This window comes from Centroberyx gerrardi, chromosome 19, assembly GCF_048128805.1.
Source record: "Centroberyx gerrardi isolate f3 chromosome 19, fCenGer3.hap1.cur.20231027, whole genome shotgun sequence".
Taxonomy (NCBI): domain Eukaryota; kingdom Metazoa; phylum Chordata; class Actinopteri; order Beryciformes; family Berycidae; genus Centroberyx; species Centroberyx gerrardi.
The window spans coordinates 20511402-20655580 of record NC_136015.1 but is presented as its reverse complement, the minus strand read 5'-3'; the positions used below and the strand labels follow the sequence as shown (position 1 = coordinate 20655580).

General features: G+C 42.0%; 7 protein-coding genes across 11 annotated transcripts; 6 read left to right on the top strand and 1 right to left on the bottom strand.

Moving 5' to 3' along the window:
• Positions 1-28114: 28114 nt before the first annotated feature.
• LOC139908391 (uncharacterized) lies at positions 28115-39648 on the top strand. Its single transcript, XM_071895070.2, has 2 exons — positions 28115-29756; positions 39137-39648. Exons 1-2 carry the CDS (start codon positions 28133-28135, stop codon positions 39139-39141), a joined length of 1629 nt encoding a protein of 542 aa, XP_071751171.2. The 5' UTR covers positions 28115-28132; the 3' UTR covers positions 39142-39648.
• On the top strand, positions 35967-88449 carry pleca (plectin a). Of its 5 annotated transcripts, XM_071894971.2 has the most exons (35): positions 35967-36114; positions 48570-48631; positions 50751-50765; positions 52145-52234; positions 54373-54450; positions 54865-54957; positions 57882-58048; positions 60815-60930; positions 61673-61779; positions 62063-62182; positions 62330-62425; positions 63150-63277; positions 64127-64220; positions 64811-64965; positions 65097-65433; positions 65633-65710; positions 66038-66199; positions 66318-66422; positions 66794-66889; positions 67080-67205; positions 67355-67507; positions 67836-67990; positions 68276-68402; positions 68824-69007; positions 69253-69273; positions 70011-70168; positions 71531-71709; positions 72411-72549; positions 72832-73188; positions 73527-73610; positions 73699-73803; positions 74198-74296; positions 76533-79883; positions 80214-87304; positions 87451-88449. In XM_071894971.2, the coding sequence occupies exons 1-34, from the start codon at positions 36012-36014 to the stop codon at positions 86418-86420; spliced, it is 13647 nt and encodes a 4548-aa protein (XP_071751072.2). In that variant the 5' UTR covers positions 35967-36011; the 3' UTR covers positions 86421-87304; positions 87451-88449. The 5 variants fall into 5 exon arrangements, with proteins under 5 accessions (XP_071751072.2, XP_071751073.2, XP_078146301.1 ...); XM_071894972.2 differs by lacking the exon at positions 50751-50765; XM_078290175.1 differs by lacking the exon at positions 69253-69273.
• An 8883-nt stretch (positions 88450-97332) lies between these two features.
• Positions 97333-116655, top strand: eppk1 (epiplakin 1). The gene is made up of 2 exons (XM_071894973.2): positions 97333-97437; positions 103000-116655. The coding sequence occupies exon 2, from the start codon at positions 103014-103016 to the stop codon at positions 115809-115811; it is 12798 nt and encodes a 4265-aa protein (XP_071751074.2). The 5' UTR covers positions 97333-97437; positions 103000-103013; the 3' UTR covers positions 115812-116655.
• Positions 116656-117028: 373 nt separating this feature from the next.
• On the bottom strand, positions 117029-123065 carry fbxl6 (F-box and leucine-rich repeat protein 6). Its single transcript, XM_071895019.2, has 10 exons — positions 122883-123065; positions 121757-122365; positions 121416-121574; positions 121189-121252; positions 120619-120750; positions 120296-120403; positions 120078-120191; positions 119007-119238; positions 118213-118456; positions 117029-118027 (listed from the first exon to the last, which is right to left on the bottom strand). Exons 2-10 carry the CDS (start codon positions 122284-122286, stop codon positions 117898-117900), a joined length of 1713 nt encoding a protein of 570 aa, XP_071751120.2. The 5' UTR covers positions 122287-122365; positions 122883-123065; the 3' UTR covers positions 117029-117897.
• A 141-nt stretch (positions 123066-123206) lies between these two features.
• LOC139908347 (uncharacterized) lies at positions 123207-128125 on the top strand. The gene is made up of 3 exons (XM_071895011.2): positions 123207-123239; positions 124774-124840; positions 125051-128125. The coding sequence occupies exons 2-3, from the start codon at positions 124780-124782 to the stop codon at positions 127648-127650; spliced, it is 2661 nt and encodes an 886-aa protein (XP_071751112.1). The 5' UTR covers positions 123207-123239; positions 124774-124779; the 3' UTR covers positions 127651-128125.
• Positions 128126-129689: 1564 nt separating this feature from the next.
• On the top strand, positions 129690-133723 carry LOC139908335 (solute carrier family 52, riboflavin transporter, member 2). Its single transcript, XM_071894991.2, has 4 exons — positions 129690-129826; positions 130379-131237; positions 131426-131549; positions 131989-133723. Exons 1-4 carry the CDS (start codon positions 129697-129699, stop codon positions 132196-132198), a joined length of 1323 nt encoding a protein of 440 aa, XP_071751092.2. The 5' UTR covers positions 129690-129696; the 3' UTR covers positions 132199-133723.
• A 2690-nt stretch (positions 133724-136413) lies between these two features.
• slc52a3-2a (solute carrier family 52 member 3-2a) lies at positions 136414-138542 on the top strand. The gene is made up of 3 exons (XM_071895020.2): positions 136414-137438; positions 137874-137997; positions 138333-138542. The coding sequence occupies exons 1-3, from the start codon at positions 136414-136416 to the stop codon at positions 138540-138542; spliced, it is 1359 nt and encodes a 452-aa protein (XP_071751121.1).
• Positions 138543-144179: the final 5637 nt, after the last annotated feature.

The following is a 144179-nucleotide window of genomic DNA, read 5'->3' as shown; positions in this document are numbered from 1 at the left end:
CTTTCTGCTAGTCTAAAACACTGGAGAAGAGAAAGATTATTGCAGTTTTCATCCACAGGGTGATACAGCGATGACCTTCACTGGCAGAAGACATATTCATATATAATCTCCACATTATGTTCACACCCAGACTGTATCCCACAGTCCTTGGCCTGTAGGTGTCCCGGGTCTGTCTCACTGTCCAGGGGCCGCTGAAGATTTACAGGCCCTTCTCACCATCCTGCTATTTCACATAGTTGTGTAAGGTGACCTGCTTTGTGTCTCTTGTTTGTTCACATGTGCAACTGAACGCAGCGTGTGCTTCATTACATGGTGCGTTTGGAATGATTTGACATGACATACCATAAGACCACAATATTGTTTTTTTTTCTGGAGAGTGTGGAAAAGTATGGGAATTGAATTTGATTATTTTTAGGGCTTTAAAAATTGGGGAATCGTGCAAAAAAATCCAGAAAAGAATGGAAAAATACTTGGTTGGTTACACATTTTATGTAGTTGTAGACTCCCTGTCATTTCACATGCGATTTGTTATTTGGTGTGAAGACTAATTTCACAACAATTTAGCAGTTGTAGACAGTCATATTCCCCAGACAGATCAGTAAGCATCATATTGAACACCCACCAAAATCTTAAAAGCCATCCAGGAGGTGAAAGACCAGAAAAGGTATGGGGTTTTGAAATGTAGTGAGCCTGTCTGTTGTAATCCTTCATGTAACTCCCACTATGGTTCCTCCAGTACACAGCTCCAACACAGCTCCGATTGGTCATGCCACTTTATCTGGCAATAATAAATGGATTCACATTCTTTCACTGAGTCACAAGCCTCTTTGATGATAAATGATATCAAGATGTAATTGGTTTCATTCCTTTTGTTTCTGCTTTCATAATTCCAAGGCTTGGTGGGTAAGCAGCAGGGGAACGGTCCCGAGTGAAGTCTGCTGGTGGGACAGGAGTGGAACTGCTGTAATTGAGATGGGATTTGTAAAAGACTAGAGGATTAGTGTCTTCCCAAACCCAGGGAGTCAATAACAGGTTGTTCCCTTTTTAGTTGACGTTACTCATGCAACTACACTGCAGAAATATTCATACTGCCAAGTGATTTAATCTCGTATGGAGTCTGAAAAGTTACTTTTTTTTCTTAAAGCACAAGTCTACCAATAGCGTGACATAATTTCACTTGTTTTCAATGCATTTCGAAAAATTTTCTTGGAACAATATCTTGAAACAAATGAAATGATCTTCCTTAAATTAAGATTTTGTCACTTGTTGTAAACAAAAAAATCATGAAACTTGCTTTTTTGCTACAAGTGGAATCATCTCAGAATTATTCCATTGGCAGTTTTTTCCCACTTGTTTTAACAAAAAATGTTACATTTTATGACTTAAAACTAGTTTAAATGAGGCGTTCAGATGGACACTGGTGCCGGTTAGGTTTGATGCACATCTGCTTTAGTTGTTACTCTACCTGTGTGAGAGATATTGCTTTTCTAAAGTGTAAACAGTCAAAGGAATCAATGGGTTTAATTAACAATTAACTTGTGGTAATTTCTGAGTGTTTACATTCCCACAGTGTTTGGAGATACCCATGGCATATAAAGTCCACAGTGCGTCCGGTAAGATATTGACTGACGACAGTGACATCATGAGGGATGTCTTTCTAATCTGCCTGCTAGGATGATGTCATCGACAGAGAAATCTGGCTGGCTGCTGGGAGATTTCAGTCTCCAGGATACAGTCAAATACAAACTGTCATTTTATCTCTCCTGAGCGCCCTGCGCAGTTGGGCAATAAAAGATTGTTAGTGGATACTATAATAGACTGAAATATCATTTCTAAGAACAGTTTGCATCCATAGCGGACTGTAGAATAAAGTAGAGTTCATTTCTAAAATGCTGTATCCATCCATGTATCCATTCTGGAAACTAAATCATTACCTGAAGTTAATCATTCAATAAGCATCATCAATTTGTCATCCAAGGACTTAAGTTACCTGCTATCTTTTAAAAAGTGCCATCATTGGTTTGAATTTTGTGCTACCAATCGTTTTGTAAGAGTGTCACTTTTCTGAACAAATCTCTTCGGTTGAACAGCTGTTGACCCTCGATAGAATCCACATCCCTGTTTTCGACTGTAGCTTTTCGCCTCTTTGTTCATCACCCAGCCTGACCTGCATGTCGGGGAGCGGAGACATCCTGGCCGAGCGCTCGTCGTGGGGCGTGGAACAATAGTGCTAACACCCTGTTTCTGGCATGCTAAGCCAGGCTAATGCCAGGAATGTCAGTAGTGAGCTGGCTGGCACATGCTGCATTTTGCTGCAGGGGTCCTGGGTTTGGGTGGTATGGCCCGATCCTCCTGTCCAAACCCAACTCTGCTGCTCTCGCTCGCTGATATAGCGCTCACTTAGCTACAAGCGGTGGATCCATGCCTCCGCTTTCTGCAGAGGTGATTCAAGAGTTTATTAACAACATTTGCACTGATTTTGTCTTGCCTTTTTTATCTAATTGTCGAACTGAAAGAGAATGAGCTCATGGGTGTTGAAATTGAGAACCGATGAAAAGGAAACAATTCTCAGTGACTTATGGACAGAATATCAAATCAAAATGCTTATTTTGCTCATGACTTCATGAATATTATTAACAGTTTACTTCAATTTTGATGATTTCAGTTGAAGGATTACATGGTATTCTATAGGTTGAGAAAATTCTACCATCTGAGCGTTTATAAAACCCTTTTAAAACCAGTTGGATAAACTCAAAAAGCTAACCTCAAGCTAAAAACTAGGCTGCATTTCGTAGCTCCTGAAAAGTTGACATTTTGAAGGAACAAGATTTTCACCCAGCAGCTACAAGAGCAGTGCCACCCAGTTGGGTAGCTCAAAATGATTTATTATCATTATTAGTTTAAATAGATCTAAAACAGTCTGCTCCATTCTTCTCCCTCGAAGGTCACAGTTATCAGTAGCACCACCCACACAGAATGGATTTGTTGTTCTTTTGGCAATAAAATTTCCTTCCTGGCGGCCCGAGAACAGCCTCTAGTGGAGCTTTGTTAGTGCTGCACAAAAGACAGAGTCAGCCTGAACCTCACTCTTTCAAAGCTGTACAGATAATGGATAGCCGGCCTCAGAAAACATTTTTCATCCTGACACATTCTGAGGATTCCTCCTGCTGATGGATGTGTGTTAAATCCTCTGTCTTCTGTCTCAAAGTGCCGCAGAAAGGGGGAACACACGTTAGTCTGTAATTGCACTCTTTTGCATGTACCTTCTGTGTGTTTTGGGTCATATAAGAGGCATTTCTGGTGATCATATATGTTCACTTAATGTAGGACTTGCCTCTTTTTTGCATGTCAGAAATAGAGGGAGAGGCAATAGCAAACAATTTATTTTAGTCACCGACTGAAGATTCCCTTTGTCGTTTGTCAGCTGTTTGTTTATGTGTGTGCAGACGGGATGCAACAACTGCACTCGGAGTTTGATATCACTTTAATAAGTTTAGAAGGCGAGGCACGGCACCCAAGACATTATCACCCCTCCCTCCCCCCAGCAGTCTGGCTCCGCTGTTGTAATGTCGTGTCTGGACTTGGCTGAACTCCATGATGGGAAGAGCCACATCTCAGGAGGGAGGAGGGGAGGAAGGGGGGGGGAGGGGGGGCAGGGGGATCAGATCTTCCACCCCCGATGGGCAGAGAGACACGAGAAACTGGCTGCGTTTCAGACTGAGTTTTGACACCGTACTACTGAGCAGCTGCACGGAAACGGCAACATCAACTCGTCATCAGGACTGGGAGTCAGGTGTTTTACTTTGCATGCGGTGACATTTTGTCCGGGAACTGAAACTTCTCCTTTACAAATACTTGACTTCCTCAAAAAATCTCATCATGAAGTGTGGTATTTATTGTGTGGTATTTTTGGAAGAATGGTATTTTGGTATTTTTTTCCACTGATAAGATTTAGGCACAAAAATGAAATTATGGTTAGTTTAGTGATTTTCATATTAACTGTACTCCAGACATTTGGGAACAAGAACAATTCCAACCAAAATCCCTGATTTAATATGCATTTTTATGCATTTTGTAATTCCGACTTTTGTGAGGAGTGTGTATATAATGATGCATTATGGTGAGGAACAGTGATACCAAAAACATTAGTGGTAGATATGTCAGGTATCATGTAATTTTCTTTCCAAATATTGGTATCAGTATGGAAATCCTGTTTTGACCAGGCATTAAGTTCTTAAAGGAAGGTGTCGTCCAAGTTTTGGTTTTGCAAGACCCATTTCCATACACTCTCAGAAAACAAGGTACAGGAATGAACCTCAGCCTCTGTTAAAGTACGAATATTGTACCTTTCTCACCTTTAAAGGAACAAGTACATACCCTAAGTGACTAAAATGTAAGACCATAACCTCTTGTCGAAAAAATGTATTGACTTTATATTTTGAGCACGAAGTTGGGTTGTGGTCTCATTGACTTGCATGGAGTTGGGCCGGGTTTGGAGTCTTTTTGGAGCCAGCCCCTAGTGGACGTTAGAGGAATTAACTAACCCGAACCTGAACCCTGCCACCACTTCTGTATTGGCTTCAAAATTCACCCGTAGTTTTGCCCGCTTGGCTACGACCCCAGCAACAAGCCATTTTGTACCTTAAAGTGGCAAAAGTGTACCTTTAAAGGTTCCATATTGTGTAAAACAGGATTCCCCTTGCCTCTTTGATTATAAAGGAGTTGGATGTGCTGTCTAAACATTGTGGAAGTATCAAAACGTATGGTAGCTAAATCCACACAATCCATATTAGAAAAGCGAGCCTCTAAACGAGCCATTTGGACTTCCGTAACTTTGTGGCGTCACAAAAGTTCGCTCGTTATCATTTTTGTAAGAAATAATAGTTTAACAAAATGTTTTTTTCAGAGCGGTTGTCATTGTTTATTACTGGAGAGTTTTCCCTACCTGTAGCTGCCTGTCGCTGCCTGTAGCTGCCGGGCCACGGTGTCTCACGTTTCACTCTTGAAACCGTTAGCCAATCAGAACAGAGGGGTTGTTAATATTAATGAGCCTTAAAGGCACAGCAACAGAAACAGCCTGTTCTTGGCGAGGCTCAGAGAGATGCTGGAAAATGAACGTGTAAAAATGGATTGAGAGTGTTTTTGGTCCATGACACCACACAAACACTGGAAAGTGTAGAATATGGGACCTTTAAACGCAAAGGCCATAAGGACCACTAGAGCAGAACTGTGCTGTACCCTCACTTCTGTCAGTGTGTGATATCCTGATTAAGATGATGTTTCAGGTGTGTCCTGCCAGTTGGTGTGTAATGTTGACCGCCTGTCATCACCAGCGGCTCAGTTTCCTCGGTGTTGAAGCCCTCTGCTCTACTACAGCTCTTCTTCTGCAGCGCTGATTCTGCAGCACGCCCAGACGTTTGTCCTCAGGCTTGGCTTCCCCCTCACAAAGCACTGGGCTGACAGGAATGGTCTGGTTTTGGGACTGGAGTCATGAGATCAAAACGCTTTCCTTGTTACACAGTCATATGGTATGCATCAGTTGTCTTATTTGATAATTGTATTAGTCCCAAAGTGTCTTTTGGAGCGGTTGAATCGCATCATGACTTGTGATTTCCAGCATCCTGGTTGTGCACACAGTTAGCTCTTAGGCCTTTTCTTTTGATGGATATTTAGTTAAAGTCATTCATTAGAGTCATTCTCCTGTCTGTCTATGATGTTTTATAGTGAATAAAAGAATCTTGACGGCCTACAGTTTATGATTTGGATTTGGTGTATGATAATTTGGGTATTTTAGTGCCTCAATTGGCATGTTGGATTGGAGATCTACAGCCCACTGTAAACTTCAGCTATAGTTTTAGGTTGCTGTCGCCCCTGATGAAAATGGAGCGGGGGTGGGCGGTGGCGGTGGTGGGGGGCTATGGATTGGTCTTTTGTCTATTTATTTTTTTGTTCGATCAATCGTTTGTTCATTTGCTTGTTTGTTCATTTGTCCGTCACGTGATATTTCAGACATTGGATTTTGATGAAACATGGGGGAAAGATTTGTCTCACTACTGCGTTTCCAGCTTTTTCAAAACTATACTCATTGGATGAAAGGGGGCGCTACATTGTTTCTTAGTTTGTGTCATGCAAAATATTTCAGACACCACCGATTGTTTGTTTGTTTATTCATTTGTTTGTTCCTTCGTTGATTCATCTGTCCGTCATGCGATATCTCAGCCTGATTCGATTTTGATGAAACTTGGAGGAAATGATGCATCTCACCGCTGCATCCTGGCATTTTTAACATTACACTGACTGGCCCACGAGGGGCGCTAAAATCACAAGTGATAAGATGACATATTAGTTACTGATTAGGACAGAGGGGACTGGATGATTCGGGGGAGACGACATGGTTACTGTTGCCTTGTTGTTGTATGATAGAGCCTCTGGTCCTCCGCTCTAGAGGCAGTGATACACAGGGCAACGTTTTGGGCAGTGAGTATTACAGCTTTCATCACATAGGAACATTATGTTGCCAGGAAATACTTGAATAGATTTTTGACCCTGTGTCTCATTTTGTTGTCTGTTGCCCCAAAAGTGCCCCACTGTTATATTTATATCTGATGGCCTACTGTCACCATTTGTAGGGTTAATCTCCCATTCTCCTCCAACAGTCAGTTCCTCACTTTTCTCCTCTCAGCATCCCATTAAAGGCTCATCTCCCTCCCCCACTTACCCTTTTATATCTCTTGCTGCTGCTGTAGCTGGCTGGAACAGGATCTGTGCAATCCCTCAGCTTGACAAGCATCCATTGATTGTGTATTGATCGGAAAAAGGAGTCATCAGGGTCTTTCTGAATAATTTCCTCACTGTTTATCTTGTAGGATGTAGCACACCTGTGTCTAAAAATGAGTATTATGATGTGTGATTTGTTACACAAATATTCTACATTGGTCGAATACCCTTGCTTCCCTTTTCTCACACTTGACCCGCTCATTGGCCGGCTCATTCGGACAGGAATACAGGATGAAGGATCAGTGTGTGAAAGAGTGTAAGGTCAGAGACACGCTGTTGAATTCAGCAAGGCTCTGTGAGAGGAGAAAATACGATTCCTGGCCAGGTGCGCCTTGTAAAGTGCTAAAAAAAAAAAAAAAAAAGGTCACCGCTCAGAGGATTTTAGGATTACATTTAGGCTGTGTTTGTTTTTTGTAAAATCCACACCAGCTCTTCAATTTGCATATAGTGCAGCCATAGCCATTCATTTTATTCCTTTGAATTTCCCTTTAAGGGCTCATTGTCACTGTCTTCCTTGTTTGTAGTTGAAGGGATTTTGAGACAAATGTCCTCAACTGTCCCGAGTCACTTGTCCTCAGTCGATGGTCAGACCCAGAAGTATGACGTGTGTTTCATGTGTTTATTTGACTCAAACAATGGAGCCTTGGTTTGCTCTTTTTTTTTTCAGGACACAGTGACTTTCTAAATTTTATTATCATAATTTGGAGTATTTAGTTGGTTTGCAGGCAATGTGAAATATTTCAGTTATTCAGCTATTATAATAGAAAGCAGCTGTCAAAGATATGCACTTTGGAGCAACCGAACATTTCAGACCTCCAATACAGTGAGAACTGTTAAAACCTATTCATTGAATCATTGCAGATGCTTTTTAAAAGCTTTGCTTTTAAGTAGTCTGGCCAGGAACACTTAATTAGGATGATGCGTCCTGAACACAAAGTGGCTTTGGCCATCCATCCCATTTACTCTGGAACTGGAACCTGTGAGAACTTGAGGCCGTAGTGCATGTATCCACATGACCAGCTGTCCCTATAGGGTGGTATAATTATTACATTTATTTTCATGTAGTAGTAGTAGTAGTAGTAGTTATAGTAGTACTTTATTAATCCTACTCTTTATCACAGAACATCAGAAGCAATGAAAAAAACAAACACAAACAGGGCAAACACAGACCAACCAGCACATACATCTGCACAGCCACCATGTCAATATTGAGCAGACAGGTCAGGCACAAATCCATCATGATCATTCCACAGTTTCATCGCCTGGGGTACAAATGATCTGAACCTCTCCATAGACATTTCAGGAAGAATAAACCTGTTACTGGAACAGCTTCTGTGTTGAGTCAGTACTTTGTGACGTGGCTGATCTGTGTTGTCCAGCATCCTCTGGACAGGTAGTGCTGTAGTTCAAGATATTCATATAAAACACAGTATTAGTATTTGCTAATGCTATTCCCCAGGCCTGATGAACACATATTTTAGCCCTCATTAAATGTAAGCATGCATTCATATATATTGTTGCCAAATAAATGTGAGTGATCTCACCTGATGTGTGTGTATGCCAACTGGTATTGTGCAGAGTATCTGGTGGTATAATCTGCTGATGAATAGGTGATTGTTTCAGATTTGAGTCATGCTGTTTAGTCACCTTTATTTCTGTCACCGCAACTTATTTTTTAAAAGAGCAGCTTAACTCTGGCCTTGTTCAGAATAGCATAGTATAATGAGTAATGAGTAGTTTTATAAAGCTGACACTCAAACATTCTTTGTTTAAAGCTGCACTATAGGCAGATTTTTATGTAAAAATACACCTGTCCTATCAGCCTAAATCTGATGCTGTAGATTTTTCCTATTTGCCCAAACTAAATTCTGGTGTCAGGTGGACTCACTGATCTTTTCCTCTCTCGTCTCTTTGGTTTCCTTTGGTATAAAGCATCACAGACCGGCAGCCTGGTAAACATAAGTGTCCTGTGTGCAGTTTACTAATGCCGTGTTACATTCAATCAGTTTTCAAACAACTTTTCAAACTCGCTGCCACTGGAAACCACCAACGTTAGAAGTTGCCCAGTGCAGCTTTGACGCTTCACATTCTGTCTGCACACAAGTCGTGTGTTGTGTCTGCTGGTAAAAGCCTGACTGTGGATGCACATGGCCTCTGCCAGCCTGTTCATACTTAGGCTTGACGGTACAGTGTTGTCTGTACTGCTGACACCAGGCACAACACACTGAAGAGAAGTGCCAGCCTGTCAGTGGAGCCTTGAGGAGACTGCTGAGTCAAAGACAACATAACCTTGACTGTCATCTTCCAAACTGGGTCTGATACTGGAAAGTCACTAACAACTAGTGACATGGGGTACTTAGTATTACTAGATACTACTGCTCTAGGCAACATTGCATGTTGGCGGTTCCAAATAGCAGCAAGAGGTAACTGTTCGAAAAATTTGAACTGCAATACCCAGAAATCATTTAGTGTGATGTCAGTAAACTGCACACAACACACTCTTGTTTACCAAACCGTCCAGTCTGATCACTTTATACCAAAGGGACAAGAAAGGAAAAACATCTAATATCTCTTAAGGTTTGATTTGATTCACTTACTGTGGACAGAGAAGTGTCTATACCCGACAACAGAAATTTTGTGAAATGAGTGAATCTACAGTGTCTTAATTAGTGAGGATGGGACGCTCTTCTGTACTGCGGCCCCCCTTTGTGATTTAGTCTGATAAGCCGGTGTATTTTTACAGAAAAATCTTGCCTAGTGCAGCTTTAATTATAATTGATGTTTTGATGTTAGGAAAAGGTGTCCTTGCTTGAGTTTAATTTGTTTTAGATTGAAAAGTTTAGTGTAAGGCCTCCTAAAAAGTGCTGTGTCATCCAATTCCCCTCCAAGGTCTCCGGCTCTCTGCAGCACTTCCATGAAAAATGGAGAGGCTCCTCTTCTCCACTGGTAGGGTATTAGAGGAGGAGATAGTGCTGAGTCACTGAGGGGGAAACGACACTGGCATCCAAGGTAGGGGGAGTGCAAACCACCATGAATGTTTGTTAGTTGTAGAGTAATTTAGTAAATTTACTGAGGAACTTGTACTTGTGTATTTTCATCCACTTTTACTTTCCATATTTCATAAGAAATGCCCTCCTTTATATGCATCTACATTTAACTGACAATTGGAATTACTTCTTACTTTGATTAAAACTGTTTTAAACTCAAAACATATAAGCAAAATGATAAAAGATTCATTTTCAGTGTTCAAGAGCTTTAAGAGGAAGCAATCGGAGCCAGTGTATGGCGACCAACTGTTAAAATACACTTGAGGTTATGCATCAAGATGAAATGGCTTCTGCTCGAGTAATATTCTATCAGGGTATTTCTACTTTGCATGTGTACTTCTTTTGCCAGTGATCTGTCATCCCTTCACACTATCTGCATTGGCTGGTTGAAGCCAACTCATGCACTGTTTGGATGTGGTGGCAGAGACTGACTGTTATTGGTTAAGGCGCCTCCCTTGTGAAACACCAAGAGGATGAGATGGGACAACATCAGGGAGGGGTGGAGGGTGGAGGGGCAGAGAGGAGGGAGGTGTGCTTCTTTCTTTCACAATTTTCTCTGCTGACAGGGATTGTGTGCGAGGGAAGAGAGAGAGGGAGAGAGAGAGAGAGAAAGAGAGAGAGAGTACAAAAACGCTAAGCTGCCAACTCCTGTAGCAGCAGCAGCAGCAGCAGCCGCAGCACAACAGAGAGAGAGAGAGAGAGAGAGAGAGAGGGAAGGGAAAAGAAGCAGCTTACCGTTAGCAGAGAGAAACTGTCATCCTGCAGCCCGCAGCCTCAGAGCTGAGCTGACCTTGCAGCGCTCAGACTCGTCAGTCGGAGCCTCAGGGAGCGGAGCGGAGCGAGAGAGAGAGCATGGACACCGCAAGGTCTATCCAGCATGAGATCACCTCTCTCAAAGGTACTGCTCTCCTCCTGCTTTGTCTTATCTCTCGCTTCCTATCACCGCAATGCTTTCAGGACCGCCTTGTTTTCCCACAATCCCTTGCCGGCGAGGTGCACCTCATCGTGTGGATGTGGGCTAAAAAAAAAAAAAAGTTTAGTTTCAAAGGCTTCAGAGCTGTTGGGTTAAACGGAGGAATTCTAATCCTCTTTCCTCCCTCGTTCTTTGCTTGTTTTGGTGGATAAAAGGAATGAAAAGCTTTTGTTCTCTTTTTGTGTCAGGCGTGACCACAGGGGCTTGCCCGGGGGTCAGAGGGGGGGGAGCGATTCTGCTGAGATGCTGTGTTTTATGAGCGTTTGTGTGCTTATGTGCACTTACCGCAAGCGAGATGCTGTGGGAGGCTGCTGCTGCATGCGGCACGCTGAATGCGTCTGCGCCGGGAGCTGCAGAGCGGCTGCTGCATCGCCGCGGTAACAGCAGAGATATGGCAGGGCAGTGTGTAGCCCTGCCCCTCAGTCAGGGATGGGACTGTCGGAGAGGATCACAGGACAGACAGCGAATCAGACAGCCTGGTGGTTAAAACTGTAGGAAACACGCCTTTGTATTGTTTTATCAGTTGTTCTTCTTCTTCTGCTGTTTGTCAGGTTGCAGCGTGGTTTTGTGTTTGCTTACATTTGGTGTTTACGTCACCAAAGTTTACTCCTCCCTCCTCCCACCTCCCTCGCTTACAGATGTCTCACTACTGAACTTCAATGTAACAAAATAAAAAATGCAAAAATATAAGGTGGAATCTTGAATACTCTCACTCTCAATTCTTGAATGCAGTTTTCCACTGACTTTGAGGCAAACCAGCCGCGGTGAAACTTTGTGTGACTTATCGTTGCTGTGACAACGCATATTGAACAGCCAGTACATATTGACCAGACAGTAGATTTGCTCAGTCGGACATCACAGATTAAAATTGCTCAACTTGCAAAGCAAAGCAAAGGCCTGAATGCCATTATGTATTTCATGTGGATTTTTTCAACTGAAATTTTGAGTGTAATACAATTTCTGAGCTGGCATCCATCCAGCCTTCTGGATGTTCTGGGCAACGTTGTGTCCCAGTCTGACTCAAAGCATCTTAATTTATTCAAACATTACTCCTCTCTTCCCATTTGTCTCCCATAGCCTGCAGGTATTCCAATTCGGCTGGTATTTCCAGACTTAGTTAATCAGTTATTCGTGCCACGGAGAGTGTGATACTTCTACACTGATCCTCTTATCAACGTTCTCCATCTACATCTTCGCTGAGAAAAAGGATTTATTCCAGCCTGACTGACATTTACATAGACAGAAGCCTCCATTTTGAGGAGAGGCGACCCAGCCAGACTGCCGAAACTGGCACAGCGCAGAAGAGAGCCCTTTTTAAAAGCTCTCCTGTGTTGGAGCTGAGGCTGTCTGAGGTATTTTGGCCTGGCGAAATGTGGTAACGCCTTGGAAGAGCTTTCCGGACGGCAGAGGCATTTAAATGATCCTGGAGAGGGATCTGAAGGAATCCTACGCACTTGGATAGGCTGAGAATGTTTTCCCCAGTGTTCGGGAGACAAAAGCTCCCTCGCTTCATTGAACGCTCCCAATAGAGTTACTTAATATGTTTGACACTGCTGCTTACTCAGTCAGGCCGAGTTCATTTGTAAGCATGTCCTCACCACAAGACCATCGGTCCCATTGTCCGTTATTGTCAGCTATTTTCAGGCGCTTGGTACAAAATCAGCTCTTTTACACCGGACCCTGTTGGTGATCTGCCGTATGTTTTGTAACAGCCAGTGCCATTGTTGATGCTTGGCCTCGGTGACGCGTCGCTGACGGGAAAACAGCATGGTGTTTCTGTCCTGACCCAGATATTATGAGCTCATTTGAAGCTTATGCAGAACGAGCGAAGAGGTGGTCTTCTGAATAATCCCCAGGAGTCACATTTTGGCCAATTTTGCTCACGCTCTCTCTCCTCTCCTTTGCTCTTTTTCCCATTTTCTCTCTCTCTGTCCGTTAACACTGATCTAATCTCCCAGCCCGCTCACACTCTTCACCTCTGTAACCTTCGTGGCCCTGCGCCATAAGCTGTTGTCTGCCTCCAGCTCTGCGTGTTTGAACAACCCAGCCGCTCCAGCGTTTCTGTCTAGCCCTTATCAGCATGTTTTCACAAACAGCACACTGTTGTGGGTGATGCTTTCTGAAGGTTATGTGCTGGTGAAAGGAACATGCCTGTGCTGTTAAGCAGCTCAAGTCCAAACCTCAGATATCGAGTTAAAGAGGGTTCAGGTCAGGGGTCGGTGCACTTGACCTGTGAGCGCTATAAGTGTTACAGGAGTACGTGGCAAACGAGGCGAGACCGCTCCCCAACACTTGGCAGGTTCACTGTGGAATTAGCAGAGACATTAGGCAGTGAAACACAACAATTTTAATATTGCCTACTGGGTTGGGTGGTAACGGAGTACTTGTACCGCTGTTATGTACTCTAAATTAAAAAAAGAATAACTGTATTCCATTACATTACCTAAAAAATAATGTATTATGATTACAGGTAATTAGAGGATTACTAACTAGGAAAACTTTTGAAGTGAAGGTGAAAAACTTCATATAAATAGTGGCAGCTGTTCTGTAGCTTTATAAAATGTGACACAGAACAACATTTGTGTTTGTATGCAAACCTGAAATCAATTTCAATCAATCAACTGTAATTTTTCACTTTTTCTTATCTGTATCAGTCCCTTCATACCTCAAATATGGCACAGTAATCTGAAAGTAATCAGAATACTTAGCGTATTAGATAAGTTACATACTTTCTTTATGTAACTTATCTATAACATTACTGATTACAAGTTTGACGAGGTAACTAGTAACTGTAATGGAATACATTTTAATGTAATCCTCCCATCAGTTTCCTCTTGTTGCTTTTATCACGCTCAGATATCATGACGCCAGAAAGTAGCAAAATATATTTTTAACCTTTTGCTCCCTTTGTTACCTGTTACTGGGACAGTTGCCCTTAAGAAATAATGGTATTGTCAGTCAAATGCAGGTGTGTGTGTGTGTTTGATAATGGTACTTGTCCTTCAATTTAGCTAACGCGTCCTCCTGAGTGATGCCTTTCATATTCCCTTTTCCACAATAACAGCAGCAGTAAGAGTAACAGGTGCTCAGGCTGGGTCAGCTGTTATTTTGCCTGTATAAACAGCAGGTATACAGACTGCTGAACAGGCAGCGGCTGAAAGCATAAAGCCAATAAGCCCTGCAGGTGATCTGGGGTCGTCAGCTGTCTCTTCCAACAATGTTGATGATACGCATGACATCATTGTTTTGAAGTTGTGAGTGATATCAGTATGTGACTGTAATGAGCTCTACATTGACTTATCTGCAAAGACATTGTCAAAGAACGTATCTGTTCTGAACTTTATATTGTTTAATTACTGCACTTGTGATATTATTTGCCCAAATACAGGCTATTATGTTACTGAGCAAATGTTTTCTCAGTGATAGGATACCTAGATGACAAAAAGTGAAACTGCCACTGCATATGATGCCTTGATTCATAGGCCTGTTTGCAATATCCACTTGAGCAGATACAATATGTTTGGGCCATCTAGGTACTTGGGGGTACAACTAACTTGCTACTAGTCTTGTTTACCGACAGTTGAGGCAACCAAATATGTAAAAGACAGCATGGTTAACATTATGACAGGATAAAGTGGTTCACCGATGAGCTAAAAATACAAGATTTGGAAGGGAATATGTGAACTGAGGACAAGTATGTATCCCATGTGTTTGTTTCCTTTCTTTCCCCCACTTTAGCCCCGCCTCTCCATGTGTATCTGCAGTCATGCTGTGCTTGAACCAGCAGATAAACAGTCCAGTCCAGTCCAGTCCAGTCCAGTCCAGTATCAGATCAGCGCTTTCTCTTTTCTCCACTGCTGCACTTTTTGCTTGCCAAGAATGTCCTTGCATAAAATGAGACGCGAGGACAATGCAAGGGATAAATAGATGGCTGCTGTCACAGGGACAGAGCAGAGGGAGAGGCCATCCAAAACAAAACAGAAGCTCTGAGCTCTGTGTGTGTGTGTGTGTGTGTGTGTGAGAGAGAGAGAGAGAGAGAGAGAGAGAGAGAGAGAGAGCATGCATGTTTCTGTGTGTGCAAGCAAGCTTGTTTGTATCTGTTTTGTGTGTATTTTAGACCAGAGAAAGAAATACATTTTAGATATTGTTTCAAATTGTTGAAATTCTTGAACTACAGTGCAAAGTAAGCTTAACCAAGAGCTTTTCATATTGAACTATTGACTGTGTGTGTGTGTGTGTGTGTGTGTGTGTGTGTGTGTGTGAGAGAGAGAGAGAGAGAGAGAGAGAGCATTCTATGTGTGCACTCTCTTACAAATGTGTGTGTAACATCTGATTAAAATGCAGTATAGACTTTTTACTGTCACGTTTCTGTATAGTTATGATTCTTGTATCATGCATCAAGTCAATTTACTCAATCAGCTTGATCAGCTGAATGTTGCTGGTGCGTTCCTCCTGCGTGTGTGTGTCATGTTTGGAGGTGAAGGAGTCACATGTCACTTCACTAACTTCAGTAGCGGCGGTCTTCAGCAGCTCACAGATGCTTCAGCGGCTATTTGAGCTGCAGGAATTGGCGGGTGACCGTGTTTCAGATTCCTCACCTGTTTCTGTCCAGAGGCCTGATCCTCCAGACACTGTAGAAAGTGTGTGGCTCTGCAAAACCTGGTTCACACTGGCTGTCGGGTCCAAATGATACAGGATTATTGGCGATATCCCTATAGAAAATTAACAATATCCAGTATAGATACTATATTTTCATAGTGTTGTTGTTACTCAATATAAATGGTCATTGGAACGCTTTCTTCCAAATTTTGACCAGATTTCTAAAAGACAAACATTTTCTTTGATTATGTGTTGGATTGTTTTTTCTTCTTGAAAGTGTAGTGTACGGTAAATCTTAAATCATTGTGCCAACATCTCACATTTTGTGTCTTATCAGTACTGATACAATAGCAAATGCTGATACAATATGTATTTGTAAAAGAATGATACTGAACGATACTGATACTGTATATTGGACCCTCACCAAGACACTCACCTACTCAGTGTGGATAACAATGGAGAACAGACCTTTTCACCAAAAACACTGATCGTCAAATCAGTACTGGGAGCGTGTTCACACTTTGAAGCAAAACAAAATGATGCAGTTTATCATTTCAGTGACTAAACTTCTGTCCCTTAAAATAACAAACACCGTAGTGAGGAATCCTTACTGCAGTTATCCCTCAACCTCCTCTGAGCCTTTGAACGGGAGTGATATCTAGTGAGACATGGCAGGAAATAGCAGAAGTGCATTATGGGTCATGGCAGGGTAGGGGTGTGGAGGACGTTTGTGTTCAAGTGATATGAGACCCACTTTAGTAATTGACATGGAGACTGGGGCAATCGCAGACGCATCTTTTGAAAACATGAGGAGATGTCTTATATCTTTAAAGGGAAACACCACCAGTCATCTTAACCATCTTTCTCAATGAATTATCTCTGGTAAAGACAGTTACTTAAGTATTGATTGAAAGAATAATAAATATGTATTCTTAGATTTGCAGGTGTGTTCCCCTTCAAAGTAACATCCACTTAACAACATGGATTCTAGCCAGACCAATCAAATCATTTTAACACAATCCAGCCTCCCTAACTGAATCCCCTCTATAATTAAGAGTTCATATTTTAGTCCATTAATATGTGTAGGTGGCTGTGGGTCTGTGTTCTTCAGTGATACTCAGTGTAATCGTATTAGAGCTGTCAGTGAGCCTGTCAGTCATGTTGGTTGACATGTCTGTGGCCACGATCCCAGCTGAGAGGCTTCCTAACTTAGCTGATGTGATTACATAATCTCATTAACCTCAGGTTTCCTGTAATTCAGAAGGGCAACTGCCTCCGTAATTCAACACATCCTCTGTAATCATCCACTCCTTCCTCTAATCCTCCTCTCGGTGGGACCTAATTACATTCTTTATGCTTTGTTTTGTCAGGGAAAGGGGAATCGGTGGGGGAACTGAAACCAGGTGACTCTCAAATCACTTGTAAGACTGTTTGAAGCCACTGGAGCTGCTGAGCCTCTTTTTGAGCTTTACCTGAAGCGGCCAGAAGGTGGCACTGTTACTGAAGCTACTGCAGGCTGAGCTCAACTGTTTGCCCAAATCACAAATTGCCAAAAATGGTTGAGGCCTTAATGAGACTCAAATGGTTCTATGGTTTGCACATTCATCTCATAAAAAACATTTTCTCTAATAAACCTGGAATGCATTAACGTGCATTAACACTTTCACAATAACACCGGTGTTTGGAGGAAATATTTGTTATTTCCAACTGGGAAAATTAAAGCCACAGCCGAAGTGTGTGTGTCAACAGCATGCCAGCTTTAAAAAAAAAAAAAGTTCCATTCCAAAATGCTGTATATCCATTTTTACTGTCAGTTTTTAAAAGAGTAGGGTTCATGTTTTTATATCTCATGTTGGAACAAAATTCATTCTAACTGTGTGTGCTCTCTTTCTTCTTCTGTTTCTCTTTTTTTAGGTAAGTGGCTGCTGCTGCCTTTTGTCTGTGTGGGTTTGACCTGTGGCTCCCAGGTGATAAAAAGAGCAGGTAGAGGATGACAGATTGCACAGAAAGGGTGAGAAACTGACATATGATATTCGAGTCTCTCTCCTATTCTTTTTTTTTTTTTTTTACGCTATTTTAGGAGTCGCTCTTTGTCCCTATGCCCTCATACCGGTTCAAAGTCATTTTCAAGTCAGTCACACGCTCTGTACATGATCTGGCTGTGAAATAACGTCCCCCGCCTTGTTTGAACTTCACCTCTAATAGCGATAATGACCGGTGAGCCGGTGCTGTTTGATGTCATGATAGATTGTAGGTTGTTGTCATTGTGTTTGACATACTGTAGTTATGACATGCCAAGCAGTAAATCAAATCCCATCTCCCCTGCAGCTCTCTCTCTCTCTTTCTGTCTGTATGTCTCTCTATCTTTCTCTCTCCTCTCTCCATCTTGTTTGAACTCTCTACTGAAGGTTTAACCCCTTGTTGAGAGGGCAGAATAACCTGTGTTGCACTCCAGTCATCACAGGCTGGTTAAAGGGTCAGAGGGTGCAGCTTATGATCAGAAATATCCATTGACTTGTAGTAGAAAGCAGTGACTAGCAGAAACTCTTGTCTCCTAGTTACAGTAAGTTCTTGTTGATGACACTCTAGATACATTTTGCGAGTCTCTAGGTTACAAAGCCTGCCCGAACCTCGAAACAAGCAAGTTTTCTACATATTCAAACTACATTTTCTTTATGTAATCATGTTTTTGCTCCGGCATCATGTCCAAGTCGTTCTCTCCCTCTCACATTTGTTTTCTATTCCTCCCACTGACATTTAACTTTTGCCAGTAATTGTAAGTTATAAAGCCCTCATCCCTGTGCCATTTCCAGCGCTCGCCTGGCATGAGATGATGTTATAAAAGCGGTGGGGCCTGTTTGTTCGCCAAGCCTCACCACAGGCACAACAGCCGACGACAGCCAGGGAGGCGCCCCGCCGTATGAAAAAAAAAAAAAAAACACGCTTCACTTTCCCCATGAGACCCCTTCCTTGCCGCTCTCCTCCACTGCGCTGAAAGACAGATCGTTGCGACTGTCCTGCATTTTTTCTCATAGCGGTGCGATAGTCTGGGAGCGGACCGAGGAGAGGGGAATGCGGACCGGGGTGCGAACGGGAGCGGGACAGAAAGGGGGGGGGGGGGGCGGAGCACTCAGTGAAAGGGTTCATTTTAAAGCGCCCCCTTTTCACACTGTCATGGCCGGGTTTATGAGGAGGGCAAGCGGTTATATACGACCCCACATATCACGCCAACAAAGTGGCCACTGAGCCTCTCCTGGAGCAAAGAGTGCCGTAACTCTGCGAGTGTCGTCCAGGGATTTGCCAAATTGTCTCTTAGTTCTGTTCTTGCTTATTCACCAGTCGAAAATGCCGACAGTGGATATATTACCCATTACCTTAAATTCCCTGCAGTAACATCCTCGCAGTGACAGCAAGTTGTTGACAAAACCCAAGTTTCCCCTTCTACTGTTATTCAGTTAGTGTTTATGAAGTGAGATGGTGTACAAAAGGCCGAGAATGTGTGTTTTTTTTAATGAGCCATGACTGGATTCCTAAGAAAGGGAGAAACTGGAGTTGCTCGCTTGAGGCCCCCGCAGCCTCCATGGAGAAAAGGTAGTCCAGGTTTAACTATGTGTGCTGCTGTCCAACATGGAGGCAACTGCTCTCCCTGGGGTTTATAAAATGGCTTCAGCTGCACTCTCTTCTCAACCTGTCATGCTTTTCTCCCTTGGGCTTTTGCTAGGTATTATCCCTATTCTGACAAATTTACTACCTAGATGTATTATAAAGAGGAGCTTCTTTGAGTGTGTTTTTGTCTGATTTCCCTGCCCTGTTGTCAGATTTACGTAATTAATAAGTCAGCATGGTTTTAGGTTCTGAAGTCCTCTCTTTCCAGAAGATAAGCGGCTACCTCAGATGTGTCAGCTGATGTTTCCCTGCTCAGGTTCATGTTTGGGTCTGGGTTTCACAGACAGGTGAGCAGTGGCTGTGTCCAGGAGGTGGAAGAGAAAGAGTGTGGATGGTGCAAATAGAAGAAAGTAAAAAAGCTTCCCTCTCCATAATCATGGCAAAGCCAGGCTGTACTGACCACATCCTATATCGGCACTGCAGTTTACCAATTATTCGGCGTTTTGTCATCTGAAACACGTAGTTACGGCTGTGTGATGATGAGCCGCTGAGCTGCACTCACTTCTAGGAAGAGCCTGTCTGTTTTCTATGTTGCCAGGAGCAATAACACTGAGTCTGACCACTGTTCTGGCCTTGCACTGTATTTGCTCATATTTCTGCGGTGTGTCATGTTTCCACGGATACAGAGCATTCCTGACCGACCACACCCTTCTATGGGGTTTTGATGAGTCATTGCAGTGGCCAGTCACACACACACACACACACACACACACACCCACACACACTCTCAGATTTCCTCTTCTTCTGTTGCTATGGCGTGTTTCCTCTTAATACCACGCGATGCTCTTATAATCAGATCTAAACTCAGTCATCCATTAGCTGCTTCCCCAGTCGGCCATTTTAGCTCAAGTATCTTTCAGATGAATTTTGGACCTCACCTCGCATCACCTTTGCACTGAGCAGCATTTCCAGGACAAATGCATTATGTCTTTCTGTCGACACTCTTGCTGTTGTGCCACTCTGCTCTGCCCCCTGAGGTATCCTCATAAAGATTCATTGGTTTTGCAGAACGTACAGTACTGTGAGCATCCATTAGCGGCTCACACAGGCAGACATTTTGGCTCAGTTGCTCTCTGGACAGCTCATATTCCATTGCCTTTGTATTGAACAACATTTATAAATGGCTTGTGTGTTGCCAACTGAAACTTATTTGTCCAGCTGCTCTGTGATGCTCTGTTTTGTCATGTGAAATTGTCATTGCTGTTGCAGAACAAGTGGCATGTTGTAAGCATTGTGCCGCTTGGCTAGTCAGCCATTTTGCTCCAAATGATGTTTCATAAGCAGGATTTGGAGGCAAATGTCATCACCTTTGGATTCAGGCAATGTGTCAATGATAAATGCTTTGTATAATCCGCCTTACTGTACACATGACTAATATTACATGGCATGTGACATGTAGAATAAAGGACTTTTTGGGTATATTCAGTTTTTTGTGACATTCTCTTCTGACAGAGCAGCACCTCTGCAGCTCATTCAGATTCTGTGTCTTGCTCAAGGACACTTCAGTAGGGCGGGTGCTTGCTGTCATGTGGGTGTGAACCCGCCCACACCTCCCAGCTGAAGCTCTCCCGACTCACTGCGTCGCCCTGCCGCCTAACGCTGATGTCGTTGAGTTGTTCAGCTTCAGAGAAGCCTCAGGGAAATTTTTGACAAGGAACATATCAATGAATCATCAGAATGTCAGCCCGGGGAAAAATATGTACCTTGAATCAGTAAAAAGATCCTTGCATTCAGTGAATATAAAGTAGGCAGATGCAAATACCTACACCAGAATAGAGAGAACTGATGGAACAGAGAAGAAGAAAGAGGAAGTTATAGCCTTTTGATGCGTACATATCCACATGAATCATCTCTTATTTCCATACAAACACTGTTTACAAAGCAGGTTGGCATAGGGAACAGAGAGTGCATGCATGTGTGCATGGTTGCATATACGTGTGTGTGTGTGTGTGTGTGCTTACAGGGGTGTGTATTGGGTGTGTGTTCATATGTGATTAAGTTGCAGGATTGTGAGTGAGTCTGTCAACTCATGTGTGCATATTGTGTATGTAACGACGTCCCTTCCAGCATTTTTCCCACTGCTCAGTTTCCAAATGTCGAAATGCAGAGCTGGGTTTAACGACTTGGAAGATAACCATGCAGCTTAAATTGCTCGCTGTTAAGTATGAATTGGATTGCTTGGAGCATTTCATCTGCCAGAAGAGTTGAACGGGTTCTTTTTAAAGGAGCCACTGTCACCTTTGAGTTGTGTATCTCCAGCCCTCTGCCTCTTCCACCATGACAATGAGCTTTAGTCTGAACTGTGTCCCATCAAGGCTTAAGAGGCCCACAAAAAAACATTTATAAATTGACTTTTTTTCATCCATGGAAGGGTTGAGGATGCATGCTCTCTTTCAGAAACCACTTTACTTTATAAGTGCCGTGCTCAAGGGCATCTCGATAGCATTCATCACTTTTCCCACCCAGATTTTCCCAACCAGTCTAGAGATGTTTTGAAGTCCACCTCTCTAACCTTTTGGCTATTGATGCCCCTTTTGTTGACAATAGATGTTTTATACTGGAATGAATAGCATGTATCTATATGTTTGTCATTGCGGTGTCTACAGTATATTGTGTCTACAGTGTGTTATATTCAAGGCTATAGCTGTGAGCTGAAGCTGGTGGATGTTTGACTGTGTCAGTATATCTCCATCTGGGATAGGTAGTTGTAACCAAACAAAGATGTGCTGTTGCTGCTGTTTTGTTTTGTTTGATTCGGAGCCACAGAACAGGTAATAGGAAGCACATGGAGATAAAGTCTCAACATCACAGACCTGAAGGTTTCTGATGAGTCAAAACACCCTTAAATTCTTGGACTGTAAAGTATTTGTTCTCTTCAACTTCATCAGGAATTTTAACTGCTGTGCCATATATCAAGCCTTTACCCATCTATTCTAGCTAGAGAAGGAGGTTTTCAGCGATTTCCCATGCTTCATTTTTCCAGATAACTTCACTCATCATTTGTTCTTTCATTTCCAATATTGAAGATCATGACAGGCTATCAAAATACCAAAGAACTGGCAGCACATCATTTGACTGGCATGATCTGCGCTGGAGTCTAGCCCAGGGGCAAAAACTATTTGCAGTGATTGTTTTAAACTTGTTCGTGCACCAGATGGGTGGGGTTTACTGCATCTGGACAGTACAGACAGTTTCAGGTAAGTTGGAAAATCACTGAAAATGATACTAAAATGATTTTCAAACACTTTTCTTTTGATTTTCTAAATTTTTTGCCACACATTGTATTGTCATGTGTGGAAGACCCCACCATGTGGTGCTCCAAGTCAATTAAACAAACGCTAAGATTTATTTGCTAATACCATTTGTCTGCATGCTGTTACTCCTAGTGATTCGTTATGAAATACGGATCCCAGTGGAGGAGGAATCTGTTTCACATTCACTTTTTAGAGATTCAGTGTTTGTGACGCACAAACAGGCCAAAATTATGGAGAGATTGTAAAAAGGTTGCAATGGATAAATCATTTAAATGATGATTGCTTGAGACAATACAGCGATGCCAGATGTTCTCCCTATGAAATATTATCTGTCACCACTTTTCTATGTGCTAGGTGCCGTGTTGTGCTCTGATTGTTTTTTTGCACTTTCCCATCAGTAATCTGCAGAGGGCACTGTAGGGTGGTGTGTGCTCTGCCCTATTCTAGATGCTCATATTGTTACAGGGCTAAAAAAAAAAAAAAAAAATGGGATGATAGTGAAACACTGCAACTGTCAGAGGAGGGCACAATTCTACCACCTTACTTAAAGGCACATGGAAAAAAAAATCCTCCATTCCCTGCAAACATTTTCCAAGCCCGCTGTTTGTATTTTTAGCCCCAGAGGTTGGCAGCCGCGGCGTTCCTGGGCTCCATGTTGCTTTCCAGCCTCCATCAGTCTCACAGGAGGTTGAGTAACAGAGAATTAAACACAGGCACAATTGTCCTCTTTCTGAGGGCAAAGAATGACTTTATGGCTTTTTCCATTTAGGTTTGCACAGTTGGCTAGGTGGGGAAGTGGGCTATGACTGTTGAGGGGGAACGGAGGGAGAGCAGGGATTATGGACTTTCTCTGACTTGTCAGTGCTCTCAGTGGTTAACCTTTAGCTTTTGTTTTTATAGTCATCCAAAAGTAATTCAAGAACTCTGTGACATGAGTCCCTAACCTTTCAAAAGAAGAGTGATTTTGACAACATATTGGGTCCTATACCTCAGCAGTTAAACACTGCTCTTCTGTTCATTTCTAGTCATATCCTTGCTTTTCATCAAAATGACATTTTGCATTGACGTTTTCCTCTCAGGCCTGTTGATAGTTGGTTGTGTGTCATCTCTGCCACCTATCAGTAGAGCTTCCTGTTTATCTGTCAGCTCCCATCATCCTCTGCTCTGGACACGCTCGACCCGGTTTTACTCGGTTGTATTCCAGCTCTCTCTGTCTGTTTTAAATCTAACATAGCCCAAATAAAGGATGTAATGTTGATGATGACTGGAGTAAACTTCGTCAGTTATGCTCTCCAAGATGACTAAATGAAGCAACAGCAGTCAAAAGACCAGCAATACCAACATTTTACACTTAACATCTAACATATGTTTTTAGTTCTGCATCATCTAATTTCATAGCCCATTGAGTAACAATGTGTTTATTTTTGCTTCTTTGTAGTGCCTTTTGCATCATATGAAGAGTTCATTTCCAAAACACTAAAAATGTATTTAGGAAAAAGAATATTGAAATTCATCATTCAATATCTCTATAATATAGGGGTCCAGTCTGTAAAGGTGTTATTATGTGTCAGACTTAAGCTAGCTACTATCATTTAATAAGTACCATAAATTGTTTTAATTTGAATGCTATCAGTTTTTATGAAAGCAGGTATCTCATTTGAACATATGCACATGAGAGATTCAGGAAGCTTTCAGGAAGCTGTTATGAAATCTCACTGTATGTCTTCCAGATGGCTGGCTCATTCCTTACAGGCACATTACTGTGCACCAGTGAAGGTCTGGCCTCAGGCCCACTGATACGGGTCACAGTGTGGGTCGGTACTGGACCGCTGGAAGCCAGACAGCTGGAACTGGGACACTGTCTGTTCTCCTTAGATTAGGTGCTACATTAAGCCAAACCTGTGTCCTGATTGTGCCTTTTTTGGTGAAGTTAGTGTCACTCAGGGTGTTTCACTAAAGGAATTTTCCATTTTGGGATCACTCAAGTACAACTACAACAAAGCATGTTGCTGTAGAGTTTGTAACCAGTGTGCTGGGTGCTGCTGGTGCAAGTATCATATTATGAGAAATCACTGACCAGCAAAATGGATAAGCATGTCATTATGTTATATTACTGTAGGTCTGTTGTAGTCTCCGGTAGTCAGCCTGCTCATACATAAATCCTAGCATCTCATCCCTATAGCAAAGTATTATGAGTCAGTAGGGAAGGAAGAAGTTGGAGGAATGAGTAGAGTATTGTGGCAGGTCATTAATCAGAGATGATATGATCTCTCTCTCTCTCTCTCTCTCTCTCTCTCTCTCTCTCTCTCTCTCTCTCTCTCTCCCTCTCCTGTCTCCCCAAAGATACAACTACTGACTTGTTACTACCTTGTCAGCATTTTTTATAGGTAGTGAGTACTATAGTATAATTTCTACTGAAAGTCTATGTAGAATATCAAGGGACATTTTTTAGCAGACTGCAGTCCCAAGGGGCTTTTTATGCAACATAAATTGTTAGAACTTGAAAAAACACATTATTTCAGGCACATTATTAACACATCTACACCTTATGCTGGCAACAGTTTTCATGTGATCGAATATGAGTTTCAGTGTGTTAGCCTCTACTGTATATTGGCCATACAGTGTACTGCACATTCTGCAAAGCCATCACCTTTCCCATCCATCACCAAACTAATTGCGTGACCAACCTTCTCAGTGCTGTGCAGAAGCAGTAATGTCTGGATTATTTCAGTCATTTTGTGATTATTTCTGTCAGGTATTATTAGACTGTGTTTGGACTACAGACCACTCAGCACCAGACATGCTTCCTCTGTCATGATGATCTTTTTCCTATGCAACTCTACAAGGAGTGAGTGCTGTAGATTTGAAGAGTTGATATCCAAAGAATGATATGCCCATTGCAAAAAAAGCAAACAAAAAGACCTTAAGTTCATCATTTAATATTGCTAAATAGAGTCTAGTCTACAATAGTGTTTGCCAACCCAGGAGTTAAGTTACCTGCAGTCCTCTTAGAAAGCACACTGTTAAGGTAGGTGTGACTCTTCAGATGGTGGATGTTTCATTTTGGAACAAAACTTTTAATTTGTCTTACCGAAGCAAAACTAGAGCTTCACATGAACTACCTCACTGGATTCCCAGTAAACACAGTTCATCATGAATGAACTGGGCCTATCCTATATAAATAGCCTAACTATCTGGCCTGTGTCCAATGCTAACGGTAACCAGTGACCTTTTCCTCAATAGCGACACGAAAGGTTTTCATACTTGGGTGTTCCATGTGACCTTTTACTGCCTCTATTCCTGGTGTGGGTCAGTATGTTTCGGTTACGCTGCATTTTGTTATCGCTGCTATGACATGGCAATAAATCATGTCATTGATGTGTTGACCGCTCAGTAATGGCGAGCTGATGAGTCTCAACATGCGTTGTATCAGTTTCCGGAACCAGTGCATGAATGGATGCCAGTTGACGTAACACGCTCTCTGGCGGCCATATTGGAGGTCCACAGCTCTTGGGCAACAGTGGCTGAGAACAGCCACTGTTCAGGTTATCTGAGCTGACTCTTCTCAAGCTACAACTCAGACTATTTTGGAGTAGAGACTAGGGCTAAAAACAAAACGTTCTGTGTCACAATATGCTAATCTGCAAAATTGCTTCTTCTATTATTATGGACTGCTCAAACTTAATCCGGATAGGTGTCATATCAACGTCCAGACATCATGAGGGGAACTCACAATTGGCCAAAACTTATCACCAGCCCTTGGTTAAATGAAGCACTAGGATCTTAGTAGAGATCCACAGTGACGGGTTGATAAAGTCTTTTTTTTTTTTTTACAATCAGCACATGCCATCCTCCATCTGGCCAGCCCCGCCCAGCTGTTGGCACGGCGGTGGATTGTTATCAGTTCCTAAAGGTCAAAGAGAGGCAGGTGGGAAGTTGTTTCATAACAAGTGCGGACAATGCAGTTTATATGAAAGGACTGTGGCTAATAAAATAATTCCTCCTATGAGGCATTTTCAATGTGGAATATCTGTACCCTATATATAGTGAGAGTGAATAAATAATCTTGGCACTTAAGTGCAATTTTATAAAAAAAAATAAAAACAAATTAGTTACATTAGAATACAGATTTTAAGGTGTATTTGCCTTTATGCAAATGTTTTTTTTTTATTTATTCAAATGTAATAGGGAGGGGACGTTTACGGTTTACATTCTATTATATTCTAGTGCCAAATTTTACTGCCACATTGCGATATAATGTGCGTGGGTTTCCTTCTAGTTCCTTCTAGTTGCCTTTCCAGTAATCATCTCTCTAGTTCTGCCCAGCATGTGTTAACTGTTGAGGCTCTTTTCAGACCTGTTTAACAGGCAACTTGAACCCTCTCCAGCAGTTACTTGTACATGTGCAGCATATTTGAAGTGCAACAGCCACATGCATATTGAAGTTGACAGGTGATCTTGGCACTGGAAAAGTTGCTGACTAAGCACTAATGAAAAGAAAGCCACAAGTACAGTGCCCTGATCTCACAAGATTGTTTTGTTGTTATGACCTAACAGCAAAGTTGTACTTTCTAGGTCTTGCATTAATTTGTCAAATAAGTTAGCAACTTGTGATTCATAACAGCTCCTAATAATAGTGGCAGAAAAAGATATTTAATAATTTCCATAAAATACCTCCAAAGCTAATATAAAGTGTGGGATTATGCAGAATGATGCAAGATCCAATAAGAGTTCAGCCTCCTTAGAGTTGTGAGAGGGACATACTGTTCCTCTGATTGACTGACATGTGTTCATACAGACATACATGTGAAAAGCATGTTCAAATGTGTGAATCAGTCATTGGAAGTTGCATGTTGCATTCTTTCTCTATATAGACAGTGATTTGCCCCATTCTAAGACAACTCAAGGTTCCTCAGAAACGATTGGGAACAGAATGTACATTTTGTTTAAGTGCCACCCACAATCCCTATCCTGTTTCTTACAGGAGATTGAGTATTGCAAAAGAGAAATCTAAATGTGTCAGCAAGTCTCAGATAATCTGATCTGAGGATGAATTAATGTATACTGCTTTTATTACCCAGCTCACTATATCTTATATATGATATGTGTGGTTTGTTCATGTGTTAGATTCCTTCACATTCTGCCTGAGGCTGCCTAAAGGAGGGGTGTGTCGTGCCAATAATGGGGGTGTCCCCCTCAGGCACACGGTGTACGAACTCATGCTCTGGTGCCGAGGAGGTGTGTCACTCCTACCTCTCCTGCTTGCCTCTCCTAGTTGGCTCCCTTCATTCCTTTTGCTTTCTTTGCATCCTGTGTGCACACACCCCCTCGGCTTCTCCCCCTCTCTTCCCTCTCGCCTCTCGTCCAGGCTGTTTCTCCTTCAACCAGAGACTGAGAAAGGTAGGGGGCGTTTTGGGCATTGCTCTTTCTCCATGCTGACTCAGACATTTTGGTAGATAAATACCTTCTTAGTTACAAATAAAATTGATTCAGAAGGCAAGGTTTCCTAATTTTTGACAGGTGCTGTTTGTGTGATGTTACTGCATGTGAATACATATTGATGTGGCAATGCAATAGTAGGTAGAAGTATTTCAAGAGGAAAAACTTTGTCACATTGAAGCTGGCCCCCTGTTGTATATCAGAGAGTGACAACTTTGCTTTTTTGTTTTCACAAGTTGATCAAGAGCTAAAGGAAAACTAAAGAAGTCAAAATGGTGGCTGGAATGGTAATGCCCCTAGCAGACCTGAGGACCATCTATGAGCTCCTCTTCCGGGACGGCGTCATGGTGGCCAAGAAGGACAAGCGTCCACAGTGCATGCACCCTGAACTCAAGGGGATTGCAAACCTGAAGGTGATCCGTGCCATGGGTTCTCTCTTATCCAAGGGCTTTGTCAGGGAGACATTTGCTTGGAAACATGCCTATTATTATCTTAACAACGACGGGATTGTGTACCTGCGCGATTACCTGCGCCTTCCCCCGGAGATCATGCCCGCCTCCCTGCAGCGTGTGCGTCGTCCCACATCCACGCTGGACATTATGCGCCGGGCTGCTCGAGTCCAGACTGTGGAAGGCCCCACATCCTACGTCCCGAAATCCAGGGGTAGAGGAGAGAGCCAGGCGGCCATGATGGACCGCCAGAGTTACCGTCACAGGAGACCCGGAGAAGAGGAGGACCAATCTGACAGGCGTCCGATGAATTTCAGAGGCTCCTACCAGCCTCAGGGCCCAGTTGGGCAGCCTGGGGTTCAGACCCAGACGTTCTTCAGGAGAGGCCAGGGTTTCCGCAGAGGAGAGGAACGTGGGGCAGAGGATGGCCAGAGGAGAGGTTTTCGAACCTCCTATCTCCCGCCTGAGGACAGAGCTGTCAGATGCCCTGTCCCAGTTAAGGAGGCCAAGCCACCAACTCCCTCAGTCCCTGTTGCTGCTCCAGTTGTTCCAGAGATCCCCAAACAGATGCCAATGGCTCAGCAGGTTATTGAACCAGCAGTGGAGCCAGTGACCCCAGCTCCCAGTGCCCCAGTAGAGGAAGTAGTGCAGGAAGCAGTTGAGGAGATTGCTGCTCCACCACCTGCAGAGCCTGAAGAGCCTGAGTCTATAGTGGAAACAGATGAAGAAGTGGAAGAGGCTATAATTGAGGAGCCTGCAGAAGAGTTGGTCCCAGATGTGACGGCAGGAGATGTGCTGAAGCCAGATTTGGAGGAGCCTGCTGAGGTAATTGAAGAGGTAGTCCCTGGAGAACATGTGGAGGAGGACCCCCAAACAGTCCCTTTAGTGGAGGAGCCTGAGGAAGAGGAAGAGGAAGTGGAAGAGGAAGTGGAAGAGGAAGAGGAAGTGGAAGTGGAAGAGGAAGAGGAAGAGAATGCTCCTGAGGAAGTGTTCATCACTGACATGGTGGTTGTCCAGGATACCCCTGAAGAAACTGTTGAGGAGGAGCCATATGATGTTGAGATCGAGATCCCGAAAGACCCCAAACAGCTTGAGGTTGAGGTCTCCATCCCTGTGACCGAAGCTGAGACTCCCGAGTCATATTCTGACTTTGACTCACCAACCCCTCCACCCCCAGTTACTGACGACTTCACAGACCTGACAGAGGAGACAGTGGTGGGCAATAATACTGCTGATGATGATTTTGCTAGCATGGCGATTACCCAGGAAGTGATTACGGTAATGGAAGAGGCCATTCCTACCCAAGTCATATCTCAGTCTCATGTTGTCATGGAGACCTCCGCCATTTTGGTGTCTGACATGGTTTCTGATCTTGGACTTGATCAGGAGGAGAGTGCAGCCTTTGAGGCAGACTGTCCCGCCCCTGTAGTCCCATCCGAGTGTCCAATTGCTGCCCTGAAGAGCTCTCTGCCTCAGGGAGACTGGGGCTTCCTCACTGAGGACCCTGAGGAGGAGCAGGAGGTGAAGAAGGTCTGGCCTGACTCCCTGGAAGGTTTGAGTTCATTCTAGTTCTCCCTCCTCCTCCTGATCCTCCTCCTTCCTCTTGTCTTTTCCTTCCTTAGTGACAGTGCGGGCGTTGCTATGGGCACTGTTTGTGTTTGTGAGCGTCTGGGAGGGTGAGAGCGGGATAATTTGATTTACTAATGATACAAGTGATGGTCTTGTCATTTTCCATACAGCTAAACAATAACCACACTGCCAATTATATGTCATTATTTAGGATGCATGAAGAATTCTGCCTTATAACTTGTGACTTGCTTGCAAGGCAAATTACTAAGTCTAAGTTTTATATCAAGTTTTAATTTCAGTTAACACTCGCTTATCTAATTTTATGTGCATTACATTTTGCATGCGTCTTGCATCTTGAATTGTCTTATTGTACTGTATGTTTTTTCAATATTGTTTAATATATTGTGTTAAAATGATGTGCCATGTGTGCAGAGGACTTGCTAACGGCTGGAGATTTTTTATAATGAAGCACATTCCCATTCAGATCATATATTCATCATTCACACTCACTCTCCTTACTGAATATCACAGAGCAACTAACTGAAACCACTGATGCAACTTAATTGGAATTACAGGTTAAAATACACAGACATATGAGAATTGCATTGCACAGTGCTTCTAGTCACTGAGCCGGTGCTTTTTTGTGCTGTTTTGTTGCCACTTTCTGGCTGTGCTCAAATAAGGAATGGAGCTTCAGTCTGAGATGAGCTGCACCATTCAGCCCCACTCTTTCCCCCTGCATCTGCTCTTTGGTGTGGCCCGTGAAGCTTTAAGTCTGTTCTGTTGTATCTATGCTGCAAATATTTACAAAGGCTTTCTTGGTCCCCCACGTCCTCTTCTGATGGAGAGGTGTTTAGGTGGGGATTCCAAACAGGAAGCTGTGAATCACCTCTTACGTAACTCGTCTTACTGTATGGGCATGAGGCCCTACTGTCTCTGACAGCTGCTATCAAGGTAGTAACAGCAAAAACTGATGATATATAGGCTGCTTGTTCCATATAGACAGTGGATAAGATATACACACAAAGGAAGCACATGCAGAGGGGCAGTAATGCTGATCAGTTATAGTCCATACTTGAACCCGCACATCCAGTGTTGTGATAATAGGGCGTCCTCGGGGTTGTGCTGTGTCTTAGAGAGACTTCATGCTCTGACAGATTTATTATATTTTACTGTAGAGCAAAAATTGACCTGTTCTGTACAAGTGGTTGTAGCATTATGGAAGATACAAACTTAAATGGAGTATGAAGTGACTTTCACACAGACATCCAGACAAACAAAGGGATTCAACAGAAAGCATGTAACTGAAAAGCCCACAACAAATCATTGCTCAACATCTCCTAAGGTTCAGTCCCAGGAAGATAGGGCCTTAAGATACTTAAAGTATATTAGTTATGTAATACAAAACTTTGTAGGTATTTTTCCTCTTTTTCCCCTATACATTTTAGCTTTTAGCTATTTTGCAAAATCAAATCCATGGACAAATTTGCATACAGCAATCCACAGAGATTTCACTCTGCATTCATTCTGTATACAGACTCTTAACACAGTGCCTATACCCCCTATGCCCATGCGCTTCTTGTTCTGCAGGCGTCTGCACATTGCTAAACGAGCAACTTATGTGCATCCATATATGATGGCGTTACTACTGCCATCTGCTGGGAAAGTAACTAATCTACTGCAAATACTATAGCTCTACTGTATATGCAACATGTATATGCAGAGTCTAAATGTTTGGATGAAGAACCTATAGCAAGATCATTTTATCTTCATCTTACACAACATGCGATATTTCCTTGAGTTCTTCTTTAATCTTTATGAAGAGCTGATAAAGTAAAAAAAATGACGATTTGTTGATCAGTGTTTCTGCAGTAGCCCCATATTAAATGTTAAGTATTGACTGGTTCAGGCCCTACCTTGATATGCAGCCTGTTGGAGAACTTTCCGTTCCCAGCGCTGATATATGACTAAGCAGAGACTGGGAAATGTGAGTCCAATTAAGCCACACTCAGCTTTTCCTGCCCGTATGCCTCCGCTAGAAGGGCGAAGCAGTAGAAGCAGTCCAGATGAGAACATGTGGCAGTTGCCACCTTTAATCTGGCCTTCAGTGCTGTCTGTTTTAGCCCAGCCTGCTGTGAATGTAAACTCCAACATTTAGAAGGACCTTAGCTTAATGGAGTAGCAACAGCAGCACAGTGGGAGGAGTGTTAGCTACTTACTCTCTCATACTTTTATGTGTAACATTTAAGTGATATAGTGACAAAGAGAAATCAACAAGGAAACACCACAGCTACGATGGAAATTAATTATGCTAAAGACTTCATGGAGGCTTTGATTCAACACGGCCAAGGTAGGAAGCATTTACTGTTGGAACAGTTCTGTCTTCTTACCATGAGGTGTCAGCACAGAAATGCTTTATGGTGAGCCTCGGCTTGGGAAGGGCACCAAAGAGGATGGAGCAGGTATGGGTGTGTTCCTCACAGCCGCCGTATCACATAACAGTAAAGGACAGGGCTTTGTCTCTGTGATAAAGTGGCAACACATTGTTTTCAGTTTTCTTTTGATTGATTTTTTACCGTGGTTTATTATGATTCTGAATGTGTTCCCCTGCATTTACTGCAACTGGATTCAGAGAATAAGACTGAAGCAAATTATACTTTATAACTTTCTGTTGAAGACCTTGAGTTAAACACCACCCACACAGTCTGGGAGTGTGTGGGATCATGTTCCCTGGTGCTAAATCCAGGGGGTGTGGGCAGGGGGGAGGCCGCTGACTGGCTGCTCCCTACCCGTCTCTCCCCCCTGCACAAGAGTATTATGGGTGATTGCTAGGCATCACAGTGGTGAAGTATCAGTCCTGGGTGGGCTCAGATATAATAACACATAACAATGTACAGCTGTATAAATAGTTTGCCTGTAAAAACCCACAAATGTTGCATTGAATAGACATCATTTAAAGTTTAATTGTACATTGTATTATTTGTTTCTTAGTCTGTGATAAAAAAATATTATAATGTGGTAGTAGCACAAGGAGTATGTGCTTAACTGAAATTCTTATATCACTGTTCACCTAAAGTAAGCGTGAAATTCATACAGAAGCACTATATATTTGTGCTATGCTACATGGAAGCAAGACCAACATGTCAGAAAAAATACAACTATTCCTTTGTTTTCTAATATTAGATGTGCCCAGACTCTTGTGAGCTGTAACTATTACAACTTTAAATCAAAGCCATTGCTCTAATAGTCGTAAAGTATGATATGAAGTTCCATGTCCTGTGGAGTTATGGCCATAATTTACTGTCTCCAACTTTCTCGTGGCTCCCACAGAGAAACCTTTGTTATAGTGGCTTGCTGGCAAAAATCAAGTTTTCCGCTCTTTGTCTCCATCCTGTAAAATGAATGTGTCCCTGGGTGTTTGCGCAGCCCCGCACATGGATCCCATCCAGTGGCATTCGTCAGAAACCACCACACCAGAGATGCTGTTTCCACTGCAGAAAGCCTCACAAATTGAATCAAACTCGCAAGGCTGTCTAGTTTTTATTTCCGAGCCGTGCCTCCGGTCTTCTTTTTTCATGCCTTTTTAGCACGCCCCCCTGGTTTTGATCAGCGCAGAATGTCGTGAGGTCAGATTTGACTCTTTGGCAGTTCAGTATTTTCTCTAAAAGATGAGAACACGCTGAGCGAAGATGGACTTATGCTGTTGTTTGTGTGCAAGACATCCAGCCGGTAGGTTGTTTGTTTTTTTACAAGAATGGATCATTTTAGGCTTTTTATCATTGCATTTGCTGATGCTCCAAGGGGGTTAAACTAAGTGGAGTTTGGTGTCCTGGGTGATGCATGCCACCAGAGCAGCACCACTCCCATCATCACTATGCTTTCGTAAAACTGGAAGATTTCAGATTAAAAACATTTCTGACATTCCTGTCATTGCTTTCCTAAACCTACCTGTGCTGTTACGAAGATGTTGGTTGTGGTTCCGGTTAATTATTTTTGACATTTTGAGGACTTTTTACACCACAGACCAAGACTGTATTATCATGTGGTGTTAGGCTATAGCTTTAGCCTACGTGTGAGAGTGCAGAGCCTGTATCACAATATGGGAATCATTGAGCAAACACATACCATGTGAAGAGAGTAGGAGTGGGCTGACTCCTCCCATGAAGGAGTGGTGGAATGAATTTATTCCAGACATCTGTACTGCTCTCTTGGTTTGATTCCCATTGCTCACTCTTCTCTTCTCTGTAACTGATAGTTCATTTCATTTGCCAGTTTCCAAGGCTTTGGGGATTCGGTTGACATTTTCAAACGGGGATCATCTCAGGTCTTTACCCAGAATGACCCGCCAAACCCAAGTTAAACCTCATGACTCTCGTTTAGGACTTCTTCCTCTTCTCGTCTCTAATTGGTTTTCTTTTGAGATATAATTTTTAACTTTGTGCACGAAATTCTGTCATAACTTAGTTTTTTCAGTACGAGGTTTATATATCAAAACACCTTTCTAAATTCTCTGTATATAAACTGACACTGCCAGTGCCATAGGCGGCTTGAGGTCTAGGTTGTAAGCTCTATTTCTGCTTTTTTTATGGAACATGGTTGGCGTGCGGCATTGCGTTGCCATCACTGTGCAACCGTGACACCGGTCTCGGTGTTGGGTTTCTGCATGGCATTAGAGATGTAAGCGACACTCTTTCTGCCGTGCCTCAAGTAAAGTTTGCCGCACCGTGTTCTGACAACAGAAAACACTGGCAGCGATACCGTTTTGCCCGCAGCGCGATGCTTTTGATCTCTGGAGTTTGATGCGTGCAGGTGTTGTGTGTGTATATATCAGTGCAGCTTGAGTCAGGAGTTGCGGTTTGTTTAGTAAGAGAAGATACGGTCCAATGTCAAGGGCTTACAGTCACAACACAGCTCTATAATGAGGGCCGAGCCACTTGATCTGAAGTAACACCGAATACAAAAGGAGTGTAACTTTAAACCCGAGAACCAGATGAAGAATTTACTGATGATCAACCAATTAGAGAGAGAGAGAGAGAGAGAGAGAGAGAGAGAGAGTTGTAATTACGGCTGTTTGACAGATTTTGAAAAACTAGATGACTGAGCATAAAGTGACATTCTCAGTGTGGGCTTGGTCCATTTTGAGGAAACATTTTCCCTTAAGACTGCTCACTATTTTAATAACAGGGTCTGTCCAGAAAAAAATGAACAGCGCTTTCTGATTTGGAGACAGAGGGTTAAAAAAAAGGCAGCTGGTATTTTGGAGATATTACTTCGGTTGGTGGTCACACGGTATCCAGTTATACGGGCTTCTGGGAAGCTTATGGGCACTGGTTATGACGTCCAAGCATAAGGAAACAATTAACATTTAGAAAAGCGTGGTGAAGTAGTTACATAATGAGAATGAATTGATAGTGAGTCGTTATTCTGTGAGGGAAAATAAAATGGGAAGCGTGGCTTGAGTATAAACATTTGGAGAGAGAGGGGGTTGGCCTTGGATGATCTATGACTCGTAAACCAGGATGGAAAATAACTGCAAGGGGATTTATTGGGCAAAAAGAAAATCCTATGGAGTGAATGAATAGGAAACTTTGATGCCAGTTCAAGGTGTATCTCGCTTTTCTGTAGTTGCGCTTGTGCTTATCAAGGCTGACCTGAGTGAGAGTGGTGTGTGTGTGTGTGTGTGTCACACAAAACAGCCTCATGTATAATTAACTCCTGCAGATAGGCTGCAGTGAGACAAGCCTTCCTGTAAGGGCAAACCAGTGGAGTCACTTCAGCAAGAGGAAGAGGACAAAACTTCTTTTTGTGTTAGGGCTGCAAAGTCGCTTTGTGCTAGAGAGTTAGAGTTAATTGTGAGCTACAAGTGCAACTTCAAACAGCAGGAAGAACAGAAGATGGGAAAAGAAAGGGGAATTGTGAGAGAAAAGTAAAGGGGAAAAGAGAGAGAGGGAGAGAGAGAAGGAGGGAGGGAGGGAGCTCGGCCACTTCTGCCAGAGGACTGAGTCACAGGGAAGAGAGAGAGGAGGGAGGGCTGCTCTTTCACTCCGCGCTCTCTCGTAAAAGTCGCGGGCAACTTGGCTGCCGCTCTTGTTTTAAAGTCCGGGATGGCACTACACCCCTAGGCGTCCGCCCCCCCCCCACCCCTCCACCCTTCCTCCACTCCCCCTCACCTTTCACCCCCCCCTGGCCCTCCCACCTGTCTTTGGAGCCCGTGTCTCTCCACTCTGTCCCAGGCCCGATGCCGGCAAGCCCCCCTGGAAACGTGTTCCCAACCCTGGTGGTTGTGGGCCACATTGTTACTCTGATCGTCGTCTGGCAGTGGAGACAGCGTAAGAGGCAAGGTAAGAGAGCTGGAAATGTCTTGCCCGCGAGGCTTTCTTCTGCAGAGATGATGGCGCTTGCGTGTCCCCTCGGGGTCTTTAAAGGGGGAGAGAGATCAAACAGATACTTTGTCCTCCGTTGTCCTCGTCCGTCGTCTCTGCTCTCTCTTGTTCTGTGTTTTTGTGCCGCTCGCTCCTTCTCGTCTCTCTTCCTCACTCCCCCCCCCCTCTTTTTTTTTTTTTTTTCTCTCTCTCTCTTCCCGTCTCGATTTCCTGCCCTATGGAAACGGTGTAGTTAACCCTGTAAATGCTGGCTGCAATGTGATGACGTAGGAAGCTGGAGAATTCTGCTCCACACCGGACTGTTTTGGCTTCGTCAGAAACTTTGACTCGCGCACCTCAGCATCAGCTTTCCTCTTCTACTGCCATGTTTTTATCTTGAATAGTGCCTTTGAAAAGTTGTTTCATCATTTCATCAAAGTTATGATGTTTCCTATAGATTTGAATCGAGTTGTGCAGCAGGGGACTTGAAGATATCCCTTGAGTTTACAGAGCTTCTCGACTTCAGTTGAGGTTCCTCGCGTATTGTTTATCAGCCTGTTTGGCGAGGTCCTGTGTGGAATGCCTACTGTGTTAAAAGTTAAACATATACTATTCACACAGCAACCATCTGCTCTCGGGGGGGAAAAGGGGGATCACGAGCTATTCTGCTCACTGAGCGGCCTGAAGGTTATACCTCTGGGCATCTGAGGCTTTTTAATGTCAGCCGCTTCTTTGTCGCGCGTAATTTACTGTTGACAGACTGTCACAGTGGAGGCTGTCAGGTACAGACAACCAGCCACTCAGCCACACCCTGAGGCAAATTACAGGATGCTTGACTGAAAGCCTGCAGGTGTAGACACAGGACAATGTTTTTTTGTGTTTTTTTAAGACCTTTTGTGCTATGGGAAACTTGCTCGGCAACCTGGCACTCTAAAACAATTGCAGCAAATGCACTTCAGACAATGAAGCAGCACTAGACGATATATTAGCCTGGAGACAAATCATAACACTCTGCCTGCTCTACCTGTGTAAAGGTGACATGTAAATGGTCTTTAACTGTGGCCAGGTGCTGCGCTCTAGGAGAGGCAGGCGTGACAGGTTTATTCTTATCAGTCGCAGTGATCTAATGGCTCAGTCCCTTTCACGAGAAGTCAAGCAGGATCCACCTAAGCTAGATAAGGCGCGTTTCTACAATGAATGACTGTTAGTTATGGTATGAGGAATAACTTTCTTAACAATAACAAGGTAATAATGTATATCAGGAAACAAACCTGAAAATAAAAAGGAGAATGTCCATACAGAGGCTTGTAATGCAAAAAACAACAACAAAAAAAGCGAGAACAAATTATAAACAGCTTTTCTGTTTATTCTTGAAGACCATTGTAAAGTATGCTTGTATATTGTATATTCTGTAGACTGAGCACAGTTTAAATACTGATCAAATAAAGGTTGCCTGGGAGAGCGGTTTGACTGGTAAATTGTAGGCAAACATTGCATTGCAAAACGAGGCCACCTACTATCTCTACCTTCTGTCAACATTCAGCTGATTTGCATGTGAAGAGAAATGCTTTCAGCACGGGTCTTGACTGCAATGCAGGCAAGAGGCCGACACCCTGTAGATTGGCAACGGTTATTATCCATAATCACCAAGTTTGTTTGTAGTTTGATGTATTTTTTATCAGGGGTGGGAGGTGTTGGGTCTGATTACTGGCCATCTGGTAGTATGGTTACTATTTACATTGTAGGTCCAGTACAAATCAAACGTCTGCGTTGTATGTGTCACATGCTGGGTGACGTAGAAGGGACATTTACCTGGATCACTTGTGGAGGTGAGCGTGTAGTTTGCTTGATCAACAAGGTGCCTTTGACTTGGCTCAGTCTGGGGGAAGGTGGAAGTGGGTAAAAGGGATTTACCCAGAGCCAGGTTTAAAAAAAGCACACTGGGTGTCTCTGGCCCTGCCACACACACACACACACACACACACACACACACACACACACACAGGCTGGGTGGTGGTAGTAAACTCAACACTGGGGATGGGGGTCTGTGTATCTTGGATACGGTCATAACAAACCGGTAGCTGCCTTTGGTTTTCCTCCACAAGGTCCCATGCTGATCCTCAGGACTTAAAGGAATCTGGGTTGTGTGTGCATGCTTGGAAAAATCAACGAGCCATTTGCACAGAGTGTGTCCAGGCTATCACAGTTGAGTGAGTTTGAGTGTGTGTTTGTTCAACAATTTTCTCAGATTAAGCAGATTGAAGAAAAATCATAGACCATTATGAGTTGTGTCTACATATATCAGTGCTGTCCGTTGGTTTTGGACCCTCTCCTTAGCTGTAAGGCAGCAATAAAGTATCGCCCCTATATTTATGAGTTTCATCATGGAACGGTATCTTATCTCATTTTCTCAGCTAGACTTTTACTGCTCTTTTGCCTCGAGATTTCCGTCAACATGTTTTTTAACGAGGCTCTCTGAAGACTCAAAGGATTAAAGAGAGCCATTCACTTTTCCTGCACAATTCTTGACACTGAATTCGTCTAATCGGTTCAGGAAGCCACACCCGAATCAGCATCAAGTGTTCGTGAAGGACAATACGAGGCTTGGAGGCCCGGGAGACTAAACCACATGACACTCACTTTGTAGGAATGGGGCTCAGATTGTGGCTTGTGTTGTGCTGCTGTGACTCACTTTCCTGCCTCTCCTCACTGAGGCTTTCAGAATAAGTAATAACAGACTTGAAGAGGGAAGGCTGCCCACTCTCCATTAAAAGAAAATTGAAAAAGACGTTATTCAAGGACGCCAACGGGTGAAAACAATACACGCCCACTGTGTCCCTACATGCCCTTCACAATAACCCAAACACACACACACACACACACACACACACAGGTGGTTTAGATGCTAACCTCTCCAGCGTCTTGGCACGTCCTCCTGCTGTCATGCTGCATGTTTTTGTCGGTGGAACGGCTCTCAGCTCTGTCTGATTGTGTCTCATAGGGTGAAGAAGCAGCCGCCGCGTCTCATCAACGCCCTTTCTGAACAAATCTGGCTCGCTCTTTTCAGGGAAATACCACCAGCTACCTCTGACAAAATCTGGACTCGCATCCTCCATCAACCCAAGTTTTCATTCTGGAGAAGTTAAGGGTGTCTTAGAGAGATTCAGCTAGTTTTTTTTATTTGTTTGCTGTTCAGAATGTTTTGAGATGCGAAACTCAATTCTCCTAGTCTTAAACATAGTTCGTAGTTGTCAAATTTGAATTATATTGAATAGCAGTTAGACTCAGTAGTTATGATTCCTACTTTCAATAGTTCTGACCTGAAGTGTGCGCTTGTTTTTAAAATTAAAAACATCCAAAGAGAATGTATGAAATACATCAAATACACAAGTTTTTACATTGTGAACTGTTTTTATTAGGCTACTTTTAAATAGGACATGTTAAATAGTTAAAGGCAAACAATGGAGACATTTAAAGAAACACATGATATAGTATGTGTTATGTATAGTGTATTAATTCTCAGTCTAGCAAACTAGATCTAATCTTAGTCAATAACTACTGAGTCTAAAAATAGAGAAATTTAAATATCTGGGCTTTTGCAGTTTACAACTAAACTAAAATAACATGTTTTGATGTTTTTATATCCTCATCCCAAGAAGAGTTTGCTTATCTTTTTTACATTTTTGGATTATTGAAAGATGTTTGGCTTGTTCTCACAGGAAATGTACCCAGTTTGTTCCTTTAATCACATTAAAAACATTTGGGAGAATACATGCCTGATTTTTGTTTGAATTATCTAAGCAGAGACTAGAAATGACTTCTATCATTGTTGAATTTTATTGTTTAAATCATATCTCAGATTGTGATTCAGAAACCCCTCCCTATCACTAAAGGATATTACAGGTTATTCCACATCATAAAACAGGATTATATTGGTGGCCATAGGAGGGGGGGAAGTTTGTCTATTGCCTTGACTTGGAAATGTGCCAATAAATGCTCTTGTATGTGAAATATTTCTCAATGTTATGGAGCGCGAGAGAAAACAAGACTCCTCTGTTGAAGTTATTTATGACACGCAGCTGTTGAGAATGTGGGGGGAAAGTATAATTTATCACCCACTGTCAAACCCACAGTTGCCCTTCTGAGAGACAAAGGGAATATGGAGAAATCGCACGCAGTAATTGTAATAATTGCATATGAAGTGTGTGTTGCCAACAGTTAGTCTACTTTCGCTTTGAAAACATCCCGGGGTCCGTTATGTAATCCCGGGGAAGGCACAGACATTACATCGCCGTGCTAAAATAGAGCCGTCCCGTGTCGCGCTCACACAGTCTCTGTACCCGTCCGGACTGTGTATTTCGGGGATGTCCTTCACAGGCGCATTTCAATGGCAGACATTGCTATTAAGCGCCATGCCCAAAGGCGACGGCAGAGGCGCGTAAAAAATGGAGAAGGAGAGACCTCCGTGGTTCATTTCACTAAACAAAACAAATGTGGGCCGGGCTTGGGAGACAGTGAAGATTTGACTCTGCAATCTGATCTCGCTTTTTTCACTCCATGTGGCTCGGATAGAGGAGAGAGAAAAGTTTTTCGGGCTTGAGCGCTGCTATCAAAACACGCTTCTCTCAAGAAACGCGAGTTTGGGGGCGTTTTCAAGAAAGTCCGGCGCGCTGCGCAGTGCGCGCGGCACAAAGGATGGCCGAAGTGGAAGATACGATGTGCGCCGCTGTGCCGTCTTGGTACGGCGACCAGGACATTATTTACCGACGAACTAATTACATCCATGAGATGAGCTGTGGAGAAGTGGGCTCCCATTTGTACAGCCGAATGTGTTGCGCAGGTAAGCAGGAGGACCGGCCGCTCACCAGCTATCTCCATCTCTCAACGCTTTGTAATAGGAGGAGATCAGTTAGGGAGGGGCTGCTGGGTGCTGATGATGATGATATTAACCTTTTCCATGCTGCACTACAGGATACAGCAAGCTTCGAGGGTCATAATTAGGATGGACTAGTGTTTATGACTACTTCACAAAGTGGGGATCCAGAGGAGAAAAATAGGAATACAGGTTTAGTTTAATTCCTTAGACTTTATCACAGTGAGGGTTATCAGTGGTTTCACTCTCCGCACTGTTACTTTATAGATAAGAATGTAACTATATAAAGTCAAGTTTTCTTTCTTTCAAGGTATTCCTTAGGACAAAATCTAATCAAATGGAGGTCTGTGGTCCAATGTGCATCTATTTGGGGCCCTTGACTTGAAAATATTAGGGAACAATATTGGATGAAATGATGGAATAAAAAAATTGCATCATATCCCTACTGAACTTCTTGACATGATTACTATCTTTGCATTTGAATTAAATGTCACTATATAATATGTGTTGGCAAATTATATGACTGAGTACATATTTGCTTTGTGTAGCTCTATGTTTATGAATTTCAGCTATGGGGACTTTTAAACATGTGTTATAAAGAGACATTATTGCGTTTGCTGTGACACATTGCCTGATTTCCCCACTAACAGGCCAATAGTACATCTAGAATGCAGTCAGGAAGGAAAAATGTTGCACAAGCTTTTTTTTTTCTCAATTTTCTTGCAAATTCCTTGAACTAACATCACAGAGTAGCCTGTCTCTCCTAGACATCTTTTCTAGCTCTGTATGCTGCAAGAAAACCTTTGAGAAAAAGTAGAATTTGTATTTTCATCCATGGTCTTATGAATTTGTGTGTTTTGATGGACATTATTCTCACATTATAACAAGTTATTATTGGATTGCACAAGAGCAGAGGGAGCTGCCCAGCCCTCCCACTGCAGCGAGTTTCCATTCACTTTTTCCTCCTAAACTCCCCAGGTCTCCAGAGGTTTTGGGCCAAAACCACTCATCTATAAATAACACACTTGATGGGCTCACGGCTTCTCTGTGTTTTGGTGTGTTGCCACGGAAACCACTCTCACAAATCAGTATTAGCGCAATCATGAGTGACTGTCCATTAACATGAGTCAACACTAGGCCACTGGTGACCTTTGACTTTCTTAACAGTATAGTCACAACTGTGAGTCAGACCTAAGACTGTTGTCAGTGATTAGTTAGACAGTGAAGTATTGTAGCGGATTAAATAAATTCAGAGTTTGTAAATAATTCAGATCATTGTGGGTGGGAATGCTTTAATTGATGATTCAGTTTGGCCTGTTTGGAATCACTATTACTGTAAACAGCTGGAGAGCTTTCCCATGATTTGTAGTGAACCATTTCCAACAGAAGAGGGAGACAAACTGTGTTGATCATTAAGCCAATCTTCTCCTGTTTAATTGGCCTTTGCTGTCACATCTGAAGAGCACATTCCCTCTATTTATACAATCATAATAGTCTCATAACCACAAGATCGTAAACACCATGTGTGCCTAATCTGTTACATATGGTCTTTTTGTATGCATAGTCCCTTAAAACTATACTCGCATCGCATTTTCAAAGGGAACTGGTGTCATGTTTCCTTTTATGCCATGGGCAACTTTGTGGGAAACCTTAATGGGCAACAGTACACAAGAAATTGCCTCATTATTGCTTTAATGACAATGATTTTCAAACTCTCACTTTGTTGCTTGTTGTGAGGATTATTGTCCATCTGCATTGACCAAAAAGTCTTTTATCAGACAACTGATGTTTTTAAGAGGAATAAATACCACAGTAATAATAACAGACAGAGTTTTGTCTTCTGTAATAGTGCATATTTTCACGAGCTCTTCATTGCCAGTATCAGTTTGCCGCTGCCCCATAATGCCTTGGGGCTTCCATTCCACACCTTGGCCAAGTTGCTCCCTGAACCATCCAAGATTCATTCCTCCGTTCCTCCATCATAAATCCAATCAGGACCTGTGGGCCAAATTATACCCGGTGTTTGTTAACATTCCTGTCCTGTGTGGGACTGACATCGCGTGCTGTCACTTGCAGGGAGGGAGAGACAGTTCGGTGGGTTGGTGGTGTTATCGCAGGAGGCGGCTCCCCCTGTCTGTGTGGAGGGGGGGGCGCGCCCTCAACAGAAATGCATAGACTTACATGCTTCACACGCCAGATCTGTCATCATAAAACACATATCAGCTCATATGCTGCTGGCTTATCTCCTCTTGTTATCTGTAACAGGGAGAAAAAAATCCCCTTAGTGCTGCAGTCAGTGTGTTGCATCCAGCCTGCTGCACTCAAAACACACAATAGTGGATGAGAAAGGACTTTTTTTTGTTTTGCAACAAATAGTGTAATAATTGCTTTATATAATTGTTGTGATCCAAAATGAGATGTTTAGCATGCAGTGGTAGCCATGTTTGAAGTCGGCCATCCTTCATCTATCCCTCATTAGTTCTGCAGCAGCCTCTAGATTCAATTCTCTCCTACAGTAAATGTTATGCAAACAAACAAAATTAGGTTGTAAATCAAACTGAGCCTTACTCCAATGCCTGGCTGCCTCACAGTTACTTGAAAAGAGAACAAATTTAACATTTTCTATGCAATTGTTTTGGGTGCAGAACAGCAGTTTGAAACCTTTGGACCTCGACTCACTTTCCATCTCTTTGGTCCAAGCGTGTCATTTTCTAGATAAATTTCACGTTGCTTTTAAGTGATGCTAAAGAATCTGCTCTCTATACTTAGTAACCACAAGGCATATCTTTAGGGTCTGGGGTTTCATTAGAAGCGTATACACAGCCTTTGGGTTGGGGCAAGGTCTCTGGTGGAGGTGTAGTATCAGTGGCTCTCGTTACTCGTGTCCCAACAGGCCGCCTCCCTCAGCAGGCATCCCAAGAATCTCTCTCTCTTATGCTCTTATGTCAATATCTGCTTGGAAAATTGATGCTCCCAAGGGTGAAAGGTGTTGCAGGTATTTAGGTGCCGTGGGACACATCTGTGGCAAAGTGAAGGTGCTTATCTAAAGCACTGGAGGCCTAGACTTGGACTGTGACCTTGGCTCCTGCAAAAAAAAACGTTCAGACGCGTTCACTGAAAGCAAAGCCTGTGTTTTGTGTGAAATATTCTGTGTCTGTATTTACCAGATATTGTTTGTGCAGATCATCTTGGTGCTGCAGCTGTTTAAAGGGTTTTACTGTAAGAAAAAGACGCTGACCTAACAATCCTCCCATTGCTTGTGGTGCTCGTGCACCGTTCATTCAGTCCACAGATGGACACAATAGCTGCTTTGTGATTCGGCTAATTTGCTGCAGCAGTGCGGTTACTCTAGTAAGACTCGTTGGGAGCCAAGTCTTACTATGTGTCTTTTGTCTGTTTGTCTGTCTGCCTTTTTTTTACTCAGAACAGACTCTACAGAAGCTTTTATGTAACATTTGAAATCCGTCTGAGAGAAAGGTCCAAACCAAATGCTTCAAATAAACCATTCGTCTCACACAATGTTCTCGTTAGAAATCTCAAAATGCCTCTATTCTTCCTCCTGTAGACCCCCCCTCCTCCTTTTCCTCTCTTCTGTCTCTCTCTCCCTCTTATGGAAACAAAGCCCTCAATGGCGGGTTCCCTGTAATCGTGTCCTGACGGAGGAAGAACAGTCATTCTCGAGGTTTCCCTGTGATTGTAGCGTGTCGTGAAATGGCTGAGGAAGTATTTCCACTGCCTCGCTCTCTGTTCCCCCCCTCGGCCTGCTCTCCTCTGTTCAAGAACAGGCCTTTCATTCAGTGTGTGGTGTTTTGTGGCGCGTCCAGCCTCCCCGCCGCTCGCCACACACACTTGGAACTGGTAGCTTGGCCCCGTGGAGTTCAATTAGGGTTAGCAGGCACCAGCGGGCCGTTTCTGTAAAGCTTCTTCTAAAACGAGAGGATGCTTCCGGATTAGTGACTGTTTTTTTCTTCTGGCAGCTGTTCACTCTCTTTGAAAATGAAGTGACATTTCATACAAAAGTTATATACCCTATTTATATTTACAGTTTAGGACAGCAGAGTATCGAACCGTCCTTCAACTAGAACCTTTTTCATATCAAGGACCCCTAATTTAGTTCACATTAGAGCCACGGGCCCCCATTTGATGAGATTTGTCTCAAATCTGAGAATATTTTTATTGCTAGATGTGATTTTGTCCAGAATTCCATGACTGTCTGTATTGTACGTAGAGAGATAACAGAGAAACTATGATCAAAACAGTCATTCTACTACATTCGCTAATTGTGCTGCTTGTAAATGAAATACTGGTGAAGTTTAACTATTCATCAATTTGCTGGAGACCCCCTGGAACCCTCTCAAGGACCCCTGGTAGTCCGCGGACCCCATGTTGAGAACCACTGAACTAAAGGACCTTTGCAAGCGTCGGCCCTGCTGAGGTGTGTTTGAGCAAAACACTGAATCCCTGTCAGCTGCTGTGGAGCTGCACCTGACCTCTGACCTCTGACCTCCCTCTGCGGTCGGGGCAAGTGAGAAGAGAACTTTCCTACAGGCACCAACCAATAAAGTATCGCGTTGTCATCTTAGCCAATTAGCTGATGCTCTTGTCCAGAGTGACTCACAATCAAAGGATAAACTTGAAGCTTATTTCTAAACGCATGGATTATCCTTTAGGTTTGCACATGTATTTGGAAATAACTTATGCAGAGTTGTGTAACTGTGCTAGTTTGCTGCTGGGCTCTCCTTATGTTCTTAGTCTTCCTCCACTGATCAGGCTTGGTGGCGTGCTTGGTTTAGGGTTTTGCTTTGTTGAGGTAGGCTGGGTGGGGTGTGGTGGGCGGGGTCAGGGTGTACGGGGCTGGGCCGGGCCCGGAGGAGAATCTTCCCTCTCTCTCCACAGACCACTATGTGGTGAATGACAGGTTCTGACATTGTAGCCTGCAGGCAGGCATTTTGCAAGAGCTGGTGGAAAAAAAAAAGAGCAGAGGAAGACAGGGCATAGAGTGTCAGAGACAGCAGACGGAGAAAGGGAGGAAAAAAGAGAGTAAGACTTGTGTGCAGGAACTGAATCAGTGGCTTGAACACTCCCACTTAACTGCAGGCTCCCTCGCTGTGAAGCAGCGTTTTGGGCAATAAGAAGTGGAAGTCTCATAAAGCAGGCAGCGTCGCTTCTCAGCCGGCAAAGGCTTCTGTTTGTTTCTCACTGAGTTAGCGCCGCCACAGCAGCCGTGGAATGGCGATGCAGGGCTTCAGGAACTACTCCTCTGACAGTGTGAGTAGTGACGGGGTCTTCATAGAGGACTCCTACTACCAGGGGATGCTCAAGTCCATGGATTACAGGAAAGGTAGAGCTTTGTCATCATCTTCGCTTTTTTTTTTCAATTTTCTGTGCAGTTAAATTCTCTGATTGGGATCTATAAGTTCAGTTTTTGGTGAAGGTTGTTTGGTTTCTGCAAGTTGTGGCTTATCTAAATGTTAAATCTGTCACAACAGTTTTAAACTCTTTGTCATTCTGGCATGACCACTGTGTTTGTTGATTAAGTAAAATGATTTGCTCGTTAAAGTGTAAATGTGCACATCCTGTAGAATCTGATTTTGTCTGTGGTCGTCTGCTGCCTCCCTTTTATCAAATGGGCCACACCCCTTAATGTGTCATGGCTTTTCCCCTTTTTATTGGTTAACTATGCTGCCACCCATATTTAGCAGAGAGACACCAAACAGAAATCTATCTGAAAGGTCTTGCTTTCATGTAACTTGTTAAGCATCACAACTTAACGTCTGACTTGAGCAAAGTCTTTGCCACTCAGAAGAGAAGCCCTTTATCACAATGGAAGAAGTAGAGTTGCAAATTAATTGAAAAATAATTGAAATTGCCATAATGGTTACTGTATTTTCTAGTTCATTTTGTCAGTTTAAGGCATTTAAATAGCCTCCCAAATAATATTTTCTAGTGCGAGTGCAGAATCCCTCGCCTACAAGTTACATGTTGGAGAAAGTATTCAAACTTAGCGAATTGTAAGCATTTTCACAAAAAATGTTTTTCTTCAAGCACTAAAAACAAGATCATCTGAAGAAATGCTCTGTGTCTCCATGTTTGGCAATTCATATCACAGTTGCAACATTCAGCACAAGACTGACAGTGTGATTTGTCAATGTCCTGCAGCTCTATACTGCAAAGAAGAATAATGTACTTGTAGGAGACCTGATATCTCTCACCTCATCTTGAAAGTCTCTTTGACTGACGATGAAAGGCAGCAGCCACAGCTCAGTCTTGCGGCTCCAGGCTACACAAGTCCACCAAACAAAAACGTTATTTATAAGAGGGATCAGTATGGTTTGCTTTTCTTTGTCATGTTTTACACCGGATTGAGATTTGGAATGTTAAGTGCGGCTGCCGTCTGGCCTTTGATTCTAATTTATCTTATTTGGAGGAGAAGTGTTTAGTGCAGACAACATAACAGTCTGAAATATGTTGGCGTGTCAACAGGTTTTTTGTTTTTTTTCAGGATTTCAGGGTTTTTTTGTCCAGAACACTCCTTCATTTCTAGGATTCTGTTAACTGTTAACACGATGCCTTCATGACTTAATGAAATAGTATAATTCCTCACTTCTCACTGGGCTTTATTTCCACTTCTCTGTTAAGACGACTGTGCTCTGAGGACAGTCACAAGTGTGTATGTGAGTCATCGGCATAATGCCACACTGGAATGGGCGTTGGCACCTCGGGACGACTTCTTCTTCTTTGGTTGCTTTGTTCCTTCTCCATCTGATCACTTCTTCTCTTACACAACATCTGCTTTGATCTCAGAGCTTATCCAGATAATGCAATAAATCCTTTTCTTATGTCACAGATGAGTAAATCAGGGGCGATGGCTTTAATTCTCCTTGAAGATTTGGAAGTGTTGTAACAGTTGCATGGCCTCAATTCCAGCCATCACTTGTTTTGTTATGTCACTTTACGGGCTGCCGTCTTTGACAAATACCCCCATCGCTTATTACAGAGTCACAGGGAGGCAGGGAGAGAGTTCCTCTGGTAGTTAATCTTTCCAGACTTGCTTCCAAACATTGCACAACATACAGTATACCTGCTGGTATGTGATAAAGGGACCAGCGAGAGTCTTCCCCGCATTTAATCAAGTGTTGACAGACTTCTGGTTGGACTAATCAGACCATGAAATCAAACCCAAAGCTGGGACAGTGTTGCAAGGTGGAACATGTTCTTTCGGAGGTGCTTTCCTTGTCAGCTGAGGATGTCAGAGGTATCCAACATGTTTCCACCCCTCACAAATATGGCACCTTTCTTTCTTTTGATAGTTTTAGTTGAAACTGGATTTTGGGTCTGGATTTTGTACCTGTTGACATCACATGTTCAAGTTGGTTCTCTGGTTTGTAGCCTTGGTCGAAGTTGTTCATCTTCACAAATACTTATTGGATTGTGCGTGACTCTAGGAAAAACATATGTATATATTTTAAAATTGAGTGATGTTTCCCTGTAGGAGCTCATCAGTAGCACACTTTCTTAAATTGAGCCTCTGCCTTAACCATGTCTCCCTCTGGCTCCACAGATGAACGGGACCGAGTACAGAAAAAGACTTTCACAAAATGGGTCAACAAACACTTGATGAAGGTAAGATCCCATCACACAACACTCACTAATACCAATACATATTTTCACACCAAATGTACAGTAAATATGCTATTTGGCTTATTTACTCAAAGTTGTTTAGTGTTCAGTGCCACTGCAGTTTGAAAGCACAGCTCATTTGTGGCATACAGTGCAGCTCAATGGGAAGCAGTGGTGGTAAAGGGAAGGGACTCTGCATGTCCTTAAATAACCCTACAGGCTATGCGTCTGCTGAGTCAAATTCTAGCTATCTGCTTTCATATCCCTCCTGTTTACAATACCTTGGATTATGCAAAAAGGTTTCCTGAGGAGATACTAGACAATTTGATTTAAAAGAGAGTCACACACTGGAAAAAAGTAGCTTGAAAGCAACGTCAGATGAACTGCAAAGAGAACGCAGAGCACAAATCCATTTTGACGCCTACACCTCTCTCCAAGAAGTGGAATCCTTCGGAAAAGAAACCTAGGTGAAACACATTATCCATAGCAGCACAATAAAAGACACACATGCTGTTTGTGTTAACTGTACACATGTGTGAGAGTGAGTCATGAGCACCTGGTCTCGCTTTAGCCGGCTCTCAGGAACAGCGGCATCGGGGGTCGGGCCGGAGCGGCGGGCGCGCTCAGGTTTCACATCTGGGCTCCAGACTCTCCGGCCGGCTTCTCGGGGCTCTGCAGTGGAAAAGGAAGCGCCAGGAATCAGGATTGAACTCCTACACTGAGCGTGGGGCCACCCATGCTAAAAATGTCTGCAGTCATGGCGCTGTAAGGCAAAGCTTCTCAAGCTTTTTGGCCCGTGACCCTTAAAAATTAAACATTTCCTACATATAATTCGCAAACCCACTGATGCAGGTGTGCATGTGCAGAATGAGACACACACCAATGATTTTTATTTTTTCTTTTCGGTCCGTTTCACTTGATTAATTATGACTGGAAGCCAAGAGGCAGAATCATGTTCGTGAGAGATACGATTAAAAGGTTTCCATGTTAGAAACTTTTTTTTGGGGGGGGTTATAATTTAATTATCTTGTGAGGGTGGGGTTGGTTGCTGTAAGCCATTTGGAATAAAAGCGTCCAGCAAACGGCATGTGCTAGTTATGTTATGCCCCCCCCCCCCCAAGAAGAAAAGAAGAAAATAATGCTCATTTTCTCATTGACACCCATGTATTTTTGAAATTGTATAATAGGGATATATCAGGTTTCAGGGGCCTGAAGGCAATGAAACTCGCTCAACACATAACAAATTATGTAAACGTGCAATTCAAGTAAGGAAAAGCGAAACACCAAAATTACAGCTGCGTGTTTTTACCAGACAACAATAAAATAGCCTGTTACTGTCCATATTTAACAGACTCCTCCTGAAGTGCGTTGGCTCGGTCGTACTGCTGCTGAACCGGCACAGCCGCGTTGATGAGTCCTTGTTTTTCGCTCGGGAACTGAAGTGTGCTAATGTCCCGTGTGGAATGTCTCGTATCCTCTGACATCGGCCTCTGGTTTACGTGACTCGGAGGCTTTGTCGTCAGTTGTTATTCCTTTGTCGGGAAATCCCTCTCATTTGGGTCCAGCGGCCGAGCGTGGGTCGCTGCTCCAGAAGGCCCCGAGGCTTTCTGGGCCGATACGGTCACAACAAAGTCATGGGATTGAGCTGTGAGGCCGGGCCAGAAACACACTGCCATCTGCTGTCTTACAAATCACTGTAGACTGCGGAGAATTAAAAATTAGACTTGTCTTTTATTTAACTTTCATATTTCTAGGCCAATCCCACTGCGATCAAGACCTGACCCAGAGAGTTGCAGCACATTCAGTCGTGGACAGAAAAACATGCAGAAAAACATGCTGAAAAACAGAAAAACATGCTGAAAAATAATTCCAAATACTTTGATTTAGTAGATATTCTTCCATAGTTCCAGTGATACAACAAAGCAAAATGATACAAAAGAGAAAATGTCCTTCCGTCTTTGTCTACATCTGTCAAATCAAACCAACGTCCATGTCCCTTGTGTTTCTGTCCTCTGTTCCCCTCATACCTCACTACAAGAAGGCGTAGAGTTTTATACCTATCTCTCATCAAACTGTTTCTTCTTTCCATCCTTCATCCTGTCTTCCCATCCTTTCCCATCAGCACTGGAAAGCGGAGGTAGGTGCTGTCTGTGAGCAGAGTGCTGAGTGGACAAACACATTCATTTCTGCCTGCATGTCTGTGTTTTTTAGTCTTTTCCCCCCCCTCACTCACTTCACCTGGGCTCCTCAGCTTCTAACCTGTCTTGTCTTTTTTCCCCGCCATTTTAACACTTTGACACTTTCCTGATTGCTGTTGGAGCCTTTCTGCAGTGCAACAAGCCTTTAGTGTGTGCTATCAAACCATCACAACAGTATAAAATCTTAGATAAATGTCAGAGGAGTGTCTACGGATAAGACGTAAAACTGCCAGCCAGTACAAAGCAGTTAAAGCCTATTGGCAATTTTAGGTGTACAAAAAAGACAACTGTACTTAAGTTAATGGTTACAAGTCTGAACAGAACCTCAATATTTGACCTAGTTGCGACTGCAGAAGGCAGACAGCAGCCCCATCGCTCACTGTGTGTGGTTAGGTCCCTCCCTTTACGTTTGCTTTATTTACTTTTATCAGGTGAGGGCGAAGGAATTCAGCCAAATATGACTGTGCCTAGTGAAATTCCTCGTGTATTATTAATCTTGAGGCTGTCAGGTGTCCTGTGGATAAGGTGATGTAATTGCAGTGCTGCGTTTCCTATTATGAATGAGTGCGATAGCGGCGATTCGGCGTGTTTTTACGTAAAAACTGACTCAAGATATTCAGACTTTTCCTTTTTGATACCGACCGATAATCCAGAGAATTTACAGATTTCAGACATGATGGCTTGACTCAGTTCAGGACCGAACCCTGACTCCATCGGGTTGAATACTGTTGTCCTGGCACAAACAACGGATATTTATTTTATGTGAACTGAGAACTGCAAAAGATCCATCTTAACGAGTCATTTAGTCTCATATTCAGCCTTCAAATCTTATTTTTCTTAAACCAGGAGAAAAATTCTGCCAGTGAGGTGAGATAACTCCAAACTAAAGAGTGTTTCCAATGCAGTTTCACTTGTTTCAGGAATTTTCTAGAAATTAGTGTCAGTATCTTGAAGCAAGTCAGAATAAAGCAAAATCACTGCACTGCTATCAAGAAAATGACACCTGACTACAAAATCCTTGAAACAAGTTGATTTGCATTGGAAACAAGTGAAATGATCGAACCCCAGTGGCAGATTTTTTCACTTATTTTAAGAAAATTACGAGTTTAGGACTCAATAATAGACTAAATGACTTGTTAAGATGGAGATTTTTTGACAACCCCTAAATTCAGGTGCATTGACTAATTCTGGGGCAGCAGAGTGACCTAGTTGTTAGAGAAACCCTCCTTCCTTGCAGGGATCAGGGAGGATCACAGAAACACTCGGGCGCCTTTGTCTGATCCGGTCTCTAAACTGTCTCCCTCTCTTCGCTCCTCAGGCCCAGCGGCACATCACCGACCTGTACGAGGACCTCAGAGATGGACACAACCTCATCTCCCTGCTGGAGGTGCTCTCCGGAGAGACGCTGGTGAGTGTCGGTGACCTCTGACCTCCAGATGGTAGGACGTCCGCTGCTGCTGTGACCCCTCCGCCCCCTCCTGTCCCAAACCCTGTCTTACTCTCCCCTCTTCCCTCTCCCCCTGTCCTACTGACTTCATTTGCTTCCCTGTTCATCCTACTGTTCAACCTACTTTTCTAATGCACTCAAACTGCTGTAATTGTTTATCTGAGTCTTGTCTAATACTGTTCAGCCCGGTGGATTTCTTGTCACCACTCCTGCATGTGTTGAACTTGAATCTTCAAAGATAATATGTGGATAATTCAGTACATGCTGAAGTTATGCGCACTATTTTACTTCAGTTATCCTAGCACTGGTCTTTTGGGAAACACACCTTTTCGGTGATGTACTTCATAGCCTTAAAACACTAATTTTCATTATTTGCTTCCATCTCGTAACCTTTTTGCACTGACTTGTTTGACCCCTGGTTTTTCCTTTTTATCTAATTCCTGTTTGCTGACCTTTGCCCTGACCTTTCCCCCTTTGCCTCTGCCTTCTTCTCTTGCGATGCTCTTGCTGTGGTAGCCGAGGGAACGTGACGTTGTGAGGAACGTGCGGTTGGTGAGTGGCGCCTGGACCGTGGCCGGCCGCCTCCTCGGGCGTGGCATGTGTCACTACCCCAGGTGGCTGCTGGGATGTGCATGATGTCAGTCACACTCCCTGTACTGTCCCTCTCTGTGTCAACATCGTCCGCTCCTTCCATTTTATCGACGAGCCAGCAGAAAGTCTGAAATCTCCTCTTAGGGTCAAGTGTCACGTAAAGAGATAAGGGGTTCGTTAAGTAGCGGTATTACATATTATACAGTTACTGTTTGTTGGTAGTACTTATTCTGTATATATAGGGTGTGGAGCAGGTGTTTCAGACGAATTTGAAGATTGAATTCTTAGTGAGCAACAAAGAGCAAAAAGGGTAACATTAGTAATATATCAGTCTTTTGATGTAACTCTAAATTCCCGCCCAGTGAAAGTTGTCAACGTCCATCTTAGTCTCATATTCAGCCTTCAAATCTTATTTTTCTTAAACCAAGAGAACAATTCTGCCAATGAGGTGAGATAACAAGAATTTTCTATAAATGAGTGTCAGTATCTTGAAACAAGTCAGAATAAGGCAAAATCACTGCACTACTATCAAGAAAATTACACTTTATTCTTCAAAATTCTTGAAACAAGTTGATTTGCATTGGAAACAAGTGAAATTATCTAACCACATTGGCAGATTTTTTCACTTATTTTAAGAAAATTACAAATTTAGGACTCAATAATAGACTAAATGACTTGTTAAGATGGAGATTTTTTTGCAGTTGTCTAGGGTCAAACAAGAGATGCAAGTATTGGGTTCACTCACTGTATTGAAAGCAAAGGGCAAAGTTCCATCACTGCAAGCTAATAATATCTCGACTAATACTGCAGCACAGCTTGTGATTGGCTTAGAGCTTATATAACTTGTAGCACCAATGCATGTAAATGGCCAAAACACACTCCTGAGGTCATTGTGTCCTGTGCACTTCGGCAAACACATAGACATTGCGGATGCTTAGAAAATGCTGCTCGGCCTTCTGGGAAACTGCTTGAATGGATTGCGTTCCAGATGAAATAGTGCAGTCATCTCTTTAAGCGTCACACGATCAGTCAGTTGGCGCGGGACAGTACCAGGCATTTCAGGACAACAGGCACAGGGATAAAAAAACAAGGGATGTGACTGATGATCTGAAGAATCACTGAGAACTCTAGTTTTATTATTCATCATCATGCATTCACCTTCAACAAACATCTTGGCTGGATCTCCAATGCATTTCAGAGTCATGTGCAGTAGAGCCAGATCCCAGGCGGAGGACTGGCCCGAATGAACTTTTGCTGTGATCACGACACAACCGAATTTGAGTCAGACCCTCAAATTCATTGTGCTTTCATTTTCGTTTCCAAGACCATGACTGTAACGACAGACAGGTTAGATGTACTGCTGCTTGTTGTAAATAGAAAAAAGGTGTTGTGGGACATGTGAAACTCTGCTGTCCTCGGTCATGGGGTCTTGCTGTTTTTTGCTGACCGTTCAGACCCAGAGCGCGTCTTCTCCTCCTGACACTTCCCGTCCTCTCGTCTTCTTTCAGCCGCGGGAGAAGGGCCGGATGCGGTTCCACAAGCTGCAGAATGTACAGATCGCCCTGGACTTCCTCAAACACAGACAGGTAGGCATCGACCTGCCAAGGGACAACGGATGAAAATGAGCCCGGTGGCTAAATCTGGCATATTTGCAGTACATTTGGTTTTAAATGTTCAATAATATGCACTGTCCCTATTAAATGACTAAATCACAAATCAAAAGTATGAGGAGATTATTCATGCATCAGTCTATTTTTAGTATCGCAGCATTTTGATTTTAACTGTTTTCTTCCTTGGTGAGTTTTGTTTAGTTTAGTTTCTGTCATTCAATTTTCTTCTTTGTTTCTTTTGAAGAAAGAGATGGTTTTATCTCATCTTCACATCAGCTCAAATTGTATTTTTTTCTCCTCTTTCTGTTTTTAACTCCTGTTTTTTAGCATTTTATCTCTACAAATAAAGTGAAATACTAAATCAGTTCATCATTATCCCCGTCCTCACAGGTCAAGCTGGTCAACATCAGGAATGATGACATCGCAGATGGAAACCCCAAGCTGACCCTGGGGCTGATATGGACCATCATCCTTCACTTCCAGGTAATGTACTGTATGACACACTGTTGGGATCAGTTGGGATCACTTAAAATCAATTTAATTATGGCGGTGGACTTTCATCAAAAATATTTTTTGCAACGATCAAATCAGATCTATCAAGAAATCAGAAGAGAATGAGAATGAAATCTCTGTCATTATTTTCTGAAACAGTTTTTGCTTTTTGATTTGCGTGTATTTAAAGTGAGCTGCTATGACAGCTGCATCGCTCTTCTTCCACTTCACAGTTTATCTTCTAAACTGCACATTACCACTTTATTACATAGACGCTGTTTGAATAACATGCATTTTGTTCAGTTTAACGTTCATTACATTATGATGAATTAGCTTCCGTGTCGTGGTAAAGGAAAATCAGAGTAGTGTTTCTTGTTTGGACTCACTAATCAGCCTCAGTTCAGCCCGATGTTGACACAGCAGTTACAGTATGAGTCCAGCAGCCAATCATTTCAAATGGGCTATATTGAACATTTGGCAGCACTTAAGCTCTTTATACACAACTACCACCGCTTCCCCTGCTCTTGAGTGCACAAAGACTAAACAATGAAAAAAGCGATCGATTTTCTCATTTAAATTGGACTTTCAAAGACTTTTTTCGGTGCTTGTGCATCCTGTTCTGTGGTCCTGGGAGGCTCAGTGGGTTGAGTGTGGCACTCAATCTGACGGGGTCATTTTGGGTCATCGAGGCACTTTTGGAGGAAAGTATCCACAGATTGGGAGAGGCGTGTTTGGATATTCGTTCAGCAGATGGTTTTTTAGATTATGGAAAAAGAGAGGGAGGACAGGGAGATTCTTTGATGCTATAATGGGTATGATGGTTTTGTTGGGATGTGGATCTGGCATCCCGTCCTTGTCCTGTGTGACTCAGTGATTCCCATGAGAAAGTTGGGAGGAGACGTGGGCGCGACAGCTCGCCACTCCAAAAAAGTGGAACTGCATTTGAAGCGAGAGAAATCTTTTTTTTTTGACTTACTTTGAGAGCAATAAAAAACTGAATTCAACAGTAAATGACTTATTAAAGTGGACATTTTTCCAGCTGTCCAAGCGCAAAAACTTAAAAACTCTCACCATGTAGAAGCGCTTAGTCATCTGGTGGCAATTATTTGTTCAAAACAAAGTCATAATCTCTTTGAGGGGGCACATGGTAGCCAGCATAAACAATGGTGGATTTCCTCTGAGCTCCCCCGGTGCAGCTTCCAGTTCACAGACAAACAGGTGACTGGTTTGAATAATGGGCCTGCTGCTGCGTGACAGGGAAGGAGGCAGGAATCTCTCCAGATTTTTTAAAAGTGGACTGGGACTGCGAGGGCGGCGGTCCGGTTTCCACTCGGTTGTCTGAGTCACTTTGTGCCCACGTACATCGCAGTGGGGTTTCCCTTCTGGAGGGGAAACAGATTGAGGCAAGGTTTGTCCTCATTTTCCCTCCTCCACCCTTTCCTGCAAAAAAAACAAAAAAAACCCATCAGCGTGCCCAAAAACATTGAAAATACTGTATTGTGGTAATAAAGCCCCGTTTGTTCCAGTAAGACCCGACGAAATTTCTCAACTGCAACACTTCCTCAATGCATCATCTGCACCTAAATATATGGTTTCTTCAGTTTTTGGGCGTTTTTGCTGGGGAACTGAGATTCTCATCTCTGGATGCATCACAAGTAGCGATATACAGACCGAATACTGTAGCTCAAATAGTGCTTGCAAATAATTTATTTTAGCCTGACTGGAGTCTTGAATGGGTGGGGTTTCCTGCATCAGGACAATTCAAACGGACAAGTCAGTTATCAGTCACAGAAAACTATACTAAACTGACTTTTCAGCAAGTTTCCTGTGATTGTCGCAACTTTCTTAACTGTTTGCATTGTGCTGTGTTGGAAAGCCCCACCCATCTGGTACATCAAGAAGATAAAAACTTCTTCAGGACTTTTCACCAACTGCAAAAGTAAAGGAGTGTAATTCATGTCAAGTGCACTAATGTCAACACAGTGTTGGTGTTCACCTTAAAGCACCTCTGTGTTGCTCAAGCCGCCTGTGTATTTAATAGCTTCTTTGAAGAGAAAAAAAATAAATTGTTGAGAGATTTTCAGCAAGATGGTTGGTGTGACTCATAGCTTTGCCTCCCAGCTCTTAAAAAACAGGAATTTGCCTGTGGAGAATCTGCAGCACAAAGACTCCAACATTCAGCTGCCAGAATACTTACAGGAAGATTTGGCTTGGAAGATTTTACCTTCGTAAAAAATCAGCAACTCACAGACGTTTTCACTCATATGATTTCAGTTTCACCCTTTATATAATCATAAAGTATTTTTGTTTTTCTCCAAAACAGTAAGTGTAATGGATTTCATGTGCCCTTCAAATAAAACTGCTGGTGGTTATTTGAGGTTTAGAAAGTGACTCATCTCAAGTCTGGAAGAAATCAGCGGGCATACTGGAAAAAGTTTTCCTGCCCCTCAACCAACACTTCATCCATAATGAATATACCAAAGCAGAGTTTATGCCACTATGAAAACTCATTTAACCATAAAAACTTATTTAATATGTATACCACTATTTATGGTAACATTTCGGAAAAATTGAGCTCTGTTCATGGCTTGTTTTTATTTGTCAACCGTCCTAATGCCGGCTCTTTTCCCCTCAAGTTTCAAGTTTATTTTCCATTTACATTAATTAATTGAAATTCTTGATCAAATGCCAATTCTTGGCAAAAAACACATAAGAAACAAGGTAAAAAAGAACAAGAACACATAAGAAACAAGGTAAAAATTCTCCTCAAAGGGCAATAAAAGGACAAAGACATAAAAAACAAGATAAAAAGCCTTTGGGTAAAAAAAATGTTTATAAGCCTCTGGTTGAAACCTTAATCGTCTGCTTAGTCTGTTCTCTATATTGCTAACAAGTTGCACCTTCTCCCCTCCCAGATCTCCGACATTCAGGTGAACGGCCAGTCGGACGACATGACGGCCAAGGAGAAGCTGCTGCTGTGGTCTCAGAGGATGGTGGAGGGATACCACGGCATGCGCTGCGACAACTTCACCACCAGCTGGAGGGACGGCAAGCTCTTCAACGGCATCATACACAAACACAGGTGAGCTGCGCAGCCGGTCCTGTGTAGGTCAGTGGGGGGGGGGGGGGGGAAGTGGCACCAAGATGGCACAGGGTTCAGGGTTCAGGGTTCAGGGTTCAGGGTTCAGGGTTCGACTCCCACTGCCGCCACCCATGCTAAAATGTATGTAGTCATGTTTCTGTAAGGTGTCTCGGATGAAAGTGTCCAGCTATGGCAGTTGTTATAACAAGTGTTTATAACAACAGAGGTGGGGACTCGAGTCACATGACTTGGACTCGAGTCTTGACTTGACTTGGGTTCTGGTGACTTGGGACTTGACTTTGACTTGTACTTTGATGACTTGAAAAGGTTTCTAAAGTCTTGACAAAAGATCTTGTTTTTGTGTAAATGACTCAGATTGAAAGTGGTGAGATTTGTTACAGCAGACTGAATTTAAATTCTGAATTTGTATGGAATGATTGAATTTATTGAAGTTGAAACTGATTATAGAAATCAAACTCATGATGCTCTTACCAAGTTTTTATCCTATTAAAACCATATTGCATTGAAAAGTCCTAGATATTTAGTTTTCTGTAAGATATTAAATAGATAAAGATAAATAGATAAAGATACTGGACTCTTGATTTGTTCTGACTTGACTTGCAGTGATGTTTGGGGTAGAGTGTTATTCAAACTACTGCATGTATTAGACCATGACACAAAGGACTGACCAAGAAAGAATGTGATGGAGACTTACGATGGAGACTTGTCACATTGGCAGATCATGTTGTCAATGGAGATAATTTATTACTTCAAAGAACTAGTCCAAAGCATTTTTTGAGCCATGCAGAGGTATTTCATGGTTCGATAAGCTTGCCTGGACTTGGGATCTTGTAACACCCTAAGACATGAATTTTACAGACTGTAAAAAAGGATTTTTAAGAGTCCACTTTTCTATTTAGTGCAGTAAGTTCGGAGATAGGAATGCCAGATTCATATTTGAGTCTTACGGCAGTATGTTGGACTTGTCAGGACAACCAGGAGATCAGTCATCATAAATAATCAAGATAGACATCAACACTGGCTTGGTAAATGATGTGGACTCCTCAGTTCATTCAGTACACTGTACCAATCATTCACACCTAGATTAAAAATGGCATCTTATCTGACATAACACTTGGATCACTGTCAGCTGAGAAAAGCATTGTATCTGTTGTAAGAGGCCATGATAGTTTTTTAAGTCTTTGTGTTTGCCCAGACAAACACGCCCTGCAGGATCCCTCACCACAATACACAAGAAAAACATGTAAAACTCGAGTTGGCATCATTTGATGTGAGGAGAGAGAGTGTTTCTTTTTTTCTTTGACAGTGTGGGTGTATCACACTAAATTGAGAAAAAGATGCCCTGCAGGTATGTGAAGTGGAGGCTCGGCAGGTTGTAGCAAAACACAGGTACGCTAACCATTCTGCCTTAGATTCTTTCTGGGTGAAGGAAGAGGAGGACGGACAGTTTTAACAGCTTCACAGCTGCAAAGTGCTGCAGCTTTGAATCCCACCAGTGATTGATTGAAACTGAAATCTGACTGACACAGCAACAGAAGAGGATTTGGACACATGAATTACAGGAATTGCCAATGGACTTGAGCCCGGATGAGATGGTTCTCAATAAGTTACTGTAACTTTGACATTTGTTTTCATGTCTCCTGGATGTGAAGTTTTATTAGTCGGTATCTGAGATGTTTTTGCACAGTTAAAAGATCAAAACAAATGTAAATCTTGGGCTCCGCTCCACTCGGAAACCCAGCGACCCTTGACCGTCGCTACGATGTTGAAGCTGAAGAGGAAGTTCCACTCGAAGCGGCGTCTGAACAGCGCCTCCAGCAGCGTGGCGGGCTCCGTCAGCGACCTGGAGGACCGGGTGGTCATGCTGTGCGAGGACGTCCCCGCCGAGAGCTCCTTCGACTCGGGGCGAGGCTCCCACAGCCCCGAGGCCGGGTCCAGCCGAGGGTCGCAGAGCGGGGAGCAGGACCCGGGACCTGAGCCTCACATCGTTCACCTGAGCCGGGACAGGCTCTCCTACAGACAGGCCTGCTATGTGGAGAGGGAACCAAGCCGGGGCCACGGAGAATACTACATACAGAGAGTGGTGCAAGTGTATGAGCGGTTTCTAAAAAGTGTTTGGGTTAAGCTTTCTTAACTGTGTATGACTTCTATTCTAAGTCTTCAAAGTTATATCTGTTGTACCTCGTCTTCTGATATCTTTCTCTCTGGTATTTCTGGGCATGAGATGCATTTAACTTTATTTTTATTACAGCCAAGGTATTCCCTTACCTGTGATCAGCATCCCCTTAAGAGTTATGAGATGCTCTGTGCTTGTATCTGCACGCTATTTGACTGCAATTACCTTCTTGGCAGTATGAGAGGAAAGTCTGTTTTCTCTGTGTATAAAATGATAGGGGAATTTTCAGCTTGTCTGGTAGTGAATGCTCTTGTTTTTGCCTGCCTAGTCTGCTATCACGCTCTCTCTTGGAGAGGCAAACTGCTCATGATCAAACTGCCTCTAGCAACATCTAATAGGAGTGAAAATGATTGCTGGCAGGTGAAAAAATTAAAAGAAATAATGTAATCACAGACTCAGAAGTAGGGGAAAATGCCAGATGATAATTGATGAGTATTTTTATCACCGACATTTTCGACCGTCATACTCATCTTTCCCCGATTTTGAGTTAAAAAAAATCCTTAATCTGACAGACACAGTAATTACAGAGTAATTACCCACTTCCATTGACTGTTTTCTTCTGTCCCCAGGCCCACTCTGATTGATATGAGTAAGGTGTACCGGCAGACCAACCAGGAGAACCTGGAGCAGGCCTTCAGCGTGGCAGAGAGAGACCTGGGTGTCACCAGACTGCTGGACCCCGAGGGTGAGGAGACGCATCGAGCATTTTCACTGTCACCCTGAATAATTTACTGTTACCCGGGAATACTTGAGTCTGCAGGCATTCTCTTTTCCAGCAGCAACCTGCTTCACGCTCATAAAGTTACACACAGTCACACCATCTTCTGATGTTGGCCGCTGAGTAGCTTCACTGCAGCAGTAGGGAGTAAAGTGCCTTGTTCAGAGGCTCTTAAACAGGAGTTTTAGAGGGGAGGGAAGTGTGTTTTTGTTCACTTTTCCCACTCTGATGACAATGCAGTTAACATACAAATTTGCATATTAGTAAACCAAACAGATAAAGGAAGATTCCAGAAGATTGTTTCAGTTAGACATCTGTCTGCTGCGCCATGGTTTACAACACTATGACACTTTTTGACGCGTTTTTCTATTTTTAATTTAATCTTTTGATTGATTGATTCTTTTATTTATTTTAATTCTTTATTTATCTTTGTGAATGTATGTTACTATTCTTTTTAGACTGAGAGGACCCAGCATACAAGCACTTCATTGCACTGTTAACCCTGTGTAGGCTGGGTATATGACAAATAAACAGACTTGAACTTGAACTTGAACCTCAGTGTCCCAATTACCAATTAGCACTGACTAGCACCCACACACTGTCTTCACTTGCTAATAAGTTATACTTATTAAAAAGCAATGTTTTGGTCTATGTGACCTTCATCGGGCAACTGAACTGTAAAACGAAATGATTTTTCTTCTCTGTGTAGATGTGGATGTGCCCCACCCAGATGAAAAATCCATCATCACATACGTCTCCTCTCTGTATGATGTCATGCCCAGGGTGCCAGACGTCCAGGATGGTGTCAAAGCCAATGTGAGTCTTCCTCCTCCTCTTCATCACTTTGTCTTTCCCTCTAGGCCACCGTAAAGACTAGAGAAGGGCCGATAACTCCAACATCTGTATCATCAGTCTGCACAGAAAGAACACAATCACACCAAAATACCAAAGGAGATTTGAACCATCTTTCAACTCACCAATCCACCAATCTTTAAAGAAAATGTGTAGAAACAATGATTCTGTCTCTGTAACTGTGTGTCGGTTTCTATCCTCAAGTTAAACTTCTCTATCTGTGTCTCTGTCTGCATCTGTCTGTCAGGAGCTGGAGCTGCGCTGGCAGGAGTACTACGAGCTGGTCACCATGCTGCTGCAGTGGATCAGACACCACATCCTCGTCTTTGAGGAGAGGAAGTTCCCCACCAGCTATGAAGAGATTGAGGTGAGCGGATGTGGGATTGAATAGGTAGACCTGGTCAGCAATAATGGGTCACGTCTTTCTACTAACATCATAGATAAAAGTACAGGCCTATGTCTTATATTTTGACTGATGTGACATGAAGTAATTTATCCCTCTTCTTATCTGCAGGTTCTTTGGCGTCAGTTTCTGAAGTTCAAGGAAACAGAGCTTCCTGCAAAGGAGGCAGATAAGAACCGCTCCAAACACATCTACAAGTCTTTTGAGGTGAGCGTTCTCTACTTAGTTCCAGTAAAACTGCATTCTGTCAGTCATGAAGGGTGAAAGTATATCTGTAGGGTCAGATAAGATTAGATAAATTAAGATTAGATAAACTAAAATTTACTGATCCCCATGGGGAAATTAGGTTGTTGCAGCAGCAAAAGTACTAGGATTCAGCAGGGAAAAGGAAATACAATATAAGCACACAACTAGAATATAAAAATCCACAATAAAGTAGTAGAGAAAATAAAACAATAAAACAGAAGTAATAATACAATATAAGCACACAACTAGAATATACAAATCCACAATAAAGTAGTAGAGAAAATAAAACAATAAAACAGAAGTAATAAAGTAGAATACAGACAGCTATGTAAACATGGGTTTACTTATAGTTGTTACAAATTATTTTAACAGCCTCAATTGTTTACTTAAATATGGATCACTAAATATGAAACATTTGTTGTATATGTAGGTATGAGTAAATATTAAAATTAAGTAGATAAAATAAGTAGATATGAGTAAATATATATGTATAGTCATAGGATAACCGTGCACTGGATGTCAGGTTCTGAAGTACTGAGAATCCCTTTAAGTAGTGAATGTCTTTGCGTCAATGTCATCAAGACAAATACCTATATATTTATTATACTTGACAATTAAAGTGATACTGATGACGTATCCATTATTTGAGAAAATCAAAGTCATCTGTGTCTGTGCTGTCCTGCAGGGTGCGGTCCAGGCCGGCCATGTCAAAGTGCCACCAGGCTACCATCCCCTCGATGTGGAGAAGGAATGGGGCCGTCTGCACGTGGCCATCCTGGAGAGAGAGCGTCTCCTCAGGACAGAATTTGAGAGGTACGAGGGCCAAATCATATGACATGCTCTCTGTTGCCAAAGCAAACTGAGTTATTTATTAGAAATACTGGCAAATAACCACAGGGCATAAAAAAAACCCATCCAAAATGAATCATCACACAACTGATGCGTGATATGTGACCCTGTTGGTGTCTCATTTCCTAATGATGAAGTCCACTTTGGTAAAAAGTAAAACTGAGTCGGCATTGTGAGGTTGAAGTAAAAACCAGGTCCAGGGCAACCACATGATGACTGTGCTATTGCCATGGCAAAGAGCTTTCGAAAATATTATCATTTGATAGTTATTAAAAAAGTTGTTTTCATAATCACAAGCAAGCAGGGTGTAGCTGTTAGGAGGGTTGGTCTTTCATATCACAAGACTTGAGGAACTACTGTGGACACTGTTCAACATATCAACTCTGTATTAGTGGACAGACAGAGCTTTAAAAGAAGTAGCCTCCATCATGGCCTTTTTGCATCAAGGCTACGCATTAAAGTATTTATTCCGCCAGAAGACGGAGTAAGTACTTTTTTCACTTAACTCTTTCCTAAAAAGTTGTACTGTAGAAACAATACTAGATGTTTATATACTGTGTTTTATATAGTTTTGAATAATATAGACTTGCATTGAATTCACCAAGATAATCGTAGCAACATTTTCCCAGAATTAGCCACTTTTACTTTTTTCTCAGAACAGTTTGTCTTGTTAATTCATCATAACAGACAAAGCAAAATACTAGCCTGGAAGCTAACTGGATTATCTGGTAGTGTGTCTTGTCCAAACTGACGTGTGACCTCTGACCGACCCACCTCCACCCCCTCCCCTCCCTCCCCTCACTCCCGCTGCAGGCTGGAGCGTCTCCAGAGGATCGTCAGTAAGGTCCAGATGGAATCGGGTGTGTGTGAGGAGCAGCTCAACCAGGTGGAGACTCTGCTGCAGACGGTGAGACTCAAACCTGTGATGGAAAAAAGAAAAGAAAAACAAAATAACTCTAATTTCACCGGAGCATTTTTGAGAAAGAGCATGCATGCTCAGCTAACCTTCCCAGGATTCCTCACTAAATACTATGACTGAATGAACCATATTACAGAAGTAGTCAGTGTGATCACATATGAGTCCAGTCAGACATCAGATGTCAGTTTAGCTTAAGGACCAATCTATACTTGCACGATTGCACCCCCTATTGAAACACTGATGCCCGACTGCTAGTGGTATTTACATGGTAATTTATTAGATTGAAGAAATATTTTTAAAATGTATTATCTAAGCTTTTGATGCAAGGGTTGACAGTATGTGACAGTTACAGATGAGTGCTACATGTATTTTGAGGATGCAAATTGTTCTATTTGTAATGTTTAAGTCAATTACATCTGTATGCTTGAGTTATGATGGCCTCCAAAGATCAATCTACAAGTCAAACTCTTCAAGACTTTCTGACAGACCATATTAGACAGACCAAAACTCATGAAATAAATCATTACAGCCATCATAACCACATGTAAAACTGTCATTATTTTTCGTCTGTGCTGCAGGATGTTAGGATGCTGAGCTCGGGGAAACCTGCCCAGCACACAGCAGAGGTAGAGGCAGACCTGGAAAAGGCAGAAGGAATGATCCGATTCCTCTTCAATGATGTTCAGCTGCTCAAAGACGGACGCCACCTTCAGGCTGAGCAGATGTATCGCAGGTCCGGAATGAACATCTTACTCAAACTCACGCTACATGTGGTTTCTTTCACCTTATTTGCAAAAAGTAAAGGTACTAACTTCCAGTCACATCGATTGACACGCTGTATTGTTACACTGATTCTGTCTCTAGAGTGTACCGTCTCCACGAGCGGCTGGTGAACCTCCGGAGCGAGTACAACCTGCGGCTCAAGTCGGGCGTGACCATGTCCCAGATCCCCATGACTCAGACCCACACCGCCCAGATCCTGCAGCAGGCCCCCATGAGGGTGAGGCCCGAGCTGGACGAGGTCACCCTGCGCTACATCCAGGACCTGCTGGGCTGGGTGGAGGAGAACCAGCGGCGGGTGGACCAGGGGGAGTGGGGCTCCGACCTGCCCACCGTCGAATCCCAGCTGGGCAGCCACCGCGGCCTGCACCAGTCTGTGGAGGAGTTCCGCTCCAAGATCGAGAGGGCGAAGGCAGACGAGGTACGCTCAGTCGAAATGATACTTTACATAGAGGCAAATAGGTCCTTTATTCATCCCCAAGGGAATAAAGGTGTCGTCAGCAAAATAAAGTGATCACTGATCACTTTAGGGTAGATTAGACGCAGTGATTTTGTCATGGATTAGCATGGAATATTATTTGACTGACATGTTTATGTCTCTTACCTTTCCTTCGATCCAGAGTCAGATCTCGCCTGCCAGTAAAGCTGCATACCGCGACTATCTGGGAAAGCTGGAACTGCAGTATGGAAAGCTGCTGGTAAGTTACAAATAGAGGCTGGAGGTGCTAAACAGAGAAAGTTAGCTGCAAAAGTCTTAAGAGATTGTAAAGTCCTCTTAAAAAGGTCAGTAAACTGTGTCTGTGTTGAGCAGACACAATGAACATGTGTCACTAATACAGCATGCTCATGAAGGCTGTATAGTTGAAACATGACTGCTGAATAAAGGCACAGTTTATTTGTTTTTCAAGCTGAGCACCAAAAAGAGGCTTTGCAGTTGCATCACAAATCTCATTTGTGTTTGAACCAGTCATCCAGTCCCTCATAAACTCATCTGTCGTCCACTTTGTCATCTTGCATCCTTGCAGAACGCCTCTAAGACCCGTCTGCGCTACCTGGACCAGCTCCACGCCTTCGTCACTGCAGCAACCAAAGAGCTGATGTGGCTGAATGAGAAAGAGGAGGAGGAGGTGAACTACGACTGGAGCGAGCGCAACACCAACATGACAGCCAAGAAAGACAACTACTCGGTACATTAACACTGTTATGGTATAATGCATTGAACTGATGATGCTATTGAGCTTCCCCACATCACTATCTGGTGATAAATAATAATATAGTGGCATATATGTTGTTGTTGTGGAGCAGGGTTTGATGCGAGACCTGGAGCTGAGGGAGAAGAAGGTAAACACTGTCCAGGCCACAGGAGACAAGCTGCTGCGGGACGGACACCCTGCCAGGAAGACTGTAGAGGTAAGATTAGGCTCTAAATTATTTGTAATAGTGAAGTGTTTTAGAACAGGCAGGAACTCATTCACTGTACTTTGACAGCACAATTATATGCAGCACTTGCGACCTTAATTAAAGTGGAAGTGCATTATTTTGTTTATGCAGTGTTGGCAATAGAGAATAGCAAAACTGAAATGTGTTCATATGAAAATGTCATGGATTATGACTTTAAAATGTGTTTGTCTTGTCTGTATTGTTTTAAAAGTGGAGTTTTTCGAATGCGTAACAACTTATCTTCCTCATCAGTACTTCAGTTATAATTCATTGGTCTTTTCTGCATTTTGTTTAATAGTGTTTTAGAATGTACAGTAACTGTCTCTGCTCCTCTGTCCCAGGCCTTCACTGCAGCGCTGCAGACCCAGTGGAGCTGGCTCCTTCAGCTGTGCTGCTGCATCGAATCCCACCTGAAAGAAAACACTGCCTACTTCCAGGTATGTTCACTCATGCATTCTCCTAGACTTTATCACACTTTGTTGGGTTATTTCTCCAAGCACCGGTCAGGTTTTTTCTTTGCTCAGTGTACATCAATGAATCTTTTACTCTTTAGCATTTGTCTTACCATTGCTGTTTGTATATATTGTACAAAGAAATAAATGCTGAACTCCACTTTTTTCCATCTAGTTCTTCTCAGATGTGAAGGAGGCAGAGGACAAGATGAAAAAGATGCAGGACACGATGAAGAGGAAGTACACATGCGACCGCTCCATCACTGTCACACGGCTTGAAGACCTGCTACAGGACGCAGCTGTAGGTTCATTCACTGTTACGTTACTTACATCAAAAGTAATATCAACATATTGTTATTTTATGTAGAACCAGGGATAGTTACATCTGATTGGCTGGTAGGGTTGGAGAATGATTTACTCCACATTCTATTCTTACTGTGATCTTCGCAGGATGAGAAGGAGCAACTGAAAGAGTTCAAAACCCACCTGGAAGGCCTGAACCGCCGGGCCAAGACCATCGTCCAGCTGAAACCACGTAACCCTGCTGCCCCCATAAAGGGCAAGCTGCCTATCCAAGCTGCCTGCGACTTCAAACAGATGGAGGTAAGCAGGAGAGAACTCGTACCGCTGGGGAAATGTTCCCACCCTGCTACTGTTCATTGTTGTTAATTGTGTCCATGAAATGTCCATGAAATCAAAGCCAATTCACCAACTGCATTTTTCTAAATACATTAAATACATTTTTGGACATAAACAGGATAACTGGAGACAGGCGTGACATTCAATTACACTGACTGTTAAATTGTTAAATTCTCTTTTCCCATGTTTCATTGTTTGTGAAAGACAAAAAACTGAGAAAACCTAATTTCTGAAAAGGGTGAGGACTATCAGGCCGGTCAGACATGGGTCTTTATTTTCTGTCTTGTTCCAGATCACAGTTCACAGAGGAGATGAGTGCGCTCTGCTGAACAATTCCCAGCCCTACAAGTGGAGGGTGCTGAATGACAAAGGCAGCGAGGCAACGGTGCCTTCCATCTGCTTCCTGGTTCCCCCCACCAATAAGGAGGCTGTCAACAGCGTTGCCGGGTGAGCTAAACCCTGGTCCGGTGACTCCCAGGGGTCCTTGAGGAGAGTTTGAGGGGGTCTCCAATAATTTAATTTCACTAGAAATTATCCCAATTAGAGAATGTACTACTCCATGAACTTTTGATGTGAAAGTGTTGTCACATTTCTATAGTATGTCATTAACAAATGGAATACAAATTCTACATTTTTAATTGATTGAATTAAAAACACACACACACACACACACACACACACACACACACACACACACACGCAGTGCACTAATCTCTACTTTGCCTTCCTCAGACTGGACGGGAACCTCCAGAGGCTGCTGACGCTGTGGCAGACGATGCATGTGGACATGAAGAGTCTGCTGTCGTGGCAATACCTGATGAGAGACATCCACATCATCAACACCTGGAACATCACCATGGTAACAACACAGAAGAAAAACATTAGAGAAAAAGCCATAAGCTACGAGAGGCTTGCATCGTGTCTAACAATGCTTCTCAGCTGGTATAAAATCACTGTAATAAATAAACAATATATTTTTCCTAATAATAAGAATTTAATATTATTATTCCGCTAAGTGAACAGTAGTTAAACAAAGTGTTGCTACCTGTAGTCATAATAATTTGCCCCATGCCCATAATGAGCAAATTAGATAAACATAAAAATAAAACCTTCCTTAATAAAATTACTCTCCATTTGATTTGAAATATAGGGAAGAGAAGTTAGCTCATCTTAATGTCGGGGTCTTTCCCAAAACAAGTCTGTTTATCTTGAACTAGTCAGGCAGATTCCCTCCTCCCTCCCCTGTCCTCACCTTGTCCTCCTCCTCTGTATCGCCGCAGTTTAAGACCCTGAAGGTGGATGAGTACCGGCTGGCGCTGAGGAACCTGGAGGTGCACTACCAAGACTTCCTGAGAGACAGCCAGGACTCTCAGCTGTTTGGAGCGGAGGACCGCATGCAGGTGGAGGCCGGCTACAACAAGTCCAACCAGCACTACAACACGCTGGTCAGCAACGTGGAGCAAGGTGTGTACTGTCTGATGAAAGAAATACTGTTTCTTTACAAGAGTTATTTTCCTTTCATTCATTTTTTCATCACCAACACATGAATACTGTGGCCTGAAACAGATATTCGTTGTTGGACACATGCATTTTATTTTATGTTGGACGCATACATTTTGTCATGAAATCATTTGTCAGGCATCTGTTGTGAGATTCGGTCATGGCCATTTGTCTGTAAGTTGTTGTTGACTGTTGAATTCACATTACAGGCTATGTGGCACCTGTGGGAGGTAAGGTGCTTTGGTTGTAGTACCAGATGTAGTAGCTTCTGATTGGCTGAACGAAGGACTGTGTGTGCAGCTGAAGCTGTTGTGCTGTCGTGTTTGTTTTCACTTCATCAACTTAATCATCTAAATCATCCTTATTGATTCTAGTTTTCCTCCTAACTTCACTTGTCATTGCATTCTCCTCTATGTGCATGAGTGTGTAGTGTGTGTTGAGTAGGTTTTCAGAATCACTATGAATGAATTAATTAATTAATCAATCAAAGGATAATCAATGTGGAACCAATCATGCATGAAGCAGTGAGTTTGTTGTTTGCAGTACTACAGTATGCCAGTAATACAAATGATACTAATGTGCTATGAGATGCAGAAACACTCACAAATCACAGATTAATTGTACTGAAGCGTTTTAACCAAATTAATAACTTGATTTTTCCAGATGATTTAAAGTGATTTATAGAAGTTCTATATTTGAAGGGTTTCATTCTAAAACACTTTACCACCATATCGGTGATTACATTCTCTAAAATGTCACTGTTAGATAATTTAAGATCTCAATAAAGCTAATAACTTCAGTAATATGCCATGGCTTTCGTGCAGTTGTTTTGTCAAAGTAGACATTTTCTCTCATCTCATTTTAAAATGAAACTCTTCATTTATACTTCTATTAATCTTACAAGAGATATCTTAAGTAGTGAAGAACCTGACTTAAACACATAATCATCTTTCCCCGACCCGTCCAGGAGAGCAAGACGAGTCTGTGTGTAAGACCTACCTGAGCAAGATCAAGGACCTTCGTCTGCGGCTGGAGGGCTGTGAGACTCGAACGGTCACACGCCTCCGGCAGCCTGTGGACAGGGAGCCGCTCAAAGCCTGCGCTCTGAAGACCGCAGAGCAAATGGTAATATACAAGAAATATGATCCCAACTGGCCAGATGGTGGTGCTATAACACATTATCAGCTTTAAAAGGCCATAACTCCCCAACAAGTCTGATTTACACTAAACTTGGTACGCATATCCAGCTGGACTTGCTCTACAACTTTGCCAATCAGACCACCCATGTCTGCCATTTTGATTTATTTGAAAAACACATTTTTAACATCTCTTCCTACCTTGTTGGCCTGATTGCCACCAAACCTGGCAGGAACAATCTTAGGACCAAGCATTGATTTTTGATAATTTCATTTATTTGGCTGATATTAAACAAAGGGTTTTCAAGAGGGTGTGACCTACCGCAAAGGGTTAGTTTTTTTTTTTTTTAATCAATCAAGAGGGGGCAACACAAACACCAAAGGTTGATATCTTGAAATTGGTTGACCGAATTTATACCATAACACATATACTCCAGGGCCAAATATCACTATGAAACTTGATGAACTCTTTAGGATCTCTGTCTGGAACATGCATACCAAATTCATTCAAATCTGTCAAAACATGTTAGACATGTTAAACAGTTTAGATGTTAAGCCAATGGCAGCAATGTTGACCCAATGATGGAGGCATATACTGTGTGTTATAACTGTCACAGTATCTCTGGATGTCTGAGCCACTATGAAACTGACTTTGGCCTGCCGTAGTCTAACCTTTAACCATATCCATTCAGCTCTACACCCCTTGAAATCCTCAACATTGCCATTAGGTCTTGAACCCCATAATCGCCACCAGCAGCTGTATTTTAATTTAAAGTGACTGTGCTTTTTGGGGCCAAGACTGCGACAGGCCTCAACTGATTCTGATTGTGATAGTGATAATGAGAACAGACATCAGTGCACATGTGCCTGGCACATCATTACTTTTCCTGTACACATGGTGCCTCCATCTGGAGTACAGATGTGCACATTATCTACATCTGTAAAGTGAATATACCCGCCCAGACACTTTCTGCACATCTGTATGGAACCTCTGTTGACACGTGAATATGAGCACATTCCATGTATTCATGCTGTAATTTTTCACATAACGTTTTTCCTCATATTGTCCTTTTCCTATGTTATATATTGCATAATATTGATTTTTTCATAAATGTTCACTTATTCCATAATGCACATATTTCACATTCTTAAGTAAGTTCGTAAGTTCTGCTTTTGCACATACTTTTGATGCTGTAATCCGTACTATTTTCATACTTTCATTCTCACATTTCTACATAATATATGCCGTTGTATGCCGAAAAGCGAGTTTATTGTGTATGGATATTACTGGCTTTATTAGTGATGCTGAATATTTGTTCAACAAATCATCTCCCTTTTTTCTCGATGGCAGAAAGTGCAGTCAGAGTTAGAGGGTTTGAAGAAAGACCTGAACTCCATAGCTGAGAAGACGGAGGAGGTGCTAGCCTCTCCCCAGCAGTCCAGCTCCGCCCCGGTGCTCCGCTCTGAGCTGGACGTCACTCTGAGGAAGATGGACCACGTCTACGGCCTTTCCTCCGTCTACCTGGACAAGTAAGCCTCATCCTGACCACAGTGACCAGTCATGTTAATAGGATGAATACTTGATAGAGGTGGGGAGTCACGATTTGAATTGCTTGAGACTTAATTTGATGCATGAAGAGAAGACTTGAGACTTGACTTGACTTGGGTTCTGGTGACTTGGGACTTGACTTTGACTTGTACTTTGACGACTTGAAAAGGTTTCTAAAGTCTTGACTTGAGATCTTGTGTTTGTGTAAATGACTCAGATTGAAAGTGATGAGATTTGTTCCAGCAGACGACTGAATTTAAATTCTGTTTTCTGAATTTGTATGGAATGATTGAATTTATTGGAGTTTAAACTGATTATAGAAATCAAACTCATGATGCTCTTACCAAGTTTTTATCCTATTAAAACCACATTGCATTGAAAAGTCCTAGATATTTAGTTTTCTTTAAGATATTAAATTGATACTGGACTCTTGATTTGTTCTGACTTGACTTGCTGTTCTACATTTAGACTTGAGACTTGACATTAATGACATGGACTTGACTTGTATTGACTTGGTGTTCTACATTAAGACTTGGGACTTGACTTGAGACTTGTGCCTCAAGACTTGAGACTGACTTGGGACTTGAGCAAAGTTGTCATACCTCTGTCACCCCTCTGCTTATTGATGGATTTGCATAGTGTAGTTTCGACTTTGCTACAGTGTTGTACCTCTTACCTTCAGGCTGAAGACCATTGATGTGGTGATCCGAAGCACCAAAGACGCTGAGGACACGCTGAAGAATTATGAGACTCGTCTGCGTGACGTCAACAAGGTGCCAACAGACGAAAAGGAGGTGGAGAACTACCGCAGTCAGCTAAAGGTATTTACTCTTTCAGGAAAAAATGTACTGAGCATCACAATGTGTGCATCCACATATTTGGTGGATGCTTTTATCCCGAGGAGTTTACCATGTGTGTATATATTTTAGCATTGGTGTCCTCAGTGGGATTTGAACCCTTAACCCTGGCAGTGTTAGTGCCATGCTGTTTCCATTGAGCTATACAGGACCGCAACACTGTTATATGCAGGGGGTCTGCATCAAGCAGTAACGTTGTTCTCTCTCTTTCTCTTTCTCTCTCATCCTCTCTTCTTTCTCTGACAGAAAATGCGTGATGAGGCCGAGGCTGACCAGGTAGTGTTTGACCGCCTGCAGGACGAGCTGAAGAGGGCAACGACTATCAACGACAAGATGACGCGGGTCCACAGCGAGCGTGACTCTGAGCTGGAGCACTACCGCCTGCTGGTCAACGGCCTGCTGGAGCGCTGGCAGGCCGTGTTCGCCCAGATCGACCTGAGACAGCGAGAGCTCGACCTCCTGGGCCGCCAGATGCACTCGTACCGCGAAAGCTACGAGTGGCTCATCCGCTGGCTCGGCGAAGCGAAGCAGAGACAGGAGAAAATCCAAGCTGTGCCTATTGGTGACAGCAAGGCTCTCAAGGAGCAGCTGGCACAGGAGAAGGTATTGTAGGTCCAGAAAGGAATAAGCTGTGTGGGGTATGGAGAGGAAGAGGCATCACATCGCCCTCTGGTGGTTACATTGATTACATAGACAGTCTTACTTCATTGATTGTAATGACTTGCTTGGATGAAATTAAGTTTCCACTAAGGTTAATGTAAAAAGAAATAACTTGTCAATGGAAACATAAATAAGGATTTTCTCAACAATAATCAGAAGGGCTCTAGTTGTCACTTTTCTTCTCCATAGAGAGGTTGTAGAAAAAAATACATTGTGAAAATGTAAAAGGAGAGAGTGAATAGCCTTTGTTCAGATTTTCATATTTTTATTCATCTTTACAGAAACTCCTGGAAGAGATTGAGAAAAATAAGGACAAGGTTGAAGATTGCCAGAAATATGCAAAGGCATATATTGATGCAGTCAAGGTATGTGCAGATATTGTCAGAATGGTAAAAAAATAAGAAATTAACTTTTTGGCATGACTAAACTTTTTCCATCTCCTTTTTGTTTTAGGATTATGAGCTTCAGGTTGTGACTTACAAGGCACTCCAGGATCCCATAGCATCTCCTTTAAAGAAAACCAAAATGGAGTGTGCATCCGATAATATCATCCAAGAGGTAGGTTTTACAAGACATTCATGCAGTGTCATCTCAGATCCTGCTGTCTTTGTCAGATATTCTTATGTTAAAAGTGAATAGTACATAAGCTGAAAAGAGCAGAGACATGGACACACATCATGTCCAGGTAATTGGTTGAGTGGATCAGTATAAAATCATTAAAACCTACACACTGTTTTATCTTTTTAACATTGTTGTGATAAAAAATCAGATGCTTTGATCTAAAACAGATCTTGTTTTTGATTGTGCAGACTTTAAATATTATCTACAGAAACCCTGGGTAGTCAATTGTGTATTAATGAAATCTGAGCAACATTGTAAAAAAAACCCACACACTTTATAGTTAGATGTCAGATGTACTGTTAAGTGTTCTGTACTACTAAATTTCTTTCAGTATGTTACTCTGAGAACCCGCTATAGTGAGCTGATGACGCTCACCAGCCAGTACATCAAGTTCATCACAGACACACAGCGCCGCCTGGAGGATGACGAGGTAATTACACGCACTCTGAAGGCAGCAGCAGCTTTCTGTCAAAAACTTAAAACCCCACTAACACAAACGCCGACACCCACCACCAAACACCTGCTATTACTGATTAATAATGTATGGGAAATAATTTGTCATTATTTCTGAAATAATTCCGGAATGTTGGCACTTGAAATTTAGGATTCTGTAATTCAGAGTATAATGTATTTAGAATGATAGGGCAACCTACAGTGGCGAGTGCAGAGTTTTAAGTGAATATTGTATAGTGGTAGTGTTGCAGCACATCACATCCCCACTACAGTACCTGTCTTTCATTCCCCTACACTGTGTATTTAGTCGAATCATAATCAGCCACTGAGTTACAAGCCTGTTTGTACATATGCTTCTGATTTGCACGGGCATTAGCCCCCTAATTCAGTCACATTTTCCAACTGCGCAACTGCTTGTCCTACAATTTGATTTGTTATTTGCTTCTTTATTTATTCTTGAAATCAGGAGGCTTCCGTTTGGCTAACTACCTCCTCAAATATATTGTTTTTTCAAACTATCACTTTACTTTTCCCTTCCCTTCTTTTCTAACTTTGTATTTTGTTTGGTTCTTTAAACTGCTCACCAGTGCTTTGTCATGATGAATATTAATCATGCGCTTAAGAGATGAATTAACCCCAAAGCATCAGGTATTTAAAAAAAGACCCTCTCTGTCCATATCATCCCTCTTTACATCAGACCCTTGTCATGCTGTCGTTAAAGGGAAGATTTAGGATTTTTTGAAGTCTATTCTAATTGAGCCCCCTTTTAGACCATTAAAAAGTTATCATGGCACCAGCTTCCTGTTAGCATTTCTTTGCTATGTTAGTGTCAATGGAATTGAAACTTTTACTCATAAATCAAATTTTCAAGCCATTTCTCATACTTCCATCACCGTAATAATACAACAAATAAGTGGTAGAGCTGTTTGAAAGGACACAGTTTTGACAGTAATGGTTTCATTCCATTGACTTGCACTAGCATTGCTAAACAAGTGCTACAGGAGGCTGCTGCCAATATATCGGAAAGAAAATACTGGGGTCCAGATTTTTGAGTGTCCCAAGACCGAGCTTGATTAGTGCTCAATAGGATAGGTTTCTAAAATTCAGAACCTTCCCTTTAAGAATCTGTCACTCATGTACAGTTACATGATACACTTAACATTCGTACTGAAGATTAATACCCATCTCTTGATGTTAACCTTAAATGTTATCAGACTCAGTACAACTTGATCTTGGATTTTTGTCTCGTGACATTACATTTTAAATTCAAGGTCATTTCGTGTTTTATAAAAATCATGCTGTGTTTGCTGCATCACTATGCTATTCCTCATAATGAAGGTAGATTGGTGCACTTGCATAGCAGTACTGTTGATTCTGACTTATGACTTCTTGTAATGCAAATTCCATAGGACAGATTTTTATTAATGGGCTGTTTTGTAATTATTGCCTGCTTTATCAAGTCATTATTAGCTTACCCGCGCTGCTTAATACACTTTGCATGTTGCTGATAATTCTTCTCTGCCTATCCATTCGCAGTTACTTTACACATTTTACAGAAAACTGAGAAAGTTTTAAGATTGAGGAGTGACGCAATCCTAGCCAAAAATCTGCAATAGTGGCTGAATTATGCAACGTGCCCCTAGAAACTAATTTTAAATGATGAAATATGAAATATGTTTTAGATGGACTGTGGCAGCAGCAGCATACTTACAGCATACTCACTCCTTGCTACATGAAAATAGTTATAATAAGTTTGGGACTGTTATTACATATGCAGATTTGCTGTAACTTTGCTGTACCTATCCCTTAATCGCTGTGTATGATGCTAATTTTCTAACATGTGACCAGGCTTTATTACACAGACAAAGGGCAAGTATCTAGAACATCAGTCAGGAAAAATACCTCAACTGCATGAAGCCATTCAAAATCCAAAGTGTAGTGTTGTGCCGTGTTGTGAAGTAAAGTCTCATTCAGTGTGCCATACATTAAATGAACATGACAAGCATTTCCCAATACACTATTTTTTCCCTAGTTAAATAAATAAATGTTTATTTGTTGTAAATAATTAGCCATAGCTGTAACATATTCTCATGTATTTACATTTCTATGTACCTACATGTTTAATAACTACTAGGATATTGAATATTTTATATTCTAACACCCTTAACATTTTCTCAATTCCCTTTATTCCCTATTTGCTTCTACTAATATAGAAAGCTACTGAAAAACTAAAAGAAGAGGAGAGGAAAAAGATGGCAGAGATGCAGGCCGAGTTAGAAAAACAAAAGCAGTTAGCTGAGGCCCATGCTAAAGCTGTGGCCAAAGCAGAACAAGAAGCCCAGGAGTTAAAGTTGAAAATGAAAGAAGAGGTCAGCAGGAGGCAAGATGTTGCAGTGGATGCTGAAAAACAGAAGCAAAACATACAGCAGGAGCTGCACCATCTCAAGAGCCTGTCAGAACAGGAGATCAAGTCCAAGAATCAGCAAGTGGAAGAGGCACTATACAGTCGTACCAAGATTGAGGAAGAAATCCACATCATTAGAGTCCAGTTACAGACTACAATAAAACAGAAGACCACCGCTGAGGCTGAGCTACAGCAGCTCAGGGACAAGGCTACCGAGGCTGAGAAGCTCAGGAAAACTGCTCAGGAGGAGGCAGAAAGGCTTCGTAAGCAGGTTACTGAAGAGTCTCAGAAGAAGAAAAATGCGGAGGAGGAGCTGAAACGTAAATCTGAGGCGGAAAAAGAGGCTGCCAAGCAAAAGCAGAAGGCATTGGATGACCTGCAGAAATTCAAAATGCAAGCTGAGGAGGCAGAGAGGCGCATGAAACAGGCTGAGGAGGAGAAACAGAGGCAGATTAAGGTAGTGGAGGAGGTGGCTCAGAAGACTGCTGCCACTGAGTTGCAAAGCAAACGCACGTCATTTAATGAAAAGGCAACAAAACTTGAGGAATCACTGAAGAAAGAACAGGGCACTGTCCTTCAGTTGCAGGAGGAAGCTGAGCAACTCAAGAAACAACAAGATGAAGCCAACAAAGCCAGGGAACAAGCAGAGAAGGAGCTTGAAACATGGAGACAGAAAGCCAATGAGGCTCTCCGATTGAGGCTTCAAGCTGAGGAGGAAGCCCACAAGAAGAGCCAGGCTCAGGAGGAAGCAGAGAAGCAGAAGGTGGACGCTGAGCGAGATGCCAAGAAAAGGGCAAAGGCTGAAGAAGCTGCACTTAAACAAAAGGAAAATGCAGAGAACGAGCTGGAAAGACAGAGGAAATTGGCAGAACAAACAGCCCAGCAAAAGCTATCTGCAGAACAAGAATGTATACGCTTAAAAGCTGACTTTGAACATGCTGAACAACAGAGGGCCCTGTTAGATGATGAGCTCCAGCGTCTAAAAAATGAGGTGAATGCTGCTGAAAACCAGAGAAAACAATTGGAAGACGAACTGGCTAAAGTCAGAAGTGAAATGGATGTTCTTCTTCAGATGAAGGTTAAAGCTGAGAAGGAGACAATGTCTACCACAGAAAAGAGCAAGCAGCTCCTTGAATCTGAGGTGTTGAAAATGAGGCAACTTGCCGAAGAAGCGACCAGGCTGAGATCAGTTGCTGAGGAGGCTAAGAAGCAAAGGCAGATCGCCGAGGAGGAGGCAGCTCGGCAAAGAGCTGAGGCTGAAAAGATACTTAAGGAAAAACTAGCTGCCATCAATGAGGCAACTCGTCTGAAGACTGAAGCTGAGATTGCCCTGAAAGATAAAGAAGCAGAAAATGAAAGACTCAAAAGAAAAGCTGAGGAAGAAGCTTATCAGAGAAAGCTGCTGGAGGACCAAGCTGCTCAGCATAAGCAAGACATTGAGGAGAAAATCACACAACTGAAGAACTCATCTGATTCTGAGTTAGTGAGGCAAAAAACAATTGTGGAAGAAACTATTAGGCAAAGGAAAGTGGTTGAAGAAGAGATTCGTGTCATTAAACTCAACTTTGAGAAAGCATCAAGAGGCAAGTTAGATTTGGAGCTGGAATTAAACAAACTGAAGAGCATTGCAGAGGATACACAGCAGAGCAAACTCAAAGCTGAGGAAGAGGCAGAAAAATTGAAAAAGCTTGCTTCAGAGGAAGAGAAGAAAAGGAAAGAAGCTGAGGAGAAAGTCAAGAGGATCACTGCAGCAGAGGAAGAGGCAGCTAGACAGTGCAAAGCTGCTCAGGCTGAAGTTGAACGGCTCAAAAAGAAAGCCACTGAAGCAAATAAACAGAAAGAGAAGGCTGACAAAGAGGCAGAGAAACACATTATTCTAGCCAAAGAGGCAGCACAGCAATGCAGTGCTGCAGAACAGAAAGCACAAGATGTTCTCAGTAAGAAAAAAGAGGACATCCTTGCTCAGGACAAGCTAAAAGAGGAGTTTGAAAATGCCAAGAAACTTGCACAAGCTGCACAGAAAGCCAAAGAGAAAGCAGAGAAAGAGGCTGCCTTACTCCGTCAAAAAGCTGAGGAGGCTGAAAAACAGAAAAAAGCAGCAGAGGATGAAGCTGCAAAACAAGCCAAAGCTCAAAAGGATGCAGAGAGAGTGAAGAAGGAAGCAGAGAAGGAGGCCTCCAAGCGAGCAGAAGCTGAGGCAACAGCTCTTGAACAGAAGCGGCAGGCTGACGCAGAGATGGCCAAGCACAAAAAACAAGCTGAACAAACAATTAAGCAGAAGTCTCAGGTTGAGAAGGAGCTGGCAAAGGTTAAACTGCAGCTGGATGAGACTGATAAGCAGAAATCTGTCTTGGATGAGGAGCTTCAGCGAGTGAAAGGTGAAGTAAATGATGCTGTCAAACAAAAAGCACAGGTGGAGGATGAACTGTCCAAAGTCAAGATCCAGATGGAGGAGCTCCTGAAACTTAAGCTAAAGATTGAGGGAGAAAACAAGCGCCTCATACAAAAAGACAAAGATAATACACAGAAATTCCTTGCAGAGGAGGCAGAGAAAATGAAGAGCCTGGCAGAGGATGCTGCCAGGCTTAGTGTGGAGGCGCAGGAAACAGCCAGACAGAGACAGATTGCTGAGTCTGACCTGGCTGAACAGAGGGCACTTGCAGAGAAAATGCTAAAGGAGAAAATGCAGGCTATCCAAGAGGCTACAAAACTGAAAGCTGAGGCCGAGGAGCTCCAGAAACAAAAGAACCAAGCACAAAAACAGGCTCAAAAGCTACTAGAGGACAAACAACAGATACAGCAGCGTCTTGATGAGGAGACAGAGGGCTTCCAGAAATCATTAGAGGCTGAGCGCAGGAGGCAGCTTGAAGTTTCCGCTGAAGCAGAGAAACTGAAACTGAGGGTAAAAGAGCTCAGTAATGCTCAGTCAAAAGCTGAAGAGGAGGCTAAGAAATTCAAGAAACAAGCCGATGAAATCAGAGTTCGTCTTCAAGAGACAGAAAAACATACTGCAGAAAAGGTTGTTGTGGAAAAGTTGGAGACACAGAGACTGCAGAGCACCAAAGAAGCTGATGAGTTACGAAAAGCCATTGCTGAACTTGAAAAAGAGAAGGAGAAATTGAAAAAAGAGGCAGAAGAGCTTCAGAATAAGTCTAAAGAGGTATTGTGACATGAATTAACATTGTAACGCAATATATACAAACCCTTGAAATTAACATTATCTTAAAAGCACTAACTATTTGTGGAAGCACATATTTAACATTTCATGTAAATTGCAGAGACACTGCCCAGCAATTTATATGAATGCCATTCAAAACCCAATATTGTATATTTAAAATGACACTATTGTATACATGTATTATAATAATTTGGGATTTCTGAACTTTCTTAGCCCTTATATAATTCATTTAAGCCTACATGCAGTGTTTAAGTGGATATTTCTGATCTTATGATTTCTGATCTGATCTTCTTTTCTTCTTTTTCTAATTAGATGGCACATGCCCAACAAGAACAAATTAAACAAGAGAAGACCATTCTTCAGCAGTCTTTCCTCACAGAGAAGGAGCTATTGCTGAAAAGAGAAAAGGTCATTGAAGATGAGAAAAATAAGCTTGAGAAACAGTTTGAGGATGAAGTGAAGAAGGCTAAAGCTCTCAAAGATGAACAAGAGTGTCAAAGGAAGCAAATGGAAGAGGAAAAGAAGAAACTTCAGGCTACTATGGATGCAGCTGTGAAAAAACAAAAGGATGCTGAGGCAGAGATGAAGAACAAGCAAAAAGAGATGGAAGAGCTTGAAAAGAAAAGGCTTGAACAAGAAAAATTTCTGGGAGAGGAAAATAAAAAGCTTCGTGAGAAACTTCAGAATCTTGAGGTTGCTCCAAAACAAGGCACATCCAAGGAAATTGAAATCCAGACTGATAAGGTTCCTGCAGAGAAGTTAGTTGCTGTGACAATGGTGGAAACTACAAAGAAAGTTTTCAATGGCTCCGTTGAAGTGGACGGGGTGAAGAAAAATGGAGAACCAGCATTAGCTTTTGATGGGATTAGGGACAAGGTTCCTGCTGAAAGGCTCCATGAGGTTGGCATCCTGACCAAAAAGGAATTTGACAAACTGAAAAAGGGCAAAGCCTCTGTGCAAGACCTGGGAAAGACTGATAAAGTTAAATCATGTCTCAAGGGCCAAAATTTTGTTGGAGGTGTGTTGACCCCATCTAAAGAGAAAATGAGTGTCTATCAGGCCATGAAAGAGAAGAAGATTACTCCTGACACTGCCACAATGCTCTTGGAAGCTCAAGCAGCTTCTGGTTACATTATAGATCCAGTAAAAAATAAAATGCTCCCTGTAGATGAGGCTGTCAAAGATGAGTTAATTGGCCCTGAGCTCCATAACAAAATGCTCTCTGCAGAGAGAGCAGCTACTGGCTTCAAAGATCCCTATACTGGAGCCAAAATCTCTCTCTTTGAGGCCATGAAAAAGGGGCTTATTGAAAAGGAGCAGGCTACCAAATTCCTTGATGTGCAGCTTGCAACTGGTGGAATCATTGACCCTATCAATAGTCATAGAGTACCCCTTCAGACAGCCTATAAACAGGGTCAATTTGATGCAGACATGAACAAGAAACTAACTGATCCCAGTGATGATTGCAAATTATTCATTGACCCCAGCACTCAGGAACATCTCACTTATAAGCAGTTACTGGAGAGATGCACCAAGGATGCAGAGACAGGCCTCCTAATTTTACCAGTAACAGAGAAAGCTGCTCAAAGTGAGAGAACATACACAGATGAGGAGACTAAAGAAGTATTCAGTAAATCAAATGTCAATGTGCCTTTTGGAAAGTTCAAAGGGAAAACTGTCACCATTTGGGAAGTCATCAATTCAGAATATTTTACTGAAGAGCAAAGAAAGGAATTGATTCGCCAGTACAAGACAGGCAAAATCACAGTGGAAAAGATTATCAAAATTGTCATTACTGTTGTTGAAGACAAAGAGAAGAATAATGGAACTGTGTTTGATGGTTTGAGGACTCCAGTCTCTGCCAGTGAACTTTTAGAGTCCAAGATTATAAACAAAGACTTGTTCAACAAGTTGAGCAATGGCAAGATAACAGTTAAAGAGATCTCTGAGATGGAGCCTGTGAAGAAGGCGCTAAAAGGAACACCTAGCATTGCTGGACTGATGAATGAATCAACCAAGGAGAAAATGCCATTCTATCAAGCTATGAAGAAGGAAATACTATCACCTGAGACTGCTGTGAACCTTCTTGAAGCTCAAGCAGCGACTGGGTTTGTAATTGATCCTGTCAAAAATGAGAAGGTCACTGTTGATGAGGCTGTTAAATCAGGTCTTGTTGGCCCAGAGCTGCATGAAAGACTTCTGTCTGCAGAGAGAGCTGTCAATGGCTACAAAGATCCATATACAGGAAAAAAGGTATCTCTGTTTGAAGCCATGAACAAAGGCCTTCTAAAGAAAGACCATGGCATTCGTCTGCTTGAAGCACAGCTCTCAACTGGTGGAATAATTGACCCTATTAAAAGCTATCGCATTCCACATGAGGCTGCCTGCAAACGCGGATATTTTGACGAGGAAATGAGCAAGACCTTGAACAAGAACACTGATGAAACAAAGGTCTTCTCTGATCCTAACTCGCAAGAGGATGCAACCTATGCACAGCTCATGAAAAAATGTGTCACAGACAAAGAAACTGGACTTCCATTGCTTCCTCTCTCAAAGATGGCCTTAAAGCCAAAAGAAGACCAACAGATTACTGAGGCCAAGACAAAAGAGACTTTGAACCAGGCAACTATGGAGTTAGAGTATGGACCTTTCAAAGGAAGAAAAGTCACAATTTGGGAGATCATACACTCTGAATACATCACTGAGGAGCAAAGAATAGAATTGATTCGACAGTACAGAATGGGGCAGGTGACAATTGAAAGGCTGATTACTATTGTGATCACAATGGTTGATGAAAAAGAGGATGAAACAAAGGAAAAGGCCTGTTTTGAAGGCATTAGAGCACCTGTCACTGCCAGCTCATTACTTGATTCTAACATCATTGATAAGGCTACCTTTGATCAACTCCAACAGGGTAAAAAGCAACCTAAAGAAATTAGTGACACTGACATGGTCAAGATGTACTTGCAGGGCACAGATTGCATTGCAGGTATCACTATGGGAGAATCAAAGGAGAAACTGAGCATATATCAAGCAATGAAAAAGAATGCTTTGCAACAGAACACTGGGCTTGCACTACTTGAGGCCCAAGCAGCAACTGGTTTCATAATTGATCCAGTCAAAAATCAGAAATATACTGTGGATGATGCTGTGAAGGTTGGAGTTGTTGGCCCAGAGCTTCATGAGAAACTTCTCTCAGCTGAAAAGGCAGTGACTGGATACAAAGATCCATATACAGGCAATAAGATTTCCCTGTTGCAAGCCATGAAGAAAGAGCTAGTACTGCGGGAGCATGCTATTCCCCTTCTGGAGGCTCAGTTTACTACAGGAGGGATCATTGATCCAGTCAGCAGCCATCGTGTTCCCAGTGATGTGGCCATTCAGCGTGGCTATTTCAGCAAACAGATGGCTAAGTCCTTCAATGAACCTTCAGGTGACATTAAAGGCTTCTCCAATCCCAACACCAATGAAAGTGTTACTTACAAGCAATTGCTAGAGAAATGCACAAGAGATCCCAACTCTGGTCTGTGCTACTTGCCTCTGTCAAAGGTTGAAGCACCTGCTCCTGATGAAAAGTCCTATCAGTACACAGAGGAGCAGGCCCAAACAGATCTAGCTAACACTCAAATTGATATCCCTCATGAGAGTTTTGCAGGAAAGAGTATGACCCTATGGGATGTGATGAGCTCAAATGTGCTTCCAGAAGAGGAAAGGCGCCGGCTTTTGGAACAGTATCGCTCAGGGCAAATCACAAAGGACAGAATGCTAATCATCATCATTGAAATCATTGAACAAAGGGAGACTCTTAAGTCAGAGCAGGGCATGTCATGTGATGTAATAAGAAGAAGAGTTACTATTGAGGAGCTTTACAGTGCTCGAATTATTGACTTGCAAACATACAACCTGTTGAAACAAGAGAAGATGACTATTCGTGAGGTTATGGAAATGCCATCAGTGAAACAGTACCTCTTTGGTACTGGTTGTATTGCTGGAATTATGTCAGACAGCCCTCCAAAGATTAGCATTTACCAGGCTATGAAGAGAGGACTCATCAAGCCTGAGATTGCTTTGAATCTCCTTGAGGCCCAAGCAGCAACAGGATTCATGATCGATCCAGTGAAAGATGAACTTTTAACAGTTGATGAGGCTGTACGCAAGGGGCTTGTAGGCCCTGAGATTCATGACAAACTTCTCTCTGCTGAGAGAGCAGTTACTGGTTACAAGGATCCATACAGCGGAAAAGTGATTTCTCTCTTCCAGGCAATGAAAAAAGACCTTATCCCTGAAGACTATGCCTTGAGGCTTTTGGAGGCCCAGAATGTCACTGGGGGACTAATGGATCCTGAATACTACTTCCGCCTCCCCTCAGATGTTGCCATGCAACGTGGATACATCAACAAGGAGACACATGATAGAATATCTGATCCTAATGGGGATGTCCAAGGTTATACTGATCCAACTACGGATGAGAAACAGTCCTATGCCCAGCTACTGAAAAGATGCAAAGTTGATAAAGAAAGTGGTCTACGGCTACTTTCACTGGCAGATAGAAGGCTTCTCTTCAAGGGTCTCAGAAAGCAAATCACTGTGGATGAGCTACTTCGTTCACAGATTATTGACCAAAAGACATACACTGAACTCACTGAGGGTCTCATTACAGTGGAGGAGGTCAGCAGAGACCTTAAGAAGTACCTTGAGGGTACCAGCTGTATTGCTGGAGTGTATGTAGAATCTAGCAAAGATCGTCTGTCCATTTACCAAGCAATGAAGAAGAACATGATCAGACCAGGGACCGCCTTTGAACTTCTTGAGGCTCAAGCAGCCACAGGGTATGTCATTGACCCCATTAAGAACCTGAAGTTAAATGTCAGTGAAGCTGTTAAAATGGCCATTGTTGGCCCTGAGTTCAAAGACAAGCTCCTCTCAGCTGAGCGTGCCGTAACAGGGTACAAGGATCCTTATTCTGGCAAGATCATCTCTCTATTCCAGGCTATGAAAAAGGGTCTCATTCTAAAAGACCATGGCATTCGCTTGCTAGAGGCTCAAATTGCTACTGGTGGAATTATTGATCCAGAGGAGAGCCACCGCCTGCCAGTTGAAACGGCATATGAACGTGGCCTCTTTGATGAGGAAATGAATGAGATCCTCACTGACCCATCCGATGATACTAAAGGCTTCTTTGACCCCAACACTGAGGAAAACCTCACCTACCTACAGCTCATGGAGAGATGCATGATAGACCCAGAGACAGGACTTGCTCTCCTACTGCTGAAAGAAAAGAAGCGTGAGAGGAAGACATCATCAAAGTCATCTGTGCGCAAACGCAGAGTAGTCATCGTTGATCCAGAGACAGGCAAAGAGATGTCTGTATATGAGGCGTATCGCAAAGGACTTATTGATCACCAGACCTATCTAGAGCTTGCAGAGCAGGAGTGTGAATGGGAGGAAATTACCATCACCTCATCTGATGGAGTTGTGAAATCCATGATCATTGACAGAAGGTCTGGTCGGCAGTATGACATTGACGATGCAATCTCAAAGGGCCTCATTGACAAGTCAGCACTGGATCAATACAGGGCAGGAACTCTGTCCATCACAGAGTTTGCAGACATGTTGTCTGGAAACATGAGTGGTAGCAGATCACGGTCATCCTCCTTTGGCTCCTCTTCCTCTTACCCCTCTTCCTCTATGAGCCCAGTACCTGCTCTGAAAACTCCAGCAACCACATGGAATGACCCCACAGAGGAAACTGGCCCTGTAGCTGGAATCCTGGACACAGACACACTGGAGAAGGTGTCTGTCACAGAGTCTATGCACAGAAACCTTGTGGACAATATAACCGGTCAAAGGTTGCTGGAAGCTCAGGCCTGCACAGGAGGCATCATCGACCCAAATACTGGAGAGAAGTTCTCAGTTGCAGATGCAATGAACAAGGGACTCGTGGATAAGATTATGGTGGACCGCATCAATCTGGCCCAGAAGGCTTATAATGGATTTGAGGATCCCAGAACCAAAACCAAAATGTCAGCAGCCCAAGCGTTAAAGAAAGGGTGGCTGTACTATGAGGCCGGACAACGATTCCTCGAAGTCCAGTATCTTACTGGTGGATTAATTGAACCAGATATTACCAGCAGAGTCGCCATAGACGAGGCTGTAAAGAAGGGCACTTTAGATGCACGCACTGCACAGAAGCTACGAGATGTCAGTGCATATTCTAAATACCTCACATGCCCTAAAACCAAGCTTAAAATATCTTACAAGGATGCTATGGATAGAAGCATGGTAGAAGAGGGGACTGGCCTACGGCTACTGGAAGCATCATCTCAATCAAGCAAAGGCCTTTACAGTCCCTATAGCATTAGCGGGTCAGGCTCAGCTACTGGGTCACGGTCTGGCTCAAGGACTGGTTCCAGGTCAGGCTCTAGAAGGGGTAGCTTTGATGCCACCGCATCGAGTTTCACAACAACCTTCTCCTCCACCTCCTCCTACAGTTCACCAAGCTATGGCCGCCGATACTGATAACTTCAATGAGATAATTTAAGGAATGATTTTCTGAGGGAAGGATACACAATACAACCACAGTGCTCACCAGATGCCTAATTCTCAATGGAATAAAGACTACCTTTATTCTGCTCTGCATGTGGTTGTTACAGGACTTTAAATATTTAGTTCTTTTACAGGTTGAAAAATTTTGTTCATTGTATATTTCACTTTTACTTTTAGTTACATTTATGTTGACATCATCTATACTATCTTATCAGATTTTCTGCAGAATTACCATACTTAAAACAGTTGCATACAGAAAAGCTGTATTGTTTTTTTTTATTTACAATATCTATGACAAAAGTTTCAAGTGTATAAGATATATTTTCTATTTTTAAAGTTTAATATCATAAGCATTTAGTGTTCTACAAATACATGATTTTATTGGCTTTCAATATTTTTTGTGCTATTATAACCGAAGTGTTCCTATCAATTTACCTACAAGTGAACCAAATTGGGTGTACAAACAAGCTGTTAAACAGAAGTTTCTGTACATGTGTATATTTCTGAATATTAAAAAAAAAGTTAGCTAAAGAAAGATGAATGCCACTCTGCAGAGCAGAATAAGGAGTCTCCTGAAGATTATTAACACTAAGGGTGTCTGCTTTAAGAATACCAAGCTTCAAGATCTTTTTCCATCCTGGGCTACACTGCCACATATACTCTGCCAATATCTGAACTCCACCCATTCCCAATTCTCTGTCATGAAACCTGGAGTTAGACAACATGAATAGCAAGGAGCAAGCTAAGGATTATGTAGCCCAATATGACCATCAACACCATGCAACAACTCTGGACTTTTCATGTCAAACCTCAAGACCATCACAAACAAGCCACTGTCTATCAGACACTTCAAACATGTAAGTTAAGTTAAATATACATTTGGAAAAGTTGAATATTTGATTGTTTTACAATAACTTTGCTAGCTTGGTTTGTTTTCTATGTCATTAAGTGCCAATGAAGTCTAATTCTCTCGCTCTGCATTGTTGTTTTCTCTCTATTTCAGATACGTCCTTCATAATTCATCTTCTCTCCAGCTCTTTGCTCAGATGTCTTCCAGAGACCCATGGCATTAATTTGGACTGTATCCTATATTGTAATCAATGATTATACCCAAGGCTACAGAAACACACTTGCTCATCAAATGTTTCACATTACATGAGATTCTTTCACTAGTGGACCATTTTGAACCTTGCATCTAATCTTCAAGTCATTAAATAGTTTCAGGCAAGCCCTAACCATGCTTTGTAAGTGCCTGCAAAATACTGTTTAACACATTGATGAGATATTTAGTGTTAAGATTAAGATGGTGCAGTGGTTAAACTGTAGATTGACTGATGCATGACTGAAAGAGGAATACTACCCATAACTCTGAATGATATGATTACTGTGTTATCAGGTAAGCCTTTCTACAGTCCATCTATGTCACATTCTAACCTAAAAATAATAATTCATTTCAGTGTCATAATTCTGATATTCGCACAGGGCTAAAATGTATGGTTTGAATGTTTAATATCTGTAATGTTTTAATGAATAATCAAAACATTTTTTTTTTTCTGGAGGAACTCTTCACTGACAATTAATGTAATGTATTGTATTTACTGTATATTGCTGTTTAGAGCACTATTGCTGAAAGCCATTAATTAACATTTCAGAAAGATCTTTAAGCTTTGTCACTTATTGTCACCAGACCCAGTATTTGTATTTACCACCACATACAATTGTTTTGATGTTAATTTTCCTTTGTAAAGCATCACATCCTATTGATATCATTTTATTTTCGTATTATATATTTTTGCTTTGCATGTTTTACTAACATTGAAAAGATGCAATATGAAATAGTTCTATCCATTAAAGCATTTCTTTTGTTATTACATTTTAAAAGGTTTGAAGGATGTATTTTAATGAGTTGGGTTACCAGGCCTTGTTTAAAATGGTGTATTTATAGTTAAATGGTGACAAGGAATTTTAATGTAACACCTTACATAATGTAAATAAACATGGAAATGAGATCCTCTCAAGTCTTTAGTAATGTATTTGGATGTTTGCAATTTTGACAAATCATGCATCATGGGGGGCAAATCATGGATTTGCCCCCCAAAAAATCGGATTTTCTGTCCATATCTGGCATAGATCAGATTTTCTGAATTGGATATTTTCATGCTCAGATTTGAAAGCAGCTCAGATGTGCTATATGGCCAAGTGACTTGTTTCTGGATGTCAGGCTAATTTTTATTTTATTTTATTTGCCTTAACAAAGATTATTAGAGACAAAGTTAAGGTGTTTCCTTTCATAGCAAAAAATATTATACAATATTATAAAATACAATACAATTTCATGCAGAGATTACACAGGTTAGGAGTGTTGTTATTTATTAATATGCAATAAAGTAGGACCAATTTTGCATCACTCTGAAAATGTTTAGGCAAGTATGACCAATATGACTGGCCTAGCTGGCTTTGAGTATGCAGTCAGACATGCCTTTATGTGGATGCTGACACACAAATCTGATCCATGCCACTTCCAGAGCTGTGTGTGGACAGAAAACCTGAAAATCAATTAGGTCACTTGGCCTGCTGGTGTGAATCCAGCGTGTTCCAGTGTGTTCACAATACACAAGTGAGTTTTACAGGTGGAGAAGTTTGTCTGTGTGTGTGTTGTGTGTATGTGTCTGTGTGTTACCAAGGGTGAGCTCACATTGGTACGGTGTTTGTGTTTGTGGTTGCATGCCTGTCTGCCTTTGTCTTGTGAAAATGGAAACATCAATAGAACACATTCCAGGGTTCAACATTGTTAACGCCAAATGCTTTCTTGTTGATGCAAGAAGGAGCTGACACACACACCCCCCTGGTTCCTAAGAGTTTCCCCGTCATTGTTGTCAATAGTTTGCATGCTTGTGTAAAAAAGGTGATGATTGAGGACATAGCAAAGCTAGGACTAGCTCAATACAAGCAAGCATCTGAGTTCACTATCAGCACTTGAGCTTCTGGGTATGTGTGGGAACCAGTCTGCCAGTCAGCATGATGGGTAAAGACATCCCACCCATAGGAGCCAGTGTGTGTGTGCTCTGTAAGCAGTGCCAATGAGATTGCAGAAACACACACACATACTGGCTCCTACAGGCGGCTCTAAAGAAATGCATTACTTCAGACAGGCTGCTATGACAGACTAAATGCATACTGGCTGCTATTGACAGTTACATAGAAAGGAATAGATCAAACTTTGCATTTCAGCCATGACTTTCTCTCTCATAACACACTCCTTGCACCTGTCTGGAGGGCCGGAGGCGGACAGAAGCCTCTGTTCTACTCGTAGATTCTGAGAATGTTTTGAAACCAAACATCCTGGGGAAATATTAATAGCTCTCAGAGGAGACTGGCTATTGTTAAAGGCCCCCGGTGGCGTTGTCGTCAATACAGACCCAAAATGAGTCTGTTGATGCGGGGTGGCTGGTTCAATTACCTCTATTACTGGAATTTGGAGCATTAAAATACCAATTATGCTCAGATAATAAGCTATAAGAGCAAGGGTTCTCATGTTCACACAGTTTAGTGTAACACACAATCCTGTACAATAACATGCAAAAAAAATACCATAATATGACATACTATTACTTTGAAATACTACACTATGACCCCCCCCCCCACACCTTATCATAATCCAATCTTGGAGATGAACGTGCAGAAGGCATAGCATTCTACCCTGACCCACTAACATTTAACTGATAGTTTACACTGTCATAATTGCATATGACCTAAATCGATGTGATCCTGAGGTGGATCAACAGCTTAACAGAACACTTGAAAAGCTCTTTTTGATGTTCGAGACACACCTTAAATCAAGCATGTTACCACAAGTGCAGCACCATAGGCGTGGGTGAAAGAATTTGTGGGTCAAATTTCTTCTTGTTTCCAGCCTTTTTGCTTTGAAAGGGAAAGTGTTTGCTGTGCTCCTTGGAGCGTAGAAGACTGACAACCTGCTGAGCATTTTTTCCTTTGACCCTCAGACTGAAGACCATCACATTGTTAGGAGGAGAGTAAGTGGATCTTTGGATCTCATGGAAAGAAAAATGTAATTCACTGTTTTGGCATCCAGCTCAAATTTCCATAAATCACAACTTTAGCTTGAATTTGATGCACAATTAGTGCATGAGTATGTTTTACAAAAGAGGCCCATGGGAGCTGTTATCATAATTGCTCCCTAATAAATCAGTGAAACAAAGATGATACTACAAATAAATGAAATTATCAAAATGAAATTAGTTTGCAAAATCAACCAGGATATCAACAAGGATATCAGAAAGATATATAGAGAGGACAACCCACCATTTCATGTACCCAGAGAGTGCCATGGATAGTGAAGTATAGTAATACTGATAGCCTACTTACAGAATTATGAAGTTATTGCATAATAAATCAATAAAATTATAACAGTTTAAGACTCAAAGGTCGAGATTGACATAACATAAACAGAACTTCAACTTTGCCAGATTTTGCATCATTGAAAATCAGGTTTAAAATATATAAAGCCTATTTTTACTATTTGGGCTGACTTTTCCTTTAAGGAATAAAGTGATATGCTTCAGAACTGAACAGGCAGGTTGGATGACTCCTTTCCTGAACTGACAGGATACACATGATGTCCTTTACACAATAGCCGGCTTGTTTGGTGTTGGTGTAATGATTACACGTCTAGTTCAAGTTTATTTTTATTGTAGTGATAGTCTGGTGATAGTCTGGTTCACCAGATGCAAATTAGAATTCTCTACAATTCACTATCTGATAGCTATCATTTCTGGCACTTGTTCATTTAATTACAATGCATTAACAAGCAGGTTCCAATGGGGGTAAAGTTTGACAGGAAAAAGTGATGCATGCTTCTTACAGAGATGACATTAGATAACTAAAAATAACAAACTGAATAATAACTAAAAAACAGTGATTATGCAAAAAAGACAAAATTCAGCAATTAAACTGTAAAAGTATGGTTATTCTTGTGTTTGTATATTCTTGTATTTTTGTCAATTTAGATGTTAATAATTAGTTTTATCCAGAATATTCTGACTGCTCTAGAATCAAACTCTTCTTAAGTACGTAATTAAGTGGGCAAAAACATGAAGGTGCCCCTCGACAGGTATGCTGGTATTGTTCTCTGTTTATCCATGTAATGCGGAGGGCTGGGTGTGCCGGAGATAACACCGGCTGATAAAAACCTGTCCGGTGCGGTCATGGAATGTGGAACATACCACATAATGTTTGAGAACATGATGGTCGGATTAGAGCCTTGAAAGATTTAGTCAACGGTATATTGAATATTTCTAGGGTTCATGAACCGAAGCCTATAGGATAGCTATGTCCCCTCAGTGGAAAGTTAACCCGGCACATTGAAAGATAGACAATAGATTTCACAGTGAAAGCTAATTATTAAGGATGGCAAGACACTGCGGCCCAAATGTAGTGGGAGTCACACAAGTTGCATGTGATATCAGTGGTGCTGTGAGACAGTAGGTGCTGTTTGATCTTGATCCATATTTTTGATGTTTGTGTGTGTGTGTGTGTGTGTGTGTGTGTGTGTGTCTACTTGTTTTGCTATCCTTGTGATAACCAGTTTTAGAGCTTTGGAGTAACAACATTTTTGTGAAATCAGATTATTTTGTCCTCACTTCTTCAAGGGGCTATTTTAGGGTTAGGACTTTAGGGTTTAGTGTTGAGGTAAGAATTAGGATCAGGTTTAGGTTAAGGTTAGTTTTGGCTTAGGACTTGGGTTTTTGGGGTTAAAGTTACAATTAGGATTAGGTTAAAGTTAGGGTAAGGGTTAATGTTAGGCATGTAGTGGAGAGGGCTAAGGTTAGGAATAGGGGTTAGAGAATGAATTGCGTCAATGGAAGGTCCTCACATGTATGGTAATACAAATGTGTGTGTGTGTGTGTGTGCGTGTGAGAGAGAGAGAGAGAGAGAGAGAGAGAGAGAGAGAGAGAGAGAGAGAGAGAGAGAGAGAGAGAGACAGACAGACAGACAGACAGACAGAGAAAGAGAAAGAGAGAATTATGAAGTTATTGCATAATAAATCAAGAGAGAGAGAGTGAGAGAGAGCATTTTTATCCAGAATAATTTTGGAACCAATTTTAAACTTTTGCAACAAAACCTTTGTCCCTGGCCTGGAAACAGAATGAGAGACAAACAGAGACAGAGACAGAGAGAGAGAGAGAGAGAGAGAGAGAGAGAGAGAGAGAGAGAGACAGACAGACAGACAGATAGAGAAAGTGAGTCAGAGAGAAATTATTCATTATTTGAAATCATCTGAATAGAAACTCATAATCTCAGCAACATGCTTTTTTTTTAGATCCATCTTAACAAGAAGGATCGACCCTGCCCCACTCTCGGGGCAGTGCAGGGTGTGCAGGGTGTGCAGGGTGTGCTGGGTGAGCTGGGTGAGCTGGGTGTGGTGCAGAAGAGAACGGACAATGGAAACACTACTGAGAAAACATTCCTGGCTCTGGTGCTTTGGGCCAGGCAGACCGGGAATGGACAGAGCAATATCCTGCAGATACTTTTAAGGATGTGGAAAAGCGAGAGAACACAGGAAATAAATAGTTTGACCCGAAGTGGTTAGTGAAAGACATATCGCAGGGTTTGTGAGGAGTAAAGTGTAACAAAGGGTCATCTCTTGAATAGCAGCCATAACTGACAGCACTTGGAGTTATGCTTTGGTTTTGCGCAATAGTAACTGCAACAGGGAGTTTTCATATTACCAGTGGTGATAAGAGAAAACAAGCTATATGAACTTCCAATGACTTTGAAATTAATTTGTTAATTTGATATCATTTGTTTTATTTAATATAGGCATATTTCTGTGGACTATACCCATAGTTTATGTAAAATCAAATGATAAAATGTTTCCATGTTTCATTTCAATTCATTTAGACTATATAGCATTCAAACTTTTCCCTGCATTTCTGAATTAGAAGCAATTTCTCCCATGTATCCTTTTCATGAAACTTTGATTGCTACTGTGCTCTTTCATCAGAAGATGACACTGTAGCAGGAGAGTGTTGTGAATATGTTACAGCTACATGCTTACAAATCTCAATTCATATTCTGATTTATTCTTTCTGTATTCTATTCTGTCTGTATTCTTTTGGCTTGTAAAAAAACAGAGCCATTTCTGAACAGTTCCTTGAAGAACCATGCTGCACTGATTCTATATAGAACCTTTACAGTGCTATAAAGATTGTAGGAAATGATCCACATCAGCTGTATTAAAAGCTGTATACAGTAGGAACATGTAAGACATCAATAAAATACATTTCTCAGCAGAAAGTTGGCTGGCAAGTAACGGTTATATCAGCACAGGTCTAATCAGGTTGGTTGACAATAGCTGAATATGTGGAATATGAAGCCACCAACAAGTAGGGACGTGTCATATGGCAACATACTCACAAAATCTGCATTTAGAGAAAGCTTCTGTGGCTCAGCACTTTCTGTCTTATTCATTATACACGGATTCCTTCTTTGTGTGGAAGACTGAAACAGAAACCTGTGTGGGATATGTTAGTTTAAATAGCAAGTGATAGGTTAATTATCTATTTTGATAATGTAATGACACTGTGTGTACTTTACTTTAAGGAACAAACCGCTATGCTTAAGTGTTTGTGTGCAGTGGGATTTAGAGTGAGAAGGATAAAACGACGGAAATGAAAGCATCTAGGAACTTCAGCTGCTCTCCTGTTTTTGGAGACACACGGATCGGATCTTGTAGGATCTGGACTTTGGTGGGTCAGAGGGAGTAGCGATGGCACAGAATAATCCTGATGAGCTCCCCTCTCCACCCACAAGCAAAATCCATGAGAAAAATGCAGCATATCGTTTATGTAACTTCACTACACCAAGACCAAGGATTCTGCATCAACCAAAGAATATTTCCTCATCTAATAAAGAAAGGGTTAGGGTGTAAAGAGAAAGTAGCTGGGAAACAGAAAATAGTTTATGCACATCCCAAATAAACCTATGTGCGGGGTTAAAACTGGAATCAATACTGAACAAAGGAAAAAGACATATTCATGCTATAAATCATGCCTTAAGCTTTACTTCTGCCTGACAAAGACTGGACTTAAGTAGCTAAGAAAACAGTGCTGTAGGATAAAACCTAACATTTTTCTAGGTTGGCAGATGCTTTATCTGGGATTGAAACTGGTCAAAGTCATGTTAACAGCAGCAACATGTCAAGTCAAGTTTATGTAGCCATTCATCACTGGAGCATGTCTCAAAGGACTTTCCAGAGAATGAGCCTACATAGGTCTAACTAAACAGCAATCAACCACAGAATATAATGATGTAATACAGTATGCAACAAAATAAACACAAGGAAACAGAACAAAGCACAAGACACAAAATAGCGTGTTGAAAAGACTAGCAAGCCTACCTAACCTACCTAACCGGCACCACCAACCCTCAGTGAAGACAATTAAGGGAAAACTCCCAAGAAAACCTTAAAAGGAAAAAAGCAGAAGAACCCTCAGGCAGGCCAAATCAGTGAGGGATCCCCCACCAGGACGACTGAGCATGCAATAGGATTGAGTTAAAAAAAAAAAAAGTAATGCAATGAAATGCATTTATCATTTCTTTGCAGTTTATGCATAATGCAGAAATTTTGATGCCATCACTTCAGTGCATCACTTCACTTATTTATTACTTACTTATTTCAGCCTATTTAAAAATCTTAATTTTCCCACAGTCACCCCAGTTTGGTGTAATTAGCCGGTAAACAGGTCTTGCAGCCTACAAAAGAAATCTTAATGCGTTCTTCCACCTTTGGCTACTCATGCTAGCATGCTAACATCTGTGCTGCTTCTGTTCATCAGTGTCAAGGTGTGTTCTCTCCTGTATAAGAATTTAATTAGAACAAACCCTCTTCCAGTGAAATCCATGAACCCCCCTCTTCTTCAGAAATGCTTTTGGCCACCACACCCGGCTTAAACTACCTTTAACCACACCGATTTTGGCAGAAACACCGTGTGAGATGGCATGTTGCAAGGAAAGTTGAAGTTTAGAATAGGGGAGGAAATCACCTGTTACCCAAAAAGGCATTGGCTTCTGCTTGATTAGAGTAATCCACCCACTCTCACCCCCGGGGATGTTTCGATGTAAATGAATCACTCCACACTTGAGAGAGACTTTTGGCTTGGCTTTGATTTTCTGGAGAATTTTCTAGTCTCATCAAATGGCAAATTGTCCCTGCATGTTTACAGAAACATTTCCCACCCATATTGCTTTTGCTTGTATCATTTTAATGTCAAAAAACAGATGTTATTTCATTGCATAAGGCTATCATAACCATGACATGACATCTGACATGGACATGAACTTTATTAATGTTTTTGACTGTTGTCATTATACAACCAAACAGCTTATTTGTGTTTGATGAGGCCTGACATATCTTTATAACAGGTTATGTCACCTTGGTTAATGCCAAGTTATCATGACAAAGACATCTATGCAGAACGATGCCAGCTTTGCATTGAAAGTGACATTATTAATCAAATGACACTTGATGACAGCAATCGTGAACATTCATAAACATCAGTTCACATTCATGTCAGATGGCGTCAGATAAAGTGCTACCATAATTACTCTTGTTTCACTTGAGAAGAAGTTTTAGTGCCGTTACTGTTTTAATAATTTCAGAAATCTGTACTTGCACTTCAACTTAAGCAATTGAGAAAAGCTTTCACTCCTGTTTTTAGCTGAGCAAGTTTTATTTTTAGTATTTTAGTATTGAGTAAAATGGCATCTGTCATTTGCAATAAAGCAGTCATTCTGAATGTTACTTGCAACACATGAAGCAGACTTTATTTAGATGCCAAAAGCCATGTAAGCAGTGAATTCTGGAGAACACTTTTGGAACTTTGTCTATTTGAAAGTGAAAACACTTCTGTACTTCTTTGTGCTTTTACTCTTGCTAAACCAATTACCAAACCAAAGACAAGAACTCTTTCACCTGCCTGAGTGGAAAGTCAGTATCAAGTATCGGTGCTTCCACTTGCGTACAACATTTCATTACTCTCTCCACCTCAGCACATTTGTCATAGAACACCGGTAGGTTTCAGACTATGATTATAATGTGACTAATGCCTTTGCATCTGGTTTATGCACATTTAAAACAGACTGACAGACGTTCCCTGTACAGGTTTTCTGTTCTGTGATGCAATTCATTTTTACTGTGAAAGTCCTTGTCACGAACCCCCACCCCCCACCCCACCACACCCCACTCCCATCTCTGTATGTCTAACTATTCACACTTGAAAACCTGCCAAACTAGAGGGAAGCTCTCACACAAAGACAATGATCTCTGTACGCAACAGGGGCTTCAGCTGTTCTTGTCACAACTTGGTAGATCTAGATAAGAAAGATAAGCGCCCCCCTCACAGTTTACTTAAAGTATGTAGGCCAACATTGTAAAAAAAAAAAATCGTTTACATCAATAAATGACAGACAGGGTTTAAACTGAGACCCTTGTGTTTGATCAGAATAATCTTTGTGGCTTAAAACACAATTAATGACCTGAGTCTTGCCCTTGCCAACAAGATTAGAGTTTTACATATTATAAAATCACAACATATTATTTTGTGCTTGTTTAATGTCAGTTTAATAAATCTGCTCACCTATGATACAATCAGAAAAGCTAAAATTGCTTGCCGTTATTGTTTAATAACACAATGGACAAGCTCTGAGGAAATCCACAGGAATTCCTGGCATCCTGGGTTCAACACTGAGAGATCTCAGGCCGTTACTCCCTTACAGTCACAGGAGGCTGTTCCTCAGAAGGGGCGGGACTTCACAGCTGGACCTGCTGTATATCTGGACAGTGAGCAGTGAGTGAGTGCCTGTGAGATGTTAGGAGCACACAGAAATCCCAGAGTCTGTCACACCAACTAAGACAGACCACACTGCTGAAAAGCACACAGTGGGACTTTGTGTATTCAAGGACACTCAGGTAAGAGCGGCATTCTTTAGTTTGGTGATGGGAAATGCAGTGTTATCTCTGCTTTGCTTCTGTGTATTCAATAATGTAATGGCACCGTGTTTTCCAGTAAAAGTTAATGATTTCAGTGAAACTGTCTTGCTTATCTATGGCAAAATGACAAATTAAACTGTTGCTTAGTTTCTGCTGAGAGGCGCAAGTTTGAACGGGTCAGTCTTGTCAAAGCCAAATGTGAGGAAATAACAGTGTATCCTGAACTGTGCGCCAACTCCCTCCTGATAAAAGGGAAAGTAAACATTCCTTACTGATTACCTTTAACCGCTCTTGTCTAAATAATGTTAAATGTAAAGTAGGGCTGCATGTCTATGTCCACAGGCTGTAAAGGCTTCCAGCAAGTCTGTACACTGTATCAGCATGAGAGCTATAGACACATGTAAAGCGTATACCCTACATTTTCCACAGCTGTAGCTTCAAGCAACTATTGTGTAACATCCAAGACGATACTTCACTCCTTCATAAGTTCCTTTCTTTATTGTTGCAGTGGTGTCAAGACGACACTAGAATGATAATGAGTTGGGTGTCAGAGATATGGTGCAAGGGGCCGTGTGCCTATAACCCCTGTGACTGACAATGCAAAGGAGAGAAAAGAGGCCATTTGCAGTGTGAAAAATGTTTTGATTGCTTTACAACTCTTCTGAAAGGCACAGATGTAATAGGTTCAGGGACTTGTCTACAATAAAATCTTATCGTGCCATTCAAACAGATTCTCGGTTAGTTAGTTATTTATCAAAAACCATCAGGCCTTCCTTAAGATGAGTACAGCTTAGTATAGCACTGCTTTTGCCATGGGTTTTTCTTTCAAATCAGTATAACAATATAAGGCATTTTTCCTTACCTGCTATATAGCTGTCTCATGACCCTTTAAATAAACCTTCCTATTGTTAGATCTGCAGTATTGTATTGTAGACGCACCTTAATGAGGTGTAACTACAATTATTGTATTTTCTTTTTTTTTTTGACAGACTCAAGGTTTCATTTTAAGCAATGTGGTGTAATAATTGTGTGCACAACCTCAATCTACTATTACAAGGAACACAATGTATGCAAGGAGAATGAATTCAGAATGAAGTGTGTATTTTAGTATGGAAGCTATACTACATCTATCACACTGGCACCCTTACTGTGGCACATTCCTGTATGGGTTAGAGTCTGGAGCAAATTAATGATTATATAACTGGGGTTCTTGTTTTATTTTATTATACTTGCTAAAATAAAATGCTTAATTCAACATCAGCTGCCAAATCTTATCAGTTTTTACAACTCTAGCTATTTTTCTCAGCCAAGTGTATGTAGCAGTGTTTCTACAGTCATTGTATTCCATTATTTACACAAATTAATTTCTTACTAGAAAATAAGAACTTAAAACAGACTTTCCAGGACAGAATAGTGAAGATAGTGTATTTCTCTTACTAGGCACTTCATTTCTTTCTTTTTTTGTGGATAAATCCTTTGTGAACAGGGACTGTGAAAACAGTAACGCTGTGTGTGGTAAATGTTCTCAGGACAGTTTTGTGCAGGAGAGGTATTTGCCTTTATGATAAGCAAACTCATACAGTATGTATGTTCAATATCTTTCAAATATTCAAACATTTACAAAGTGGGCGATATCATCAAATAGCAAACTGAGCAATTAGTGGTACAGATAGAGCAACTGCTGTTGTGGTATTTGCCTTCTTGTTCTATCAGACAGGCTTTAGTTTAATCCCAAGATGATCAGATATTTCTGTTTTTGGTCTGTTGGTTATCATGGAGACCATGTTATAATTGCAAACTAGGACACTCACTGGTGCTGCATTGCATGAACTGAAAAAATATCAGTACACACCTTTAGCCCACTGACATTATGAATGCCAGTACAGTACTATTTTTAACTGCATGTCACTCACCATTAATCGTATTGTGAACAAATTCTTGAATGACAGCTGGTGATTTCCGTCTCATGCAGTAAAGCAAAGTAAGAATACCAATTTTCGGACAAAATTCCCACAGCGCACGTGACACATCAATGGTAATTATAATGTACAGAACAGAGCCTTGTCTACAATCTTGATTTACTTTTGGTGTTAGGCATTAATTCAAAAAGTTCTTGTGAACCGCATGTTGTGGCTGAATTCTCCTCCACACCCTTTTTTGTAATAGTGATTACATTCACTCCGACTGTACTCCCACAGGTGGCAATGAGATCATCCAACACATAAAAACTCTGCCACGAGGCTTTCTATTGGAGAGGGTGGGGGTGGAGGGGTGGGGGGTGTGGTGGATACACTAGTCCTATAAAAACGCCTTCCCTTCACTCATTTGTATGCAGTAGATTTATAGCACTGGCAATGTTCTAACTTAAATACTCTGCTGTCTTTTGTGAGTCTATTTTAATACTGTAGTATACAGTATATTCTCTTTACTTTTGATTTCATACTTTGCCGCAGGACGCGAAACAGAAAATAAGTCATTACTACCTGCAGCTAAAAAGTTCCTTAAAAAGAGTATTCTAGATTTAGATTTAGATGGAACTTTATTGAGCCACATGGGGTAATTGCAGTAGTAGAAAATAGGATATAAATGACAATAGACTAGAAGTGTTACTTGCCTACAGCAGAAGCATGTTGCTGAATTTCTGTCTTAAGAACCATTTTTTGTTCAGCTATACCATCCTATCATGCATCTCTGCAAAAGAGCCTACAAAAGAACTAAGACCTATTAAATAAATTAAGAAGTATATTTCCAGTGAGCGTAATCCCTGGAAGATGTTTGTTTTTCAAGTCAAGGGACTTTGTCAGTGGCACATTTGGCACTCAGGTTACAGTACAGAGCATCTTGAAGTTCCAGTTTCAGAGCATTGTGTCTTGAGCCAAAACAAATAGAAAGTGTTTGTTAAACATGTGTGAGGGATCTGCATGCAGCCCCTCACTAAACAGGTGTACAGTTCCTATGCACACACATACATTTCCATACACTGTACATGCATACACTCAGACACTAAATTTTCATTCTTTTGTCTAGGGTTTTTGGTGATGTGTTGATTTGCTAAAGATGGATCCTATTTAGTTGATTAATGCATTAGCTGGATTATTTTCAAGAGAGGTTTCTGTTCGTGTGTTTCGGGTTTGTTTCTGATCATCCGCTCTCTCTCTGAGGTTTACTTCCTGCTTCAGCATTGTCATGGAGGCGCGCCCATGAGAGCGTTGCTGACGAGGCCCTGGTGATTTCAATCAGCCTTATTGGGGGGAGACCAAGTGGACTGAGGAGAGGGGGGGAGGTTGTAAGGGAGTTAAGTTGTGTGTTTGATTGTTTAGGGGTTAAATGTATAGTTTGGGTAAAATGTAAATGTTTATATGATGTTGTGGAAAAGATTATGTAAAGATAAAATGTTAAGTACTTAACATATATATTTTTCTACTTTTCTTGTAAATATCACCCCTATTATATTTGCAGTGGTTAGACTCAGGGCATTTATATACTGGGGGGTATTCAGTTGTCGGGGTGGCTGGTTGTGGGTAGAGGGGAACCCTTGTCCCTCTGTATTGCTGTTTTGCTTTGTAAATATGGCCATGTAAAAGATGCAGTAAATGACAGAGTTTTGATTAACTTGACCTCTGAGTGGATGCTGTGCTTCTTCCTCCTCGTTGTACATCTCAGTAGCCGCTGCTATCCTGCAGTATGTAAGGGGTACTCCACCACCGAAACCTTACAACATGTAGGCTACATATTGGACTGGCAGAGGGCACATTTCTTTTCTAATCAGTGCAGGGCCTGGATGAAAATGTAACCTAACTTTCAAAACTGTATATATTTACAGTCACTTTGATGCTTTAACTGTGCTGATGCTTTAACTCTTGATTCTGTATTAAGCTCACTTAAACTGTTGAACTTTGGCATGTAGTTGATACGTGACTCAAAAAAAAGTCTCTTCAATCCATGTTCTTTGTTTTACCGTTTACTGAGGATATGCAAATCAAACAAAGGCACAGGACACGTTCATAAAGGCACGGTCAAAAACTATTTTTGTGCTCTAGCTCAACAGCTTCTTTCTTCTAAAGGAAAATGAAAGTGCGCAATCCACCTAATGCTTCTCTGCAGCAAGTAATTAGCCAATGAGAGACAAGCATTAATCTAAGGCAATATAAACTAGGTGTTACACAAGTAAATGTTGAGTATTAGCAATATTTATCAAAACATAAATCTATCCAAACAGATTAAGTCAATATAAGAGATACAAAATATAAATACAATTTATTAAGGAGAAATGGCTCTTACAAGCTGTAATTGTAAAAGAAGGGGAGTGTCACATGCTGACCTTTGGTTACTTTGATGCAAATGCAGCACAAAACTCACTCAATTAGATATTTTGTCAAACTTTTAAAGGATATCATATCAAACTATTGTCACTGGGGTATCCATACAAAAAAAGTTTTTGCACTCATACTGTAAGATACGTAGGATAAAAGCTTCACTCTTCACTGTGACTTACAGTTGCCTAAAGAGGTATTCACCACATGGACCTTTTGCACATTTTGTTGAACTAAAAAAAAATTAAAAATGAATTTATTTAGGACTGTTCACTGACTATTCAAGGTGCTCCTTGTTTCAGTTGCCAGTAATTTGTTTTACTGGCAAAAAATCAATTAGCATTTTTATAGGATTAGGATTATATGACTTCACAATTGTACTTATTAATTTTTAGCAATATCTCCCTTCTCATATTTTTTCTGCCCTTTTGCTAACAAATCTGATATCAGGTCTTTTCAATTCATTTCAACTGAATTTTAGGGTAGTGTAGATTTTGTTTCAGAATACTCAAACACATGAGGAATAACTGGTTCACTTAAGTCTAGTTCTTGGACTTTAAAGGAAACAAAAAATCATCACAAAAAAACAGAAGGTACATTGTCAGTGCAACTTCTCTAGGTTAATTTTATTGTGGAAATCAGAAGGAATTTGAACAGGAGAAACTAACCTAAAAGCTTCTCGTTGGTATTTTCACACAGGATGGTGATAATTTATTATTTCTTTGAAACCTCAGGGACTGAACTAAAAGTGGCATTCATTGATGAACCACACCTTAGTGTGTTGGAGTATTCTGATGAGGAGCTCACCCTACACCCTAAAATTCCAATGAGATGTATTGACGGGGCCTATAGAAGACTGAATTATATACAGTATGTTGAGTAATTGTAATTGCCCTTATGACAATACAACCTAAATGAAAGGTTATTTTAATTTTATACATCTGCATATATTTGTAGAATTTCTATGTCGATTTGAGAGTATTTATAGTCTATCTCACCATTGTGTGCAACAAGTAATAGGGAATGAATACTTTTGTACACTGTAAACAAATCTCTTGATAAAAAATCTCCATATCAATAAAACTCTGTGTAGCAGAGTGGACAGCAAGACAAGAGTGTTTTCATTGATAATTAAATTCAATGCAATATCCAAACCATGCATGTAAGTTAATTTATAGCTGCCACAAAGGAATAGGTATTTAAGTGTCTGTTTTCTGTATTAATACAGGTATCTAGGTCAAGATGGACCCCATCACTCAAGATACCAAGGCGAAGCAAAATGGCCACACAAAAGACCATGGCCCTGTGGCTGGAGTATTTCTGGAGAAGACAAAGCAGAAGATAACCATATATCAAGCCATGAAAAAACGTCTACTGAGGCCAGGAACAGCATTAGCCCTGCTTGAAGCACAAGCTGCCACTGAGGGCATAGTGGACCCAGTCAACAACCGGAAACTCACTGTTGAAGATGCTGTCAAGGAGGGACTAGTGGGATCTGAGATGAAAGAGAAACTCATAGCAGCAGAGAAAGCTATTCATGGTTATGTAGACCCCTACACCAATCAAACAATCTCTGTATTCCAAGCTATGCAAAAAGATTTAGTCCCAAAGGATTATGGATTGAGGCTGCTGGAAGCACAGATATCCACACAAGGCCTGTTTGACCCTGTTGAGAAGAGAAATATTTCAGTGGAGTCAGCGATTGAGAAGGGCTACTATGAAAAAGGTTTGCTCAGTGACCAGATGGAGGAGCTCAGAGTGTTCTACAATCCAAACTCACAAGAAAATCTCAACTATCGACATCTCCTGGAGCAATGTATGGTGGAGCCTGATACAGGCCTGCTGCTGCTGCCTGTTTGCATCACCTTCAAAGGCCTGCGTAGAGGCATTTCCTCCACTGAACTCCTTGAATCTAAGATCATTGACAAAGAAACATATGATGACTTGCAGAAGGGTAAGACCACAACACAGGATGTGATGCTGATGGAAACGGTAAAAGAATACCTGGAGGGCAAAGGGAGTATCGCTGGCATTGCAGTACTCTCGTCCAATCAGAGAATGAGCATCTTCCAAGCCATGAAGCAAGGCATACTAATGCCCGGAACAGCACTAGTTCTACTGGAGGCACAAGCTGCAACTGGATTCATGATTGATCCTGTTGGAAACAAAAAGGTCAGTGTGGATGAAGCCATCAAAAACAAACTTGTTGGCCCAGAATATCATGCAAAGCTGCTTTCTGCTGAGCGGGCAGTTACTGGATACAAAGACCCATACTCAGGTGAAATCATATCCCTCTTTCAAGCACTATCAAAGGATCTTATCGTAAAGGAACATGGGATCCGCTTACTTGAGGCTCAAATTGCTACAGGTGGAATCATAGACCCAATCAACAGTCATAGACTTCCTACAGAAGTGGCCTACAAGAGGGGTTATTTTAATGAAGACATGAATGCCATACTAGAAGACTCGGGAGATGACACAAAAGGCTTCTTTGATCCAAACACAAATGACAATCTAACCTATCTTCAACTGATGGAAAGGTGCGTCACTGATCCTGCCACTGGACTCTGCCTCCTCCCTCTCCTCGATAAGTCAGGCAGGTTGAATTCCAACTTCATCGATTACCAAACTAAAGTGACTTTCAAAGAAGAGAAGGTGAAAGTGACATGTGGAAAGTACATGGGAATGACAGTATCTCTGTGGGAACTGCTGATGTCAGAATACTTTGATGAACACCAGAGGCGAGACATCATTCAAAAGTACAAACAGGGGAAGCTCAAAATTAAGATGATCATTACAACAGTCCTGGAAGTCATAGAGAAGTCTGTGAAAACAACTACGGTCATCTTTGAAGGCATCAGGGAAACTGTAACAGCAAAACAGCTAGTAGAGGCAGATATCATCAGTGAGGAGGTCCTGGAGGATCTTAAAAAGGGAAAGAAGTCAGTGAAGGAGGTTACAGAGGATGAAAATGTAAATGTGTACCTGCAGGGGAAAGATAGCATTGCAGGTATTCTGCTTCCTGATTCTCAGATCATGACCATCTACCAGGCCAGGCAGAAGGGAAAGCTGATGCCAGGAACTGCTCTGATTCTACTGGAGGCCCAGGCAGCAACAGGGTTCATTATTGACCCTATTGGAAACAGAAAGTTTTCAGTGGATGATGCTGTGAAGGCAAAGATTGTGGGGCCTGACCTTCATCAAAAGTTGCGCTCAGCAGAGAAAGCAGTCACAGGATACAAAGATCCATATGATGAAAAAATAATCTCTTTGTTCCAAGCCATGCAGAAAGACCTCATCCTACAAGACCATGGAATTCGCCTGCTGGAAGCACAAATTGCCACTGGTGGAATCATTGACCCTGTGAACAGCCATCGCATTCCTGTCCATGTGGCCTATAAGAGGGGATATTTTAATGAGGAAATGAATCAGATCCTGAGTGATCCAAGTGATGACACCAAAGGGTTCTTTGACCCCAACACTCATGAGAACCTGACATACTTGCAGCTCATGGCTAGATGTGTCACAGATCCCAGTACAGGCCTTTGTCTCTTGCCACTCAAAGGCAAAAGCAATATAATTAACATAGGTGATCGCATTAAGGAAACATTTAGAGCAACAACAGTTAGTGTTAAGTATGGCAGATTCAGTGGCAAGTACACAACACTGTGGGATCTCATCAACTCAGAATATCTGTCTGAAGACAAAAGACAGGAGTTATTCAAGCTCTATAAGTCACGGAAAATCACAGTTGAGCAAATCATTGTCACTGTTTTGGAGATCATTGAGAGTAAGGAGATAAAACAACAAGCAGCACTGAATTTTGAGGGCCTCAGAGGAGAGGTCTCTGTTGTGGATCTTTTGAAGCTAGAAATTGTGGATGAAAAAACATACAACAGTTTGATAGATGGAAAGCTGACAAGCAGTGATGTGATGAAGATGGACAGTGTGAGGACCTATCTACTAGGAAAAAGCTGCGTAGCTGGGGTGATACTCCAACCATCCAACCAGAGGCTAAGCATCTATGATGCACAGAAAAAGGGAATTCTAACACCTGGTACTGCCCTTTGTCTCCTTGAGGCACAAGCGGCCACAGGATTCATTGTTGATCCTCTGAAAAACAAAAAATGTACTGTGGAGCAGGCTCTCAGAGAGAAAGTCATTGGCCCACAGATGTATGAAAAGCTCTTGTCTGCAGAGAGGGCTGTCACTGGTTACAAAGATCCATACACTGATGAAAAGATCTCTCTTTTTCAAGCCTTGAAAAAGGATCTAATTGTGAAGCAACATGCCATCCGTTTACTTGAGGCCCAGATTGCCACAGGTGGCATCATTGACCCCTTGAAGTGCCTTCACTTACCCCTAGAGGTTGCATACAGAGAGGGATATTTTGACACAGAACTTAATCAAATTCTGTCAGACCCCAGCGATGACACCAAGGGTTTTTTTGACCCAGGCACACAAGAAAATCTGACATATATGGAAATGATGGACCGATGCTTAAAAGATAAAGAAACAGGTCTGTTTCTCCTGCCACTGAACGACAAAGCCAAAGCTATAGGAATAAAGGAGGAAATGTATTCTGACACTGAGATAAAGCAAGAGTTTGAAAAGACAGCTGTGAGCATATCAGTGGGCCGCTATTCAGGAAAATCAGTTTCTCTTTGGGACTTGATTCACTCTGGGTACTTCACAGAGGATCAGCGACTTGAGTTAATTGAAAAATACAGAACAAGGAAGATAACCACACAAAGCATAATCACATTGGTGACTTCTACCATTACAAAACTGGAGCACAGTGAGACTCTTAAACTAACAATGGGCCTGAGAAAGCCTGTCTCTGCACAACAGCTACTGGATTCTGATATCATTGATGTAAATACATTCAATGGTGTGAAAGAAGGGAAACTCACCTTTGAAGCAGTAACTCAATGTGAATCTGTGAGAGGATACCTGAAAGGAACTGGAAGCATTGCTGGAATTCTGATTCACCCATCCAACAAGGTAATGAGCATCTATGAAGCAAAAGCGCAAGGTCTGTTGACACCTGCCACTGCACTTGTACTACTTGAAGCGCAGGCTGCAACAGGATGTGTCACTGACCCTCTCAAGAACAAATTCTACACTGTTGATGAGGCAGCCAGAGAAAAAGTAGTTGGACCAGATGTACATGAGCAACTGCTATCAGCTGAACGAGCTGTCACTGGCTATGTGGATCCTTACACAGACACAACAATATCACTGTTTGAAGCCATGAGTAAAAATCTGATTCCGAGAAGCCATGGTATTCGTCTTATTGAGGCACAGATAGCAACTGGGGGCATCATTGACCCCATTCAAAGTCACAGGCTGCCTGTTCATGTTGCTAAGAAGAAAGGATATTTTGATGACGAGATGGACAAAATTTTGTCGGATTCCAGCGATGACACAAAGGGATTCTTTGATCCAAACACAAAGGAAAACCTTACTTACCTCCTGCTGATGAAGCGGTGTGAGAAAGACCCAAAGACTGGACTTTTTCTTCTACCCCTGTATGAAGAGAAATCACGTGTCTTTCACACAGATGAGCAAACAGAACTCACATTCAAAAACAAAACTATTGCTATGAATGCAGGAAAGTTTCAAGGCAAAGAGGTGACACTGTGGGAGGTATTGCTCTCTGAATACATTTCAGAACAAAAGAGGGAACAGCTCATACAGCAATACAAGACAGGCGCTATGAAAATAAAGGAGATCATTGAAATAGTCACTGTGATCATTACCGAGGTGACATCCAAAGAAAGGAAGTTCAAAGGGCTAAGGAAGCAGGTCTCAGCCAGTGAACTGTATGAGTCGAAAATTATCTCAAAAGACCTTTTCACACAAATTATACAAGGGGAAGTAACTGAAGAGAATGTGAAACAAATGGAATCCATTCAAAAGTACCTTGGGGCTACCAACTGTATAGCAGGTGTCAGAATTGAATCCACAAAGAAGGTCATGAGCATCTACGAGGCGAAGACCAAAGGCCTACTGACCCCTGGTACTTCTCTGATTCTGCTGGAGGCCCAAGCTGCCACTGGCTTTGTCATAGACCCAGTGAACAACAAGAAACTCTCTGTAGAGGAAGCTGTAGCTCAAGCAGTGGTTGGTGGTGAGTGGAAGAAGAAATTGCTTTCAGCAGAAAGAGCAGTGACAGGATACAAAGATCCTTACACAGGAAATATAATTTCTTTGTTCCAGGCCTTGAAAAAAGATCTCATTGTCAAGGACCACGGAATTCGCCTCCTTGAAGCACAAATTGCCACTGGTGGCATAATTGACCCAGTGCACAGCCATCGAGTGCCTGTACAAGTGGCATACCAAAGAGGGTACTTTGATGAGGAAATGAACCAGATTCTGTCTGACCCTGATGATGACACCAAAGGCTTTTTTGACCCCAACACACAAGAGAACCTCACCTATCTCCAGCTGGTTGAGAGGTGTGTCAGAGATCCCATTACAGGCCTTAGCTTACTGGTCATTGCAAAGAAGGGAGAGTTTTATTTCTTTGTTGATGAGGCAACAAAACTCATTCTGAAATCTACAACAACAACCAGAGCAGGGGGGAAATACCAAGGACAGACTGTGTCTCTCTGGGATCTGCTTTACTCCAAATATATCACTGAGGAGAAGAGGAGAGAGCTTGTGCAGCAGTACAAGTCTGGAGCTATCACAATTGAACGCTTCTTGGAGATTATACTGACAACCATTCAAAAGCAGACCACAACAACATCATCTTCAATAATCACAAGCCAAGCACCAGAAACAAAATCAGACAGCAGCACAACAAAAACTACCATCACCTCTACCACAATCACAGAGACAAGTGAGACTAAAAACTTCCATGGAATCAGGAAGGATGTCACTGCTGATGAGCTGCTTGAATCAAAAATCATTAATGAGGACCTCTACAAAGATCTTAATGCAGGAAAAGTCACAGTGAGTGAAGTGAGTGACATGGACTCAGTGCGCAAGTACCTAGAGGGGACCAACAGCATTGCAGGGGTGTATTTGCAGTCCACCAAACAGACCATGAGCATCTACGGGGCCAAGTCCAAAGGCCTACTGACCCCTGGTACTTCTCTGGTTCTGCTGGAGGCCCAAGCTGCAACTGGCTTTGTCATAGACCCGGTGAACAACAAGAAACTCTCTGTAGAGGAAGCTGTAGCTCAAGCAGTGGTTGGAAATGAGTGGAAAAACAAACTGCTTTCAGCAGAAAGAGCAGTGACAGGATACAAAGATCCTTACACAGGGAACATCATTTCTTTGTTCCAGGCCTTGAAAAAGGATCTCATTGTCAAGGACCACGGAATTCGCCTCCTTGAAGCACAAATTGCCACTGGTGGCATAATTGACCCAGTGCACAGCCATCGAGTGCCTGTACAAGTGGCATACCAAAGAGGGTACTTTGATGAGGAAATGAACCAGATTCTGTCTGACCCTGATGATGACACCAAGGGCTTTTTTGACCCCAACACACAAGAGAACCTCACCTATCTCCAGCTGGTTGAGAGGTGTGTCAGAGATCCCATTACAGGCCTTAGCTTACTGGTCATTGCAAAGAAAGGAGAGTTTTATTTCTTTGTTGATGAAGCAACAAAACTCATTCTGAAATCTACAACAACAACCAGAGCAGGGGGGAAATACCAAGGACAGACTGTGTCTCTCTGGGATCTGCTTTACTCCAAATATATCACTGAGGAAAAGAGGAGAGAGCTTGTGCAGCAGTACAAGTCTGGAGCTATCACAATTGAACGCTTCATGGAGATTATACTGACAACCATTCAAAAGCAGACCACAACAACATCATCTTCAATAATCACAAGCCAAGCACCAGAAACAAAATCAGAGAGCAGCACAACAAAAACTACCATCACCTCTACCACAATCACAGAGACAAGTGAGACTAAAAACTTCCATGGAATCAGGAAGGATGTCACTGCTGATGAGCTGCTTGAATCAAAAATCATTAATGAGGACCTCTACAAAGATCTTAATGCAGGAAAAGTCACAGTGAGTGAAGTGAGTGACATGGACTCGGTGCGCAAGTACCTAGAGGGGACCAACAGCATTGCAGGGGTGTATTTGCAGTCCACCAAACAGACCATGAGCATCTACGGGGCCAAGTCCAAAGGCCTACTGACCCCTGGTACTTCTCTGGTTCTGCTGGAGGCCCAAGCTGCAACTGGCTTTGTCATAGACCCGGTGAACAACAAGAAACTCTCTGTAGAGGAAGCTGTAGCTCAAGCAGTGGTTGGAAATGAGTGGAAAAACAAACTGCTTTCAGCAGAAAGAGCAGTGACAGGATACAAAGATCCTTACACAGGGAACATCATTTCTTTGTTCCAGGCCTTGAAAAAGGATCTCATTGTCAAGGACCACGGAATTCGCCTCCTTGAAGCACAAATTGCCACTGGTGGCATAATCGACCCGGTGCACAGCCATCGAGTGCCTGTACAAGTGGCATACCAAAGAGGGTACTTTGATGAGGAAATGAACCAGATTCTGTCTGACCCTGATGATGACACCAAGGGCTTTTTTGACCCCAACACACAAGAGAACCTCACCTATCTCCAGCTGGTTGAGAGGTGTGTCAGAGATCCCATTACAGGCCTTAGCTTACTGGTCATTGCAAAGAAGGGAGAGTTTTATTTCTTTGTTGATGAAGCAACAAAACTCATTCTGAAATCTACAACAACAACCAGAGCAGGGGGGAAATACCAAGGACAGACTGTGTCTCTCTGGGATCTGCTTTACTCCAAATATATCACTGAGGAAAAGAGGAGAGAGCTTGTGCAGCAGTACAAGTCTGGAGCTATCACAATTGAACGCTTCATGGAGATTATACTGACAACCATTCAAAAGCAGACCACAACAACATCATCTTCAATAATCACATGCCAAGCACCAGAAACAAAATCAGAGAGCAGCACAACAAAAACTACCATCACCTCTACCACAATCACAGAGACAAGTGAGACTAAAAACTTCCATGGAATCAGGAAGGATGTCACTGCTGATGAGCTGCTTGAATCAAAAATCATTAATGAGGACCTCTACAAAGATCTTAATGCAGGAAAAGTCACAGTGAGTGAAGTGAGTGACATGGACTCGGTGCGCAAGTACCTAGAGGGGACCAACAGCATTGCAGGGGTGTATTTGCAGTCCACCAAACAGACCATGAGCATCTACGGGGCCAAGTCCAAAGGCCTACTGACCCCTGGTACTTCTCTGGTTCTGCTGGAGGCCCAAGCTGCAACTGGCTTTGTCATAGACCCAGTGAACAACAAGAAACTCTCTGTAGAGGAAGCTGTAGCTCAAGCAGTGGTTGGAAATGAGTGGAAAAACAAACTGCTTTCAGCAGAAAGAGCAGTGACAGGATACAAAGATCCTTACACAGGGAACATCATTTCTTTGTTCCAGGCCTTGAAAAAGGATCTCATTGTCAAGGACCACGGAATTCGCCTCCTTGAAGCACAAATTGCCACTGGTGGCATAATCGACCCGGTGCACAGCCATCGAGTGCCTGTACAAGTGGCATACCAAAGAGGGTACTTTGATGAGGAAATGAACCAGATTCTGTCTGACCCTGATGATGACACCAAGGGCTTTTTTGACCCCAACACACAAGAGAACCTCACCTATCTCCAGCTGGTTGAGAGGTGTGTCAGAGATCCCATTACAGGCCTTAGCTTACTGGTCATTGCAAAGAAGGGAGAGTTTTATTTCTTTGTTGATGAAGCAACAAAACTCATTCTGAAATCTACAACAACAACCAGAGCAGGGGGGAAATACCAAGGACAGACTGTGTCTCTCTGGGATCTGCTTTACTCCAAATATATCACTGAGGAAAAGAGGAGAGAGCTTGTGCAGCAGTACAAGTCTGGAGCTATCACAATTGAACGCTTCATGGAGATTATACTGACAACCATTCAAAAGCAGACCACAACAACATCATCTTCAATAATCACATGCCAAGCACCAGAAACAAAATCAGAGAGCAGCACAACAAAAACTACCATCACCTCTACCACAATCACAGAGACAAGTGAGACTAAAAACTTCCATGGAATCAGGAAGGATGTCACTGCTGATGAGCTGCTTGAATCAAAAATCATTAATGAGGACCTCTACAAAGATCTTAATGCAGGAAAAGTCACAGTGAGTGAAGTGAGTGACATGGACTCGGTGCGCAAGTACCTAGAGGGGACCAACAGCATTGCAGGGGTGTATTTGCAGTCCACCAAAGAGACCATGAGCATCTACGGGGCCAAGTCCAAAGGCCTACTGACCCCTGGTACTTCTCTGGTTCTGCTGGAGGCCCAAGCTGCAACTGGCTTTGTCATAGACCCGGTGAACAACAAGAAACTCTCTGTAGAGGAAGCTGTAGCTCATGCAGTGGTTGGAAATGAGTGGAAAAACAAACTGCTTTCAGCAGAAAGAGCAGTGACAGGATACAAAGATCCCTACACAGGGAACATAATTTCTTTGTTCCAGGCCTTGAAAAAGGATCTCATTGTCAAGGACCACGGAATTCGCCTCCTTGAAGCACAAATTGCCACTGGTGGCATAATCGACCCAGTGCACAGCCATCGAGTGCCTGTACAAGTGGCATACCAAAGAGGGTACTTTGATGAGGAAATGAACCAGATTCTGTCTGACCCTGATGATGACACCAAAGGCTTTTTTGACCCCAACACACAAGAGAACCTCACCTATCTCCAGCTGGTTGAGAGGTGTGTCAGAGATCCCATTACAGGCCTTAGCTTACTGGTCATTGCAAAGAAGGGAGAGTTTTATTTCTTTGTTGATGAGGCAACAAAACTCATTCTGAAATCTACAACAACAACCAGAGCAGGGGGGAAATACCAAGGACAGACTGTGTCTCTCTGGGATCTGCTTTACTCCAAATATATCACTGAGGAGAAGAGGAGAGAGCTTGTGCAGCAGTACAAGTCTGGAGCTATCACAATTGAACGCTTCTTGGAGATTATACTGACAACCATTCAAAAGCAGACTACAATAACCTCAACATCTTCAATAATCACATGCCAAGCACCAGAAACAAAATCAGACAGCAGCACATCAAAAACCACCATTACCACAACCACAGTCACAGAGACAAGTCAGACTAAAAGCTTCCATGGAATCAGGAAGGATGTCACCGCTGATGAGCTGCTTGAATCAAAAATCATTAATGAGGACCTCTACAAAGATCTTAATGCAGGAAAAGTCACAGTGAGTGAAGTGAGTGACATGGACTCGGTGCGCAAGTACCTAGAGGGGACCAACAGCATTGCAGGGGTGTATTTGCAGTCCACCAAAGAGACCATGAGCATCTACGGGGCCAAGTCCAAAGGCCTACTGACCCCTGGTACTTCTCTGGTTCTGCTGGAGGCCCAAGCTGCAACTGGCTTTGTCATAGACCCGGTGAACAACAAGAAACTCTCTGTAGAGGAAGCTGTAGCTCAAGCAGTGGTTGGAAATGAGTGGAAAAACAAACTGCTTTCAGCAGAAAGAGCAGTGACAGGATACAAAGATCCTTACACAGGGAACATCATTTCTTTGTTCCAGGCCTTGAAAAAGGATCTCATTGTCAAGGACCACGGAATTCGCCTCCTTGAAGCACAAATTGCCACTGGTGGCATAATCGACCCAGTGCACAGCCATCGAGTGCCTGTACAAGTGGCATACCAAAGAGAGTACTTTGATGAGGAAATGAACCAGATTCTGTCTGACCCTGATGATGACACCAAGGGCTTTTTTGACCCCAACACACAAGAGAACCTCACCTATCTCCAGCTGGTTGAGAGGTGTGTCAGAGATCCCATTACAGGCCTTAGCTTACTGGTCATTGCAAAGAAGGGAGAGTTTTATTTCTTTGTTGATGAAGCAACAAAACTCATTCTGAAATCTACAACAACAACCAGAGCAGGGGGGAAATACCAAGGACAGACTGTGTCTCTCTGGGATCTGCTTTACTCCAAATATATCACTGAGGAGAAGAGGAGAGAGCTTGTGCAGCAGTACAAGTCTGGAGCTATCACAATTGAACGCTTCTTGGAGATTATACTGACAACCATTCAAAAGCAGACTACAATAACCTCAACATCTTCAATAATCACATGCCAAGCACCAGAAACAAAATCAGACAGCAGCACATCAAAAACCACCATTACCACAACCACAGTCACAGAGACAAGTCAGACTAAAAGCTTCCATGGAATCAGGAAGGATGTCACTGCTGATGAGCTGCTTGAATCAAAAATCATTAATGAGGACCTCTACAAAGATCTTAATGCAGGAAAAGTCACAGTGAGTGAAGTGAGTGACATGGACTCGGTGCGCAAGTACCTAGAGGGGACCAACAGCATTGCAGGGGTGTATTTGCAGTCCACCAAAGAGACCATGAGCATCTACGGGGCCAAGTCCAAAGGCCTACTGACCCCTGGTACTTCTCTGGTTCTGCTGGAGGCCCAAGCTGCAACTGGCTTTGTCATAGACCCGGTGAACAACAAGAAACTCTCTGTAGAGGAAGCTGTAGCTCAAGCAGTGGTTGGAAATGAGTGGAAAAACAAACTGCTTTCAGCAGAAAGAGCAGTGACAGGATACAAAGATCCTTACACAGGGAACATCATTTCTTTGTTCCAGGCCTTGAAAAAGGATCTCATTGTCAAGGACCACGGAATTCGCCTCCTTGAAGCACAAATTGCCACTGGTGGCGTAATCGACCCAGTGCACAGCCATCGAGTGCCTGTACAAGTGGCATACCAAAGAGGGTACTTTGATGAGGAAATGAACCAGATTCTGTCTGACCCTGATGATGACACCAAAGGCTTTTTTGACCCCAACACACAAGAGAACCTCACCTATCTCCAGCTGGTTGAGAGGTGTGTCAGAGATCCCATTACAGGCCTTAGCTTACTGGTCATTGCAAAGAAGGGAGAGTTTTATTTCTTTGTTGATGAAGCAACAAAACTCATTCTGAAATCTACAACAACAACCAGAGCAGGGGGGAAATACCAAGGACAGACTGTGTCTCTCTGGGATCTGCTTTACTCCAAATATATCACTGAGGAGAAGAGGAGAGAGCTTGTGCAGCAGTACAAGTCTGGAGCTATCACAATTGAACGCTTCTTGGAGATTATACTGACAACCATTCAAAAGCAGACTACAATAACCTCAACATCTTCAATAATAACATGCCAAGCACCAGAAACAAAATCAGACAGCAGCACATCAAAAACCACCATTACCACAACCACAGTCACAGAGACAAGTCAGACTAAAAGCTTCCATGGAATCAGGAAGGATGTCACTGCTGATGAGCTGCTTGAATCAAAAATCATTAATGAGGACCTCTACAAAGATCTTAATGCAGGAAAAGTCACAGTGAGTGAAGTGAGTGCCATGGACTCGGTGCGCAAGTACCTAGAGGGGACCAATAGCATTGCAGGGGTGTATTTGCAGTCCACCAAAGAGACCATGAGCATCTACGGGGCCAAGTCCAAAGGCCTACTGACCCCTGGTACTTCTCTGGTTCTGCTGGAGGCCCAAGCTGCAACTGGCTTTGTCATAGACCCGGTGAACAACAAGAAACTCTCTGTAGAGGAAGCTGTAGCTCATGCAGTGGTTGGAAATGAGTGGAAAAACAAACTGCTTTCAGCAGAAAGAGCAGTGACAGGATACAAAGATCCCTACACAGGGAACATAATTTCTTTGTTCCAGGCCTTGAAAAAGGATCTCATTGTCAAGGACCACGGAATTCGCCTCCTTGAAGCACAAATTGCCACTGGTGGCATAATTGACCCAGTGCACAGCCATCGAGTGCCTGTACAAGTGGCATACCAAAGAGGGTACTTTGATGAGGAAATGAACCAGATTCTGTCTGACCCTGATGATGACACCAAGGGCTTTTTTGACCCCAACACACAAGAGAACCTCACCTATCTCCAGCTGGTTGAGAGGTGTGTCAGAGATCCCATTACAGGCCTTAGCTTACTCCCCTTGCACAGGTGAAGGAAAAAACAAAAACAGTCCATATATATTCTTTCCCTCTGTTTTGCTTACATTCTCTAGTGAATTTCTATTGTAGTTCATTCAGTATATAGACATTCATCTCTCTTAGCTTCTAAATAATTTCACAATTAATCCTATTTTTTTAATAAAAAAATTTCAGCATCACTACATGATTTTAAGCTCTAGTTTAATGCTTCTCTGTGACTACATTTGACTGGAATGTAGTCACAGAGAATAGACTGAGAATTTAACCACAAAACACAATAATTCACAAAGTACTGCACTTGTATGGAAACCTAATCTTAAAAAGTCTGTTTCAGGAATAAAAAACACCCTACATTTCCTGTCATTTAAAAAAATGACTGTCATTTTTTTTTTTTTTTTATAGTTCACAAGGTCATAAAATGTAGCAGCTATTCACACTGGAAATATGGATTTACACTATGGCCAAGCATTATGCATTATCTTATAAAGCTATCACAGCAAGAGATGCTTTGGATACATTTAGTGAACACCATGACCCACAATGGACTAAAGGATGAGTTTACATTGAAATGTTTTTGTGACTTAGTTCTTCAGCCTTTCTCTGTTTAACTGCTTCTGGCCCCGCATAACTGCTTACATCATTGACTATGTTATCATACATAATCAATTTGTGAGACTTCTGTTTCCTGACTAATTGCTGTGTTTGATTGGCTCTACACTGGCCTAGCTGAATGTGGTTCAAGATGCCTTTGCCTAGAAGCAGACCTTACACTTATTTTTAACATTCTGATGAAGGCTTTTCTTGCCAAAACGTCTAAGTGTTTCAATGTGTGTGCCCCAATAAATAAGTGAAATGTGAGTACTGTTTCCAGTCATTTTTTCCACAATTTTGGATGTACCACCTCACCCTTTTTTGAGTAATCATATAGGATTTGCTGTGTTTTGGCTCAGCACTCTGTATACAAGAGTTCCGTTGTTGAAGCCCATTTCTCTCCCTCACACAGGTCGTAACCCCCCCCCCCCCCAAAAAAAAAAAAAAAAAAAAAAAATCAAACCTGAATACGTGTGGTTTTGAAATAAGGGTGGTAAATGGGTCACTACAATATCTGAATGAACCCCATAGGACACCATTAAGTCAATGCTTTAAATTTACCTTGAGAGCACCCTCTAATGGATGGGAAGTATATAACCAATGCTATACTGTAGGTAAAGGTTGAAAATTCATTTTTAATTTCAAATACCTTACCAAATCATAAGCAGTTTTTCTTAACATATTGTAAGTCATATTTATTCACTGTTAATAACATATATAAAAAAGGCAAATATTACATCTGAGTGGTCCTGGTTCTGAACTAAATTTCCCCTTAGGTTTACACTTGAGGTGATTCATATAAATGTATTCAAATCCTGGGTTAATGTCATCCCCCATATTCTTCATCTGCTAATTCTAACACATCAATCAAACCACATGTAGACACTGACTGACACATTTAAACCTGAAAAATAACAGTTATGACAGTGCCCTTACATCACCACTGAGAATTGGCATATCTCAAAGGGAAAATCAACCCTACAATTAAAATTCTTGTCATTCCTATAATCTTAGACAGTCCAGTCATGACTTGTGAACATAAACAAGTCTCTCCCAAAGTAAAAAATAAGAGAAACAAGTCTCTCTTGACGATGTGATCAACAGACAAATTCTGGTACAGCACCACTAATAATGAATGGGATACTGACCTAAGTGACACAATGCCCCTGGGCAATTATAAGTAGATATGAACATATTTATGATTCATAACTTAGCAATACAATGAAATAAAGTTCATCAAAGTGATGTCACCCCGACAGTCATTAAATCACTATTAATGGAGCAGCTCCAGGTTTCCTCACTTGATCACATCAGATTAAAACCTTGGGTATCTGCTTTCTAGCAATAGAAGAGAGTGTTTTTATATTCATAACTATTGTGTGAATTGACTACCTATGCAACATTTATCAAGGCATTTGAGGGGGAAAAAAGTCACAAAGTGGCTGGTTTTAAGACATTCAAGTATGCCTTGTAATTTCTGTCCGCTATTTTTGGAACCAAATATGAATACTATTCTAATTTGTCCAGCAGCTGCCGAATGTCTTCTTGGCCACGGTAAACTCTCTTCAGTCCTCTTGGCAGATAACGGCAGGATGACAAGTTGAGGTAGCTAAGAGCGGTCGATTGGCCAATAACTAACCTGCAAACACAGCACAGATATACAAAATTTTCTCTTAGGATTGTGATTTTCTTGGTAAACCAATGCCAAAATCTACAAACGATTTACATGTGTGAATGCTTGATTTATGCTTAGTACATGTAAAGAAACTGCTTTCAAATTATCAGTTTCTGATTGTTTTGACTGAAAAAATATACACCGACTACCTGAGAGCAGGTGGCGTGATCTTGGTTCCACTGAGGTTGAGTGAACGCAGGGAATCTGCATTTGTTGCCTGAGCAAGGTAACTCATTGCTATCTCCAAGTCCTCCTCCGTGAAGAGATGATTTGTGATGTCAAGCTGTTGCAAGGTTCCACTCCATTTTTCGGTCAGCATGTGAAGTCCCTTCTTTGGTGATGATAATGCAACTTTGCTGTTGAAATACTGGCCCCAGAACAGACATTCAAGCTCTGCAAAAATCACAGACAGAGAAAAGGGTGTAGCAAGTATTAAGTAATGGGCTTAGGATGCAATTATAAACCATTGTTATGTTGAATACAGCAACTGGGTAGTTTACAGATGAAGCCAAAATGAATACTATACATTTATATCCATTCAAAAGCATTACATATATATATATATTTTTAACCTTTATTTAACCAGGCAGGTCAATTAAGAACAAATTCTTATTTACAATGACGGCCTAGCAAGAGGACAAAAGGACCTCTCGAAGGGTAAAGGGGACAAAACCCCCCCCACATAAAAACAAAAAAACACACACATATTGGGACACTGAGTAGGTATTTCTTGGCAGTTGATTCATTTTCAGTGATATATGGATTAAATATTAAAAGATAACGATAAGAAAAAGACCAGGCTAAGCCTCTGAGTATCGGTCTTCATTGAGACCCATGTTAAATCATGCTGAAATAAAGACAATACCAAAAAAGGTCAACTTTAGCTCACTGTCTCAAAATGTACCATAGTGAAAGGATAAAACTGTGCTTATATATAGCCTACCGACACAGGGTAAAGTTGCAAGACCAGACGGTGTGATTCGAGAACAGCCTCGCAGATCCAGCACCCGGAGCTTGGTGGAGCCAAACAGAATGTCTCTCAGGTCTTTGTCGGTCATGAAGGAAACAGATGTTGTGGCCATGCACAGCTCCTCCAGTAACGGGAAGCCTGACGTGGAATCTGGTCCATTACGCATTACCTTATGCATAGGAATGACGTTCAGCATCCGGAATGTCTGAAGAGAAACAGAATCACTTTAAACTCAATACATGTACAGGGGTTTGTATTGGTGATATTGGTGCAGGGATACACTAGACAAGTTTCACAGTTACACACACCTGACTCAATAGGTCAGGTGTGTTTGTTTCACACTGACACACTGATTTTGAAATTCAGGTCATCGAGACCAATAATTATGATTAAAAGTCATTATCAGAAATTGTAACTATCACATAATTAGACATAATCGTGCAGCTCTAATATATATTCAACAATCTATAGCTGTGTGCATTTGAGCAGTATGGCATTAACCCAGAGTGCATTGGTACTGTTGAGGAAGAAATGGAAAAGTACCTATACTAAGCAACATTCCTATATGCTCACTTAATATGCAACCTTTGAGCGTACTCAAAGGTTGAGTACTAAATGTTTCACTATTATAAGATTAAGTAGCTTAAACTCTAAAGTAACATCTTGAGTGTTTCTCACAGAACTGCGAACCTGGAATGTGCAAATGCCCAAATCTCATAGATAACATTGACCAAGTGGCCGTGACAAGGTCAATTATTATTGGTTGTTCAGTCTTGTTCATATGACCTTGTACATACAAAAAAAAAAACCAAAATGCCACTCTCTTGTCCTGAGTTTTCTTCCACAGTACCAATAGTGAGTGACCAATAGTGCACCATCAGGAAGTTAAACTGAATAAATGAGATGCATGAAATAAAATGATGCATGGGAATACTTCGATTCCTGTGGCTGGAAAGTATAATGCGCAAAGTCTGAATAAGTGTGGAGAGATCCAAATTTAAAGAATTAGCCTATAGATGTGAGTAGTGAATAATTGTTTTTTACCTTGAGTTTAGGACATCCACTCTGCAGACCCTGGATGCAGATGGGAAGTTGGCAATATCCACTGTCAAGCTTTGTGTTGATCTCCAACAATTCTAAATCCGGGCAGCATCCTCTCTGGAAAATCAAAACAATATGGCGTGTGTGCCAAGTTTGTGCTCAGTAGATTTGACAGTGTGCGATGCATACATAAAAAACATCATAGGTGAAAAGGGGCTTACAGAGATAGCAGCTAGAAGTCTGTCGTTCTTGGGTCCATGAGTGAACAAAATTTGTCTTATTTGGCTGCCAGAAGATTCCAGGAAGGCCACAAGACCTTCAGCCTGAAACTACAGCAAAACAGGCTTTAACATGAATTGTGACACAAATAAGCTTTCTACATGTCTACATCTCTATGTAACCGAAGAAAGGTGGGGAATGAACACCTGCTGGTAAATACTGTCTGTGGCTTGTGTACAGTGGCCACTTTGGAGCGTAGCCAACCATCATTTAGAGGTCCTATTCTACTCTGCAAAAATGTTTACTGAAATAGTCTGTGATGTACCTCTGAATACTGCACATTTACGCTCTCCAGAGACCAGCTGTTTCCACCGAGGCTCTGGAAGGTTTTCTCTGTCACGCCTGAGCAGTATGAGAGCGTGAGGGAGCGGAGATGAGGGCAGGACTGGGACACAACCTGTTTGATTTACCATTCAACACACAGAATAACACAACTATATGTCACAACTGATAAAATATGAATCTTGATCATGAAATAGAATAGATATAGACAATACAGTACAATGTATACATAAATGAAGAGTGTAATTCCAAAATGCTATATATCCATTTTGGAAAAACAAATTTCGACCTGAAATTCATCAGGCAAGATTTCAAAAACATAAATGATTCTGTTCTCAAAAATGAACTATTTTATAAACAAATGCCCTAAGATGACTGTTAACTTCAATAGTAATTCACAGTGTGCTTCACTTTCATGCCAGCAGTCAATATGGGAGAGTGGGAGTCATATTTGTAAATGGTGGATATCTCAGTTTGGAACGAAACTCTTCAAATATATAGGCTATACAATAATAATACCAAAAAAGAAATATTTCTAGTATTTGTGACTTACTTCTACAGCATAGTCTACGTTCTTTTTCCAGTGACAGAGAGAGAAGTCTCTTAGTTGGGAGAATCTAGAAAACAGTAAGTATACAGTTTATTAATCTACAGTTGCTCTATCAGCGATCGCATTTTAAAAGGTAATTTAAAAAAACGTTGCAGACTACAAAGCACAAATTACATCCTAGGTCACATATGTGTCAAACTTCTTCATAAACCAAAACTGATAATACAGACCTATTCTGTGCCAGCCAGTTAACAGTGTCCTTTATCTTCATCTCTGTTTTAGGCAGCTGGGTCTTCCCCGGCTCAATCCAGCAGAAACCTACAGACACTCTGCGCCACAGACCAGGACTGGAGGCCGCAGCGTTCCACAGCTGACAAACTCTCGCCATCCTACACCAGGAAACAGAGCAGAGAATAACGATGTAGATCATGATGGAACTTTTATACCCAAATAACAAAGTGCTCCAACTTGTAAAAACCGCTCTATCTCAGTGCGGCTGTAGTCTGATCCTGTAAGATTAACTACAACCTAAACCCAGATGCATTAAATCAAATGTGTGTGTGTGTATTACCTGCATAGAAATGGTACTGCGCCATCTTGGAAGACCACCATCTGAAAAATATTGACCAGCACCTCTTCAGGAAGACTGTGACCCCATCTGTGGTCCGTGCCTCGCTCTGGCTGATGCAGAACGGCGTCCGCTACTTTCTTGATTGGTGGATTATTTGCCACTTTAGGCTTGGCGGCGACTGTCTTTTTCTTCTTAGTCTGATTGGCTTTAGCTTTTCCCTTAGTGAGCTTCTTTTTTCTGGTTCCCTTCTTCTTTGGACGCCAGGCTAAGTTATCATACTGACTAGTGTTGGATATGACCAGAAGCATATCTTCCCCTTCTTGGACAGTGTAGCTGAGCCTGGCGGGCCGGTTGACTTTGGCCTTCTTTCGCTTCTTCGCCTTTGCACCTGTGGAAACATTGGACTTCCTCTTCAAAGGTGCCTTCTTTGTGCTCGGCCCCACTTTTCCTTGACTTGATGCCCCCGACGTGCCAGGTGTGGTGTCTGCACTTCCTTCCCCGGGGCCTTGAACTCCAGCTTCAGAATCCATCTTGTGGACCTACCTAGTCTTTACCTTCTGCTCGATCCCAAGAGAACTAGACACCAGCAGAGCATTGGCATATCCACATCTGAAAACAGTGTCAGAATAAGAGTATGTCTGTGGACTGATTACATCTATTCAGTGTAATGGGGAAAAAAGTCAGAAAAGGGTACTGAGTGAATGGGGAGAAATACAGCAGAGACGCCCTATCTAGATCACAATCACACCTCATAGCAAAAGCACTTTTCAGCTGGGGGCAGAGATTCTGGCTTCTCCAAACAGCACATCAAATACTGATTTGAAATTACAGATACAGATAATACAGAAAGAGCACTAGTTACTAAACTAAGCCAGATATATATATAATCATGCTAGAGCTGGTGTTGTTAATGTGGAATTATGGATCATTGTCACCAGCATCGTTTCAAATATAAACAGTGCTATCTAATATACACCAGAAACGTTTTCATTACTATTGAACACGAATGAAGCGTTTAACGTTAGTGTTTTTGCAATGATTTGTCAAAACATCAACTGTAACTTGCTGAATGAATCATATTCATAATTAAGGTTACTGTGTTAATGCTACAGTTAGCTGAACTCACCCAATCATACAGTAGAAACGATTACAGCCGCTGAAATGTTGTTGCCTTGGCAACAAGACCTAACGTACCTGACTCATTTTCAGGAATGAGATTTTTGGTTTGAATATTTCAAGATTTCATATCGTTCAATGATAGACAAGCCACCTTGCTGCTAACAATAACGACAACAATTCCCAGCCTCCATGTTATTAGACCCACAATGCTTTTCAGATTCACTCAAGTAATTGGTGGAAAACTCGACAATAGCCCGCCTTCCCTAAAAATCGGCCAATCACATGTTAGGCCACTATTTTGGCTCCCAACAGTTACATGTGTTGTGATAGAGGGAGCGAAGAAGAAGACGTGTTTGTAGTCGTGGTGAGAAATTATACTTCTAATGCTTGCTTTCAATAGTTACAAATTATGTGGAGATATTCAAACATGTAGCGCTACAACACGAGTACTGCACGAGTTTTTGTAGTTAATATACTGCATTGCCAGCAAGGTGTGTATAGTTGGTGCTAGTTGTTCCCAGGCTAGCATATAGCACTAGCTAGCTAGGTTACCTTTTAGCAGTCTTTTGTAGAAATTACGCTTTTATTCTGAAAAGAACGGACCGGACGTTTGGCAGAACATCTCTCCTCTTCTGAATATTCAGGCTCAAATTGGTGTAAACGTTGACTTGTTTTTGCTGTTCAACTTCGTCGTCGTACTCGTAATCAGACATTGTGCATAGCCTCCTCAGCCCCCGGTGTATAGCCTCTTATTGTTTACAAGCTGAAACCCGAAGTAAACACTCCGAATGCGCTTATTAATATGAGTTCGTCGTTAGCATCCTGCTGCAACGCAAAATATTGTGATTGTGTACACAGCGATGCACTGGCGGACTCAGGGGGAGGGGGGCAGGGGGGGCCCCATGGTACCCCATGGTTGAAAAAGCGTTGCTAAAGTGCCCTCTAGAGTGGCGAAAACGAGAGGAAGTGCCCTACTGGCTGCCCTTCACATGGGGAAAAAAATGATTGAGTGCCCTCTGGGGTGCCCCTTCATGCAATAAATTATGATGATGTGCCCTCTAGAGCAAGAAAATTCGATAACGTGTCTTAATGAGTGCCCTTCTAGTGGAGAAAACGTGATGCAGTGCCCTATAAGGTGCCCTTACAATGGTCTAAACTTGACGTTCCCTCTGGGTGCCCTTCCAATGGAAAAGGGTGCGTTATGAAGTGCCCTCTATGCCGCCCCTACATGACAGTGTCCCAAAGGGTGCCCTTTCCAGTAGAGAAAATGATGAAGTGTCCAATTAGGTGCTCCTCTAATGGAGAAGTGCCCCTCCAGTGGATAAAATGTGGTGCAGTGCTGTAAAAGGTGTTCCTACATGTGTGAGAATGTGGGGAAGTTTCCTAATGGTGTTTTTATCATAGAGGTGTGTGGTTATACTTTTAATCTGGATCGCCTAATAACATAATGTTAATCAAGGATGAAGACTATTTCATCATACATGATGCATAATAGCTTTTTGCGCGCTGGTGGGGCCCCATGTCGTGCAGTAGGTGCCCTTTTTATTTTTTCGCCCCTGCCCTTCAACTGAATGGGAGTGAGTGAGCACGAGAGGTATATTTAAACTGACCATCTCTCAGCGTTGCGCATGCATGTATGCAAAAACTCAAATCATGCTGGAATTGTCATTTAAATTGTTAGACCATTTAATAGCCTATTCTGATACATTTTCCTAATCGACAGGGTGGGCTACCCTAGTCTTTACCACATTTATACAGGTACTAACTAAATGGATGCATGGATGATACCGATGGCTGGCAATTTGCAATAGCTTTCATTTTTCACACATAATTCCTCGAAGCTATTGTGTTTTTAGATGTCAGGGATTTAAACATGCCTGTCTCTCTTTTTAAAACAGTTGCCAATGGAGATGGACCAAGACTTCTCTCTTTCTGGGAAGGCAGCTGTAACAGAGGCTAATCTGAGTAAGTTTGAAAACATTTACTTTATAATAGAATAACTAACTTGTCATGCAGTAAACCTGTCATTAAAGTCTCAGTGAAATCAAAAATGACCTGCCACATGAGTGTCAGCATGGTACAGCGGTGCATTTTTGGATGTTCACTCCTGAAAAACAATATTTATATTATCAACCAATATTTTGCTCATCACTCTCCAACTTATCTGTTTTTCAGGAGATGACACCTTCTGGAAGCTTGTTGCAGACTTCCTTGGTCCTCAAACAGGGGAAGGATTGGAGCTTGATAAGGCACCCAGCAAAAACAGACTTTTGATTCAAGTAGGACTTATGAAAGAGGACAACAATATTCCTTGGAGAAGTGTCATGGAATGGCTTCAGAAGATTTTCCCAGAGCATCAGTCGGCTGACTTTCGTTGTTTGATTGAAACAGGCATTGCAACAACATTGAGTCTGGGAAGTGATGCAAGGCTGACCTTCCTGGAATCAGACGCAAACTTTAATTTTGTTGGCCCAATATGCGATAGCATTGGAGTTGAACGAGCACATCTTTTGGAGATGAGAGATTTTTCAGAGCAAGCAATGTCTATCGAAGTCACAAATGGATTGATCCTTGAGTTGACTAACTTTGTCGCCAGGGAAAAAATTGACCCAGTGATTTTAGTTACTTGGCTTAGAAATTTCAATCCTGAGTTTTGTAAAGATGGGGATATTCGCAAAGCAAATAAATTCCTTAGGCCTAAGATAAAAAAGCTGAAACTGTATTATCGCAGTTATGAAACGAGAAGTCATAGGAGGAATACAGTAAGGGAAAATCTACTTCAAAGTCCATTTGAACTGGTGCCGAACAAAGTTGATGTACGTCGATTAGCGAAGAAACGCCTGAAAAAAGACCCGTGGCTAAATTATCGAAAGGTGACAATAAAGGAGGAATGTGACAGTTATGAAATTATGCAAGATGAAGAGAGGCCCTTCCTTCACCTTGAATCAGATGAAAAAATGATGAAGGTGAAAGAGGAAAATTTCACGTCAAGTGATGGAAGTGATCAAGATTTGGATAAATCCAATTGTGAAGATGAAACCCCAGATGACAAAGGAGAAGCCTTAACCCTGCTGGACATTGCTATGCTTTCTGTCCAAAAGCTGACAAGTGTGTATGGTGGGAAAACGGATGCGTCCAAGCAAGTTTCCATGGATCTTCTCAAAAATCAATATGCTCTAACATGCAAAGAGCATCCAGCCATGATGCAGTTTGAGGAAAAAATTGAATCGCTTACTCCAAACACTTCACTGGTTTCTCCTTTGGCTTTTTTACACTACAATGCCCATTTCCTTGTTGACATACATGATGCAATTGAGCAGCAGATTATGAGCTTTGAAAGAGAGATCACGCAGTCCACTGGAGAAAAACTGGGCCGTGATAGGAATCCAAAATTCAAGAAGTTTGTGAATTTCTCAGAAAGTGCTACTTCACGTTACATCCACATGGTTTGTGATGTCTTAAGCCCTCGTGCCCCTGCTAAGGAAAACTACAGAAAGCATTGGGTGGCTTTCTGTGAAGAAAAGAAAAATCCCTCAAAACTTGCGGTTAATCTGTCGAACCGATTCAACAACTACTTTGAAGCTGCAGCGGGCCTTATTCACCATCACAAAGAGATCGCCCTCTTCTTCTCTGATCTGCTGTTACTGAACAACGATGACTGCCCCAATGTCATTCTGGAGAGTGTCACTGCTGATGCTGCTGACGATGTAATCCAGAACCTTGTATGTGTTCTGGCCATCATATACTGCAAAATCCTCGGTCCTTACTGGCAGCTTCTGAAAAGTGTCGGGGAATACTCGCTCTTCAGCCAGTACGTACTCTGTCTCTACCAAAAGCTCCTTGAGTGGTCCAAAGATCCTTCAACACTCCTGGAGCCAGAGTTGATTGTGAATGCATTTCTGCAGACCCCATTGCAAGAGAAAACCTTTGACAGGGTTTTCCATTATTGTGGTCAATGGCACACAGACAGGGACCTGATCAGAGCCTGTTTGAAGAAGATGGTAAAGGTGGTTGCTGCTGTTACTGAGGAAAACCTGAGGGATTTCCTGCCAGGAGGAAAATATGGCCAAAGTCCACCAGCAGATGTGTGCTTGCAAATCACAAGCTGCACATTCTCTGTCTTGATGGGAGAATATCCGTTCGGTCATGCGTACCCATACAAGACGGAAAGACCCGACAAGGCCTCCAAACACTCCTCAAAAAATGACTCCTCGGGTAGCTCTCAGGAAGACGATCGCCTGTCTGATTCAGCTGAAGACACTTTCGAGGAATCTCCCCGTTGGCCAGCAAGTAAGAACGCCCTCGTCGGCCGAAAAGGTGACCGATCCCATCAGTCCAAAAAAGCATACCAAAAAGAAAAGATGGGGGGAAATACTTGGAGACACGATCCAAATGAAACCGACCATGTACCGGAGAACATGGACAGACAGTACATAATGGCTACAGTGAGCAAAAATGGAGGACCTTGCAAGACGCGGCAGGACGTCGACAAACTGCTTTTGCGATTCGACGGAAAACCCAGAGCTGTCAAATGGGAAGCACTTCGCTGTGAGATCTTATACCAGAAAATGGTTCTTGACAACAATGACCCAAACTTGGATGAGTTAGGCAGCGCCAACTCAGTAATGGCTGCTAAACTGAAACTTGCACTTCCCCGGGTTAAACCTGGGTACTGTTTTGTCTTGGCCCCTAAACTGACAAAGCCTAGTAAGCATCTTCTTGCGCAACAGACAACAGAGGCTCAAACTGGTCAGAGTGGAAGCAGCAGCGCGTGAGAGCTTTGATTTGGGCTGCAAAACTTTCATTTGAGATGTAGATACACGATAAATGACTTGCATGTCACTAGACAGAAATCATGTCGATGTGGGACTCGGGAGTATGATTCTGTGTTCACAAGCTAAGAAAGCATGCAGTGACCTCAACCATTCCTCCCATTTAAACTACATGTATGGCTCAGTTTATCGCAGATGCAGCTAACATGCGCTGTACATTTTGTTGATGGCATTAGTAAAAAAGAATTTGGTTTTGTGGCTTATATATTTTTGATATTACGTAATCGCTCATTGTCACCATTGCCAAATTGTCTGCCACTGTATTTTCACTTGGCTTTTATAGAAAGTTGACATTTTTGTTGCTAAAAAGTAGTTAACTGTTAATTCTTTTTTTGTTTTTATAGCACATAAAGCTCATTTTGATCATTCAAAGGACAGTCAATAGTTCTATTGCTGACTTAAAAGGTGTCATGTGAACACTGGCAAAATAAAATTGTTTTTTACTTTGCATTTTGTTGTCATTTTAGTTACATCATCAACCTACATGATAAACTAGAAAAGCATAGCCTGATGCCTAGTCATTTATTTTTGAGTTTAATTCTACATTGTTGTTGTTTGTTTGTTACATTGTGATGATATGCATTTTTAAAAAATCAACACAGCTTTAGTTGTATTTTGATTGTGAGCTGGTTTGACTGAATGCCAGTCTCACATACAGTATATTTCTCAGATGTGAAGGTGTGTGTGAAGGGCATGTGTGGTTGCATCAGCTCTGTCAGTGAGTTCATGCTTATGAAAGAGTTGACTGGAGGAGCTCAAGAGAAGAGGGAAGCAGTAATGATTGTGAGGGGCTTATTGGGGTCACTGTGCCAAAAGTCAATGCACTAGGATTTATTTTTTCTTAATGTCAACAACAGTCCAAAGAAGGATCAAGACCCCACTGAGAACCTGGCGGGGGTTCGAGGGGTCCCTGCAGCAAAATGAGGAATAGCTTAATTACACTGCTATTTGATTTGAAGGTCAGTCGGAGAATGTTATAGGAATCTCTAGGTTGAACCCTCTTTCACAGTTTTTCATTTTGTTTTTCATTTACATGATATGACATGTTAAAACATGGGCGTGTGAAGCCCTTTGATACTGAAACTGTGCTAAAGGGCTATGCAAATATATTTAACTTGACTTATCTCCCCAGCTACAGTATAAATAGATAAACAGTTGTTCAGTGCTGTACTAAATCATATCTATCAACAGAAACGTATCAATCAAAGGTCCGTAGTCTAATCTGTTCGGGCAGGGGCTTGGCATGGAAACATTTAGGAACCCCGTCTGCTTTTGACAGAGATGCTGTTGATGTGTCGCCCGGACCGGAGGAGAAAGAAAACGAACGCATCCATTTTATCAAAATGCCCGCCCCCCTTGTCTTTCAGCGCTACGAGTGGCTCTGTGATAATGCTGCCTTCAAGTACTACCTGAAATACTGTATTTACGAGCGGAGCGCCAATGAAAGACCGAATAACGTGCTACAACAGGGATACCAGAGTTGCAAAGATGTGACATACTCACTCTGTTTTACATGTAGTTGTCACGCACATATTACTTTTGGCCAATAACCATATTACAACATGAATTTCATACCTGATGCAGAGTCTCCCGTTCATTCTGCCGCTGCAGCACGAAGTGGCTCTGTACTACTTGGTTCATAAAATAAAACAGTCACAGAAAAAAACAACTTTTGTTCAGGGTCTATTGCAAGTAGTGTTGTTTTTTCCGACCAAAAGCACTTGAATACGCCACGTATCGTATTTACGACTTTGGAACTCGGAAGTTGGAGCTCACGAGGAGTACGTGAAGGCACCACAAGGGGCGGGAACTTTGCGTAACCCTGCACTATTCATTTGTTTTATTTCTACGGTCTCGCCGAGGCTACGGCGAGGTCATGGATGTGTAGGGAAACATTGCGGCGTGTGGACGCACATTGTCGGCGTCAACAGGCAGAAACAAGCCAAACGACATACACACATCGTTTAATTCCTCCCGGAGTTAGCAACAATGTCCGTTAGCTGGTGGAGCAGCGAGGCGGTGACCCACGGGCTAATGGCTCTCTTCGCCATGGGCTCCTGGATTTCGGTCAACTGTTTGTGGGTTGAGCTCCCGGTGGTTGTCAATGTCCTGCCCGAAGGTCAGTGCTCCAGAGTTGACTTTTACATTACCTGGTCTGTTGTTTATTAAAAGTCGGGCGGGGAGGAGTTTTGCCCTTCTTTAACGTAACATATGCCTTTTCGGTTGACGCTTTTATCCAGCTCAGCGATTGGTGGCTCCAGGGGGAACCTGGCGGTGTTAGTGCCATTATCTTTCCATTTAGGTGTAAGTTACAGGATAAGGATAGCTACTTTTATGTTGTTTAATAGTTCAGCCACTGTTCCTAGGTAATGAATGTTAATGGTACCAATGTGTAGAATACGCTGTAGTTAGTAGTATTACACTGCAATTTACACAACTAAACAAATGATTCAGATTTTTTTTAACTGTTTCACTGATGCCTGCCTGATGATGAGTGACAAATAGAGTTCACTGTTTTCCCATGTTTTAATTCACTGCTGTTGCATGTAATCCAACCATATGAAGTATGAGTTCAAGGCCAAATGATGCATTGGTATACATTGTATGTTTGCAATATTGCAGTATTTGCAAGGTATTTACATATTTGATAACTACCTTTTCTTGTTTGTAGGGTGGAACCTGCCCGCCTACCTCTCAGTGCTGATAGCGTTTGGGAACCTGGGTCCGATAGCAGTCACTATTACACACCACTGTGCTCCAGGGAGGTTAAACGAGCGCCTCCTCATCCACTGCATCCAGGTGCTGGCGGTGGTGGCGTCTGCTTTCCTGGCCGTCTTCTGGTCACACACGGTCACAGTAGCCGGAGAGGAAAGATCGCTGCCCTTCCTGCTCTTCACCTTTGTGTTGTCTCTGGTCTGCTGTACGTCCAACGTCACCTTCCTGCCTTTCATGTTCCGTTACCCCCCTCAGTATATTCGTACCTTCTTCATCGGACAGGGCCTCAGCGCCTTGTTCCCTTGCATTGTGGCCTTGGGGCAAGGCGTGGGGAAGGTGGAGTGTAAAACGGTGAACGGCACGGTGCAACCCGAGTATTTAGAAGAGAGCTTCCCTGCCCAGAACTTCTTCTGGTTCTTGTTCATCATGCTGTCAGTCTCGGCCCTCAGCTTCCTGGCTTTGACGCGAAGACCGACAGAAGCACAACCGGACGCGCCGCAGCAGGAGCCCGCCGACGCCACAGCAGCGAAGGAGAACGGGGATGAGACGCACCCGCTGCACAACGGAGGGACGCCCGTGTCCGAGGACCAGGTGCAGGTGGAGGTACAGCCGCCTGTCCAGACGTTCTGGACGCCGCGCAACATCTACCTGCTGGCGCTGCTCGCTGTCTCCAACGCCCTCACCAACGGCGTCCTGCCGTCTGTCCAGAGCTTCTCCTGTCTGCCCTACGGCACCATGACCTTTCACCTCTCCGTGGTCCTTGGCAACATAGCGAACCCTCTGGCCTGCTTTGTGGCTATGTTTGTTCTCCTCAGGTGAGAAAATATGAGGAGCGATTGAATGACAAAGGATGATAATCAAAGAATTCACTTTTTGTACATCAATTGAGCTTAGTAACCCTTGTAAGAGCACAGTTGTTCTTACATTTGATAGTTAGGACTGTTTTTTTCCTATGAAAACCTTTTGACTGCAGTCTTGTGATCGTCCCCGCTTTGTCTTCCAGGTCCTCCGCTGGTCTTGGGTTCATGTCTTTGGGAGCAGGAGTGTTTGCTGCGTATCTCATGGCATTAGCAGCACTCAGCCCCTGTCCCCCTCTGTTGGGAAGCTCCTCCGGTGTGGCTTTAGTGGTGAGCGACGACACACATTTCTCACATCAGACCATTAACACAAAGACCAGTGGTTCTCGACGTGGGGTCCGGGGACCAACAGGGGTCCTTGAGGGGGTTCCAAGGGGTCCCCAGCAAATTGATGAATTGTTAAACGTCAGCATTATTTAATTTACAAGAAGTTAACACAATTAGAGAATGTAGAAGAATGACTATTTTGATCATAGTTTCACTGTTATCTCTCTACCTACAATATAGATAGTTTCCTGGACAAAATCATATCTAACAATAAAAATATTCTCATATTTGGGTCCGAGAGACAAAATGGGGTCCATGGCCCTAAATTAGGGGTCCTTGATATGAAAAAGGTTGAGAATCACTGACATAGACGCTTTGGTTTCACCTGTATTTCCCCTGTACCGCTGACTTTAACCACTCGTTTGCGCCCCCTCCTCCGCAGGTGATCTCCTGGATTATTTTCACCGGCCTCTTCTCCTACCTGAAGGTGGTGATCGGGACGCTGCTCCACGAAGCCGGTCACGCCGCCCTGCTGTGGTGCGGCATCTCCATCCAGGCCGGCTCCCTCGTCGGCGCGCTCACCATGTTCCCCCTGGTCAGCGTCTATCACGTGTTCGCCAGGTCTCAGGAATGCGTGGATAACTGCAGCTAGCGGGGAACGAGACGCGTAACGTTTTACTCTGGGTTTCGCTTGTTTTGGACACACAGCTCCCGTTCATTTCTCACGGGAAAGATGGCTGTTTTCCCCCCTGCGTTTTGGGGTTCTTGAGTTGAGCACCAGATCGGCCTAATCTTTCTTGGGGATCACGCCACGAGTGAGGCATCCTCTCCCAAGTCAAAGAGTCTGAGAGGCCTGGGAGCTTGTGTAACTAAGAGCATTCCCAGATAATGGGAGCATTGAGTTGCTGCACATTGGCCAAGGGGATGTAAAATGCCTAATACCACAAGTGCTTTGTGTGGTATTTTATAATGATTCTCTATGTTGTTCAAGTTGTTTACACTAACTAACAGAGCTGCTGTTGGTTTTTTCCCACTGCTTCATATCATGTGAAAAGTATGATTTACTCAGGGACAGAATCAGTAACTCATTCATCCACACTGGTCGCTCCTGGGCCTAACACATAAAAAACATTCACAATCAGAAAGTACAGTGGCACTGTATCCCATCCCACTGCGAGTTGTGTTTTAAATTTTAAATGTTTCTTTTAAATTTAGCGGCTATTTCATTACCACTTTCAAACGGCTGGCTACCTCTTCCACTTTACATCATTCCACATAAAGATGAAAGAGAGAGTGTAGATTTCGCAAACAGGTGACTCAAGTTTTGACATTGTCAGAATACGATGTACAACTCAGTTCTGCTGTCAGTATTTGAAAAATAGTAATGCAGTGACTTGAAACATGTCATTCGTAGATGTAGACGTACTTATTACATGCAGTGACATTCATTGATTTCATGCCAAAATTATTTGTGTATGCCTGAGAAATTTTTACTTCAAATATGACTTGAAATATGAATTTCAGTTTCCTTTAGATTTGGCTGTGTGTTGTTTGTCATAATGTTTTTTACTAACATTTTTTAAACTAACTGATCATTTTTGGGGGATTTTTGATCATTCCAAATGTACAGTAAGATTATGTCATGTTAAGGGAAGAATACCTTGCTTTGTTGAATAGCAGATTAATAGTGAATAGTTCATGAATACTTCTGTAGTTTTGGTAACAAGGTATTGTGACATTTCAGTTCATAAAGGAATAACAATGTATATGTCTGATATGCACTACTACCTTGTAAAGTCATTTTATTTAACATGCTGCTACAGTACATCACATTTATAAAGTACGCTAAATGCTGAAGAATTCTGTGAAAGAAGAGTATTGGAAATTTGCCTTAACTTCACGGTGCAAGATACTCGTGGTTTGTGTGGAAATGGTGAGTACTCTGTACTGATTTTAAATGACTGATTAACAAAGGGTAAACTACGTGATTAATGGTTCGTTCAACACACCTTTTCGTGGCCGTTTGTAACCTTTCTCCTCAGCTTTCATTTTGTTTTGTTGATGTTTGACTTTTTCAGCTGATTATCATGCACACTTTCAGTTCAGCAGGAAACATACCAGGGACATGATATCAAACGGCTGATGTTAAGTGTAGCTGTGAAATGATTGGTAAAACAATAAAGATTTGTTGGAAAAACAGACAAAACTTTTGACGCATGTTTATTTATTTTTTTAAGCATGATGCTAAAGCCTAAAGCTTGGATAACAGTCTCAAAACTCAATGCTCATGTGTACTGATGGAAGAGTACAATTCATTGTTGATGTTACACACTGTAGAAGAGTTTTGGCAGTGGGGAAACTTATAAACAGTTTGAAATTGTCTCTCATCTAGACTAATAATAGATGAATCAGCTAATAGAGAAAGGTTACATTAGATAATTATACATTGCAATATTGTCAATTTCCCTAGATGGTACTACACAGCGCTGATAGACTTACTTTATTGTTAATTTAAGTAATCCCTTCACTTGTAGATGATAGTATTCAGAAAAGGAACACTGCTGGTGTAGGATCACTGGTCAGCATAACAGTATTTTGAATTACCGTGACACACATCCAAAATACTGACCAGCTGCTTGAACCAAGAGGAGAAGCAACAGAAAAATGCCTGAAGAAGACTATATAAAGTCAAAATGTTTTGACTAGAGTGCAGCTACATTTTTTGTATTTCTTTGAATTCACTTGACTTGATGCAAAATGATGTCAGATGAAAATTGCTGTTCTAAGATGAATATGGGCCCAGCTGTGCACATATCAAAGTAACTGTATGTGTCACAATAAACTAAGCATTATCATACTAAACACTGACTTTGTTATAGATATCAATATGAAATCTTTCAAATGTAATCTGACAAATTGATCACTTGCATTAACGTAAATAGATTTTTGACAATTCTGATTTAAGTCCTTTACTAAAGAGTAAGTAAGAGTAAGAGTATGTACTCATTTGCAATGAAATTCAGGTAATTTTTTTTTCTTCAAAATTAATATATGGTGCTTTGTAATAATGGCTTTGTCTTTACCCTTTAGTCAACTTCTGAAATGTGAAATGCAACTGAATGGTGAAAACACTTGACTCATTTTCAACCTCTTAGCTCCCATGATCCCCTTAAGGAGAATTACTGAATTCTGTAGATTCTCGAATGTGTCGACTCACTCAGGAGTTGTTTTCACTGAGGACAGACACAGAAGTCGTTGGTGATGATGATAACGTGGCTGCAGATCACAGCATGTGACGTCTTTTGATGAACCTGAACGTCCTGACAACATATTTATTACAGGTTAAGAACATGACCAGTTAAACAGGCATGTGTCACGGTTGGCTAAACGCTCTCACACCCACTGGCCCAAGGAGGGTTTAATCCCCCGGCTCACACGGCGTTTACTGCACAGGACTTTGACTTCTCTCTCTGCAGAAACCTCCAACCCCGCGACCAAACAGCATGTGAGTATCTGCAAGGATGCACACCTCCTTCTTTATTCTCTGCAAATGAAAACACCGATTTTAATGGTTTGAATTTTATATATAGCACAGGGAAAAAATGTTTATTGAAAGCTCAGTTATTATTTTCATGTAGATTGTTTCTTGGAAGTATGTTGATGCTTTAAAGAGATTATTTAATGATCCCATATTCATATAGTGCAATACGCATATTCCAAGTGACAATCAGTACTGAACTTTTTAAATTGACAATATCAAAATAGATTTTTTATAACAATGTGATAATTAGGCTTCTACGTTACCTGAGATCAGCTCTAACAGTGTTACTTAATACTTGTTTTTCATGTTACATTCACCTTTGAAGACACTTCTCTAACATAATGCATGAATTTCCTGCTATTGTTTTCTCATTCCTTAACTGATCAAAGCCCTTCCACCGCATGCCTTGTCCTTCTCAATAAACAATGTGCTGGTCAGATGTTTTCTCAGGTTATGCAGCACTTGTGTACGTTACCGCAGCAGCAGGTGGTCATGTTTACCTTACTGCATGCTTGATGTTTTAAGCAAGTTTAACCTGCAGCACTGCCTTTGCAAAAATAAAACAACCGGCCAGGATGAAATTTGGGACACGGCCCATGCCATGTTTCAGCTCACATGATGCCCTCTGCCCTGGTAATGCAGAATAATCTGCACCCGCACAGCACTGTTCATTGTACAGACAAGACACAGGGCACGCGCATTAGGAAATTATGAGATTTTTAAGAAAAAAAGGTTGCAAAACAGACAGGTTTAACTATGCTTCGCTCCAGAGAGACTAAACTAGAGAGTGAACATTAACCAAATGTAGGAATAAGTCACACACCGCAAACAAGAGATGCCTGCTCATGGTGAGACATCAATCTGTGATGCGACATGTGAGTTTACGTTGTCATTCTTTGTGTTGTAATTATTTGTTTCATAGCCTTTAAGATGTTTTACTTATTCTATCGTTAACTATGTCCTTCTCTTTGCTGCTGCAATGACTCAATTTCCCAAAAGCGATCAGTTTTATCTTGTCATTATTAAATATGGGAGGAGAGTATGGTATGCTGCTACTGTGCATGAAAGATCGGTGTTTAATATTTAAAAGTACCTTAAACACAGATAATTATATCCTTTAAAATGATACCAGGTTGTGAGTTACAGGTTCAAGTTAGCTAGTAACTTCAGTGCTATTAAATAGTGACTTGAATGGTAGGAATCATTTTGTCAGACTAAGTGTCACATTCTTCCTTTCATTTTGGAGTGAAACTTATGCAATTTACAGACCTTCTTTATCTCATTTTAGAACTTCTGGGCACATAAAGCGGCCTTCCACTCGACATCATGTCCCTGCTCACCCACCTGTTGGCGTGCCTGTTTGGCATGGGCTCCTGGGTGTCCATCAACGGCCTGTGGGTGGAGCTGCCCCTGATCGTCCCCCAGATCCCCGAGGGCTGGTACCTGCCCTCCTACCTCTCCATCGTCATCCAGATGGCCAACGTGGGGCCGCTCTTCGTCACCCTGATGCACCGCTTCCGGCCCGGCGCGCTCAACGAGACGGCCGTCATCTACGTCATCATCGCCCTGGGCACCGTGGCGAGCTTCCTGCTGGCTTTCTTCTGGAGGGAGAGCGTGGAGGTGGCGGGCGTCCCGCGCAGCGTAGCCCTCCTGGTCCTCACCTTCTTCCTCTCCGCCGTCGACTGCACCTCCTCCGTCACGTTCCTGCCCTTCATGATGCGCCTCAAGCCCCAGTATCTCACCACCTACTACATTGGGGAGGGTGTGAGCGGCCTGCTGCCTGCCCTCGTGGCTCTGATCCAGGGGGTCGGGGTGGTGCACTGTGTGAACAGCACACAGGCGGTGAACCACACCCTCAACAGCTCCCACAGCGCTGCGACCTTTGAACTGCGGGCTCAGTACCAGCCGGCCAACTTCTCAGCTGAGGCGTTTTTCTTCTTCCTGAGCGCCATGATGCTGGTGTGCCTGCTGGCTTTCCTGCTGCTGAACTACCACCCCACTGTGGCCCGGGAGCACACAAATGGTCGTTACACCAACGGGGTGAAAGAGAAAGGCAACGCAGCTCAGAAACAGAGGACGTGGGCCGAGGAGAAACCCATGATCCTGGATCCGTACAGAGTGGGGAACGTGAACCCCAGAAGCAGCTTTGGCACCGGCGCCTACAGCTGGATGCAGGTGCTCTACATCTTTGTCATCCTGGCCTGGGTCAACGCCCTGGCCAACGTGGTGCTTCCCTCGGTGCAGTCCTACTCCTGCATGCCCTACGGGAACAACATCTATCACCTGTCAGCCACCATGGCTGCCGTGTCCAACCCTCTGGCCTGCTTCATCGCCATGTTCTTCCCAATAAGGTTGGTTTGGATTGCGGTCCAATGAATTTTCTAAGAACATGAAGATGTTTTTTTTACGGAAGAGTATTAGGGCCATTGTAAGTGACATTATTTTTTTATTTCTGAGAAAAAACTAAAGTCAGAAATTTGCGAGAAAAACTCCGAAATTTGCGAAAAAACTCCGAAATTTGCGAAAAAACTCAAAAGAAATTTGTGAAATTTCAGACTTTTTTTTCTCGCAAATTTCAGAGTTTCTTCTTGCACATTTCTGAGGGTTTTTTTCACGCTGTGGTAAAAAAAAAAAAAAAAAAAACCCTACAATGGCCCTAATACTCTTCTGTATGGTTTTGTTCTGCTCCCTGATAATAGAGCCTGGCTACCAAATCCAACCTGTTCACCCAATACACTGAAACAGCCAAAACCTCACAAATAATTGGTGTCATTTTGTCAACGCAGGTCCCTACTGCTGATGGGAGCTCTCACAGTCTTGGGCAGTGGAGTTGGAGCGTACATCATGACCATGGCAGTGCTGAGTCCATGCCCACTGCTGGTCAATGACTCCTCAGGAGGCGTCCTCATTGTGAGTCCATTGCTAATTTAGGCTTCATTTACTCAAATGCTAAACATAACCTGCCTTTACCTTCTTATTCAGAAGTGGAAAAATGAAAAGTTTGATTCTAGGCAAGGTGGTTACTGGTTTCATATCCATATTGGAAAATATTGCTACCTGAAGTTCATCATTCAATATCTCTGAAACACAGAGAAGACAATTTGTAAAGGATGATTTGTCGACTGGGGACCTAGTATATTTAAAAAGACTTCATAATTTGTTTTAATTATGTGCTATTCAGAGTACATTTTTTTTCACATTTTTTCCTAAATATACAAGCACCTTCCTGTCCCTCTGCTCCTCAGGTGTTGGCCTGGATCGTCTTCATTCTCACTCTGTCCTATGTGAAGGTGATCATCGGACTGATCCTGCGTGACGAGGGCCACAGCGCTCTCGTGTGGTGTGGAGCAGTAGTGCAGTTAGGCTCCTTGTTGGGAGCTGTCACGATGTTTCCACTGGTCAGTGTGTACAGCTTCTTCTCATCAGGAGACCCATGCACCACACAATGTCCCTAAAGGAAGGTGCCATGTATAAGAGACTGAACCGTCACTGGACTGGAGGATACTCAGCAGAGGGAATCTAGATGAGATTTATGGTTATTATTATTATTATTACTATTCCTGTGTTAACAACATAGGAAATAATGCCAGAGCACAAAGATGTAGGTAAAGAAATTACGATTGAATTGAGAATGCTTGGTAAATTCCAGTTCAGTTCCTGGAGTTGAAATTGTAATGTGAATGTGACCCAGCTCTAAAGAAACAGAATGTGAATTGAATTGGAATGACAGAGAACATAATTGAATTCCATGAAATTCAATGAAATTCCACTTCTTTTGTAATTTATTTTATTTTATTTTTTATTTTTTTTGAAATTCCACTTCTAAGAGAGTTTGTCTTGACTCGCTAAACATTATAAATCAAACATTATGAATCAAATAAAAGACAGTTCAACAACTCATATACATTCAATAATAGTTTATGTATTACGGTTACATGTTCTGCATCAAATACCACCTGAAAGGTCCCTTTAAAATTTTCTAATATGTATTGATAATATATAACACTACATGTAATCTCAGATATGTGGTAAGAAAAAAACAAAACAAAAAACATGGAATTTCACAGAATTTCATTGAAATTCAAATTCAATTCCAATTCTGCTGTTGCTGTTGAAATGACTATGCAATGAAGTTATATAGTGTGATGAATGCGTTGATAGCTGTAGTTTAAACCTCTGGAGGATTAAGGCGTCTTACAGAGGAGAATAAATCTACAGGAGATCACACACACTGACAACATTATGTGTGGCTGTATTATAGATAGATATATATGTACATATATAGTATTTCCCAGAGTTGGTTACTTCTTGGGTACAACCTGTAAAATTTACTGAAAAGCATCATGTGTTTTTCTGTTTACATGTGCCTGGCCTGGAGCGTATTATTAGAATGACAAGACTAATACGGGTTATGAAAACTAATTATTCACTAAAGTCAAACGAAAATGAAATATTTGTTAATGTAGTAATTCAGCAATCATATTTCAATGATCATATAATTTTGTTTTTTTTATTTACATGTGTTTTAAGCATATTCTGTATATCATATCAAATTAAGCTACAATGTAATCACAACATTAGTAAAGGAATATAATGTATCTGTATATAATGTATCTGGAAATCATATAACATGAACATCCATGCATCCATAAGCATTGATCACATAATTTCAGAATACAACACAGGTTGTTTTGTTTAAATAAAGAAAATAAAAAGCAAGAGAGGCATTCCACTGCACACATGTCCAAGTCAATACAGATATTCTAACTGATAATCTTTCATGTATTTGGCCTACTTGATGTTTTCTTTATATATAAGACTAGGTTCTCCTGGTGATGCTGGGCCGGTCCAGACATGTGCACTTCACTATGTTAAACTGGTAATATATTAAACACCAGGGCAGCGTCTGGTGTTGTCTACAGCGCAGCGCAAAAGCTTCACAGGGTTTATTTTTTGACAGAGGAAATATATTGTTTTCTGTAAACACATACAAAAAAAAAACCTCCGCCATAGACATAGTGCAAAAGGAATATACTAAAATAATGATGTACTCTGTCCTATGCAAAGCCAGTAATGCGAAACTTGCATGCAAATTATTATTTACATTTGCCTTGGAGGCAAAAATAATCTCATTGGTTGAGCTAAACGTCGATGGGCGGAGCCAGAAAACCGCTGTTTTTGTAACACAAGTTAGCTAACTGGCAAACTTGAATGGCAAAGAAGGAACTGAGGTCAAAATATGAATAAAAAATAGAAATGTCTTTTTTTTCCCATTCACTTAAGCCCATGGCATTCACGATCTTACCTAAATATGGAAAGACTAGTCTGGTTAATTTGAATTTGGAAGGTCAGCTAGGCTAACTAGCTAGATCAGTAATTTTCAGTAAGCAGCAGAGCGCTAGGCTTCATGTTAGCTTCCACCTCTCTTATCTTTTTCACTGAGCTTCAGTCTGTTACCAGAAAAGTGTGGTTGACTTTGGCTCCGCCCATTGAGGTTTAACTCAACCAATGAGATTATTTCTGCCGCCAACAACAAGACCAATACATTCAGGCTCCTGGACTTTGGAACGACCTGCTGAGGAGCTTAGGCTAAACCAGTATTAATTTCATTTTTTTGTTTTTATTCACTAGTTTGTTTAAGTGCTTTGTAACTGTGTTTTGAAAAGTGCCATACAAATAAAGATGATGATGATGATGATTAGGGGTTCAAGCACATAGGGTTGAAACCCTATTGCTTTTGTTGTTGTTGTTGTTGTTGTTGTTGTTGTTGTTGTTGTTGTTGTTCTTCTTCTTCTTCTTCTTCTTCTTCTTCTAAACGATCTGTACCTCAGAGACCGTAACACCAAGTTGGAGAATTGTTCAGTGTTGGTGGTTTGCGCTCTCTGAGTGCCTTCTAGTTATTAGTATCAACAGTAGTAGTAGAAAGATTATTTTGGACAGGAAAACAACTTCCCTTGGGTAGAGAGGTAAAACACTGGATGTACAACACTCGCAGCAGACAACAAGAGTATAGATCCAGGGACAAATATACATTCATGTATGGCTTTATTCACATAGTCGTCCTTAGTTGATATAGTCACTGGAATGTAACACAACACTACAATGACTGAAATGGCACGGACAGTTGTGCAGGCCCGCTTTTTGGCGGGGTGCAGCTCGTCTCTGCCCGGCCCGGACCGCCTGAGCGCCCTCACAATAGTGGAGTTGCACCATATCATCACTGCAATCAGGAATATCATTATAAAAGATGGAACCTCCTCCACAGCGTCGAGGATTCTCTCAGAATCTGAAACTTGTGTCAAGGCGAGCGGCACGGCAACGAGCCACACGGCCGCAGCACACACCTCTCTGCACCTGTACTGCTTCAGCAGGGGGTAAGCTGTGGGGCGGACCACCGCCACGTAACGCTCCAAACAGATGAAAGACAAATTCATAGGCCCTCCTATCTGTATGAACACAAACAGAAACGTATGGATTTTTGAGTGGTTTTCTGGCAGCAAAAACAGGGTGAGCAAATGCAAGCTGGACGTCAGGTAGTGAACGTTGTGAAAGAGTGCTAAATTGAAATTCAGGATATCTATCGTCTTCTTGGACGTGACGGCGATCCACAGCAGTTTGGCGGTCACCGGTTGGCCGATAAGAACGGTCATGATGTCAATCAATGAGAGACAAAGTAAATAGCTGAGACCTGACTTGCAGGCCTCAGCCTCGCTGGAGTTGGCTGTGACGTTGCCGGTCAGATTGCTAAATGAATTCAGAGTTATATTCTCCATCTCCCAAGGTTGTGGTTGAAGGCTGAAAGAAAGCATAGAGATGCCACTGCTGGAGATTTAAAACTTTTATCAGATGAACTGTCACCAAGGTTACTGGTTGTCTTGTAATTTATAATATCTTAGTGATATCTTTTAACACTATAGATATAGGGCTGTAGATTAGATACAACATTTTTTGCTGATTTTTCTTTACATGCCCAATATTAATGCTAATTACTAACGGTAATTTGCTAATATAATATACATTGAACTGTAGATTAGACATTGTAGTACACTGCAAAAAAATGACAAGTGATTTTAACTCATTTCCCGACCTATCATGCTTATTTTTTGATATTTTTAGTCAAATTATCTCACCTCACTGGCAGATAATCTTGCTGGTTTCAATAAATTTCACTTGATACATACTAATATGACTTCTTTCAAGAAATCATCATAAAACAATGAGGAAAGTTTCACTTTTGCTAAGTAAATGTCCTGAATTTAGTTACATTCTCCCCCCAAAAAAGTCAAATTAGTTGGAACTGGTGCAGTAAGATGATTTCACTAATCTTAAAATCAGTTTATTAATAAGGATACAAGATTAAAAAAAAACTTAAGAAGTTTGTCAGTTTTTTCAGTGAATCACAGTAAATAAAATACTGTTTAATTGTCTGGTTCTATTGTGATATACATTGAACTGTAGATTAGACATTGTAGTATCACAGTAAATAAAACATTTTCTTTTGTTTTCTCTTCTGACCAGTCATGAATTATACAGATTCAAATTGAATTGCTCAGTGAATGTCTCTATGAAATTTAGCAATGGTATAAAAGTGGATGCTTACCAGGTTTGTGTAGCTGCTGCTCGGAGGTTCAGAAGCTCCAGCACAAGAATTTACTGACAGGATAAATGACACCTGATTTGCTTAGTGGACACGGATTGCTGTGAGAGTGACAGGTGCAGCAGGCAGCCAGGCAAAACCAGTAAACCAGGTGTCTGGGTCATTACAGCCTAATTTTCATACCATGCCAGTCTTTCTGAAGGTCCAGCCTTGACACAGCTGTCCAACCTGACATCTGACAAACATTTTATAATCAGAGGGCAATTCAGGTTTTAAGATCCCCAATTAATAAAATGTAGTTTAGTTTAGTTTAGTTTAGTTGCACATAAAACAAAACAAGTTTATTTAGTTTATTTGCACAAAAAAATACATTAAAGAGAATGAGCAAAGAAGGAAATGAGAAAGAAATGTACATGTGATGTGCAGGTGAGGTAAAAAGCCCAAGATGAGCTTTTCAAAACCTCACTGAGGTTATACAAATTAAGTGACAGTCACTGAAAGTTTTTTTTAAGCAGCTACAATAATGAAAATGCAATTATTGAAATGTAGTTACATAATAGTGTTTAGTCAACCGGTACAACAAATATCAATAAACCATATAAATCTCCAGAATAAATTATCTATCTATCTATCTATCTATCTATGATGTGTGCATGGATGAGTGTATGGCTGCTGAACTAATAGTGTTGAGATTTGCTCCATGTGTAAAGTAGAGCAGACCTGACACAGACCACATGGTGTCAGTGTTCACTGCAATACAAACTGCATCTACTCACTGGAACTGCAATGGAGACTGTGTTTAGCCTTAAATGGCATATATTGCTATTGCATACCTTCAGGCTATAAAAGACATGTGTGTAATGGCAGAGTTGAGTAGCTGGTGTAGGATTGTTCCTCACTGGAATTATATATCATGAAGAATGTCATATCATATCTTCTTCCTGTTAAAAACTTAAACAACTATGGTTCCTGATAAGACATCAGTTATTTTCAACTCTTTGTCAATGGAGCTGGTGTTTTATCACAAATTAGAGTAAAATTGGTTCTCTGGTCTTCTTGCTTTGGGAGAGAGTTGCTCGTGTTTAGAAGCATTGATTGAATTGTATGCGAGTGCTTTTTAAGGGTGGGCTGTCACTTCAAGTCCATCGGTTAGTTCGGTGTACAAGATCCCATCAGTGCTACTAGTAACTCACATTTGGATACAATTTGAACTTCAATACCCAGAAATCCTGTAAGGTGACGTCAGTAAACTGCACACAGCTCAGTCATGTTTATAAACCTGCCGTCTGTGGTTGCTTCACAGCAAACGGACGAGAGGAAAAGATCTGCTCACTGCTGTTTAGGAGACAGTTCAGACTTTACTCTTAGGTCTGATTCATCACCTCCTGTGGGGGGAGAATTGATCATACCAGACACCAGACTTTAAGCAAATAGGGTGAATCTATGAGGTCTCAATTAGAGGAGATGAGATAATCTTCTCTATTGCAGCCCCACT

Excerpts from the sequence above, each read along its gene's own strand:
- slc52a3-2a (XM_071895020.2), top strand. The coding sequence starts at position 136,414 with ATGTCCCTGCTCACCCACCTGTTGGCGTGCCTGTTTGGCATGGGCTCC. Across the intron at positions 137,439-137,873 it reads GCCATGTTCTTCCCAATAAG|GTCCCTACTGCTGATGGGAG; the intron begins GTTGGTTTGGAT and ends TTGTCAACGCAG. Across the intron at positions 137,998-138,332 it reads CCTCAGGAGGCGTCCTCATT|GTGTTGGCCTGGATCGTCTT; the intron begins GTGAGTCCATTG and ends TCTGCTCCTCAG.
- eppk1 (XM_071894973.2), top strand. The coding sequence starts at position 103,014 with ATGGACCCCATCACTCAAGATACCAAGGCGAAGCAAAATGGCCACACA.
- LOC139908335 (XM_071894991.2), top strand. The coding sequence starts at position 129,697 with ATGTCCGTTAGCTGGTGGAGCAGCGAGGCGGTGACCCACGGGCTAATG. Across the intron at positions 131,238-131,425 it reads GCTATGTTTGTTCTCCTCAG|GTCCTCCGCTGGTCTTGGGT; the intron begins GTGAGAAAATAT and ends TTTGTCTTCCAG. Across the intron at positions 131,550-131,988 it reads CCTCCGGTGTGGCTTTAGTG|GTGATCTCCTGGATTATTTT; the intron begins GTGAGCGACGAC and ends CCTCCTCCGCAG.
- fbxl6 (XM_071895019.2), bottom strand. The coding sequence starts at position 122,286 with ATGGATTCTGAAGCTGGAGTTCAAGGCCCCGGGGAAGGAAGTGCAGAC. Across the intron at positions 121,575-121,756 it reads GCAGTACCATTTCTATGCAG|GATGGCGAGAGTTTGTCAGC; the intron begins GTAATACACACA and ends TTCCTGGTGTAG. Across the intron at positions 118,028-118,212 it reads ATCACGCCACCTGCTCTCAG|GTTAGTTATTGGCCAATCGA; the intron begins GTAGTCGGTGTA and ends CTGTGTTTGCAG.
- pleca (XM_071894969.2), top strand. The coding sequence starts at position 40,831 with ATGGCCGAAGTGGAAGATACGATGTGCGCCGCTGTGCCGTCTTGGTAC. Across the intron at positions 40,976-48,569 it reads CAGCCGAATGTGTTGCGCAG|ATGAACGGGACCGAGTACAG; the intron begins GTAAGCAGGAGG and ends CTGGCTCCACAG. Across the intron at positions 66,423-66,793 it reads CTGCCAGGAAGACTGTAGAG|GCCTTCACTGCAGCGCTGCA; the intron begins GTAAGATTAGGC and ends CCTCTGTCCCAG.
- LOC139908347 (XM_071895011.2), top strand. The coding sequence starts at position 124,780 with ATGGAGATGGACCAAGACTTCTCTCTTTCTGGGAAGGCAGCTGTAACA. Across the intron at positions 124,841-125,050 it reads TGTAACAGAGGCTAATCTGA|GAGATGACACCTTCTGGAAG; the intron begins GTAAGTTTGAAA and ends TCTGTTTTTCAG.
- LOC139908391 (XM_071895070.2), top strand. The coding sequence starts at position 28,133 with ATGCACCCTGAACTCAAGGGGATTGCAAACCTGAAGGTGATCCGTGCC.